Source organism: Rhinopithecus roxellana, chromosome 15 (assembly GCF_007565055.1).
Source record: "Rhinopithecus roxellana isolate Shanxi Qingling chromosome 15, ASM756505v1, whole genome shotgun sequence".
NCBI classification, from domain to species: domain Eukaryota; kingdom Metazoa; phylum Chordata; class Mammalia; order Primates; family Cercopithecidae; genus Rhinopithecus; species Rhinopithecus roxellana.
In genome coordinates, this window is record NC_044563.1 from 33758261 (window position 1) to 33861368 (window position 103108).

Below are 103108 nucleotides of genomic sequence, written 5' to 3' on the forward strand. Positions count from 1 at the left end.
AGTAAAAGCTTTGAGTTTTTTTCCCAATAACAGGTACCCTTGTACTCTGTTGAACACATCCCCCCGCCAATACCATTCTTCAGTCTTAACTGTTTTCCAGGTGTGGAAGCAGGATCTCTTAAGGTGTCGTTCTGGCTCCATAACTTTGTAGTCACTTACAGTTGTTAAAATAGTCACATTTTGGATCTTTAAAACTGAGTGCTGTTCATTTAGCTGCAATCTCAACTTTGATCCAAAGCCTCTTTATTTTCATCCCAGCACATGCTAAACTCATGACTCTCAAAACTTAAGAAGAGAGTGAAGAGAGGAAACAGGGTTGGGTCTTCTCTCCTCTTTACCCCTCTCCATCCTGCTCCCTATCCTCCTCTAAACTTGAGGCAGAAAGGAAGGAAAGGCAAAAGAGCCTACATCTTCTCTCCTGTACCTGCCCATGCTGAGGTTTCCATCTTTTCCTATTGGTGTCCTCTCCTTTCCTGTTTAACATGGGCAGGCCTGCAATCCCTTCAGTGTTGCTAATATCCAAATATCTTTGGAACTCTTCTTGTTTTCTATTTACACTCAATTCCTTGTTGATCTCACCCAATCTGGTGGCCTTTGATAACATCTGTATAATAAAAGCTCCCAATACCCAACTGCCTAATCACCATCTTTACTTGCATGCCCGGTAGGCTTCTCAAACTTACTATGTCCACAAACCTTCTGCACGTGCCATCTTCCCCTCTCAACTAATGGTAATTCCATCTTTCTTGTTGCTCAGACCAAAATTTAAAGTCACTTTTTATTCCTCTCTTACCCCCATGTTCAATCTTTCTACAAATCTCATCAATTCTATTCAGACTTGTATCCTCTTCTTGCCATCTCTACTGCTACCACCCTCATGTCAAACATCACTAGCTCTAGCCCAGATTATTCCAATGGTCTTCCAATGGATCTGCCCACAGTCTTTCTCAATGCAGCAAGTGGAGTTTTCTTATTAAAACACATGTCAGACCAATGTATGCCTTATGATAGCCCACATGCCATACATGAGGTACTTCATCCCCTATTATATCTTTGGCTGCATCATATGCTACATCCCTCCTTGCTCACTCCACACCGAGTACAACCAAGTGCCCTGATTTCCTCAACAAACACTACAGTCACATGTTTGTTTGTTTGTTTTTAATTCAGCTATAATTCACATAAAATGGGCAAATCTTAAGTGCTAAGTTTGTAGTTTTGACAGTTCTATAGGCCTGTGTAACCACCATCCTTATCAAGATAGAGAACAATATTCTGTCACCTCAGGTTCTTTTCCAGTCAATTCCAATTCATCCTTATACACAATTACAATTTTAATTTCTGTTACCACAGATTTTCTCTGCCTGTTTTCAGACTTAATATAAATGAAATCAAATAGTGTATATTATTTTATGTCTAGCTTTTATTTACTTAACATAATCTATTTGAGATTTGTTCATGTCATAGAATGCATTCGTTGTTTTTTTTCTTTCAATTAATGACTAGTATTCCACGGTATGAATATATTACAGTTCATTTATCCATTCTTCTCTTGATGGATATTAGGGATATTTTCCATTTGGGGCTAATATGAACAAAGATGCTATGAACATAGTGTAGAAGTCTTCGTGTAGACATACGTTTTTATTTCTCTTGGATAAATACCAAGGATTGAGATTATTGGGCATGGGCTCAATGCATGTTTAACTTCATAAAGGAACTCTGCCTTCTGCTCTTTGCATTTGCTGTGCCCCTTACTTGGAATGTTCTTCCTCTGGGTGTCTCATGGATAACTCCTTGGCTTCCTTGTCTTTGCCAAAAGTCACCTTCTCAATGAGCTCTACCCTATGCAATCTAACTCCATCCTCCGCCTCAACCCTAGCACTCTCACTATTTCCAGATTTTTCCATAGCACTCTTCACCCTTTAGCATGCCATGTAATAATGAATTACTGGTTATTGATTTTTTTCTCCCACCAAAATGAAGGAAAAAGCTTTTTTTAAAAAAAATCTGTGTTGTTCATTAATGTGTCAACAATGCCTAGAACAGTGCCTGACACTTAAGTAGAAAGTCATAAGTAATTGTTAAATGTAGGGAAACAAGGAAAAAAGGAAGAAGGAAGGAAGGAGGGAGGGGCAAGGAAGCAATGAACATCTGGGGTGTCTCTCAGAATGCCAGGTCATAGCGGCTCTATGGGAATTCTCAGGTCTCTAAAACTCCAGAGTTAGTATCCAATCATTCCTAGTGAATTTTAATGCTCACTCTTGTCCCAAGTGTGCTATCTGTGGCCTTTCCAACCTGTGCCTCTTCAGCACATGCAAGGTGTTCTCTTGTGTAAAAAGCCTCTGGGCCGGGCGCGGTGGCTCACGCCTGTAATCCCAGCACTTTGGGAGGCCGAGACGAGTGGATCACGAGGTCAGGAGATCGAGACCATCCTGGCTAACACGGTGAAACCCCATCTCTACTAAAAAATACAAAAAACTAGCCAGGCGAGATGGCGGGCGCCTGTAGTCCCAGCTACTAGGGAGGCTGAGGCAGGAGAATGGCATGAACCTGGAAGGCGGAGGTTACAGTGAGCTGAGATCCGGCCACTGCACTCCAGCCCGGGCAACAGAGCGAGACTCCACCTCAAAAAAAAAAAAAAAAAAAAAGCCTCTGTATTTTGACATTGAGTTACTAAAATGTCTCATCCCTCAGAAGTTAATCTGCTTGACTTCTGCTTTAGTGTGTCTAGATATGCCTATCTGGTCTCCCTTTTCTCCTTCTCCAAACACACATCACCCAATTGTGAAGGGAGTTTCAAGCTTCTTTCCATGTCCCATAAGCAGCACTCAAACCCAAACCCCACCCCTCCTCCATTTCCTCAGATCTTGAAGGCATTCATATGCTCTATTTCCAGAATTCCTCCAGCTGAATAGATTCATGGCTTGTGGTTTTGTTTTGTTTTTTTTTTCAAAGCATTTACTACATAGAAGTAGCTATTATTTACTACATAATCTGGCAGAAAATTCTAGAAAGCTGCATTTCTTTTGCCATTTAATACAAGCCCTCACTAATAGAATGGTAAAACTAGGATTGCTATTTACTTATTAAGTCTTCTTCCTTTGAGAAAATCAAAAAGAAGTAATGGGTATGTGGGGGGGGCAGGAGCTATTTGAGAACTCACTATTCTTTCCACTCAGTTTTGCTGTGACCTTAAAACTACTCTTAAAAAAAAGATAAATTTATTAATTTTTTTTTAAAAAGGAGTCATGATAGCTCTGCCTTAAAGATAACAGTGAATTCATGTTAAAATCACTGCCCATTCATTTTCCTACTGGTCCACTAAAGTGAATGTGAACTCATTCAGAGTTTAAGCCAATTCTCTCATCAAGTAAGTCAATGCTTATTACAGTTTAACAGTGCTGTTTGTCTCAGCAATCTTAAAGTGATTATATCAGTGCCTGTTTTGGTCAGGGTATAGCCTGGAAAATGCAATTCACTTTAAGTATTTACAACAGAGGATACATAATACAAGAAGTTGGTTCCACAGATGATAAAGGAGCTGAGAAGCCAAATGAAACGGTGAGAGGAAACCCTTAGCAACATCAGGGAACTACTCCTCTCCCTGGGCTAGCTAGATAAAGAGAGATGGCAAAGTCACTAGAGTCCAGGTGTCAGGGTTACTCAGCAGAAGCCAGTTTCCAGGCAGGCCTGTCAGACAGGAGCTAGTGTCATGGAAAATATACAACCTAGCCAGAGATAACCCCAAAAATATATAATTGAAGAGAAATTCCCTGGTACCTTCATTTCTGTCACCGCTCAGTCTGCTGCAGGTCTTCCCATTGGCCACACAGAGTGTGAAACAAACTTGACACATAAGCCTGGAAAACAGCCTACAGGGATCAGCCCTTCAAGCGGGGGGACAGCAAGGTATAGATCTGAGGGCAGCAATCAGCACTGTGGCAAACTAGAATAAACCCACAGAGCAGAATTTGAAAAACATTCAAAAATTTCTATCAGAGTAGATGATTCTCTGTATGGTGCTATTTCAGAACATTTCAAAATACATGTATTAGCATAAGGAAGGGTTAACGGTTTTGCTCTATTAGGTTCACAAAGAGAAGAAAGATAAGGGAGAGATACATAGAAAAAGGAGGAAGGCATGGAAGGAAGGCAGTTAAGGAAGGAAGGAAGGAAGGAAAGGAAGGAAGGAGGAAGGAAGGAAGGAAGGAGGTAGGGAGGAGGGAAAAGGAAGAGAGTAAGAAGGGGAGTGAAGGAATAATTAAGTAATGATTGGTGAAGGAGAGAGCGTAAAAGAACGAAAGAAGAAAAGAAGAAAGAAATCCCCCTCCCCAAACGCCCTCCCTCCCCCTCCCCCAATTCCCTCCCTCCCTCCCTCCCTCCCTCCCCCCCCCCTCCTCTCAGACTCCCCGGGGAGGGAGGGAAGACCCCCCCCTCCATCCCTCTCCCCCCTCCCCTCTCTCCCTCCTCCCTCCCCGCTCCCTGAAAGGGATTAGGGAGGGTCGAGTTGGAGGGAAGCATATTCCCCCAACTCAGAGAAAGAAAGAAAAGGAAAGAAAGAAAGAAAGAGAAAGAAAAGATTAATTTACTTAATGGTAAACATTATTAAAATAGATAAATACTCAAGCAAAGCTTGAAAAAGGGAGTCTTGTTTAATTCCATCCCACCACAATCCTATTTTCTTGGTCTCCTACAGCACAGAGACTAGTGGTAGTGAAGTGGAGAAAGGAGGTTAGAAGTTTCCATGTTATTTCTGGCTATTGCAGTTGCAGCATAGAAAAAAAAAAAACGAAAAACACTAACAGTAATAGTTCAGATCTTATCTTGATACTAATCTTGATGATTTGTGTATTTTTAGAGACATGAAACAAGTAAATATAATTGGGAGGTAAAGTTTCTTTTTCTTCTATTTGACATCATGAAGTTATTTTAACAAAAAGAAAATTTAATCTAAAAAAAGACTGTGCTCCTAAATTCAAATGTTCATATGCTTCTTAAGTCTATAATTTACTAGGCACAATGTTATGACAAGACTAACAATTAGATCATTGTTACGTAAGCTAAGCGCTATGATAACTTAATGCGCAGTAGAGAGTGCCCAGGGTTTTGGTTCTAAGACGTGAGTCTGAGTACCACCTGGAGTACTTTTCTGGCTGTGCATCTTTGGACAAACAACTTGATGACTCTAAGCCTCCAGTCATTTGAAATAAAACAACTACGGGCACGGTACCACTCCACGAAGCCATTGTGATGATTTAATGAAGTAAATTTTGGTGACCACTACAGCACGAATGCTTGGCTTCTGTTGTTTTCCTTTTTATTCTGGGGACCCAAGAATAAGCCTTCCTTTTAGCTGATGAAGAAACACCAAACACAAACATTATGTAGTCAGAAGCAACCCCAAAAATAGCTACTATGTAATTAACCCAGTCTTGAGAAGAGAAAACAATTACAAGATTAGAGAAGGAAAAACACAGACGATTTTCTGTGCCATCTCAAAAGCAGCAGCTGAAAGAAGACCCATCAAACTCACTTATGGCACCCAGCTGCATTACTGCATCTTTACAACCCTAAGGATTCCAGATGTGTGGGGTTCACCTGGGTCTAGGGAGCCCTTCAACAAGCTAACCAATGATTTCCTACAAAACAGCAGACTAATCAGAAGAAGAAATGAAAATCACCTGGACAGTTTTGCCTTAAAATAATTGACACAAGGGGTGGGGAAAGATACGTTTTATAAGTAGTTTCTTGCTGCAGTTTTCTTATTCAAATGCCTTCTGGGAGGCAGTTGTTCCACCCAATTCTGGTTTTAGTTGAGTTGCTATGTTTTCCTCTCTAATTCAGACCCTGAGAATGATCTATTGCAAATCCACCCACTCTTCTTCCCAGAGAATCATTTTATTCATAAAACTACTTTTTTCCCCATGAAACTACCTCCATTTTAGCCCTTTGGAGGAATTTAGTGAAGAATTTATCTTCCAACAAATATTTGTTGAAGGCCAACAGCATGCCACGCAGGCACCCTTCTAAGCACTCTGGGCACACCAAGGAACGGAGGAAGATCTCTGTCCTCATGGAGCTTATATTCTAGTGAGGGAGACAAACAATGAACAAGAGACATAAAAAAGAAGTAGATGGTACAGCGTGCTAGAAAGTGTTAAATATTATGGCTTAAAACAATGAGCCAAGGAGCAATTCCAGGAGTGCTGAGTCAGCGGCATTGGTGAAAGAATTAAAAAGTTCTCGGCGGCATCGGTGAGAGAACTAGGCGGCATCGGTTAGAGAACTAAAAAGTTCTTCGTGTTCTCCCAACTGTCAGCATTCCAAAGAGTTAGATTTCTGTGAAGGCATACAGTCCTTTTCCTCAAACAAGGTTTCATACTGGCAAGTAATGGCTTTGTTTCTTTCCCATTCAAACAAGTAATGAAATTTTACATAGCAATTTTTACCCTTTTAATTTCCAGATCTGATTGTGTGGAATTACATATTAGGATACCCTGGTTTCTATATCCATTATATTTCATTAGGGCTAATTTAGGTTCTCTATCTCCAAGTCCTCAATCTTTCCATCTTCCCTTCACAAATAGAATAATTACCAGCTCATGTCCTTTGACGTCAGAAAAGTGCAACCACTCTCTGTGTTTTAGCAATTCAGTTGTGAGACTTTCATTTGATTCCCTGGACCTCATTTGAACTTCCGTGGGTACAATCCTATCTTAATAAAACACATACTGACTCTGGGAAAAATTGTAAAGCAAGTAAAAATGGGGTGGGAACTGTTCCACAATTCATTTCTGAGCCTGGAGGCTCTTAACTCATTTATTACGGAAATGTCTTTCTCTTTCCTTTTAGTTGATAGTGCTTAAGTAGTCCCCTGACCTGCACTGCATATCCCCCCTACTCAAAGCTTACACTATAGGTGGCGTTACCTTGAGGAATTTCCATATAAGCAAATAACCAGTGTTTCATCATAATTAATTCATACACAGTTAATTAATACAAGATAATTTTTTCAATTTTTATCAGGGAGGGGAGTTTCTGGCTTCATCTTAGCCAGCTTTTTATCTCCAGGGCTTAATACATGTTAGTACACATATGCATTTGATGGATGAATGAATGGAAGAGAAATATTAATATATGAAAATGTATTCCTGACAGAGGGAAGGCAACAATATCTATTTTGTATTTAATTGGTTGAAAATAGTATTGGGACCATATTTTTCCTAGGACCTTCTGCTTCATCCCCTCTTCATGCATCATTTTCTTTCACAGTGCTCTGTTTGTCTTTTTGTCTGTCTGTCTCTGCCACTAGACTCTGAGATTCTTGAGATGTTAGATATGTTTAGCGGTTTTATCTCCTGCCACTAATATTTGAGTGAGGAGAACACTTATTTCCCCACTACTTGTTTCCAGCCAGAGAGGAGCAGGAATTTCTATTCTCCTCCTCAGAAGAGAAAAGAATGGGAGGAGCTTGTGATGTCTCTCTAGGTGCTGCCTCACTCCTCTCCAAGTGGCTTACTTCATTGGAAAATGTGGGAGAAGAAACCATCATCCTCAGCTCATGACATCTGCCTCTCCTTTTGGATCTGGCCTGCCTGTAGAACACCCATATTCTCTGTAACTATCATGGGGTAAATGTATGGAGGGGGCTGGAGAGTGAGTGAAAGGGTTGTACTGCTCTTCTAGGACCTAGAAGAGGTGGGTGGGTAGATGAGTCTGCCTAATCCAGTAGTAAAGTCTTAGGTGGCCCATTGAGGATGCCATTTTTGGAATGTGGCACTCAGGCCTGGAGTGCTTATATAGCTTTGCCGAAATCAGAATGAGCAAGTGACTTTGCTGAGATTTGAACCTAAGCACTTTGGTTATAAAGCCCAAACTCTTGAACACAATGCCCTATTTCTTTTTCTTTTTTTTTTTTTTTTGGTGGGAGAGGGGTGGTGGTTAATTATTTCCACACTATCTAATCAGCCTTACCAAAAAAGCCAGTTTTACATCTCTGTCAGATTCCTGCATCTACTCTTGAATGTAACAGCTAGCACAGGGCCAGCCTGGCTCATAATATGCATTCAAAAATGGGTGACTTTAATGAAGTGATACTATCAGTGTCCTTGTGCTACTTGAATGAAAAAGTGAAGAATGAGCTAGATCATGGCAAGGTCACTCCGATGCTTGAAGAAATATAGACTCAGCTCTCATCCCAAAACTCCCGGAGTCATTAATTTATTTGATACTTTAGAAAATAGAATCAGGCAAGGGTGAGTTGAAAATGTCTAACATTGACTCTCTGTCTCCTGTCTTCACTATACCATTCATGTGTGTAACCTGAGCTGGGGTATATCCCAGCAATACTTGATATCTTTATCCTAGGAATTTCTTCTGAAAGTGTAACCTATGGGTCTCCACTTGAGCAAGAACATCTTATGAAAAAATAAAAATGAAAAGAAGAAATAGGGGATTGTGTTCAAGAGTGTGGGTTCTATAACCAAAGTGCTTAGGTTCAAATCTCAGCAAAGTCACTTGCTCAGTGTGACTTGGCAAAGCTATATAAGCACTCCAGGCCTCAGTGCCATCATTCCAGAAAAGTAAAGACATGTCTTAGAACAGTTATGCAGATTACATAAAGCAATCTATATAAAGTGTTTAATGTAATAAATAATATATAGGTAGCTGTTGAGTTCCCTTATATAAGTTTTATAATTTTATTACCTTCCTCTCTTAGAGAGTACCAACACATGCAAGGCTGCCCAGGACGTTGAAAAATCCTTCACTAAAGAAGTGTATTCAACCTTGTTCAATGCAGCACCTCTCAGATGTATTTCACCAAAAGCTCTTTTGTAAGAGGTTTTAAAATTATTCTTAACATCAAGACAAACACTTTGGGCAACACTGCCACATGTCTGTGAATTTAGCTGAGGGCAACACACCGCCCTAGTGGCCCTCAAGCCCTAAAGGAAGACGCAATTCAGAAATATATCCCCATTTGGCTAATGGGTCACTTCTGAAGTCTGAGTCCAGTTTCCCTTCACCATCTGTCTTTTAATGTCCAGTACTAAGCACAGGCCTTACTTAATTGAACATGCAAAGTGACATCCGCAGGCAATGATCTCAGTATATATTTTGACTCATCATCCAAAGAAATCAGAGATGAAAGCAACATCTAATGGCTGAGAATATATAAATAGCCATTTCCACTCACTTTCAATTACCCTGCAGAGGAATCTGGTCACAGATGAGCTCAGTAAATTCACAATATGTTATCCTCAATAGCTAAGCTGAGCAAAATCACCCAATTTGTTAGAACATTAATCCTCTAAAAGCTTGCCAACCCTAATCATTTTATGGCTTCACATTGCTTAATGGTAAAGATAAGAGGATCCCCAGGGATGCCCAGGTGTGACCTTCAGTGAATAAAGTGCAAACAGTCTCCTGAGAATATAACTGGATGTTGTACAGCCTAAATACCCAGCTTATAACTAGTGTGGTCAGTGTTCTAACTCTCATCTGCACTATGTGCCTTTCACAGTCATCCTGGAGGAATTTCCAGTCCTTTGAAACTGGGGATTACAATGTATTTATTTCTGAATCCCCAATGATCGGCATAATATCAGATACATGGAAGTCACACATTTAACAAATATTTGTTAAATGAAAAATCAAATAAGTGATAGTAGGCAGTTACCTTCAGCAAATACACTCACCATACATATGTACATACATAAAGGATGGGGTTCTTTTTTACTTTTCTCAATCTGAAGTGGGAGGTGAAGGCTCTCTTTGCTTGATTCTACCTGTGAGGGGAGTAGTTCTGAAGTACTGATACCTTCAGAGCACAACTGGCAGATTTGTGGAGAGCACCATACTCTACAGGTTTAAATCTTAGATCTGTCTCTTAGTAGCTGTGTGACTTTGGGCAAGCTAGTTATTCTTTCTGTGTCTCAATGACCAAACTGTCAGATAGGAGTGATAATCAAGGTTGTCATGAGATAGAAATAAATTATATGAAGCTATGCATCACATAACAATGTTTCTGCCAACGCTAGACTGCATATACAATTATGGCCTCATAAGATTATAATGGAGCTGCCTTATACAAGTGTACCATTATTTTATCTCTTGTGCTGTATTTTTACTGTATTTTTTCTATGTTTAGATATGTCTAGATACACAAATACTTATCATTATGTTACAATTGCCTACAGAATTCAGTTTAGCAGCATACTTTACAGGTTTGTAGCCAAGCAGCAGCAATAGGCTGGATCACCATATAGTCTAGATGTGCAGTAGGCTATACTATCTAGTTTTGTGTAAGTACACTCTATGATATTCACACAATGATAAATGTACCTAATAATCCATTTCTCAGAGGGTATTTCCATCCTTAAATGATGCATAACTATATATATATAATATACATCTGTGTGCACACACACAAATATCTGTATGCAGCATGTGTCTATATATATGACACATCATATATATGACACATACATCATATATATATATATATATATATATATATATATATATATATCTGAAAGAAATATGTAGTACACAGTGAACACAATATAAGCCTGGGCTATTACTGTTGAAAGGTTGGAAGTAGAACACTAAGGAGTTTATGCACCCTTGCTCCCATGTAAATTCTTTTTCTTTCTTTCTTTCTTTCTTTCTTTCTTTCTTTCTTTCTTTCTTTCTTTCTTTCTTTCTTTCTTTCTTTCTTTCTTTTTCTTTCTTTCTTTCTCTTTCTTTCTTTCTTTCTCTTTCTTTCTTTCTTTCTCTTTCTTTCTTTCTTTCTGTCAAAAAAAGAGAGAAAGAGTTTTGCTCTTGTTGACAGAGTTTTGCTCTTGTTGCCCACGCTACAGTGCAATGGTGTGATCTCGGCTCACTGCAACCTCCACCTCAAGAGTTCAAGTGATTCTCCTGCCTCAGTCTCCCAAGTAGCTGGGATTACAGGCGCTCGCCATCACACCCAGTTAATTTTTGTGTTTTTAGTAGAGTCGGGGGTTTCACCATGTTGGACAGGCTGGTCTCGAACTCGCGACCTCAGGAGATCTGCCTGCCTTGGCCTCCCAAAGTACTGGGATTACAGGCGTGAGCCACTGTACCCAGCCTAAATTGTTCTTTCTTAATGCTTTGTTCCCTTTTTGTACCTCTTAAAACTCTTTTCTCACAATGTAAATGCAGCATGAGGAGCTAAAATCCTGACAAGGAATAGTACGTATTTGTCTGGTCTTTCCCTCTACTCAGATTTCTCTGGGATCTATAGAAATGTTGTCTGGTCAAGAATATTAGTTACCACATGACAGACTTTTGCCTTCCCTTTTCTTCATCCTGGGGATATCTCATCACATCTCCCACTGCTCAGAGGTCATGATAAATTCTAGTCAGGCAAAGCCCCCATCGCTGTACCAAAGGAGCTATAGTCTCCTCCTAACCTAAATAGTGAATCAGTGTAACATAAACTTATATGCCTAGTAAAATGGTTGCTGCTAGCTGACCAGCGGCCCTGTCTGGGAGTCATGCATTGTCGTGGTCTTTCAAATTAACCTAAGGTATAAATTACACACAATAAAGTGCACCTATTTCTTACATTTATAGGTGAATGAGATTTGACAAATGTATAATCTGTATAACTACCACAGTCATCAATACATTTTCATCATCCCCAAAAGTTCCCTTGTCCCCTTGGTAGCAAATTATCCCCACCCTAGTCCCCAGGCAACCACTCATCTGTCACGGTAGTTGAGTTTTGCCTTTGCTAAAATTTCATACATTTGCTTTTGTGTATTTTCTTTCATTCAGTATATTTTTGAGAGTCATTTATGCTGTTACATGTTTCAGTACTTTGCTCTTTTTATTGCTAAGTAGTAATCCAGTGTGTGAATATACTATAATTTGTTTATTCATCAACCTATTCATAGACATTTGAGTTGTTTGCTGTGGTTTTTTTTTTTTTTTTTTTTTTTTGGCTGTTATGAATAAAGCTGCTATGAATATTCAGGTAAAATTTTTTATGTGGACATATGCTTTCTTTCTCCTGTGTAGATTCCTAAACAGCATTGCTGGTCCTTTGGTAACTGTATTTTAACTTTATAAGAATATGCCAGACTGTTTTCCAAAGTGTTCTATCATTTTATATTCCCAAAACTAATTTATGAGTTACTGTAGCCCCACATTTTGTGAACACCTGGTATTGTCAATCTCTTTAATTTTAGTAATTCTAGTGAATGTGTGATTGTATCTCATTGTGTTTTTTTGTTTTGTTTTGTTTTTGATACGAGTCTCACTCTGTCGCCCAGGCTGGAGTGCAGTGGCGCGATCTCTGCTCACTGCAAGCTCCGCCTCCCAGGTTCACGCCATTCTCCCACCTCAGCCTCCCCAGTAACTGGGACTACAGGTGTCCGCCACCATGCCCGGCTAGTTTTTTTGTATTTTTAGTAGAGATGGGGTTTCGCCGTGTTAGCCAGGATGGTCTCGATCTCCTGCCCTCGTGATCCGCCTGCCTCGGCCTCTCAACGTGCTGGGATTACAGGTGTGAGCCACCGCGCCTGGCCCTCATTGTGTTTTAGTTTGCACTCCCTGATGATTAGTGATGTTGAGTATCTTTTCATGTGCCTATTGGTCATTTGTATATCTTCTTTTATGGCGTATCTGTTGAAAGCTTTTGCCCATTTTCTTTTTTTTTTTTTTTTTTTTTGTTGAGACAGAGTCTCGCTCTGTCGTCCAGGCTGGAGTGCAGTGGCAGGATCTCAGCTCACTGCAAGCTCCGCCTCCCGGGTTTACGTCATTCTCCTGCCTCAGCCTCCCGAGTAGCTGGGACTACAGACGCCCGCCACCTCGCCCGGCTAGTTTTTTGTATTTTTAGTAGAGACGGGGTTTCACCGTGTTAGCCAGGATGGTCTCGATCTCCTGACCTCGTGATCCGGCCGTCTCGGCCTCGGGTTTTTTTTTTTTTTATCTTCGTATTGAATGATAAGAGTTCTTTATGTGTTTATATACAAATCCTTTGTCAGATATACTTTGAAAATATTTTCTCCCAGTTTGTATTTGCCTTTTCATTCTCTTAATGGTCTTATGAGCAGAATATTTTAATTATGGTAAAGTTCTATTTTTCCATTTTTTCTTCATATTCCGTGCTTTCTGTGTGCCTAAGACGTCCATGCCAACACAAAGTCACAAATATTTTCTGATATTTTTCTTCAAAAAATTCCACAGGTTTAGCATTATGTTTAGGCCTATAAGGCATTTCAAATTATTATGTAAAAAGAGTATGAAGTAAGGTGTGTGTGGTGTTCATTTTTTTAATGGATAGCCCAGTTGTACTAGCATTATTTGTGGAAAATACTGCGTGAAAGGCAATTCTACACAAACACACACACACACACACACAATCTTCTGTTCATTGATTTGTATGTCTATCCTTACATGAATGCTACATTGTATTTATTGTTTTAGCTTTTATAAATTTTAAAAGAAAGTAGTATAAATCCTCCAATATTGTTCTTGTTTTTCAAAATTGTTTTGGTCATTCTAGTTTCTTTGCATTTCCATATAAATGTTTGAATTAATTGGAATTGACAATTCTAAAAAAAAAAATCATGCTGCAACTGAGGTAGAACTCTACATCATGTTAGGGGGAATTGACATCTTAAAAATATGGAGTCATCCAATCAGTGAACATATATATCTTACCATTTATTTGGCATTCTTTCATTTCTCTAAGCAAGGTTTTGTAGTTTTAAGGTTTTATAGTGTACATTCTTAATACCTTTTGTTAAATTTATCTCTAATTACTTTATCTTCTATGCTAGGCTAAATGCAATCACTTATTGCATTTTTCAGTGATTCATTGCTAGTACATACAAATACAATTTTTTTTTGTCTACTGCTTTGTATCCTGTGACCTTGATAAATACACTTGTTAATTCTAGTATCTGTCTTTCAGATTCCTTAGAGTTTTGTAGCTACATGATCATGTCATATGTGAATACAGACAGTTTCACTTCTTCCTTTCTAATGTGTATACCTTTTTTTCTTTGCCTTGGTTTTTGCATGAAATAGAACTGTGGTCTAGGACCCTTGCAATGTTAAATAGAAGTGGTAAAAACAGACATACTTGTTATACTCAGTCTTAAAATTGAATCTTTTATCATTAACTAGGATGTTAGCTGTGTTTTGTTTCTATTTTGGAGGACACCCTTTATCAGGTTGAAAAGATTCCTTCTATCTCTAATATGCTGAGATATTTTACCATGAATATGTGTTGTGTTTTGTCCAATGCCTTTTTTGCATCTAATGATGTTCATATCGTTTTTCTTCTTTATTTTATTGATATGGTGAATGGTAATGATATTAATTAGATATTTAAAGTAAATCAACTTTGCATTCCTGGGATAAATCTTCTTCATTCTATATCATTTCTTTAATGTACTGCTGGATTTCATTTGCTTATAATTCATAGAGTAATTTTGTGTCAATGTTCATGAGGGACATGGGTCTATAGTTTTTTTGTAATGTGTGCAAAGTCATTTGTGGAAAAGACTGGGTTCAAAGGAAACTCAACATCACACTCACACACAGAGGTCTGGTTTTGTTATCAGATAAGTCTGATGCTATGGTTTAACTTTTAGTTCCTTTCAAAATTCATGTTGAAATTTAATACCCAGTGCAACATTAATGGAAAGCATGGCCTTTGGGAGGTGATTGATTAGGTGCCCTTATAAAAGAGCTTGACAAACCTAGCCTTGTTCATCAAAAATTCATCCCTTTTTGCCCTTCTACCTTCTGCCATGTGAGAACACAGCATTCTTCCTATTCAGAGGATGAAATGTTCAAGTCATCATCGTTGAAACAGAAACCAGACCCTCACCAGATGATGAACCTTCCAGCACCTTGATCTTGGATTTCCCAGACTCCAGAATTGTAAGAAATAAATCTGTGTTCTTTATAAATTACACACTCAAGTATTCTGTTACATAAAAGAAGCATAAAACAAACTAAGACTGTTGGCCTCATAAAGCAAGTTAAGAAGTGATTCTTCTGCTGCTGTTTTCCAAATAAGTTTGTATAGGACTCATATCATTCACCAAATATTTGATGAAATTCACCAGTGAAGCAACCTAGAAAATTTGTAGTTTTGTGGGAAATCTTTTAACTTTTAATACAATTTTTAAAATAAATATGGGACTATTCAGATATTCTATTTTTACCTGTGTTGATTTTGGTAGTTTGTACTGTTCAAGAAATGTTTATTTCATCTAAATTATATTTTTTGGCATAAAGTGTTTATAGTATTTTGATTTTCCTTTTTATGGTTCAGGGTCTCTAGTGATGAATTCTCTTTTATTCCTGATATTGGTCATTTCATTTGTATCTTTTTTTTTCTAATTACTGTGGCTAAAGGATTATGCATTGTATTAATCTTTTCAAATAATCACCTTGTGGTTTTATTAATTTCCTCTGTTTTCTACTTTCTATTTAATTACTTTCTGTTCTTATCTGTATTATTCTCTTCCATCTGTTTACTTTGAGTTTTACTTGCTCTATAGTGTACAATATGCATTGTCTTAAAACAGAAGCTTAAATCGTAATGTATTTATTCTGATAATATTTTTTGTTCTGAGTCTACTTTAATGTTAATGCCATTGCTCTCTTAATTAGACATTTTCAGGGTTTTTTTTTTTTTCATTCTTTACTTTTAACCTAAGTTTCTTGCAGTATCAGAAAGTTGAGTATTGCTTTTTAAAAAAAATCCAATCTGACAATCTTTGACTTTTATTTAGGGACTTCAGGCCATTTACATTTTATGAATTATTAATACAGTTGGGTTTAAATCTGTGATCATACTATCTGCTGTTTACATTTGTCTAGATAACTATTTTCCCTCTCCATTTTTGAGGAATAATTTTGCTTAATATAAAATTCTGGGTTAACATATCTTTTTTAGTCTTCTTTCAGTACTTTAACTCTGTTGTCTTATTATATATTGGCTTGTCCCATATCTGATAAAAAAGTCTGATATCATTCTTATCTTTGTTCCCTTTTACATAGTATAGAGTTCTCTTTTCCTCTGGTCATTTCTAGGATCTTTATCATTGGTTTTCAGACATTTGATTAATATATGCCTTGGTGGATTTTTTTCTGATGTTTGTATGATTGTATATTAATTTTATGATTTTTATCCAATTTGGAAGTTCTTTTTTCTTTATTTAATCTTAAACTTTTTAAATCCCCCTTTTTTCTTCATGGATTTTAATTAAATAAATGTAGAGCACTTGAAATTGTTCTAAAGATTGCTGAGGTGCTGTTCATTTATTTTGCTACTTCTTTTTTCCTTTCTCTGCTTCCATGTGGATAGTTTCTATTGCTACATTTTCAATTTCACTGACCTTTTATTCTACAGTATTTAATCTGTTATGTCCCTCCTGCAATATTTTCACTTTCTGTATTGATTTTTCATCTCTGGAAGTTCCATGTGCTTCAATTTTTAAATATTTATTTCTTTCCTCACTGACTTCATTTTTAAAAAATTCTTGAGCATATTTGTTACAGCAATTTTAACAAATACTTAAATCCAGTATGTGTTAATTCCACTTCTGTCATTTCTAAATTTGATTATACTGACTTGCCTTTTTCCTGGTTATGGGCCACATGCTTCTTCACGTGTCTAGAAATTTTTATTGGATGCTGGGCATTGTGATTGTTACACTGCTGAGTGTCTAAATTTTGGTGTCTTTCATTAGATTGTGTTTAAGTTTCTTTTGGAAGGCAATTAAATTACTTGTGGATCAACCAGGTCCTTTTGAGGCCTGTTTTTAAACTTTTAAAAATGTCTAGAGTAGCTTTTATCTTAGGGTTAGTCTGGCTTCCTACTAAGGTATAAGTCTTCCAGGGTCTATATTTAATGTTCAATGAGGCCTCATCACTTTGGCCAGTTGGAACTCAAGGAACTTTCAATCAAGTATGTTTTCTGGAAATTGCTTATTTTGCAGCACCCTAGTGGTTCCTTGTTTGCCATAAAGTTTTCATCCTTAGTATGCAAAGCTTAGTTTTCAGCAACAGACTCAAGTGGACCTATATGAAAATTTCTGGTGCCCTTTCTCTGCATGGCTCCCTACTCTCCAGTTTCCTACTCTACAAATTACAGCTACCTCAGCCTTTTCAATCTGTAGTTTCTATGTCTTCAACACAACAAGACCACTGAATTCTGTTTGGGTTCTCCTGCTATGTGCTGTCCATAAAGTACAGAAAGCTGAGATCACTTTAGGGCCCACATTGCTGATTTACCTTCTCTCAGGGATCACAGCCCTGTACTACCTGTTGTCCAAAGTCTGAAGACAGTGGTTTAATACATTTTTGTACAATTTTCTAGTGTTTCTGGTAGGAGGCCAAGTCCAATTTCAGTTACTTTATGGAAGTCAAACACTGGTTTGATTGCTATTATATTCTAGGCAAAATGGTTTTTGATTTAAGTAAAAGTCACATTAATCTACAAAAGACAACCTTCTCCTTCAAATACCATAATAATCCCTTTTTATCATTAAACAGACTTTGAGGGAGAACAAAGAACAAACAGTCAAAGATGGTCGTTTTGGCAAGGTTTTCATAATAAAAGTTTCTCTACCCTTTTCATTTAGTAGCAATCTCCTGCCTAACCACTTTTCCTCACATGCATCCTTGGACTCCCATGTAGCACACTGTACTCCTATTTTTTTTTTCAAAATATCTCTCAGCGGAATTTCTTGCCTAATTATCCATCTGTACAGCCTCCAGCTCCCCATTCAGGCACTAGGTAGATGGGCTCCAGCAGCGGTGGGGAGACTAGCTCAGGGTTTATTGCTTTTTATCAAGGTAACACCTGTTCTTTTCAGCAAATGTCTTCTGGAGACAATAGTTCTGCCTTTCATGTTTAACCCAAAAGAAAACAGCTAATCAATAATCACTCCTCTTAGCCAGTCATTGAGACTAAACATTCTAATCAGATGAGGCTTCAAAATAAGTCTCCAGGAAGATAGTTAGTAGAACTGGAGAAACTTTAATAACATTTAACCAAAATATATCTCTCTTCTTCTAGTATCTGGAAGAGCAGCAGAAGGAAGCATTCAAAACAATTCCTACCTAATTGACCTCTGAGGTTGATGCAGTTGTACGCCACAAGGACGTTTTGTTTTGTTTTACTATTTTAAGTATTTCATTATATGGAATGTTTGGATTCATTTATTTATTAATGCAAGAAATGTTTATTTCACTTTTACTTTGTTTCACATGCCTTGCGCTCGCCATTCCCTAGTGAGGAATTGATATGGTTTCTGTCACCAAGGAGCCCACAACCTCTTGAAGGAGCAAAACATGTAACAGGATCATTATACTATAGTGTGAGCTCATTTGATAGAGACATACTTAGAGAGCTATATGAGCACAGAAGAGAGATTAATTCTCCATGCTTCCCATGACCAAGTACCATTTCAGTAATAGATTATGAACAATATACCTGAGTTTCTCAGTATTAAGAAAGTTTTAAACTAGCATTGTTGTAAGAGGTACGAGGAGCAGTGAATGAAACTTTACAAAATGAAATGGCTATCTGTAGGGCCTGTGAGGAACTGCTGATTTAAGGCTAAGGGAGGATATCTTCATGCTTAATGCTCAGATCATTATCAGAGACAAAGAAAGAAGGCAAGAGAGCAGATTTCATGTAGTTAATTGGATGAGGGAGCAAGCCAGAGCTCTGTTAGAAGGTTGAGTTATGATAGGAGGCTGAGATATGAACAAAGGAGAAATAGAATTGACTAACAAGCATGTTCTTTATACAGCAGTAATGCCTGACCTGCGATCCATGAGTAGGTTTCAGATGTATTTGAAAAAATGAACTTCCCCATCCCTGAAATTGTCTTCACATTTTTGGATGTGTGCATATATGCATTTTTCTGGGAAAATGTTCCATAGCTTTGATCAGGTCATCAAAGTCATCAAAGTGTCACACAGCGCCTATATATTAAGAACTACTGCTGCATAGTAACTTATCATATAATGGCAATGAGTTATGTAACCAAAAGACTCCAATTTGAGATTTGGATCCTCCATGCTCTAGTTGTGTGACCTTGAACATGTCCTTTTACCCCTCTATGCTTACACTTATCATCTGCCTACCTTGTGGAATTATTATTACTATTATTATTTTTTTTTTTGAGATGGAGTCTCACTCTGTCACCCAGGCTGGAATGCAGTGGCACGATCTCAGCTCACTGCAAGCTCTGCCTCCCGGGTTCATGCCATTCTCCTGCCTCAGTCTCCCGAGTAGCTGGGACTACAGGCGCCCACCACCATGCCTGGCTAATTTTTTGTATTTTTAGTAGAGACGGGGTTTCACCGTGGTCTTGATCTCCTGACCTTGTGATCTGCCCACCTCAGCCTTCCAAAGTGTTGGGATTACAGGCGTGAGCCACTGTGCCCGGCCACCTTGTGGAATTATTGTGAAGGTCAAAGGATTTCATGAAATAAAAAGTGCTACACAGTTATTCTCTACAAAGACAACAATTGACTTAAATAAATGCAAATACAATTTATTGGAAGTTCCTTATTTCTCTTTTAAATATGGTAAATCCATTCTAGAGGTTAATACCTATCCGTGTGTGTGTGTGTGTGTGTGTGTGTGTGTAAACTTCCAAAAAATTTTCAGTGTGAAAGTTTTCAAACTTACACAAAAGGAGATAAAATTGTGTAAAGAACTCCCATGTACCTCTCATTGGTTTTCATAATATCAACATGTATACAATCTTGTTCACCTGTAACCCCATCTCCTCTTCTTTCCCTCACTGTGTTATGTTGAAGCAAATCCAAGACATCATATTATTTTATCTACAAATTGTTTAGGATATTCCTTAATAATTCCTTAATAAATAAAAATTCCTTAATAAATACTTTCATTTGTTTCAAAATGAAATTGAGGAAATTATTAAGAAATAGCCTATTTATTATTTATTAAGGAATATTAAGGAATAAATATTAAGAAATATTTTGAAATATTACAGAATATTTCATTTTGAAACAAAATGAAATTAACATTTTTAACATAAGAACAATACCATCATTACACCAAAATATTAAGTAAATCTTCAACATCGTCAGTGTTCAAATTTCCCTGGTTATTTTCTTGAGGCAGGATCCAAACAAGGTTCACACTGAGCTTTTAGTTGCTAGGGCTCCAGAAGTTAACTCAATCCTGACTTTTCCAGATTCTCCCATCTAGGGCCCTAAATACTCTTCCTTTGCAGCTCCTAAGCCAGCATGTAACATGCCAGAGAGGCAGCTGCCTCAGCCATCAGCAGTTGGATTCAGGAATGATTTTTGTTGTCATAACCCTTATCAGCAGAGATCAGCCTGATTTTCCTTCCGGTTTCTACCTTGGTTTCTCTGAAGAGCTACTGACTATTTGACTGTTGTTTTCACGACTATATGTGGTAATTTTAAAACCTTCCTACAAATTATTTGACATTCCTCCTATTAAGAAATGGTAGCTGTACCCTACTTGAATCTAGATTAGTTTTGACTGCTTTACCCAATAAAGTACACTAGAAGTGATACATTGATTTACAAGGCTGGGCCATGAGTGATTAGGGAGCATCTATCTTTTTCGCTGGAACAGTCCAACAGAAGCCCAGATCACATGAAGAGGCCATACACAGGCATTCCAATTGACAGTCCCAACTAAGCTTAGTCTTCATGGCATATCACCAGTCACCATAACCGTGGTTAAAAAAGTTTCCAGATGATTCCAGTCCCTGGCCATATGAGTTATTCCAGATGTTTGAGTCTTCCCAATAAAGACTAGTTGTTATAAAGCAGAGAAAAGTCATCCTTACTTAAGTTTTATTAGAAAGGGCACTGTCTGAAATCCTGATCAATAAAAACCTTCAGCATAATAAAATGATTTATATTTTTATGCCACTAAATTTTGTGGTGGTTTGCTATACAACATTAGTAATGACACTAGGCCAGGCATAGTGGCTCACACCTGTAATCCCAGCACTTTGGGAGGCTGAGAAGGGCAGATTACTTGAGACCAGGAGTTCAAGACCGACCTGGCCAACGTGGCAAAACCCCATCTCCACTAAAAATATGAAAATTAGCCAGGCATGGTGGCACATGCCTGTAATCCAAGCTTCTTGGGAGGCTGAGGCACAAGAACTGCTTGAATCCAGGAGGCAGAGGTTGCAGTGAGCTGAGATCATGCCACTGAACTCCAGCCTGGGTGACACAGCAAGACTCTGTTGAAATAAATAAATACATAAACAAACAAACAAATACCCTAGTTCTTGCCATGCCCATTTCCTTGGAGGGCTAGATCTCCCAAACCCCTGCTTCAGTGCACAGTGCTAAGTGTCCATGATTTCAGCATCCAGCTAAAGAAATGGACTGAATGATCTTACCATTCATTGTGAAGAATTTAAAATAATCCTCATTTCTAACAAAGTAACTCACTCTGGGCCTAGGTTGTGTCTGTCATCACTAAGTCCAGAGCATCTTGATTCCATTTCCTTGGTGAATAAACCTCCAGATGCTTAGCTTTGTGGAGGAAGGCAGAGGAGTTCGAACAGCCTATGTTTCAATCGGTCTTCCTTCACACAGTCCATCCTCACCCCTGCCTCCAGTTCCTGGGCTGGGCAAAGTCAAATGGGGCATCTCATATCTGCTGCAACCTCTTACTCCCTTTTCTCTGTCCTTGTACATTTGTACCTAGTTTTATTTACTCTCAAGGCTTCCGGCATTCTGGAAGCAGAACAGGGCAAGTGACTGGAAACTGGTCCTGTTTTCCGTATGTGAACTTTCACTCAGTCCCTGCTTTCTGGCTTGCCTCTCCTTCTAGCCATACACAATGCCTGCTATTTTTGAGTTCAAGCTTTGTTTTGCTTATTGCCTATGTTCAAACAATCTCCTTGTTTTCAGCCCTATCCCTCATTCCCACCCTGCACAGTACCCGATACCTCCAAGTACCTGAGCTTTGCAAAGTTTCCATGGGGATGGACTATCTTGCTGCTCGTCAGTTTCCTCTTTTGCAGACTCTTCATGTCATGATCTCTTCTACCCTGCTAAGTCATTTATCACTCTCCTGCATCCTCTGGTATTTGCATTTTCTTCCTGGGTCTACATCTTTTAATTTTCTTTAGTTTTAGTGAGGTTTTGAAATGGTTATAAACTTACGTGATCAGTACACCAAGTTTAATAAAAATTGCCAATACGGCCGGGCGCGGTGGCTCAAGCCTGTAATCCCAGCACTTTGGGAGGCCGAGACGGGCGGATCACGAGGTCAGGAGATCGAGACCATCCTGGCTAATACGGTGAAACCCCGTCTCTACTAAAAAATACAAAAAACTAGCCGGGCGACGAGGCGGGCGCCTGTAGTCCCAGCTACTCGGGAGGCTGAGACAGGAGAATGGCGTGAACCCGGGAGGCGGAGCTTGCAGTGAGCTGAGAGCCGGCCACTGCACTCCAGCCTGGGCGGCAGAGCAAGACTCCGTCTCAAAAAAAAAAAAAAAAATTGCCAATATTTATTTATACAGTCACCAATGAGCAATGAAGGTTTTGCTTGGATAAAAATCAGGGTTGACAGAAATCATACATAGCAGTTGCTGTATTATATCACCCTCAGTCTCTAGTTTACTTCTTTATTTTTATAGGGTTGCAGAGTATTAAGAAATTTCTAATTCATAGAGAAAATGTGTTGCAAATGATCATGTTTTTAACAGATTGCCTGGCAGTCTTGTAATATCCTACAATATAATTGATCCCAATCTTGAAGGAAGGATGTAAGAAATACATTTTATTCAAATTTGGCCTACTAACAATTATCTAACAGTGTTCACATTTTGTCACTGGTAAGTATTCAGTGTGGAGTGAGTTGATGGGACAATTTTTTAAGCAGTACATAATTAGAATCTTTATGAAACACCTAACAATGTATTTTTAAATCTCAGAATGACTTCTATTCAAGACAGTAAACGGAGCACACACTCCCTTCCCATCTTTCTGAAGAGCCACTGAAATGATAATCAGCAAAAAATGGGAGAAATTCCTATAGGAGCTGAGAATGGATGGGGGACATCAGCATATGAAAGTCGTTAGTAAATTTCTGTAAGATAGAAACTAGATGATGTGATACTAGTGGATGAGGAAGAATGGAGGCAGTGCCAGCTCTAAGCATGAACTGAAGAGGCTGAGACAGAGGGATGATTAACCTTAATAGTGATGCTCAACAAAGTCATGAGTTGATAATGAATCGTAACTGAGTTTTATTGAGCACTTATTCAATGCTAAACAATGTTCTGAACACCTTACTAGATTTTGTCCCATTTAATGCTCAAAGCAATCTTATAAAACTATCTTGAATTCATAGCTGAACAAACTGAGGCACAGATAAGTTGGGTAGTATGTCTAAGGTTTCACAGCTAGTAAGGCAAGAAGCTACATGTGAAACTCAAGCAATTTAAATCTAGAATCTCGTAATTGCTTTGCCATACTGAGGCTGTTTTCAAATGGTTATATTTACTTTGTTACAAATTCACAAATGCTAAAACTATCTGTAATATAATTGGATCACAACATGTTAGCCATTCACATATTTCTTAACACTGGCTATTTCTCCACAAAAATCCTATGCACCCAGTAGAAGCATCTGAATGTTATCTAACATTTGATTGAACCCAGCATTTGTGAGTTGTTATAATGCACTTGCTAATACAACTTTATGAGAGAACACATGCACCAATCTGAATTCAAAAAAATAAAACACTGGGGTAGACCTACAAACCTCCCTATAACACATTTGCTTTTTTTAAAAGTACAAATACAAAATCTGTAAGAAAAAAATATTCCAAAATTTACTCAAAAGCAAGTTAAACAAGGTATCACAAGTTAGCACATACTTGTGGTCCTTACTGTAGACATCTCAGGGATTCCCCAGTGCTGGCTCCCACACATCTCTTCTCCCATGAACATAGATAGGATCCTGGAAGTCATATTTATACTGTGTTATCAGTGCCCGTGGCCAAGTTAATTGATTGTGCAGGCGATACTCGGCTTGTTAGTCAATTTGATTTCCTCTCTTGAGCATTTGGAATAGGGACTCAAAGTTGAGTCAGTCTCTGCAGATGATATGTGGACTCAAGGTGTGTGATATGGTAATATTTTTGGCCACAAGGCCTGAGGAGCATAGAAAGCAAGTCTTCAGATGAAAGAATGAAGAAATACACAAAGATGAGCAATAGATTCCTATTGTCCTTTGATACTTGGTTTCATTCGCTTCCTGAGATCTGGCTACATTCTAGCCCTTGGTCTATGACAAAGTCCGGAGTCCTTCAGATAAAAATCTCCATTTTTGTTTTAGTTCTTTATGGTTGATTTCTATTACTTGAAACCATAATCCTAATGTATAGAACCTACTATGTATTAATGCTTGTTACATATAACATTCGTTATACTTCTGTTATAAGTTTGTTATATATGTGTGTTGTGAGCCTGTTTCTTACTTCTTTTTAATTTTTTTAAATTTAATTTTTTTTTTTTTTTTTTTTTTTTGAGATGAGTCTTGCTCTTTCACCCAGGCTGGAGTGCAGTGGCATGATCTCAGCTCACTGCAACCCCCGCCTCCCAGGTTCAAGCGATTCTCCTGTCTCAACCTCCTGGGTAGCTGGGACTATAGGTGAGTGCCACCACGCCTGGCTAATTTTTGTGTTTTTAGTAGAGACAAGGTTTTCACCATATTGGCCAGGCTATTCTCAAACTCCTGACCTCGGGTGATTCGTCTGTCTTGGCCTCCTAAAGTGCTGTGATTACAGGTGTGAGTCACAGTGCCCAGCCTGTTTCTTACTTCTCATTCGTTTTTGAAGTAGTCAAAAATGTTTAAATGAATTTTTATTATACTTGCAGACCCTTACAGCTTCTGTGGAGCAGAGTATGAAAACCTCTAGTCTGAAGCTTCTAAAGAATCTACAACAGGTATGAAGAGTTTGACCGGCTTGAATTTCAAACATCTCCCAATTGGCAAGATATGAAAACCAATCTTCCACTTGATCAGATGAGCAAGACATCTAGTCTTTCTGGAGATGTTTTCTTATATCTTGTTGCGTTGGGCTGAGTGGAATACATACAGGAGTCTTGAGACCCAAAGGCTCTCCCTGCTGCTCTGGAGGTTGTAACCTCTGAACTTACTGTTACCACTGCTCAGGCCTGTCCCATGAGAGAGTGATTATTTGTTTTCCTTGGTTTCTCTTTACCCTTGTCCTTGTTACTGGTACAGCTCTACTCCTTGGGCTTCTCCAGGCCTACCCACTCTTCAGAGCCCATGGCTACTTACTCAGAGCTCTAGAGAAGTGACAAAGCCCTTCCCTCTCCTTGACCTTGGTCCACCACATACGTGCAGGTGGTTAACAGTGGGAATCTTCCTTTCCTTCTAGTAAATCCTTTCCCCTCTACTGGGTATCATAGGGGCCCATGGTCTCAACAAAATAATCACAAAATAATTTGAGCATAGTAGATTTCTCCAAATCTGGATTTTTCAATCATATTCATGATCATCTTGTCACCTTTATCAGGTTGGGTCTACTGGCTGGTTGGTTGGGATATTAAAAATACAAAAAATCACTTTCATTGGTCTCTCATGGCCAGGAAATTCAAGCTGCTTATTGGCGTAGCAAAAATTATTTTAAAGCACTTGTAAGGAAGCAAAAATAACAAAACAAAACAAGAAGTACTAGAAAGAAAGAACAAGAAAAGGAAGAAAAATGAAAGAGCAAAAAAGGAACAGCCAGAGAGCAGCAAATGCTGGAGATCCACAAGCAGAGCGGGTGGTAGAGATTCAAAGTGGAGCTGGCTTTGACACGGATTCTGGGGTAGAAGCAGCAGGAGGATAGAAGTGACTGGACTAAGAAGAGAATCTGCTATGTGAAGAGCACCAACAGGATTCTATGACATGAAGGAAGCCCCTTAGATATCTCTGTTCCTTACAGAGTACCTGTGATCTAGAGGGACGGTCACTGAAAGGGCGTGCAACTTGTTAACTTCCGCAGCTCCAAGGAGCATGGCAGAATTCAAACTGGGGCCATGATTAAGGTACCCTAGGAGCTCTGGTCAGTTCAGCTGCCAAGGAAGTATTTGCTACATGGTCTGTAACAATAACAATGTTTGAGGGCAATTTGTCATAATCTTACTGGATCCTCACAGTTCTGGGATGATACTTACAGCAGAATTACTGTGACACATTAAAAGAGGAAACAAAATGAAAAAGAAGGTATTTTCAAGGTCTTCTGACTCCACATCTCTTATTTATTTCTCTCCATCACAACAAACTTTGATTCAGTGATTAATTTAGTGGAAGCTCAGCTCCGAAGTCATGCAACTGCATAGATATTCCATCTCTTTATTTGAAAGAGGCAAATAATTTAAAAGTAAGTGGATATCAAGGAACTTTTGATATCTGGAGCAAGTTCCAGTGTCCTTTCCTATTTAGTCCTACATTTGTTTGTCTTCCCCGCCCCCTCCCCCAGCATTCAGAGCTGTTTATTTACATCTTCAAACTACACCAAAGAAGTTCAAATAGTGTTAGCTAGACTAGCTGGAAGTTGGGGCTTAGAACATCCTACATCCCTGAAAAGTTCAGTGATGCAGTCCCAGGTACACATCTGCCCATCCGCCACCCAAGAATTGTTGTGAAGAAACCAGCATCTCTGCAGATGATGGGACAGAAGTCTGTGGTGCACCAGTGGTCACCTAGCTGGGCCTTGGCTGGGACACCTTTTATTATCAAGTGTATCAGTTTAAACTTGACAGAATGAAACATGCTATATTTTACAAGTAATGAATATAGGCCAGTAGAAAACTCATAGATACAAATACAACTAATTCTACAACTTCCATAATGGCCTGTCCTAATTCTTTAATTTGTCATCTACTATAATTCAAGTGGACTTTGTCGCATAATTTTAGAGTGGGTCTTAAGATAAAATCATGTTTGTTAAATATGTGAGGTTGATGATAAGCTCACCAAGGAGTTCTTTACTCAGTATGGGAATTCAGAGAGCACAAAATTGCAGAGGGAGAAGCAGGATTATGAGGAACAATAGTCACAGGGGTGATTCCCACTTTTATTGACTGACACACATAACTTTAGGAGAAGTTTATGTGTGTCATAAACTTACTTTAGGAGAAACTGCATCTAATTTTAGACTGCAGTTCATGGTAGAGATGCTATGAACCAGGAGCAAGTTCATGCCCAGAATTGTTCACTGTAGAGGATTTTGTCTACTGGCTGGTACCATAATCTCTCTTTCATAGGCTATTCCAGAACTTCTCTGATGCTAGTAGATTTCAGTGAAGTGTCGCCCCTGGCCCACCCACCCCTTGCACTTAGCCAGCAGTGGCACCCACCTTGAGCATGGTGAGGTAGGTTATGCCAGCAGTGTCCACCTTGCTGCTGTTCACCTCCATGTACTAAGCTGCTGTACACCTTGCAGTGGGACTCCACTGCCCAGCACCACTGTCTGATTGGGCAGCAACCAAGTCTGCAGAATCAGTCAGTGAGGAGAGCACTCTGTGGGGGCAGATGGGGACTAGAAGGCTGCCCCTCTGCCTGCCCTCTGTAGCCCTCATCCAGCATGTCCAGAGTGTACATCTGCAGGATGCTGCCAAACTTATTCTCCACTGTACTCTCCATGACCAGGCTCCATTGCCAGTGCTGCAACTGGATACCCTGATATGAGGCTCTCCATGGAACTCTTTGTGGACCCTCAGTCAGGAAATGGAGAGAGTAGAATTGCTGGTGGTCGGACATCAGAAGCAAACAGGTTGGGTGGCCAGCATGGCCAGCAGCTTCTTGTCCATCCACTGAGGCCAAGTCCTATAGAGGGCCCCTGGCACATGAAGGCCATAATAGAGGTGAGGAACAGAAACCCATCTGATCTGACTCTCCTTCCAAGGCTCCCCCTGTCCACATCCCACCTCAGTTTACCCTCCTGTGTAGGGAGAGTGTTGCCTTTCAAGGACATCTGCCTGGGGTGGAAAAGGCTCCTAGGAACCTCAACACCATGTTCCCGATACCCTTGGCATTCTCAAACATGGGCCATGTGTTCCCTTCCCTCTGAGCTTCCGCCAAGTGGCTTCTCCTGCTAGGAGGTCCAGGGTGCTCCACTGTGGCCTGGGGGCCTTCAGGGCATAACAGCATCTCCCAGGGGAGCCCCCATACATTTGCTTTTATTGAAAATAATAATGGCCCATTTACTGAACACTTGCCATGTGCCAAGCCATGAGATCAGCATTTTGCATGCCTTATTTAAACTTGACATCAGTCATGTGATATACCTCCATTTTAGCAATGAGGAAACTGAAGCTCAGAGGGCTTGAGTAACTTACCCAGTGTTATACAGCCAGACAGTGGCCAAGTCTGAGTTTGAACCAGGATCTAACTTGAAGTATCAGTTCTTAGCTATCACACTTTGTGGCCTCTGTATGCAACTCTATCCTAAGTTTCAGGTATTTGTCCTTGAGTTAAGGAAAGGTTAAATTCTTTTCAGCAATCACCACTTAAAAATGCCAGAAAGTGTTTTCAGAGTTTGGTTTTTTATTTGTTTGTTTATTTGTTCTGGCGGTTGTTGGGGGGAGGTTTTTTGTTTTTGTTTTCGTTTTTTTTGTCAAAAACTGGTTTAATTTTTTTTTTGACAGGGTCTTGCTCTGCCACCCAGGTTGGAGTGCAATTGTGCGATCTTGGATCACTGGAGCCTCAACCACTTGGGTTCAAGTGATCCTCCCACGTCAATCTCCCAAGTTGCTGGGACCACAGTGTGCACCACCACACCTGGCTAATTTTTTTTTTTTTTTTTTTTTTTTTTTTTATTTTTTGTAGAGACACGGTTTTACCATGTTGCCCAGGCTGGTCTCAAACTCCTGGGCTCAAGCGATCCTCTTGCCTCAGCCTCCCAAAGTACTGGGATTACAGGCATAAGCCACCACACCCGTCAGGTCTCAATTTTTTTACTTTTAATTAAACTTTAGTAATCAGAAGAAATGATCTTCCTGAAATTACTCTTTTCTCTTCAATTCAGGATGCATGTTATTATTATACTTTTACTTTTTATATCCATGCTAAAGTTTATTATTATTGTATAATTATTTTTATTTACATAAGGTGAAGGTTTTTTTTTAAACTAAAAAGCTCTTGAGCAGTACTTTTGAAAAATGCACACCCAGCTAACTTTTACATATGTATAAATATGATTATATTCTTGCTAAATTCCTTTTTTTTTTTCTTTTTTTGAGAGACAGAGTCTTTTTCTGTTGCCCAGGCTGGAGTGCAGTGGCGCCATCTTTGCTCACTGCAACCTCTGCCTCCCGGGTTCAAGCTATTCTCCTGCCTCAGCTTCCCAAGTAGCTGGGATTACAGGTGCCCGTCACCACGCCCAGCTAATTTTTGCATTTTTGAAGTAGAGACAGGGTTTCACTATATGTTAGCCAGTCTGTCTTGAATGATCTGCCCACCTCGGCCTCCCAAAGTGCTGGGATTACAACTGTGAGTCACCGCACCCGGCCTCTTGCTAGATTCTTACAGCACCATCTTCAGTCTTTGTTTTTGTCTTCCATTTCTCTCCAGACATTCTACATTACTTGCTACTTCTCCCTTCCCATCATTATTTTTTAATCATGTTTCCTCTTTCTGATTTTTGCTGGTTTGATCAAACAATTTCCAGTCCAGTTTTCCACCAATGTTTTCAATGTTCTAGCCCCTTTTCATTTCATTAATGACTGCCTGTCCTTTCCTGCCCTCATGATCACATTCATGTTTTCTTATTTCGTTTGAAGAAATCTTACCATCCCACCCCAGGGGTTCTAGTCTTGTATTTTCTCTTCATCCCAGTCAGTTTAAACCTTTAAAATATGGTTTTGTTGGGGGCTGCTTCCCCGCCGCCACAAAACTTCATGGATGGAATAATCTAGTCCACTCTCTTATCTCTAACAGATTTGGCTGAGATCATTAAAAATTTTTGATATGTCCCTCCTTTTGGAAGACTCCATATTTAACACTTCCTGATCTTAAAAAACCCTAGTCTGATACTCACTATTTAGATTTAAAGATAAATATATCTTACAAGCTTCGTTGTTCACCACTTGTCCTGTCCACTACATCTCTACATAGAAGTTTTCTTTTCTAGTTCGCTTGCTTGGGGTCCTTTCTAGATTACTTTCTTCATATAGACAACTTGGGTGATGTATTCTCTGATTATACCCATATCAAAAATTCAAGTTATCTTGTCAGGAGAATGATACTTGGCTGGTATAGGATTCTGAAGTGGCAGGTCTTTTTCTCTAAGCAGTTTGTGAGGTATTAGTTCACTGTCACTTCTGGTGTTACAGACGAGAAGTCTGATTCCTTTTCTTTTACAGGAAACCGATTTTTTCCTTCTGGAAACTTATCAGATTTTATCATAAGCCTTAGAATACAGGATATATCTTTTTTAAAAAAAATCAATCCTATTAGAAACATTGATTCCATCTAATATGCAGACAAGCCTTTCATCAGCTTTGGGATGTTTTCTACTATAATTAATGACTCCACTCCTTCTACTCCTTTTTAATGTTTTCTTTTAGAATTCCTTTTAAGATTATCATTACTTTGCATGTTTGGACTCCTGGATCTATCTAGCATATATATATACTTCAGCAATGACTATTTTCTCCATTTACTGAAATATTCGGTGGAGAAGTCCTTCTTTTTAGGTATAGAAAGTCCCTTTTCCCCCAAAATGTGTTTAGTTCTTTGAGTAGTTTTTGTTTTTTCCCGTTCAAATGCTCATTTCTCTTCATCAGCATTTTTAGGTGATTGTGCTTGTGTTACTTGTTTGAGGCCAGGAGTTTGAGACCAGTTTGAGCAACAAAGCAAGATTCCATCTCTGCAGATTTTTTTTTTTTTTTTTTTTAATTAGCCAGGTGTGGTGGTGTGCACCTATAGTTCTAGCTACTCAGAAGCTGAGGCAGGAGGATCATTTTAGCCTAGGAGTTTGTGGTTGCAGTGAGCCATGATTACACCACTGCACTCTAGCCTGGGTGACAGACAGGCACCCCTGTCAGAAAAGAAAAAAGGATTCTTATCCCTGAGATGTGGGATGTGGAAGGGGAAATGGAAGGAGAAATTAGAGATGGAAAGATATTTAAACGACATAATAAATGTCTGGTGGATATTACATAGATCTTAATTTAACAAACTAAAACATGGTTTCTCAAGAATGTTTGAACACATAAGTGATAATATTAAGAAATTATATCAGATAATGAATTAAGATTATGTTTTTAGAAAGAATATTTTTGTTTAGAAACATGTATTAAAATACTTATGAATAAAATGATATAATGATTAGGATTTCCTTGGAGATAATTGTGGGAAGTTTGGTGTGGATACAGATGAAATAAAATTGACCTTCAACTTGAGTAGAACAGCTGGTCTTCTTTCCCTCTCCATGTAGCCTCAGACTTTTCCACTCCATGTGGTCTTTACATGTGGTCTTTCCGTGTGGTCTTTTTAGCAGCACAGCTGGGCTTTATATATGAAGGTCTCCCAACAGCACAAAATCGAAAACCACCAGACCCTTTCAAGGCTTAGGCACAGAACTGACACAGTGTCACTTCCTTTGCTTTATACTGGTTAAAGTGAGACACAAGGCCATCCTAGATCAATGCAGCAGGGAACTACACATGGTGTGAATACTGGAAGGCATGATTCATGGGGCTAATTTGGGAGGACTGGTAATTCATACCATATCTGTCTATGAATTAAAGCTTTAAAGTTTTAAAGCTAAGATGTCTTCTCTTCCCTAACTGAGGACTGCTGTATGCCAGCCATTTGCAGTAGGTGGGGAGAGAGACCCTGGTCATTCTGTTCCTCCACTTGGCATTTGTCCTCTTCCTCCAGCTTGTATTTCTGGCCCAGCCAGTGCCAAAGCGGGTGGAAACTGGAGCAGTAAGACAAGTGGGAGTTTTTACTTAAATGGTGTTATAATAATATAGCTTCACTCTCTGAATATGGTAAATGTTTGGAGCTGATTCCTTTTCTTTTGATGGGATGGGTAGCTGGAATGGTGCTTTTATGTGTTCTTTTGAGATCTCCCTCCAAGTCACTGGGAACTTTTTATTGTACTTTCCATAGCATGGACATTTTCCTATGGCTCACTGCTCCCCTAAAAGCTCAGGTTTTATCTCAACTGTTCAATAAAGACTTTCTGCTGGAACTCCCTCACTCTCACCTCCCACCCACCCAAAGCCATCATCTGCAGCAAAATTTAGAATAACTCCAAGCCAGATATATCATATTCCCAACTGGAAACAATAATCATATATTCTTGACTCAATAATCTCTGAGGATGGACGATGATCTCAATGCAGTGGCATTTTCTTTGTTGGTACCATCAGAAAAGCTGGCCAGCTCTGCCACATTTTAGATTTTTCAGGGGCAGTTGGACACCAGACCATATTGTCCCCCATTAGAGGCAGGGAACTAAAGTTCTTCAAGTGAATTCATTGAAAATCTTCACTTCTGATGGGGAAAACACCCCAAACCTACCTCCTTGGATAGACAGGAAGGGTTTACATCTCATCTCTCTCCAAATCTTTTCCTAGGTACCACTCTCAACCTCTTTAACCCCTCAATTCTGGTGAGGAAATAAGAATTGTGTCCTGAGTTTTCAGCCACTGCCGTTTTGCAAGTTCCTGAGGGTGGCCCACCTCACTTTGGTATCTGTTGGTACCTTGGTGTCTCAATCACGAATTTTAATCTCATATCCTATGATAAGTGATCTGTATGCCCAAGATGAATTCACAGCCCTATTTCCAAATAAAATGTTTTTCGCTCCTTTTCAAATGCTCCTAAAGGTTTTCTTACTCTAGTACTTTGAGATAAGTATATGGAGAGCCTAGCTATTAAGGTAACAGAAAACGTGTATTTTGTTTTAAAAATAAGTCATATTACAAAATCCTCCTACTTCTTTACCCAAAGGAAAAATTAAATACTGACAAATGCCTTTTTATCCCTCCACTCTATATAACTACTCACATACTTATAGTCTAGGAAATGAGCCACTTCATTGACATAGATGATCAGAAATTATGGGCCCATCTTAGTAACCATAGGAATAGGCAGCTGATGACATCAGAGGCCTGCATTGCGGCTTCTGTTTGCTCAGAGCTGCTATGCTGAAGGAAATCAGAAGGTGATGTGAGGAAAACACTATAATAAATACATTTCATTCCTTTTGAGAGGCACTTGGAAATGATTTCTAAAAGTCTCTGAATTCCTGCAGCCATTTTTAAACCTTCTGTTTGAATTAATAAAATGTTATTGCAAAAAGAACTTAAGACCATTTGAAAATAAGAATGCAGATTTCATTTTGCATATATATACACACAAACACATATTACATATATATTTACTGGTTATGAGTTTTGACTATTAGTTTGACTATAAAAGCACCTAGCTATAGAATGTTTATGCCATGACCCCAGACTAAGTCACATTTGTATTAAGTCATTTTGATATAAACAAAAGTTGGATGCAGTAATTATGCTGGCTTGGTGTTTTTTTTACTTTTATTTTTATTTTTTTGAGAGGGAGTTTCACTTTTGCTGCCCAGGCTGGAATGCAATGGTGCGTTCTCAGCTCACTGCAACCTCCACCTCCTAGGTTCAAGCGATTCTGCTGCCTCAGCCTCCCGAGTAGCTAGGATTACAGGCATGTGCCACCATGCCCAGCTGATTTTGTATTTTTAGTAGAGATGGAATTTCTCCATGTTGTTCAGGCTGGTCTCAAACTCCTGACCTGAGGTGATCCACCTGCCTCAGCCTCCCAAAGTGCTAGGATTACAGGTGTGAGCCACCACGCCTGGCTGGTGTTTGGTTTTTGTATGAACTCTACTTTTCCCAATGCCCCACGTTACTTTCACCTACTTTCCAGGTTTCTCGGGTTACCTCCCCACTGTTATTCCACCTCATCAGTTTTCAGTTTCACTCATCACTTTTCAGGTATTTTCTAAACTATACAGTTTTTCTAGCTGCATTGATAAAATAAAAAGAGGGGGTCACAACAGAAGGTGAATGGCCCAGCCTTTACGAACCCTTGATGTCCCAGTAGACACTGTTCCATGAATAATAGGGGAGGCCTAATAACCCTCTCGAAGAAAAATTCATGTCATATAGAATGTGCAAAAATGAACAACATCTACAAAGAATGATCATTTAGGAGGTATTTAATACATATGATGGCTTGATTCAAAGAATAACATTTCTAGCCCGGGGGTAATCCAAGCCTCAGGCTTGGATTCACGGCTGCACAGGTTGTGTACTGTACAAGTCCAGGCCTCCCGGGGTGCATTGACAATGAAAAGTTCAATAATGCAGTGCCCATGTCTTGTCTCTCTAGGAGACAATGGCTTATTTGGAGATAGTGGGCTTCTGATTTAGAATTGATGATTTCCTAACCTACTATGTTACACCTGGGTATGCTGGGTGCAGGAACTTCCTCACAGATAGATGAAGGAGGGACCAAATAAATGTTGCACCTAATGCATCAGTAGGACTGGATTTAGAGGGAAAGAAATGTGCACAAAAAATCCAGTATGGAAATCTTTAAAGCAACTCCTTAAAATAGTATTTGCAAATTCAAAAATAATCCATTCAAAGACAAAATTATATTTTAAAACTCACTTTTATCGAATTGAAAAAAATGTACACTGGAATTGTGAAAAATAAATTGCATCTGAAAATGGGTTACCATATATAATAAAACATTCTGTTACAGAGTATGAGAATGCTTGCTCTGATTACAGTGACTCCTATAACGTGGCGAATGAAAATACCGTATTATTTAGTAGTGAAGCCCTCCCCCTAGTGGAAATAGGTAGGAATTTTAAGAAAAAAGGGTAAAAACTTTTAAATACATTTTATTTCCTCTTAATATTTACAGAATTAAAGAAAACAGGTGGAGAATAATTTTAGAGTTTTGAGTAGAGCAGCTGGTATGGTCTGAATGTTTGTGTTCCCTCCAAAATTTATATGTTGTATTTTAATCACCAAGGTGATGGTATTAGAAAGTGAGGCCTTTTGGAGATGATTATGTCATGAGAAATCTGCTCTGATGAATGGGATTAGTGCCCTTAAAAAAGAGGCTCCAGAGAGCTGCCTTGCCCTTTCCAGCATGTAAAGACACAGCAAGAAGATTCTGTTTATGAGCAATGGGCCCTCATCACACACAGAATCTGCCAATTCCTTGATCTTGGACTTCCCAGCCTCTGCAACCGTGAGATATACATTTCTAATGTTCATAAGCTACCCAATCTAAGGTGTTATGTTATACCAGTCCAATGAACTAAGCAGGGCTTCTCAACCCTCGGCTGAGACTACTGACATTTTTGGTTAACCAATTCTTTATTGCACAGGGCTGTTTTGTGCATTGTAGAATATTTAGCAGCACCCCTGGCATCCACTCACTTGATGCTAGTAGCAACCCCTCCCCAACCCCACCAGTGTGATAATCAAAAATGTCTCCAGACATTGTCAAATGTCCCCAGGGGAGCAAAATAACCCTCAGTTGAGAACACTGGAATACAGGGATAACATGATATGACATCTTTTAATAGGATCCACTTCTTTGTTGAGAAACAGACTGCAGACAACAGAGATACCAGTTAGGAATGGAGATGACAAAAAAAAAGGGTCAAATCTTTGTTAGAGCTGGCAGAACTTTTCAAAGAATAGCCATGAAGTGGCAGAAAAAGAGTCAACAATAACATCAAGGATTTTGGCCTGAACAACTAAAATTGAGTTGCCATTATCAGAGATGGGAAGATAGCAGAGTGGCTGGCTTGGTAGTTGTTTGAACTGGGGAGTGCAGATAAGGAGCACATCATTTTGGATGTGTTAAAAAACTTGAGAGCCTTTGTAAGACACCCAGATGGAGATACCAAGTTTCACTGAATAAAAAGTCTGGAAATTAGGGGGAGAGGGCTAGGCTGTTACTGTAAGTTTGGGAGTCATTAGGCTTATAGGTAATATTAATGAGTGTACCTAGAAAGCAAAAAAAGAGCCCTGAGCAACTCCAACCATTCCATAAGAGGGGAAAAAAAAACAAAAAAACAGGCAAATGTGATGTTCTAGAAGTCATGAACCTTTGGACATTTTTTCTCTTTACACAAAATGGTTTCATGTTAGTAAGTCCCTCCCTAGTGTAAACATTTGTAAATATCTGTACTTTATTATACTTTCTGCAATAATTTATTTACCCAGTTGTCTCTTTTAGATTATGAGCTCCTGGGAATAAGATTTATCTTTGCATCTTTGTAGCAATTAGCATAGTGACTAATGCATAGCACATAATACATGTTCAACTGATAATTAAACAGGAAATTCACTCCCTGAAATGAAAATGTCTATACAGTAAGATACCACTCATTGACATTCTCAATTAAAAATTAGCAAAAACTCAGATATAATTCAAATAACTGTGATATTTAAATTATGTAGCATCATCATCAAGGACACAGTACCAGCATCTGCCATGTTTGATCCTAGTATGAAAGGGATACCAATCCCTGCCTCGACTTCAACCAGTATATCAGTTTTTGTTACATTGGGACTCTTGATAAGATTTTATTTAAAAAAAAAAAAGTTTCCATGGCTGAAAACTATGAAGCCATTAATCCTAATAGAATTTTCATCAACTGCATCAAGGGACACGCTCGAAAGTTGAAAAGGCAGTTAGTCTTTATATTACCTTTATGTATTATTTTTAATTAAAATAAATAAAACAATTATATATTATAAATCTATATTATGTAAAGTGCTTTGTGTATTAATACTTTACCTTAATGTTCATTAACAACTCTATAATTACACAGATGAAGAAACTGAAACTCAGAGATATTAAGAAGTACAACTCCAAGACACCTAGCTAGCAAATGGTAAAGTGGGATTTGAAACCAGACATTACACTAAAAAGTCATCTTAAATGCCTTACATGTACAGCTACGAAATGACAACAAATAATTGCTGTTGTTTTAGTGTGGAAATTGCTTTTGTTAAGTAGGGGGAAAAGGAAGGATGGAAACAGGAACCAGAATTACACTGTGGCACGATCATAGCCATTACAATACTGCAAGAAAACAGTATTGTAAAGTTGTAAAGAAAACAGAAAGAAGTATGTCGCCTAGGAGAACTGTGAGTGGTCTTTTTTCTCCTGAGTTTTGTACTGTGCATATTTTTTTTCCAATAAGCATGTGTTGTTTAAATTCAGCATAACTTGGCAGGCAGGGGTGATGGTGGCAGTGTTATTATGAAAAAACATATACAAAAGTTAAATATAGTATAATAAACCACCACATAAATATCACCCAGTTTCAAAAATCAACAACTCACACCCAATCCTATTTCATTTATATTCTCGTATCTCCCTCCCTGTATTATTCTGAAGCAAATACCAATCATCATACCATTTCATTGTAAATATTTTAGTAGGTGTCTCCAGGACTCTAAAACAGCTGCAACACCATCACATCTGAAAAGTTGAGTAGTATTCCTTAAAACCATTACATAACCAGTGTTCAAATTTTCAGTTCTCATACATGTTAAAAATTTTTAATTCCTTGATTCCAGATCCATATCAGGGTCACATGTTGATTGGTTGATACTAAGTACCTCTTATGGTATTGGTTCTCCCTCCACTCATTTCCCCTGCTTGCAACTTACTGAACAATTGTGCCAACTGTATCCTTTCGGTGTCATTCAATATGATCTTCCATCCTTTCTATTTTTGGTTAATTGGTAGATGCTTGGTCAGATTTAGGTTTTATTCTTTTTGGTAAAACTTTATAGGTAGCAGTGTATTCCTCCATCAGAAAGCACTTAAGAATGTTTGTGTATCGTCAGCAGCTGTTGACCAATCCTTGTCTCCGTGAGAGGTTGCAAAATAGTGATGTTGCAATTCCATCCTTCCTTTTTCATTAGAATGTTTTAAAGAGAAACTACCCCCCATCTACTAACCTACCCACCCAATGGTATATAGTTTGTATGGGAAATGCAGAAAATATTAAAATGATAGTTCTCAAAATGTGAGCTCTGGACCAGAAGCAGCATTACCTGAGAACTTAGAAATGAAAATTCTTAGGCTCCATCCCAGACCCACTGAATCAAAAACTGGGTCCAGCAACATGTGTTTATCATGCCCTCCAGGTAACTTTGATGTATACTAACGTTTGAGAAAGAAGTGACTACACCTTTCCCACAAGTCTCGGAATACCCTTGCTAAAAGCTGTTAGCTTTTACTACACTTTATAATACCAAAGTTAGGTTCCAGATTTTTTTCCCCAAGTACTTTATCTGCTCGACTAGTCTATAAATGAAAGAATCACACCTTCGACTTTTAGCGTATCCAACAACCTAGCATGGTACTAGTCATCCAAAGTTTTCAAAAACTTAACTATAGCTTGAAATGCTTGCTCAATTAGATGCAAATTTATTTCTTCCAGGAAAAATAACTATTGCACTGAAGTGGTCTGAATGGACCGACAGGAAAAGTTTCTAATGTTTGGCCTAAACCCCTTCTCTCGCGTATTTGTTGTTTCAGGGTTTCACACTGGAAAAGGGGGCAAAATGTAGATGAAGCTATGTAGGCTCAATAATGGTCCCCCAATATGTCCACGCCCTAACCCATGGAACCAGTGAATACACTACCTTATATGAAAATAGGGACTTTGTAGATGTGATAGGTTAAGGACTTGAGATGGAAAAACTACATTGTTCATGCAGGTGGAGCCAATAATGTTCTCATAAGGTTCTTGTAAGAGGGAACAGAGGGAGACACTCTGAGAGAGAAGGTATGATGACAACAGCAGAGAGAGATTTGAGATGCTACAATTTGGGCTTTGAAGATAAAGGTCAATGAGCTCAAAGAATGCAAAGAATGCAGCTATAGAAGCTGGAAAAGACAAGAAAACAGATTTTCCCCTACAGCCTCCAGAAAGAACCAATCCCGCCAATACCTTGACTTTAGATCTGTACACCTGATTTTGGACTTCTGGCCTCCAGAACCATAAAATAATTAATTTTTGTTGTATTAAGACACTAAGTTTGTGCGAATTTGTTACAGCAGCCATTGAAAACTAATGCAAAGCCTTTGACAAGTTTTTTATTGTGAAATATTGGATCTAGAAAAAAGTACAAAATGTCAACAGTCAGATGTGTACAAGTACAGTATTTCAATAGTCTATACATGTGAACAGCTTAACAGGTTCACTGCAGAATGCATATTTAGACCAATATAATCTAAAAAGGACTGCAATATTCACAGGCTATTAATACATAAATAACTTAAGCCAAAATGACTCTCACTGGTAAATCCTAATTAAGAGTGGAAAACAGGCTAAAAGCACAATACACCACACCATAGTATCTCCTTACAGGTCCACATTTAAAGAATATCAGTTTATTATGTCAAAACACTACAGAGATCCAGGACTGGGACTGAATAACTAGTTTATACAATTGCAAAAAATTTAAGTTATAAAAATAAGGTCATGGAACAAAGAAGGGTATTTAATTAGGACTAAATACTGTGAAGCCCATGAAAGGGTTTTAGCCTTGGAATTTACAAAGCTAAATTATTAGACTGTTAATGTTAGCTAACATTAAACTTCCAAACTTCCATTTTAATGTTGGCTAACATTAATACTATTTTTAATTTTGATGTTAGCTAAGGGGAAGGACGAGGACAGCTTTCTTTTGTAGTCTCTCCAACAAGGTGTAAGAATTATCACAAAGTAAAACCATAATGACCACTGGGGACTGACAAATGCCTATGAAATAAGAATATAAAACATTACAAATTTCAAAGAAGGTAGTAACTATCTTATCAATTTAGCAAATCCTGCAAACGTTAAAATCCATGTTAAGGCATTATCTATCATGGTTGAGAGTACTAAATTTAAGAAAACTGTTACATGAAGATCCCATAAAAATAAACTGGTTTAGTTTCCAAGATTCTAACTGAATCTTTTTCTATCACTTGAAAATTACTCTATATTATGCTTTCAAAATGGACAAAGAATTATTTGGTATCACTTCATAATGAGCAACTATAAGAACAGTCTACTGAAACACGTCATGTAAAAAAAAAATTGTTTCAATCATACGTTCTTAAGAAAGCCAATCTTGATATGACATTCATAATCAATGCTTGTATAAAAACCTTTAAAACTGATAAATTCAGTAACAGTTTTACATGAAGCAAATTTATCTTTGCCCATAAATTATTAAGAGAAGCAACTCACTCTATACAGTGTATCTAACAATACTTTAAAATCAAACTAAAACTCTGAACTGATAATAACTAGGAGATAAATTCCATTTCAGGCTGAAAACCGCTGGATCAAAATATAATTAGTCAATAACTTCACATAACCTATCCCACCCTACCTTAACCTTTTATAGACAATTTTAAAGACTTTGGGACAATTTACTTATAGTGCCTGAATCTTATAGTAGATTCCAATTTATTCAAAGATTATCACAGACTGGATTAAAAAGATTAATTTTCAGATTTGCTTTAAATTCGCAAATTAAGTATGGTGTACATAAATATTAACTTAGATAACCACACATAGGGAAAGCAGATACATGGATCATTGTAGAAACATTAAAACTTTAAAGAAATTTTATAAAAAAGCAAAACACGTAACTCACAAAATATTAATATGAAGCCGTATGACATAAAAAATAAAATTACTCTTTAAGAAGCAACTTAAAATTAACTCTTTGGGGAACTATTTTGACATAATTAAATGAATTCAAAGACCAACAGCTTCCCTTATCACACAGAAACAAATCACAAAATTTTCTAAAATCTATATGCATTATCAGTTAGTTCTTAATGTAATCTCAAACATTTTACTATCAACTTTGACTTCCTTTTGAAATAGGCTTCTGTACATATGCATTTATATACAAACATTTATTAAACATGATTTTAAAACAAACTGTATGTACAAAAGATCAGCATTCCTATAAATAAAAACATTAGGTGGCAAAAGGCACTTGTAAGTAAAAATCTACAGTAGTTTTTACAAAACAGAAACACATTTTACCTTAGATACTGTACAATAAACAGTAATTCCTATTCCAATAATGAAAATGCTAGGTTACTAATGTTAATGATGTAACTTTAAAAAACAAATTTACATATATCTGAAGTTCATTTAATAAAAGCACCATGATTTTCTCCTAAATTCATGTGATGCAAAGTAAAAACACAATTCCCAAAAAACCAGTGTTCGCCATTTTTCGCGTTTAAAAGTTTTGTATTTCTAAATTGAAAACTGTTTGTCTGAAATTAGTATAGTGTAAAACAAAAAACAAAACAAAAAAACCCTGCTGCTCTGACTTCTTAAACCATACCTACTCTATTATTGCATGTTGCGTTTTATAAAGAGCACTACTCATGCACTCCTTTACAACTGTTTAATACTATTGCTGGCAAAAAAGTTCCTGGATATCGAATAATTAAAAAGTTACTTCAAACCAGTTGAAGTTTTATTTCAATGTTTTACAACTTAAAAAATGCTGTATATCAATTACAAAAGTGAATAGGAAACACACCAATTCATTTGGTGTGCAAAAATATTTTTCTACTACACAGAATTTAAGGGCTTCACGGAATTTTTTCCCCCAAATTTACATTGTAAGAAGAAATGCTAAACAAATTACTTTCTCAAGGAGATGTTAGTATGCTTCCACTTTTGTCAAATTTTTTACCCTTTGATAATGCTGCGACCTGTTTGAGTAGTTCTCTGTTTTTGGCCTGTGGGAGACAAAAACATTCAAGATTAAAAATGTCTGAATTATTATTAAGTCATGATGAAGAATACTACTTATTTAATACTGTTTTCATTTATATAAATGTTTCACTAAAGCACTAACATTAAATGAAAGAGTTGATACATTTACATTCATCTCTTTAAGGATGAACATGCAGAAGGAAAATTCTAGATTGGTTCATCCCGCTTTGTAAATGTCATTATTAATATAATTGTTGTCCAAAGATGCACAATTGGTTACAAAAAAGGAAACGAAGTGAATCCACTTAAAAGAAGGTCCAAATTTTAAAAGGGAAAAGGTGTTGGCCCTTCATCTTAAAAACATGAAAACTATGAAAATAAGTTGTAATTTACAATTAATAAAATCAAATAATGAATCAAGATTTGGGAGGAATATTTCCTGGCAAGCTGTATAAGATCTTTCTTCTATGTTTACTCTCTTGTAGAACAAGCATAAGAGGTCATTTTTGCAAAAAATACTCAGAATTTGTTACTTTGCCAAATGCACCCAATGATGAAATTCAATTTTTTTTAAAGCACCCATCAGAACCACTCATTCTTGTTACTTTAATTACCATACAGTCATCTGACACACAGTTCCACATCGTTTCCTATTTCATGAAAGCTTGAATTTTTGCAAAGATTCAAAATTTCATTTCATCATCTGACTTGAATTTCATTACTAAATGTCCATCCATCACTAGTTTAGTGAGGAGGAACGTATAAGTACAGTGAATATTTTCACATTTTGACTGCCTCTGTCACCTTATTCAGTCTCTTAAATGTGGAAACTTAGATAAGTAAGGATCCCTATATATACAAATACATTAATGATCAAGCATTTTTGTAGTTTGAGCCAAAATGGGGAAAGTGATGAAAATAGAGCACTGCCCTAAAATTAACACATTTTAAAAAGATATCCTTTGACTTACGTTTCAACACTATTTTCACAGGATTCAGGAATTTTTATTACCTAGACAAGATTTTTTTAACCTCAGCACTTCATATTTTATTCTAATTTTAGCTTTTTATGGCCAGATAACACTCTGCCTTCTCTGTATGCCATCTTAAAGTGGTTTCACGAAATAATCTTTTTCAAACTTTATTCTTCCATTTCCCCACCCTTCTCCAATCACTCTTGCTAATTAACACCCATGACCTCCAAAATGCAAATATTCTCAGTACTATCTTATGTGTGCAAATCAAATCATTTTTTATGTTCAGATGCATAATTAATAGGACTTTCCTATTCAGTGGTTATTAATAACTAAGGTGGTAATGAAAAACTTCAATTTCAAATTCAGTATCAATTTCAAATTTTGAGTCTGCAAATTGACTCAAAAAGATCTCCATTAGATCTATAAGTTATATTTATGTAAAAATGTTTATACTGATACAAAACAGTTAAAATTGTGAATCTCCAAGTTATCTCACTCAAGAAATAAAGTGTTTATAAATTTCATATTTTAAGTACAAAATACAGTAATTTGAACATTACATCTTCAAAGCAATTTTTCCATTTAATGCTTTAGTAGCTAATTTCCAATTTGCTTTTAATATATTTATATCACTAATAAAGATATTTCTTAATAAATTACATTAAAAAAGTCTTTAAGGTAAATTAACACAATTGTTCAGTACAAGTCCAAATTTATTCTAATTTGAATACCTTAAAAATGAAGTTTACAATGCAGTATTTCAATATATATACACTTAAATTTTTTTATCCTAAAATTACTTCATTTTGCAGTCAGCCAAAAAAAAAAAAAAAAGAAAATCAATGAAATTCTTTACAGACTCTTAAGAAAGCTAAGTTTTAAAGTTCAGACATGTTGGTCTAAAGGAAAGAATATCAGAATTAAGAATTACACAGATCCTGCTTTAAATCCTGGCTTACTAACCAGCTACATAACCTGTTGTAACACAGTAACTCCACCATCCAAACTCAAAATGAGTTAAAGGAACTTATCAAATATATAAAACACTTAGCCTAACACAGTTCCTAGTACACAGAAGGCACTCAAATGTTAGGTCCCTTTTCCTCTTAACGACTTACCTAATTAAGTGAATAAGAGTTTTTACTTGATATTCTTAGTATTTTCAATATTTGGGGTATTTGGGGGTGACATATTGAATAATTTTTTCATGTGATGTTCCGTGTTTTGTCATAGGTTTGGTAGTTAAAAGTATTTTACTAGCTATTAGAGCAAGATCCATCTGTGTCACAGGATTCAATTCCTTATTACATAAAGATTTTTAAAAAATTACCTGTTTCCTCACCTCAGTAAAGAATCCTACTAGTACCATTGGTTGCTAAAGGAAGTGAGGTAAAAAGATGGTACTCAGCTATGACAGACTGTCTCTAGTCATAACACAAAAAAATCACGGGAGTGGCCTGATAGGAAGGATGAAGAGAAAACCTGAGGAACCTGAAGTGGTGGGAAATAGTGTAGAACAGGGAAAAGTAAAGATAAACTGGAGTCAGAAGATGGAGATTTCTATGTCACCGCTTACTATGTGATCACAGTTTCCTCTGTAAAATGGGCGTATCACATAACTCAGTTTTTGTAACAAGACAGCATATGTAAAATCATGTCAAAATGTCCTATTTTAATTTAAATATTAGTTACTTTTACATTATATGAAACTTCAGTTACCAAGAGGAGGTAGGCTTAAGATATCAATCAGGCTAAGTCAAAGAAGACCCTATGTATCTGCAACTATGATTTTAAAAAAGAAAAACCAAAACACAAACTGCTCTTTTGAATAGTGGGGAGCACTAAGTTAAAACATATCTAAGCACCTCTTGCAGTTATTCTGTTATCTCATTCTGGATTTACTTCAGAGCTTTGGTTACATTACATTAAATCAAGGATCATCGGGTGGAAGATTTTGTTCCAGGTAACCATTCAGAATTTATAACTGAATAAGAAAAATAGGAATAACATAAAACTAAAAATAATACTTGCTGGTGGATAAAAACATTAATATATAAAAATCTGATATATGATATGGGCATTTCCATAAATCACCACTTAGTCAACAAATTATCTGAATGTCTACTATGTCCCAGGTTCTACATGAGGTTCCTTTTCAACAATCTTTTAATAGTATGATAGGGATTAAAACCAGACAATGTGTACGAATTTCAGCAAGTTCCTAAGCCCTACTAATTTAAGCTACTTGCAAAGAAGTATGAACAATACAAAACCAAAAGAAAGGAACAGCAAATATCTCTTGGTGTTACAATGTGAAAAAACAAAATGAAACAGGGCAGTATTAACTCCTTCCTTCTGAAGCTGTACTCTCCCAAGTCTGAAATCTGTGTGCTGCCATCTTCTATTCTTTCAACATTTAAAATTTCTTACACCTTAAAAATTTTGTTACTAAAGATTAATTCTACAAATGTGACACTATATAAATCAAAGAGAACATGTAATTAATTTAGTGTGGTCCGATTTCTAAATTTATGAAACCTAGATGAGAACAAGCTAACTATAATATAGTTAGCATTCCGTATCCATGTTGGATGTTCACCATCTCTGCATGCCAGACATCAGATTGTTACTGTGGTGACTCCTGACTTCACCATTGAGTTGTTCTGTACACTTAAAATGCTACTTTGCAGCACTCTGAGGTTCCGGTGGATCACTACCTGTTAGCATTTAGCAGAACCCTATTTGGCACTTTGCAAACCACTGTACACAGGTTAAGTAAACTCTCTTGCTTTGTATACATTTTTGCCACTTGAGGTCCTTAAGAATTGGTTTCATACACCCATCTACCTTCCCATTATCTGGAAGGAAATATTAATACAAAGAATGACTGCTACTGAAGACCCGCTTTTCACCTTAGTTTCATGAATCTGATTTTTAATTTTTTGCTCTAAGCCCAATAATCAATTGAACATATTCCAATGATACCCTCCTCCAAAAACTCCATTTGAAGTTTAGGCAAAAGTTTTCAAGATTAAAGTACTGAATCACCTTTCAAGTAATTTCAAACAACAATTTCTAATGGGATCAAGATTAAAAATGACTATAAAGTCAAAATCAAAACTGAAATGCACCAACTATGCACAAAATAGGGCTACCAATAACAATCTAAGTCAACGAATGCTATTACTCAAGTGTAGCCCTCCTTGCCTAACATTTTACATAAATGATGGTAGTTACCTGAAGTTGTTCCACAGTTTCTTTGTGAGCTTTTTCCATACTGTTCATTTTTGTTCTCAAATTTGACTCTTGGTACTGAAAGTCTGCCTTTAGTTCAGTTAACTGAGAGATTAAAGAAAAAAGACATATATGTATATATTTGGACACATACACACACACAATTTAAATAACTTTCACAATAAACTCACATTTCATTACAAAAGTGGAAGATGTTAACTCCTGTTTCCTGAATTGTACAAGCTATCTAAAATTTGTTTTATGAAATGATGAAGTCTATCTGCTTTACAATAGTATAATTTTAATGTTAATACCTGACCATCAGTAAAACTTCTGAATTTTCTTTTTTTCCTAAACATGGCTTGACTGGAAATAGTTTGGCAACTGGTATGCCAACAAAAAAAGCTTAACGGCTAATAACTGGGAAAATGCCTCATTTAAAAATGTACTTCAATAATAGTAAAAACAAAATAAACATTTAAACTAGCTTAAGGGTAAAATAATCTTTCAATGCTTAAAGAAAGAAATTTCACACTGGGTAATACAAAAAGGAATAGTCTTTTCAGCCAAAAGCTACACTGTTTTTATTTTTTAATTTATGTCCAGGATTATGTACACAGTACCACCTAACACTTGAGGTAAAAATAGAGAACATAGCACAGAAATATAACACAGAATGAGAAAGGAAAGAAGGTTACTATAAAATATGGGCTAAATTAGACAAATACAAGAAAAAAATCAGTGCTTTGAGGAAGAAAGCTACATAATTTTTTCATAAATGACATACATAAAAGTGTAATATGTCACGACTTCCAACTAAATAAGTTATTATGTAATTTCATATTACAACCATGCAGAAGCAACTCCACTTTATTTTTTAAGGTTTTTCTTTATGCCAGCTTTAAAGGTTTACACATTCTCCTTTGTAATTACCCAGTATCTAATAAACTGAAAGATATACAACAGCAAAAATAGAGAAAATCATGGAGTCTTATATTCTTATCTAAAAAAAAAAAAAAAAAAAAAAAACTCTTGCTTTTGTCAAATTCAAAGTATAACTAAGTTCTCTCTCTCTCTCTCAACTTTCTCTAATCACAAAAGATTTTCTGTTCTGAAACGGCAATTTACACCAGATCAGCTAAGACAATTACTCTATTCACCACACTGTGAGTTGCCTCCTGACTATGAACTTCTGGAAAATAAGAATTATGTCTTATTCATCTTTGTATCGTCATGATCTAGTTCAGTGTCTGGCTCTAGAAGTAATTGAATAACTTTGTGAAATCAATTCAGGAAAATAACTTGGTCGTCTTAGATTAATAAGAAAAAGCTGCAAATGTATAGTTATTTTAGGTCTACAATTAGGATTTTCCTTACAACAATGCTAATTTCAATCCCCATTAGTGCTTTGGTTTTTTTTAAAGAGGAACACTAACAAAAGCAGAAAACTTCAATTAACTGCACAATACAAAGATAGTACCTCTTATGCTAGAGAGGAAAGAAAAATCTAACAGTCAATATTCTATAACTGATTACTACTTGGTTTTGAAATCATTGCTATTTTGCAGTAAACTCGGCATTTTATTCAACTTTTCTCAAGGCTAATGCAGATATACCTGGCTTGTCTCTAAAACTTTGTACACAGGACAAATTTCCATAAAGGCTCATTAATTTAAAAAATGCTGTCAATCAAAAAGAACCATAAGACAAAGACACCCATAACTATTCTATTTTTATCTTATATGGCACTCTTAATTTTCATATACTGTATTTGTTTAAGGTACAAATGTATTAAAATAAATTAAGCCCACTAACCATCAAGGTGTGGGAAAATGTATCAAAAATTATTGAATGCCAGAAGTAAAAGCCAACTCAGCACAGACAAACACAGACTCAGAGATGGATATAATTCATGTATGTATTCATAATAAGGCTTATTCTTTTAAAAGAAATGATTTTAGTGTCCTCCTACTGCATAATAAATTTGATACAGGTCAAACTACATTGTCTGGGACCATAAAACAAGTACTAAAGATGATCAAACAGTAATAGCCCCTATGGGCACTTATACATACCAGGAGCTATAATAAATAGTTTGCATTTTCATTAATCATCACAACCATCACTTGAGATAGTATTAATGCTCTCATTTAAATGAGAAAACTGAAGCCCAAAGAATTACACATTCTGCTTTAGGTCACACAGAAAATGTTAGAACTGGGATTTGAATCTAAGTATGGCTAAATTACTTCAAAACTGTTTCCTGTTCCATGCCTGCCCACTATTATGCCAACCTAATTTCACAGCACAAGACCTTAAATCCTTCTATAATTCTGTTAATATCCCTCTTTCCACTAAATGAACAACATATTTTAATATTCTTCTTGATTTAACTGATAAAGTCCCAATAAGTACACTTACTTCCTACACAATGACCTTTTAGATATCTATTGCTGATTACTGATTATTACAGGAAATTCCCATACCATTACTTTTCAGCAGTTATTTGATCTGGATTGATATATATTAATGGAATATCAAAGACTATTCAAACTACATTCTTAAATCAAAAAAGTTTTAAAAATATTCCATTTACATCTCATCTTTAAATTATTAGGTATTAGACCTATTTTTAAATTACATGCTTACTGAAAATTAAAGTTTAGAAATTACTATCCTAATTAAGCTCAGTTAATTCTTAGAACTAAAATTCTGAAAGACCACTTTTACCTATCTTCATTAGACGGCTTCAGCGGGGGGGTTGTAATTTGTCTTATAAAAATCATGCACAACAAACCAACAAACATTACCAAATTATTAAAGACAGTCTAATAAAATTTGTGATTATCAAGCAACAGTCAACACATAATTCTTACCAGGCTTCAATGAACCATGTTCTTACCTTTTTATCTTTTTCTAAAATGGTCTGGTCTCTCTGCTGTAAGAGACGCTTAAGTGACATCACTTCTTCTTTCAGTTGACTTATAAGGACAAAATTGTCTGTTCCCCCACTATCTGCTGACTGATTTATAGAGCTACTAAAAAGAAAAAAGTAAAACACAGTTAAATGAAGTAGAAGGAAAATTAGCAGGTGTTCAAATTGCATAAATTAGACAATTCCACAAACATCCTTAAGGCTAATGCAAAAAAATATGTACCTGACAGAAATGGATGCAACTGGCAAATTACCTTACTAATGGCACACATTACATACACCTGCAGAAATATAATTCAGTATTAGCTTTTAGGGGGTCAATACTTCTAGTGTAAAGCAATAGGCAGCCAATTTGTACAGTAACATCAGAAAACTTTTGGCTAATGAACTAAAACAAAGTAACGCTCATAATATTTTTAATCTAAAAACATTTTCTAGGCAGGTCAATTTAAAATATCACAATTAGATTTGTGTTTCACTGAAGAATAAAGATAAAAATAATGTTCTCCAAATTTGTTTCTTCGAAACCCAAATTTATTTCCCAAATAGAACAACATAGTTCAGTGCCACTTTCTTATTGCCAAAATTAAGCTAAAAATTTTAAACTAATTTATGTTTATTCTTCTAGGTGACTCAAGTCAATGTAGAAAATACATGTTTCTATTTTTTTATCTAGTAATAACTGGCATTCAACCATAACTATTCAACTAAGTTGAATTTTCACAACACTAAAAGAATTCATTTTTACCTATCTCCATTAGATGGCTTAGATTCCAATTTGGGCTTTTTCTTTGGAGTTTCATTCTGAATTGCTGCAGAGGATTTATGGCTGAAACCAAACATTAATAAGAATAGTTAGAGTAAAAAGGACAGAGGAACCAAATGATAAGTTATTCATCTTCCCCTAAAATATTACTGAAAATATTGATTTTGGTAAGTCTTAAGTAACAAAGTTGAAGGGATACATTTCAAAATACTTCAGAAAATACAGCAATGTATTTACCTCTGTTTCCACAGTCCCTGCTCTTGTTCTGGACTTAGATTGCTGATTCTGAAAAATACACAAATGACATCTAATAATGACATTTATTTAATACATCTAAATTTAACATTCTTTCTCGATGGATACACATTTTATGTTTATAATATTTTGTTCAGAGAAAGGTGTATTTAAGTTTTCAGACTAAGCTAATATATATTGAATAAATCACATTCTGATGAGACAAATTTTAATCAAATGACTACTAACCATCTGAAGTTCTTCAAGAATTCTTTTTAATCAGGATCTCCACAGTTCAATTTAATAACATACAAAGGGTGGGTTACACAAGCACGAAAACTACCACAAGATTCTAAGATTATAAAGTTTAGGTATCACTGTACTTTGGCCGTCCTTACTATTTCAGACACAAAATTTGTATCTTTAAAGTTAAGGCTTTCCTAATAATCCAAAGTAGAGATTCTTCTTTTGGAGTAACTCAAGTTGCTCAGAATAGTATATCAATTTAAATGGGGAAATATATTGATTTCTTTGATTCTTTCCCAGTTTTCTTAAGAATCCTCTCCAAAGTACGTAGATCTCTCTTTAGTTAGTAATCTGGAGAAGTTACGCTGAAACTATTGAGAAATTTCATAGTAACAAATGATTTTACTTTTCTATTTTGTCATAATACTCCTTTTCTATTTTGTCATAATACTAATAATCACTTTATAATTCACCATAAATCCTACACTTTTTTCCTCCTAAACTTGCATATCAGTCAATGCTTCACTAACCCCTAGCTTATTCACTCAGCATGTAGAGAGCATCGTCTATGAACCACATGCCGTGTTTTTATACAATGTAGAAGATGTTAGAAGATCTGAACTGTGACCTTATGCAAATTACTTAAAATCCCCAGCCTTGGTTCCCTCATATGTAATAATACATACCTTATACTGATATGAGCATTAAATGAGTTACATACGTAAAAGCACTTAGTACAGTGCTAGCATATACAAAATAGACACTATATATATATACACATGTTCACCTGTGTCTAAAATTTACTATTGGTTCAGCTGTAGAAGTTTTTTAAGCAAAAGAAAAAAACAGACCTAAAGACTCAGCTGTAAACAAGTACCAAGTTGGGAAAAAAATATTAATAGCAATAATTCCATCAACTGAGTTATTCTTACTTGTGAATGAATGGAAATCCTACTGAGGAAGGCAGTTGTCCTTTTTTTTTCCCTCACAAATTTCATTATAAGCATAACAAGCCATACATGAACTAACAGCACTAACTATATCTCAAAGTTAATAATAATCACATTAATATGACTGACAGAAACACCTGGAATTCCCATCTTGGCTTTCTGAAGGTTGTCCATTCCTAGATTCAGATCCACCTTAGTGCCACCTTAGAACCACATCCCCTACCCCTGCCGATCACCATCTATCACAATATGAATGCTCCTTATTTTCATTCTGATCTACTGAACTTAAGAAAGGACCCTACAAACTAACTGTTCATCAAATGGTCAACAGTTATCAAATAGAAAATAGTGTATTTCGTAAGTAACAAAAAGTAAAAAAATTGAAGACTTTCATTTTCAATACCGTTCTCTTTCCCTTTATTTTTGAAATCTGTCATTCTTTCAAAAAATTAAGTTGCTGTCACATACTTCAATCTTCACAAACATAATCTGATTGTGTCCTTTTATATCATGCTAAGACAAATTTATCTGTAAAGAATAGGGAAAGGAGACATTTTGGGAGTCTTAAGAGTAGGTCTGACATATGCGATTATGATATATAGTCATTTTGTCATATTTTTTCTTAAAGAAAGAAGCAAAAACAACATAGACTTATATTCCTTTGCTTCTTGAGATACTCTGATATAAAGATCACAAGATTTCTTCAAAATAGCCAGAAGAGAAGGCATGGCATTTAACTCTACCACTACCACATTTAGAAAGCACTACAACATGGTAGAATTAAACATCACTAACTGCAATGTAACCTCATAATCTAATAGGTGATTGAATACAGTTTAGAACAAATCTTACTAATTAGATAGAACTACATTACATCCCTAAAATACTGCATGTGTTCCAAAATGAGGTGGGCATCAGTTTTTTGTTTTAAGTAACTATCTGAAACTTTAAAGACTCATAGAAAAATTTAGGAACAAACAATAAATTCTTCTGAAAATGGGCATGCCATATGTCCCTGTTTTTTCCATTTTAATTTGTGCTTATCAGTTTAATTTTTATTTTAATGTTCTTGATTTTTCCATGAAAACTAAAACTGCATTTTAAAAAACCTTTATACCACACACATCAAAGGTTAAGGTACGACTACTACATAACTCCCCGCACAGGTCACTTTAAAAATCAAGTACAGTTGTTCCTTGAACATCCCAGGTTTGCACTGTATGGGACCACCTATACGGGATTTTTTTTTTTCCAACCAAATACGGATCAAAAATATAGTATTTGGAGGATGTGAAACCTGCATACATAGAAGACCAACTTTTCCTATAGGCAGATTCCACAGGGCCAACTGCAGAACTGGAGTATATGCAAATTTTGGTCTATGAGGGGGTTCCAGAACCAATCGCTCAAACATATTGAGGGAAAACTACAGTTGTCTGTATTTAAGTAGAGTTCCTAAATATATGTTTGAAAAAACACAAAGTACCACTAGTTAAAAATATTTCTCATATTTTGGGGAACACAAAGATTAGAAATGCTTCTATCATAGTAACAAACTATAGTATTAAAATATGTTCTCCAAACCCAGTCATTGGTTTGTTTTGGTTTGTTTTTACTAAAACAAATTGACAACTAAGATAAATTATAATTTTTCAAACAAAACCTTAATTATTTAAACAAAAAAAGAATACTGAGGCTTTTGATAAGTTATTTAAAACTGATGTACTTGTATTTTGACTTTATATGGTTATAGTTTTATATATTAATTTCCTAAATGTCTTATCTCTATTAAGGTAAACAGATAAACATATTCCATGTAGATAACATTGTACACTGAATAAAATGGAGACACAGCCTTAGACACTCAAGATGCTTACTGTGTAAAATGGAAACTAGACTAGCACATAGTGAATATTTGCAAGAAGTAAACACCAATAAATGGCATTAAAATGCCAGGATGAGTTTTTAAAATACGATTTCGAAGTACTTACTTGTGATGGCTACTGCTGTGACGATGGTGATGGTGATGATGGTGGTGATGATGTTTTGGATGATGCTGGTCTTTCTCAGTTAGAGATGAAGATGATGAATTTGAATGTGAAGATCCCAGGCTCTTCCTCTGTTCTTTCGTCTTCTGTAAAACTCTTTTGTACGATAAAGTACAGAGCCAGCATAATAACTTTCCATCAACCTTTTAAGAAAACACGTGGTAAATTAAATGTACCCATATAAACTGGCTGCAAATGAAACCAGGTAAGATAAACCACCCAACTTCCACCTATATTCCACACGCAACATGCGCAAATGCATATATGCACATATTCACGGACTTTTTGCAAAATAGAAATAAAATTGGACTTTTCTGAAACTTGGGAAAATACTTGTTTAGAGAATTATAAAACTGATGAGGATGACATACAGATTTCCATTAGTTTTGAGGCATTTTTAATTTGAAGAAAAAGAAAAAGTTACATTTTTTCTTATTCCAGGAGAATAAGCATAGACTGATACACTTCTAAGACATATAGGCTAAATTCTTAAAAAACTGTGTAATTACTAATAAAGTATTTTTCACTACAGTAAGTACTGTAAATTTACAGAAAAACAGAAGCACCTAAATGACATACACAGTTGCCTCTCATTATTCTTGCATTTCCTATTCGTGTATTTGCCTACTTAGTAAAATGTATCTGTAACTCCAAAATCAAGACTTGCAGCACTTTTGTGGCCACTGCACACATACACAGAGTGGTCAAAAATCTGTGCCACCCAATAGCACACGTTCATAGCTGAGGTGGAACAAGGTGATGCTCTGCCTTATTTCACCTCTCAGACAAGTATCCTTTTCAGTCTATTTAGTGCTATGTTTTTCGAGTTTTTGTTGTCCCAAAGAGTAATGCCAAAGTGCTGTATAGTGTTCCTAGGCTCAAGAAAGTTGTAATGTGAAATAGCAAAGACATGGAATCAACCTAAACGCCCATCATTAGTAGACTGGATAAAGAAAACGTGGTACGTATACACCATGGAATACTATGCAGCTATGGAAAAGAACAAGATCATGTCCTTTCCAGAAATATGGATGGAGCTGGAGGCCATTAACCTTAGCAAACTGACAAAAGAAGAGAAAACCAAATCTTGCATGTTCTTACTTACAAGTAGGAGGTAAATGATGAATACACGTGGACGCAGAGGGGAACAACACACATTACGGCCTATCAGATGGTGGAGGGTCGAAGAGGGAAAGGATCAGGAAAAATAACTAATGGATATTAGGCTTAATACCTGGGTGATGAAATAATCTGTACAACAAACCTCCATGACACAAGTTTACCTATATAATAAAAGTGCACATGTACCACTGAACTTAAAAATAGAAAAAGAAAGCTACGAAGGCTGTGATGTGTCTTACAGAGAAAATACATGTGTTACATAAGTTATATTCATGCACTCTTAGCGCTGTTGGCAATGAGTGCAAATAATCGACTGTGTGTACATATATATATCACCCCATATACATTATATGATAGATATCATACATATGTGTATTTCATATATTACATAAACATGTATTATATATAATATACATTATAAATATATATAAATTATATATATATCTATTTTTTGAGACAGAGTCTCGCTCTGTCACCCAGACTGGAGTGCAGCGGCATGATCTCGGCTCAATGCAAGCTCTGCCTCCCGGGTTCACGCCATTCTCCTGCCTCAGCCTCCCGAGTAGCTGGGACTATAGGCGCCTGCCACCACACCTGGCTAATTTTTTGTATTTTTAGTAGAAACGGGGTTTCACCGTGTTAGCCAGTATGGTCTCAATCTCCTAACCTCGTGATCCACCCACCTCGTCCTCCCAAAGTGCTGGGATTACAGGCATGAGCCACCATGCCCAGCCAATCAACAGTATATATTAAATGACAAATCTTCAAAACAAGAACACAAACAAAATAAGGTTATGTATTGGATCAACTGACCAACATGTTATTACTGGAGACATGAACTTAATCCTATATTTCTCTTGGGCAATGCTTCAATACAGTACTCCCCCAACCTACAGTTTCAGGTACCCATGGTCAACCTTAGTCTAAAAATATTACATATGATACACTATTCTAAGCCATAAAGACCACATTCATATAACTGTAACTAGAGTATGCTAACACACTTGTTCTATTTTATTATTTTTATTAATCTCGTTATACCTAATTAAAAAACTAGACTTTATTGTAGGCATGTACGTACAGAAGAAAACATAGTAAGGTTCTTTACTATCCCCAGTTTCAGGTATCCGCTGGTCTTAGAAGGTATCTCCTATGGATAAGGTGGGTACTACTGTATTCATTGTTTTGTGGGAAATTTAAAGACCTACCACAAATAATTAGGATCAATTGTACCTGTGTCAAAGAAAAGAGGAGACTTTCTGAAAGTACTGACTAACCCTCTAAAAATAGTATCAAGTTTTTATCTTCTGTTTGTTCATATGTATTCCATCCACAGTATTTCACGATGTACATGTACCAGTCATGCTGGTGGGACATGTCTTACAAAAGGGTACATACATTGCTGTGGGGAGACCTGAGAAAGCCCCTCAAAGAGGTAGTCATTCTCCAAATCAACTAAAATTGATAGGCAACAGGCCTGTGTGAATGCTGATCGGCAAAGGAATTATCACATGAACACATACACTTATTACATTAAGTCACTGCAGGTAGACAAAAACAAACAACAGTTTCAAACATGAGCCTGTATCAAAAAGCACAAGAGTAACTGAATTTCATGTGCCAATGTGCCATCAGGTATTTTTTTCACACCAGCAATGTCAAGTAACCAGCAAAAGGGTAAAGTGAGTTATTTAACAAAAATTAGTTAAATCTCCTGAACCAAATGTGGGATAGCCAACTAGTAAAGAATAGCCACCATAAAATGTTTTTAAAGTGTAGTACATGAATCTATGTATCATGCAAACAAGGAGAAAAGTCACTATTCCTGCACTTTCATCTAACTACTTGCTTTCATGGACCTAAAAAATAAATCCTGTCTCAGCAGTGTATTAATTATAATTTCCAACTTGTTTGGCATTTAATTTCCAGAAGATGTCACAACATAAACAAAGCATACCTTTCTTCTTCCTTCCTCCTTCCGATCAAAAGCACATTGTTGTTTGCACTGTTCACAGGTCTGAGGTGGTCCATACTTTTTTTCTGAATTTGTGCAACGCTGACACTTGGTACCAATAAATGCTGCAATTATGTTACAGTACTGACAAGGCTTGGGCTGAAAAACATACACATTTTGAGACTTTTAAAAACATTAAATATTTGCTGCATAGCACATATCCAGTATTGTAGATATATTTCTGGAATTAAGAAAACTCAGGTAAAAAATTTGTTTTCTGTCAAGTTTGTTACCCTGTCATACGCAATAACTTTTACACTGTTTCTATGCATTCAACTAATATTTATTTCTAGTCATGAAACTATTACTCTAAGATCATGAGAAATAGATTTGTGATTTGCATAGTGTTAGACAATACAAAAACTACACAAAAAAGGTTTCAAAGAATGAAAATAAAGGTACACATGTATAGAAGTCTCATGAATCAAGAATTTGAGGAAATGTCCTTCTACTAATTTAATATCCTAGTTAGCTTAGTGACCATATCATTTATTTAAAAAATGTTAACTTTTCATCACATATACGTACAAATCATATAAGGAATATATACTGTGAGTTTTCAACTTCAAAAAAATAGGGACAAGCATATTCAACATAAACTATAAAAACATACCTTGATTTTCTTTGATATTCAAATGATGATTCAGGACAGTTTAAAGCATTAAAGTTAGCATTTTTAATCAATAATAAATAATATTGGTATAATATACCTATAATGACTGTAGTATACATATAAGACAATTTGTACTAGGATTGGATCATGATTTCTGTGAAAAAATGTATGAATTGTGCTGTTTTATAAAAATAGTTCTGAAGAGGTTGTTCTGAAGTAGGCTCAAGTCTGATCACGCAAACTTCATGGATAAGTTCTCCATAACCAAGAATTTGCTATATTTGAATCTTTAAATAGCTTCACAAATTTCACACTGATATTCAATACATGTAAAACAGGCATATAATTTGACTGTTTTTAATGTTGTCACCTTTGCATCAAAATATCTATGGAAGATTTCTTTCATAAAATATGGTATGTTTAAATACCTAACAGCACAGCAGTACTTTTTTTTTTTTTTGAGATGGAGTCTCGCTCTATTGCCCAGGCTGGAATGCAGTGGCAGGATCTCGGCTCATTGCAAACTCCACCTCCCGAGTTCATGCCACTCTCCTGCCTCAACCTCTGGAGCAGCTGGGACTACAGGCGCCCCCCCACCATGCCCGGCTAATTTTTTTTTTTTGTATTTTTAGTAGAGACGGTGTTTCACTGTGTTAGCCAGGATGGTCTCGATCTCCTGACCTCGTGATCCACCTGCCTTGGCCTCCCAAAGTGCTGGATTACAGGCGTGAGCCACTGCACCCGGCCAGCAGTATGTACTTTTTAAAAGGTCCAGCTTTGTGAAAAGTATTAACTGGTAACAATGACATGAAAACATAAAACATACTTACCGTCCCAAATTGCTTCACATTCTGAGCACACTTCTTACAAATTGTGTTAGTTTTGCTGAAAAAGAAATTGTATATAGATCATGCTTATGTAGCTTTCTAAATGTACACATGTAGCACAATGTCAAAATAAAATGAGTCAAAGATTCGGAGTACTTAAAACTTATTCTAATATGGACCATGGATTTTTTTCAAAAATACAAGGATCTTTTCGGAGTTGTTTTACCCAAATTAACTTAAGACAAATATTTTTATACATTTTTATTGTGTATTTTTTTGTACACAAAACATCTTAATGTTTCCTATATAGCTCCAAAATCTTCACACTTGCCACTATTAATGCACAGCATTACAATACCAGTGCCTACCTAACCTTCCACTTGGCTACTGTCCAACATTATAATGCCCACACCTATTTAAGAAGAAATTATTTGTTCTTTTCTGAGGCTACTTTCTGTATATACTCTCAGAGCGGAAGTAACTGTTAAAAATGTTACCTACTACTCCTCTTCCATGTAACAAATTACTACATTTCACTCTTGGATGGCAGTTGGTAACACTACAGACTTTTCCTCAGGTCCATTAAGACCTTACCATTTTTTTTAGTGTTTAACAGTAACTATTTACATTTGCATTTTCATTAGCAAGGCTATACATTTTCCATGTAGTAATTTATTCTGTCTCTCATATAAAGTGTAACAGTAAATTAACAACCCCTGGTTTTTTTGGCAACATTCTCTCTCCCACCATGTATAAAATGTTTACAACTTAAAATTTCTGGGGCTAAACCATTTTTTAAAAATACTTTCACAAAAATATGGGATTACAACCCCCAAATATTCCATACAGACAACACTTGTCTTTAACAGTCAAAAACTGTTCATTATACAAACCTCTCTTGTTGAAATTCTGATCTGCAGTAAGTACATTTTACAATAGGATGTGCAATCCGACATTCCTGTAATAAGACAATACATTAGTCGGTATCTATCTGAAAGTCCCAAATGTCACTTTTCTGGTAGAAAATTGTTTACTCAACCTAGTGAAATTTGTAAAATATTGATAAAACCTGGCCCCAACGTAAAGAACTGGATGCTTTATCATATAAGTGGCCAATCACAATATAATTCCTTAGGGAAGGCATAGGTGTCTTTGTCTTTAGTAGACGTGAGGTATATTACAGACAAATTAAGAAAGCTGTCAGGGCCGATTTCAAGGATTGGTTAAATGTGAAACTACTTATTATTTTGCACCGTTGCTCACAGACAGCATCCTGGCTTTAATGGGATGGGAGGAGCTCCAAATCAGAGCATTCTGTTCCCAAACCAGTCGCTTCGCTTTCCTGGACAGGGAAGAAGGATGCCATCGGCTTTGCGGCTTCGGGTTCCTAGCAAGAAAGTGCAAAAACCGTCCCCTGCCTCCTGGTGGAAGAAGAGGACAGACCAGGCAGAAAACCGAGATGAAAACATCTCCACCCCTGGGTCTCTGCGGTATAGACAGGTGGCTGCCTCACTCAACCCCACCTCTGAGACCCCTTAGACGCTGACGGGGCTCGGTACCCGCCTGGGCCCCCTGGAAGAGGGCACGATTCTGCCTCCCTCTCAGGGGCCATTCCCAGCTGATGTTCAAGCCCCCAGAAAAAGGGGTCCCCGAGTGGGGAGGCGGGGACACCAGACTCCCAAACCCCCGAGGCGCCGGCAAAGAGAGAGAGGCTGCAGTGCAGCGGCTACCCGGCCCCCTCCGGCTACGGCCGAGGACACCCATCCCGCCCGCCTCCCGGAGCCCACGGACCTTGCAGAGCTGCTGGCCCTGGGAGAGCTCCTCGAAGGGATAGCGTTGGGTACACTTGGTGCAGGCGTACAGGGCCGAGGCCGCCATCCTGCTCCTCAGTCTCCTCCTCCGCCGCCGCCCGCTCCGAGGCGGGGCCCTACGGAGAACTCGAGACCCGCCGCCGCCGCCCGGACCGCGGGCTCCTCCTCCTCCCCCTCCCCCTGCCTCGCGCCCACCAGGGCCTCGCCGCGAGAGCCCAGGGCCCCGCGGACGACGCCACCGTCTCCCTCCGCCTCCACTTCCGCCCCAGCCCACCCAGTGACGCCGTGCCAGCCGCTCCCGCTTAGGCCCCGATAGCGGCGGAGGGAGACGAATCGGGTAGGGGTTGCTGTTTAGCTGCGCGACCGCGGATCCGCTTCCTTCTCCGCCTCCCTTCCCCATCCCTGATTGGCTGCGGAGACCACCGCGTCACTCGGCGGCTCCTCCCAACTTCCAACTTCCGCGACGCCCGGAGCGCCCACAAAGGGAGGATGTCGCCGGCCAATGAGAGCCGGGAGCTCTCAGCGCGCGAAATCCGCTTTGAACCTGCCCCGCCCAAAGGTCTGCGGTCGCGGCTATTTCTAACAGCCAGTCCCAGGTTTGGGTGAGAGCGCCCCAATCCAATTGGGCAAATGTTCGCGAAAGGCTCGTTCTCTGCCGCAACTTTTTTTTCCTTGCTTTCTATTGGACTAAGTCGTTAAGTCCCTCCTAATCCTATTTGTTATTGGCCAAAAAGTAAGTACCTCACCTGGAGAGGCGTCCCCGAGGCAAACTCACGCTTTCTCTTGCGTTTAATCCGAGGGAACTCGTGGAGTGCTTTGACTTCGCCTCCGCTTTTGTTTTATCTCCATTACTCCGTTCGGTTGCCACTGGCGACAACACTACTCGCCCACGCTTCTTACACTACTCGCCCACGCTTCTTACTGGAGGAGGCCCGCCCCTCCGTAGAATCCCCGCAGAGCCGGCCAGTAGCTCGCGGCGTTGTCGGCCCCCAGCGGGCCCAGTTACGCGCCACCTTGTGACGTCACCAGGGAAGAGGCGGATTCTCTCCTGCTACTGAAAGACGTCTGCTGTTTTGATTGGCTAGGGAAGACGTCCGTTAGGACGTGTTGCCCTTTCTGTGTACGCTGTGAGCGTAGGCGGCCCTGAGGGGGTGTGTGGCAGGGGTTTCCAAGCCGAGCACCGGCACCCTTGCCCTTTTCCATCAGGGGTTCAGCCTAGGGTCGCCCCTGGTGGGCGGCTCCCGAGTCTTGGAGAAGAGCACGAGAACCCAGACCGCCCCCAAGGTGCGGAGACCCCCCTGGGCAGGCTGAAAGATGGCGGCGGCGTCTGTCTCTGCGGCTTCTGGTTCCCAGTTGTCGGTAAGAAGCAGTTGGCGCGAGTGGGCCCCACGTCGGTCCCAAGCGCCTCTTTGAGTTTCCTCACATTCAGGGCGCTGTCAGTCCAGCTTCTCACTCAATTCTGGAGGACGGCGGGAGTGCCTAGATTGCCCCGCGCTCCCCAAGCTTCCATTCACTGTTCCTCTGTCGAGACTGCACCCTCTGGCTTCCAGTGAAACTGGAACAGAGACTGGCCGTCTCTGTTCCCCATCCCTCATTCACCTTTCGGCGTAGGAACCCCGGTTGCCTAACATTCCCAAGGCCCAACTGGGATAACTGCCCATTCCCTGGCCTGTGAAAACGTAGCTCTTTTGGTCACGTGAGTTCAGCGGCCCCTCTAGGAAACTCGCCACAGCAGGTAGGCGCGCCAGTGATGTTAAGAGACAGCTGCAGAGTAGTAGTCCGCCGTCTCTCGAGCGCTTACTAGTCGCTGCTTATGCTGTTTCCTATCCCTGCAGTGCCTCCCACTGCCGTCCACATGAACTTCGTTGTGTGATCCTAGTAGCCGGAGCGCGCGCTTCCCGCCACCTAGAATTACTGGAACTTCAATGTGGAAATGTCATTTTGGAGAGGCGACAGGGAGAATTTATTTTAAATATTGTTTTTGCCTCATCAAAGGCCACCAGCCAGTTTATTAACTGATATTCACTGGTGTTTGTCAAATTGGCGTGTCGAATGCTTACGTTGTTGAAAACCGCGGCGTTGGAAAGCTTTGATAGGAAGTAAATGTTGGAACTCTTATTTCTCCACTTAGCAAATGTTCGATGCCTGGCATACTGTTAGGGTTCGAATGAAGAGAATAGAAACCCTGCTTTGAAGGAGCAAAGCACTGAAGAGAAACTACACGTAATTAGTGATTACTACGCAATACAGTTTAGCAAGTGCTACCTTAGTAGAATAATCTAGAGGGGCGTGATTAACGGTGCTTGGGTAGGCCAGAGGTTTCCTAGAAGGGAAGATGGAGCTAGTTGCGTGTCGAAGGAATTGTAGTTGCTTGTGCCAAGAGTAGAGGAAGGAGAAAAAGGCACTGCAGGAATTTTGGAGTATGTGCTAGGACAGCGGTGCTTTCAGGAAACTTGAGATAGTTCGGAATGAGAAGAAGTAATACGGAGGTAGAGTTGGATGAGGTGAATTGGAAACGTAGGTAAAAACGTGGAAAAAGGATGGTGAGGGCAGGAACTAGAAGAGTATCAGGGTAAAGTTATTTTCTAGCATCTAAGCGGGGAAAGAGTGGGGAACGCTAAGAAAGCCTGGTCACCGTGGAGAAGTCAATTACAGCTTTCGCAGACTTGTTAGAATTTGTAATAATGGGACCAAAAGTATTAACAGTGGAGAAATAGGAGCTGGAGAAATGGAAAAATAAGAGCTCCAACATTTACTTCTATCAAAGCTTTCCAACGCCGCGGTTTTCAACAATCGAAGCATTCAGCAGAATGGGAATTAAAAGTTTGCAGAGAGGTTTGGGGAAGTTAAGGAGAAGTAATGAAAGCAGCAATTTAAGGTTATTCAGGATTAGGTCAGTAAAAGAAACTATTAGAAGTGTCAGCAGATGGATGAGATTTTATAGGAGAAGTGATTAAACTTGGGAGAAGAGGGCTTTTCACCGTTCTCAAAAGTTAAGCACTTGAAGACTGAACAAGGAAAAGGAATACTCATACAAATATTGAGTCCGTGCGTGGCTCATGCCTGTAATACCAGCTACTAGGGAGGCTGAGGCAGGAGGATCACTTGAGCCCAACGAGTTCGAGGCTGAAGTGAGCCATGATAGTGCCACTGCTCTCCAACCTGGGCAACAGAGCGACTCATGTTTCTATAAAATAAAATATTAAATAAATGTTTAATTGAGCTGCGTTATGCCAAAGACACCTAGCTGAGCATTGGGACTGGGATATAGTCAGCTCTTAGTACTTAGTATGGTAGCCATGGCAGAAACCCCAAAGACTGTTCATTAGGAAAGCATATACATTTTTTTGTGCTAAGCTCAGCTTTAATTGCATTCTAAATATCAAGGGTACACTAAGAGTGTCTAGGATCCTCCACAAATCAAAGTATAACAAGCATAACGCAATCTGCTACATCAAAATGTCTAATTTGGAAGCTACTCTTTCTCAAAACAAAAATGACTAAATTTAGTTGGTTTCTTGGTGCGTAAGAAAAGGTCCTGCTTAGATGTCCCATCAGAAATAAGGCTGCCATTTCCAAAAGCATTGGAAAAGCACTTAGCTTAACAAACAGCTGATCTTAACAGTAGGCAACATAAAAAAAAAAAAAAAAAAAAAAACAAAGAAAACTTGTTAAAACTGTACAATGAACTGAAAACACAACTTGTATTCAGATTTCCCCATTGTGAAGATTAACAACTGTTATATTCAACTGTTTTCGACATTGATAAACCCATATGGAGCTACTTATAAGTACATTGAGATGCTTTACAGGCCAGGATTTTTAGCAAGTAGATTAATAACCGTTTTTAGGAAGCCTCAACCCTGTAAATCTCAAATGTGAACAACGTGGAAGTAGGGCGATAGGTTTCAGTTAGGTCTAGGTAACATTTATTGAGTGATTGCTCTTGAATTGATAAACTCGACTGATGGAAAAGGCAGGAAAGCAACTATGGGCATAATGAAATTAGTTCCATATAGAAGTATGGTCAGCATTGCGTTGAAACACACAGGAGTGTCTTTCATGTCAGCCTTGTAATGTTTTCACGGTAACCTTGGTGATTAATGAACTAATCTCTTAATTTGTCTCTCTGACATTTTAGATAGTTCCTTCGACTAAGCTGCACAGTAGCTCCATATTAATTTCCTTTAAAAATGTTTTATGGCTATCATACATTTTATAATATTAAATATAAGATTTACTTTTTGAGAATAATAAAATGAATACCTTCATGTGCCTCTTTGTGTCTTCTTTCTCCTTCCCACGCCCACCCAGTACCTCATATTTTAAGATTATAATGTATGGTATTTATATAGGACTATCTGGCAGGCATAGTCCTTAAAGGCACTCTAAGCACTTTTCGTATGTTAACTCATTTAATCCTCACAATAACCTTCTGAGACTGGCATTATTATTTCCTTTTTCAAGTGAGCAAAATGAGTCACAGAGAGGTTGAGTCAAAAATCTAGCTAGTAAATGACAGTATCTTAATGGGGTTTGGATTTAATAAGTTTTGTTGTTCATTTGTTTGCCAGATATTATAAACAATGTTGTATCCATTCTTATATGCTGTACATGGCAAATGTTTCTCTAGAGTGCAGTTCTCGAAGTATGGTCTCACAACCCTTGGAGATCTCCAAGACCCTCTCTGAGTCTACAAGATCCTTCTGTAATGACCACGTTTGTGGTATACTAGATCTTCTTTAATATGTCACACAAAATAACATATCCAACAGAGCGAATGCGGAACTAGATAAGAGAATCCAGCATTCTTTTTTTAAGGCAAACATTAAAGAGATCTGCAGAAATGTAAAATAGTGCTATTCTTTTCACTGAATTTTTTAGAGTGTAAAGGGGTCCTGAGAGAACAAGTTTCCAAGGGGCAACTCTAGAGCAGTGATTGTTTTATTTTTCAGACCTCAGGCTGGGCTCTGGATTACAACTCAGTAGTGGGTCATGGAATATGTACTGTGACTCAACTCATATCATTTTCAAGAAAGAAGAGAGAAAGTCGTTCAGCTAATGTAACTGAATGAATTATCTGGTTCACAGAGCACGTGCGTCTTCAGCTTTACTCGGTCATACTAAATTGTTTTACCAAGTGATTATACCAACAGCCCTCTTTATGTCCTCTTAAATGGATGGTATTGTCCCACTTGTAAATTTTTGCTGTGTGTGTGAAATGATGTCCTATTCTTTTTCTGGTTTGTGCTCCTCTTATCATTGGTGAATATGCACCCTGTTTTTTACATACCTTTACTTTCTTGTGTGTGTGTTTTCTTCTGTGAAATACCTGTTCGTGTCTTTCGCCTGTTTTTCAATTGAGTTGCCTGTTCTTATTGATTTATAGGCATTCTTTCACATATTGTGGATGTTAATTATCAGTTTGTTAAGACTGTTCCAAGGATATGTTGGCTTGTCTTTGATACTTTTTGATTAATAGTTGTTACTTCTAGTGTAAAATTTGTTAGTCTTTTTATAATTAGTGATTTCTGTTTAAGAAATTCTTCCTTTCTCTAAGGCCTTGGCTGTATTCTTCTGTATTTTTTTCTACATATTTTAAAGTTAGAGCCTTTTATGTCCTTAATTTACTTGAAATTAATTTGTATGCTGTGAGATAGGGATCCAATTTAATGGTTTTACTGAAAATACACAACTGTCTGCACACTACTTGTTGAAACTTCATCCTTTCTCCAATGGTTTGCAATATGTTCATTTCCATATGCGTATGGGTGTGTTGCCTGGCTCTTTATCCCTTTGTTGTATTTATCCCTTTGTTAGTATTTGTATTTGTCTCTCCTACCGGCGGGTGGGGGGGGGGGTGGACATTTACCTCCTTGTTACTCAAGAGAAACGTTAGCTGTTGTTGGTCCTTTGCTTTTCTTCAGTAGAAATTCTAGAACCTGCTATTGGAATTTTGATTGAAATTTTATTGAATTTCTAGCTTAATTTGGGTATAACTGATAGGTTTAGGATATTGACCCTTCTGTCTGAATGTTATGTTACTCCATTTATTTAGAACTTTTACATTTTTCAGTACTTGTATAATTTCATGTCTTGTATATTGTTCAATTTATTTCTAGTTTTTAGTTGCGTGATATATATTTTCATAAGTTGCATTTTCTAATATATAAAATTACTGACTCTCGCATATCTATTTTGCCCAGCAACCTTCCAGACTTAATTCTCATAATTGAATATTTTTTGTTTTTTTCTATTTAGATGGTCATAATCCAAAATTGGGATTCTTCCTTTTCAATCTTAATAGCTGTTATTCTTTTTTTTTAATCTTAGTGTGCAGACTAGGAAATGAAATACAGTCTTGACTAGAATTGATGTAGATATCTTTATTACTGATTTTAAAGGGAATATTTCAAGTTTTCCATCATTAAGTATGTTTGCCATGTTTTCTTGTAAAACTTTGTATTATCATAAGGAAATAAGTTTTTTAAAAAACAACAGCTGGATGTTGAATTTTATTGAATGCTTTTTTACATTTGTTGATGTTACATTTGTTGATGATTGTATTGATTTTTACTTTGAAGCTATTGCATTGATTGCGCTGCTCAGAGCACTGCCTCATGTTTCTCCACCATTGGACCTTGACTTCTCCAATTTTATTTCCTCAACATGTGTACACAAACTCTTTTTTCAGCTAAACTAATGTATTCATTAACCTGGAAATAATTGCCTTTCATACCCATTTCTAGCTTGCCTATTAGAATACATGTCAATCTACAAGACCCAGTATCGATTTCAGCACTAATAAAGACTTTCCTTTACCATACTGATCTGAAGCAATGTTCTGTTGAATGCATCTGAATTTAATTTGCATTTAGTCTCTATCACATCCAATTTAGCAGTTCCCACCTACTCTTTTGTATTTGAGTTTTATCTAGCTAATGTCTTGCAGCTGTGTTGCATGTTCCACTTATAAAGAAAGCAAGTAATATACATTTTTAAATTATGCTTCATTCTTCACACAGTGTCATAAAAAGATGTTCAATAAATATTTGTTGAATTGTGTGTTCCTAAATGAGATATTTGCCCTAACAACTAAAGGCTGCAGGAAAAGATAGTGATCACATTAAACATTTTGCCTTTAATCCTGAAAGTTTCTCTTACAATCATGTTTTGTTTGGAATAATTTTTACTGAGTGCTTAGGGTCATGGAAAGATTAGTGGATTGGGAGTTAGACTTGGGCTCCTTTCTACATAGCCTTCCTATGATATTTGTGCTATTTGTTAAATATAAAGAAGCCCAAAAGCTTTTGGTGATCTCTTAAAGGGTTATAGTAACTATGTTGAAAAGGATAATCTTTTATAAGTGATGTGCAGTTTCCTGTTTGCGAAGGAAATGTGTAGTTAATATTCAACAGATTTACTGAACAGAATAAAACTCCTTTATTAGAACTTAATTTCTCCAGCAAAAATGCTACACCAACTGGGTGTCCTAAAATTATTTTAATTCTGTCACTGCCCAGATGTAGCTCAGACTCCCATACATTAAGGGGCCCCATTTCACAAGACTGCCCGCCCCCAAGTCAAGTCAGAGTTCGCAGAGCATCTGCATTTCTGCTCAGCTGACTACAAATTAAGGGATTCCTGCAACTTTCCAAGAACGGCTCACAGTATTCAGGAAAGACGGTACTTAAGCAATTTCAGTTATATAAAGGACACAACTCAGAAACAGCCAAATGGAGGAGACATAGGGCAAGGTGTGAAAGGGCTTCTGTATCCTCTGTGGTACAGCACCTTCCCAGCATATCAGTATGTTCAACAATCTAGAAGCTCCCCAAACCTCATTATTCAAGAGGTTTCACTGAGCTTTCGTTACATAGGTACATAATTGAGTAATTTATCCACTGGTCACTGGGCTCAATCTCAGCCCCTTACCTCCCCTGAGGTCAGGGCCTAGGGCTGAAATTTGTAACTCTTACCCACCGCACCCCCCTCCCCGCAACGCGCGCGCGCACACACACACACACACACACAGAGATGGAGTCTCACTCTGTTGCCCAGGCTGTAGTGCAGCGGCCCAATCTTGGCTCACTGCAACATCCACCTCTTGGGTTCAAGCGATTCTCCTGCCTTGGCTTCCCAAGTAATTGGGATTACAGGGCATGCCACCACACTCAACTAATTTTTTTGTATTTTAGATAGAGACAGAGTTTCACCATGTTGGCCAGGCTAGTCTTGAACTCCTGACCTCAAGTGATCCACCCAGCTCGGCCTCCCAAAGTGCTGGGATTACAGGCATGAGCCACCATGTGCCTGGCTGAAATTTGTAACTCTTTATAATCTAGTGGTTGGTTTTACTGGCAACCAGCTCCCAGAATATACCTTCAAACCTGAAGCTATCTAGGTGCCCTACCTTGAGTCCCCTTGTCAGCCTAACAAGGACACCCTATCACTTAAGAAATTCTAGGAGTTTTTGAATCTGTATCTGAAACCAAGGACAAAAGACTAAATATATTTTTTATTATACCACAGGGCATACAGATAATAAAAATGTATAGGTCATGAGGAGTGATATAAAAAAGTAAAGGGCAAACCCACTAACATATAAAATGTAGAGCAGAGGTAGTTCCATTTTAGGAACTAGTTTATTAATCACATAATTAATGGGATTCTCCTGACTGGGCAGAGGGTGGTCGGTAAGTCACTTAATATTTTTGAATATTAAATGATAGGATTCTGGTGGGATGTAAATAACCAATGAAAACTTGAGGTTCTCTGTGACATTTAAAATTATGCAATAATTCAGGATGCTTTGCAAGACCTTTGACCATATTATAAAGAATTGAAAACTCATCCTGTTTTCCAGTTACCTCTAAAACCAGATGCCAATTTGCCATTAAGTTTGGAACATGACAAATAGTAGTCTTTGTTATATATGAACATACTGTAGTAGACTTAGCACTTATTTGAGTACCAGTTTTAAGACTTGGCCCTACCCTCCTAAGCTCTTTGTCCCCACTTTTGATTTTCATAGCCATAGTGTGTTTTATATTTATATAAATAGAAAATGTTTTATATTTGCTTTCTTAAATCAACTGGAAATTTGCATGATTTTTAACATGGAAGTAAAATCTTTAATTTTAAGTAAGATTTAAATACAGTGCAGATATTTCAATAACCTTTGTTTCAGGAGATTGTTTACTGTTTTAAATGTTCATTGTGCTCTTGTACTTTTATGAACACGGATTATTCTGGTAAATTTAAGTTTTCAAAGGTAAGAATTGAAAAACATAGTTTGCTGTGGTGGTTTGAGGAAGGGAAGTGGATGTCTGAACATTTTGAACAGCTAGCAGTCATATTTTCCACCTTAGCCCTCAGCTTCTTAGTTACTTCCCCCAGTCTAGGACGACCATCCGTCAATAGGAAGTTGCCTACAACAAATAAAACTCCACAGTTAGCATCCCCTGGGTTGAAATTATTATGTGGAATCCTAAATTTAGCAGAATCTCATTCATGACAGAATGGTGTACTGTGGAAATAAAGTTTTATATTTGAGTGTTTGATGGGCCTTAATGTTTTCTAATTATTTTCTTTTTTGTTAATTAAATGTAAATTATTTGAGGCAGGGACAGTGCCTTATTTTCTTTCTGGAGTTTTGAATACTCTAAATATTCAAGTAGTAGTTTGTTGATGGGGAATAGAGTAATTCAGTCATTTGTAGCAATTTCTGGTCCTGTGAAAATAATATATTTATTTTTCTGAATGTATATCTCACAGTGTGTGTGTGTGTGTGTGTGTGTGTGTATATATATATATATATTTTTTTTTTTTTTTTTTGAGACGGAGTCTCGCTCTGTCGCAGAGGCTGGAGTGCAGTGGCGCAATCTCGGCTCACTGCAAGCTCCGCCTCCTGGGTTCACGCCACTCTCCTGCCTCAGCTTCCTGAGTAGCTGGGACTACAGGCACCTGTCGCCACGCCCGGCTAATTTTTTGCATTTTTAGTAGAGACGGAGTTTCACCGTGTTAGCCAGGATGGTCTCAATCTCCTGACCTCGTGATCCGCCCGCCTTGGCCTCCCAAAGTACTGGGATTACAGGTGTGAGCCACCGCGCCTGGCCTCACGGTATATATTTTTAACTACAGTATTTACATTCATTGTGTCATGTAAGTATTTCTGCACAGCATTTGTATTCAAGTTGTATGAACATTATTTTCTTTTGTAGTGTCTGGCCTATGGCTATATTTATACTAATATGAAACACTTTAAAAGTTGTATTTCTTTATTGATTGAATTCTGTTGTTTTTAGTCAGTGGATTTTTTTCTCTTGTCTGTATGGACAGTCTAGTTCTCAGTAATAAATATTTGTGGTTTAAATCAGCTATTTGTGGTTCACATTTTTGAAAGGTAATTTGTGTCTTTATTTTTTAGAACATCTTAGCTGAGCCATCAAGGTCTAATGGAAGCATGGTTCGGCATTCTTCATCTCCATATGTAGTATATCCTTCGGATAAGCCTTTCCTTAATAGTGATCTACGACGCTCCCCAAGTAAGCCTACACTTGCCTATCCAGAAAGCAACAGCAGAGGTAATCGAGCCTAACGAAATAGATGTTATTTATGTTTTCTTGCTGCTTTAAAATTCTTAACTTTGTCTCCATTATTTTGCAATTAGAGGAAAATATATTTCCCCTTTGTTTCCGGTTTTTAGCCCCCACAAAATATTATGCTTTTCTTGTATTCCTTATGTTGATTGTTGAACATCATCATCCACCAAATTACTGATGCTAAAACACTTTGAGTCATCAATGACTGCTCTGTAATCCCCACTATTAGTCCAGAATGAAGACCTTTTTTGCTTCTGAAATATACCAAAAGCATACTGGTTTTTCTGCCTTTTTGTGTTCCCATTCATTGCTTTGGTTCAGGCTTTCATCATCTGTAGCCCAGATGTTCATAATACATTCCTCATTAATCTCCCTGCCTATTTTCTCCTCCTCATCCCCAGTTAACAACATTTCTGTCATTTGTCATTATCCATCATCTCTCCCACAAAATTAAAGTTTTAGCATCTCTTCGTAGCTTACATAATAAAATCTTAATTTTTCATAACCTAGACCCTATCTGCCTCACCAACTTCATCCCTAACTTGTCTTCCGTTTTTTCCTTTCCCATCCTTTGCTCTGGCTACTTTGAAATACATTTGTTCCTGGAACCTGCCATCTGTATTAGCTTTCTTGTTGCCTTAACAAATTGCCATGAACTTAGCTTTAAATATTTGTCATCTCAGTTTTCTGTCAGTTGGAAATCTGTGTAGGCTCATCGGGGTCTTCTGTTTAGAGCTTTACAAGGCTGAAATCAAGGTGTTGCTTGGGGCTCTGTTCTTTACTAGAGGCTCTGGGGAAGATCTGCTTCCAAGCTCGTTTAAGATTCCTAGCTAAATTCAGTTCCTTGTCATTGCAGTACTGAGATTCTGTTGCCTTGCAGACTCTTACTTGGGGACAGTCTTTGCTCCTAGAAACTGTCCTTGTTCCTTTATGTTTTCCTTATGGTCTCCTACCGTAACAGTAGGTAGAGTCTCTTATGTTTCTCTTTTTTTTGTTGTTTGAGACAGAGTCTCGTTCTGTCGCCAGGCTGGAGGGCAGTGGCACAATCTCAGCTCACTACAACCTCCGCCTCCTGGGTTCAATCTATTCTCCTGCCTCAGCCTCCTGAGTAGCTGGGACTACAGGCGCGTGCCACCACGCCCAGCTAGTTTTTGTATTTTTAGTAGGGACGAGGTTTCACCATGTTGGCCAGGATGGTCTCAATCTCTTGACCTCGTGATCCACTTGCCTCGGCCTCCCAAAGTGCTGGGATTGCAGGCGTGAGCCACCGCGCCCAGCCGAGTGTCTTACGTTTCAAATCTCTGAGTTCTGCTGTTACATTTCTCTAACAGCTGGAGAAAATTTTCTGATCATGTTATCAGATTGGACCCACTCAGATAATGAGAAGATGGTTTTGATATTAAATTTGTTAATCGTCGATGTTTCTTCATCTATATCTTTTAAAATACACCCACATTATACTTTGTATATGTGTGAAGTTTAAATGAAATGTCTTTGCTTTATTTGGGATGCTACAGCATTTCCTTTTTTTAAAAGTTGTGTTTAATCACTAATACTGCAACAATTATATGTGTTAATGATTCTCTAGGTAAAAGAAATGTTATATTTTTGGCATCGTAGGCTAAACAGGCATTTGTAAATTAGTTGAGGAACTTTTTTTGTTTCAGTTGGGGTATGTATTGTAAGTATCCTAAAAATCTCAGAATGAACCTCTTTTGTAAACTGGACTGATTGTACAGTAAAATAACAAGTAGGTAATGATATCCAAATACCAGTTTAAATCCTAACCTATAATGGGTGCTGAAAAGTGTTTGCTGAAATAAATGTGACTAAACAGTATAAAGTCTTTTAAGAATTTTAGTACTCTATAATCGCTAACCTAGAAGCCTCTTTGTTGTAAGATACTGTGTCTCGATGATAATGAAAATTTTTAATTAATAGTTAAAGCAATTGATAAAATGCTACACATCAGAGTATAGCAGGTTGGCAATTTAAGAAAATTAAGTTGCATGACATTCAAACATCATAGATTTAAAAAGCAAAAAATTTAACTGAAGCCCACAATAGAGCAAAAATCAGTTTCAGTAAGTTTCTTATTCAAAAATAAGCACAAAAGAAAATACCCGTTTACAGAGTTCTAACAGGAACACAAAATCTAAGAATTTAGATATTAATCCTTCAACTACAATATTGTATCTAGTTCTGATCTTTACACCCATGAAAAGAAACTTAAAAGTTCAAAAAATGACAAATTACTAACAAAGAATAAAAAAACAAAGAAAGCAGATTTATTCACAGAGAATCAGAAAAATTTTAGCGCAGCGTGTTACTAATAGAGCTAAATTCTGCTTGAGTGCAACATCAGTGGTTTTAAGGAATAAAAGAGAAGTGGGAGAAGCAGGGAGGAGATGGAGAGGAGAAATAAACAAGATAAGTAACCTTCAAGACAGTAAATAAGCTTTTATGCCTTTAGAGCATTATGGTGTGAACTGTTTAAACAGTGTCCCAGGATAATCATTAAAATCCATTATCCTTTTGTAATGTGTGTTAATCCAGTGATACTTACTTTCCAAATAGGAAGGAAAGATACAGAAATCACCATCTCCTTCTCACCCAGAAAAAAGTAAAGGCTGTGAGATACGAACAAAGACCAAGAGAGTTCAGAAAAGATATTTGGGGGGAGCAGGGATAAGTGTGTGTTGGGGAAGTTAGAGGAAGACCTCTCAGAGGAAAAATGAAATAGTAGATAATCGGAGCTTTAAATAATGAGTATGGTTCTGTAAGAAGAAAAGTTCAATAAGAGTACAGCATGTAAAAGGTTTGTATACCCGACATGATTTTTTTTTTTTTTTTTTTTGAGACAGTCTCGCTCTGTCGCCCAGGCTGGAATGCAGTGGCGTGATCTTGGCTCACTGCAACCTCCGCCTCCCAGGTTCAAGCGATTCTCCTGCCTCAGCCTCCCGAGTAGCTGGGATTACAGACACATACCATCATGCCTGGCTAATTTTTGTATTTTTAGTGGAGACAGGGTTTCACTATGTTGGCCAGGATGATCTCGATCTCTTGACCTTGTGATCCGCCTGCCTCAGCCTCCCAAAGTGCTGGGATTACAGGTGTGAGCCACTGTGCCTGGCAAACCTGACATGATTTTTATTGCTTCATCAAGGACATTGTGGCTTAGTTTTTTCTTACTGGGAATTTATGACAGTGAAGAATACATGCCTAAAATAATAGTTAAGTGTTACTACCTTGATTTGAACTAAAATTAGGAATTTTACCCAATATTGCTTTTGCATCATCGTTGGGAAACTTCAACACAGTGAAAAAAGCGAAGTCTTACTATTAATAGTATAATGAAAAGAGTATTGACCTCACAGGCCCTGGGAAAGGCCTCAGGAGCCCTGCCCTCAGTGTGCCTAATGCCCCACATTTTGAGAACCACTGTAATCAAGGATATGAGCACATCCAGAGTAGTATTTTGTTCTGTTCATGTAAACACTTTTTTTTATCAGATATGAGAAGAATGTAGATAGCAGCATTTGTTTCACAATCTAGATGATAGCTCCTTGAGGCCAAAGACTGTCTTCATACCTTGCAGAGTTCTTCACACATCATAGTGGTCTATATGCTTGATGGACTCAGGTTTACATCAGAAGTAAGTCTAAACTGAAACGAGACAGGAGACTGATTAAGGAAGGATTTATGCATATTTTGTTGTGGGGAATGAAGAAGATGGAGAAATCTTTGAGTCTAAGATTTCTAGTGTAGATGATTAGTGGTATGATTAGGACAGATCACAGAAAAAAGCATACTTAGAGGAACTGATATCATTTTGGCTGTATCAAATTTGAGTTGCCTGTGAATTAGATGGAGATGAATACTAAGCAAATGAAAATAAAGTCTGAAGTGTAATAGAGAATGCTACACTAGTGAACTCAGACATCATTAAAGATACAGTAGTTGATGAAGCCTATGAGTATAGAGGGGTTTCTCCAGAAAAAGAAAGTGGAGGGAGAAAAGGACTTTGGAAAATACCACCGTGTGTAAACAGTAAACTAAAAAGTAGGAAAAGTTAGAAAGGTGGAGAACTACCAAGACAGCAATATTGGAGAAATCAAAGATGCATATTACAGATCTGGGTCCCCCTCCCTTAATCTACAACAACATAAACCTGTGTTTATGTTAATGACAGAAATGTCCCAAGCAATAAATAGACCCAGCTGGACTTGAAGAACATTAGGGATTCAAACATGGCTAGCATTTTCCATCTTTTTTTTTTTTTTTTTAGCTTGTAACTAGCTTCATTTTTTCTAGCTACAAAGGAGCTTTTTTTTTTTTTTTTTTTTTTTTTTTGCCTAGCAGGAAATATTACTAACAATTACTGAGTTTTAAGTTGAACCAATTCTGGCTTTGACGTTTCAGACAAAAGTCCCAAGAAGATAAGCATTGTCTGGGTTTCAGTGTGTGTCCCTTGTGGATCAGTTAGTCAGATTTGTCAAAGGATAGTAAAGTTGTAGGTATAGCCATGTTGAGGTAAGGGGAAACTCCCAGAAAAAGAGGTATATAAGTCAGGCACACAGTTCCAAAGATGTGTGCTATACTTCATACAGCAAAATATAAGAAAAATTCACAGAAACAGAATTAGGAAATATAAAATATAATGAAAAATTTGAAATTTATTAGGTATGACAAATATGATGTCAACTCAAAAGCCAATATATGCTTTTTAAGTAAAACCTGAAATAAAATGAAACATAAAAAATGAATAGCTGACAAAAGTGTTTACTACCATACAAATAAAAACGATGGATGACAGTACTACTGTCAAACAGAATAGTATAGACAAATAGCAGCTTCATGTAATACTAAATAAAAATAAATAATACCTAATTTAAAATAAGGAGAAATACCCAAGTACAGAAATAAAATGAGTTTCAAGCCAGGACAGTAAGGGTGGAACTAAAGCCAAAACCCGTAGGGACAGTATTAGGAGTCTTGGCATTAGGTATAAACCTTAAGTGTTGGGGTAGAGCAGCAGAGATGATGGAATTTTAAATGTGGGTAGGGACTGGAGAACAAAGCTCTAGGCGCCCATGAGGCAACTTCTGGAATACTTTGAAAAGCTGGGTGTGATGAGAGTTGTCAAAGCAGAACTGGAACACTGCAGCCCGTGGTCTCAGGAAGAGACTGTGGATAAAAAAAGTCACCTCTGATAAGTAAACCCAAGCCAATTTTATGTGCTCACTGAGGTGCATATGTGAAGACTTGAATACATAATGAGAGCTATACAATGTTAATGAAAATACTTAATATTATAAATTGCATTTAAAGTGTGCTCATATATAAATAAATATGACATAGTAAAGGGCAATCTCACATATGAAAGCATTTTTAAAATGTATAGGATTTCAATAAAATGTTTATAATTACTACACCTAGATGGTAAGATTATGGGTGTGGTTTTTTTTCCTTTTCAGTCATGTGTTTTCTAAATTATCCTCTGCATTTATTCAGTAATTTTTTTGAGAAGAAAACAATAAAACATTACACTTTTAAAAAGGGATATAAAGCCATGCAGGAATACATAAAAGGAAAGCGCAGATCGCAGCATAACCCTGTGATATTACAGTTGCTGACATAAAGAACAAAAATGAAATGTTCAGCCAGTTTCAATAATAAATATAAATGCAGAAATAAAATAGTAGCAAAATTGTGTACTGTTGGGTATAATTTAATGAAGGAGTGCAAAAAATGTTTGATATTGCAAAGTCTTTAGTAAATTTGCCTGTGGTTCAGAAGAGGTTAAGAAAACTCAATGGATATTAAAGGACATTTAAAATTTTATTTTTCTATTGTATTTATCTGATTATTGCAGGTATATAAAAGAATTGTTCCCTTTAGTATTAATCTTATACCTAGGCTGCTTCTCTTTTAGTTCTAAGTGTCTTTTCAGTTGCTTTTTCAGGTTTCTACCTGTGTATGTGTCTGTTTCATGTCTGCATTTTTTCCAGTTAGATTGTAGTCTCATTGCATACCAGCAAGAATAAGCTGACTGCAATAAAATGTATTAGTCTCCTGTTTGAGGCCTGTCATATCCTAGGCACTGAAAAATTTGGCAAAGGAATAAATTATGTTAATAAATGGACAAGAGTGCTTTGGGTTGAGTAAGAGGACTCAATGCTTAAAAGATGGCAGCTCTCCCTACCTATTATATAGTTTAGTGTTTGGCAAAATGATTCTGAATAATTACTGGAAACATTTTAAGATTTATATAATATAGGTGACTGGCAGAATCAGTGTTTATGAAATTTTAGTAATTGACATACTGGCACTAATTCCCTAATATTATTAAAGAATCCGGAATAGAAGAAAGATCTGAAACTGTCTTAGGGTGTGTATATAACAGAATATAAAATAGTATCTAATATATATGTGTGTGAATTTAGTGTATGATCAATTAGACATTGCAAGTTTCTCTTTAAATACAAAAATACTTTTTCTGTGACTTAACAAATGTAAACATATGAAACTCTAAATATAATTTTAAAAATACAAAGTTTATTTGATCTGGTGGTTGGGAAGAACTTTCTAAGTATATAAAGAAAGAAAACATGATGGGAGGAAACACCATGCCCAGGACTCTGTTGTTAAAGCACTGATGACTTCTGACCCAATCATAAAGGTGACACCAAAACCAGCTTGCTTTTCAGAGTTCAAAAGAACCATCCTGTAATCTGTAAGATACTTGAGAAAAAGTCCTAGTCTTAAGTTCATTTTCTTCAAGTTCTTTTTGGAAGTAAGCTGCGTATAACTAATAGAGAAATAAAGAACAACTCGGTCTGGTTCCAAGATGGCCGAATAGGAACAGCTCCAGTCTCCAGCTCCCAGGGTGAGCGACACAGAAGACGGGTGATTTCTGCATTTCCAACTGAGGTACTGGGTTCATCTCACTGGGGCTTGTCGGACAGTGGGTGCAGTCCATGGAGTTTGAGGTGAAGCAGGGCGGGGCGTTGTCTCACCCGGGAAGCACAAGGGGTTGGGGAATTCCCTTTCCTAGCCAAGGGAAGCTGTGACAGATGGTACCCAGAAAATTGGGACACTCCCACCCTAATACTGCGCTTTTCCAACGGTCTTAGCAAATGGCACACCAGGAGATTACATCCTGTGCCTGACTTGGGGGGTCCCACGCCCACGAAGCCTCACTCACTGCTAGCACAGCAGTCTGACATGGAACTGCAGGCCACATTGAGGCTGGGGGAGGGGCTCCTGCCATTGCTGAGGCTTGAGTAGGTAAACAAAGCGGCCGGGAGACTTGAACTGAATGGAGCCCAACGCAGCTCAAAGAGGCCTGCTTGCCTCTGTAGACTCCACCTCTGGGAGAAGGCCATAGATGAACAAAAGGCAGCAGAAACTTCTGCAGACTTAAACGTCCCTGACAGCTTTGAAGAGAGTAGTGGTTCTCCCAGCATGGAGTTTGAGATCTGAGAATGGACAGACTGCCGCCTCAAGTGGGTCCCTGATCCCCGAGTAGCCTAACCGGGAGACACCTCCCAGTAGGGGCCAACTGACACCTCATACGGCTGGGTGCCCTTCTGACACGAAGCTTCCAGAGGAAGGATCAGGCAGCAACATCTGCCGTTCTGCAGTATTTGCTATTCTGCAGCCTCCATTGGTGATACCCAGGCAAACGGTCTGGAGTAAACCTCCGGCAAACTCCAACAGACCTGCAGCTGAGGGTCTGACTGTTAGAAGGAAAACTAAAACAGAAAGGACATCCACACCAAAACCCCATCTGCACGTCACCATCATCAAAGACCAAAGGTAGATAGAACCACAAAGATGGGGAGAAACCAAAACAGAAAAGCTGAAAATTCTAAAATCAGAGTTCCTTTTCTCCTCCAAAGGAACGCAGCTCCTCGGCAGCAACGGAAGAAAGCTGGACGGAGAATGACTTTGATGAGTTAAGAGAAGAAGGCTTTGGACGATCGATAATAACAAACCTCTCTAAGCTAAAGGAGGATGTTTGAACCCATCACAAATAAGCTAAAAACCTTGAAAAAAGATTAGATGAATGGCTGACTAGAATAAACAGCATAGAGAAAACCCGTAAATGACCCAATGGAGCTGAAAACCATGGCATGAGAACTATGTGACGCATGCACAAGCTTCAGTAGCTGATTCGATCAAGTGGAAGAAAGAGTATCAGTGATTGAGGATCAGATGAATGAAATGAAGCGAGAAGAGAAGTTTAGAGAAAAAAGAGTAAAAAGAAATGAACAAAACCTCCAAGAAACATGGGACTATGTGAAAAAACCAAATCTACCTCTTGATTGGTGTACCTGAAAGTGATGGGGAGAATGGAACCAAGTTGGAAAACACTCTTCAGGATGTTGTCCAGGAGGACTTCCCTAATCTAGCAAGGCAGGCCAACATTCTAATTCAGGAAATACAGAGAACACCACAAAGATACTTCTCGAGAAGAGCAACTCTAAGGCACATAATTGTCAGATTCACCAAAGTTCAAATGAAGGCAAAAATATTAAGGGCAGCCAGAGAGAAAGGTCAGGATACCCACAAAGGGAAGCCCATCAGACTAACAGCATAACTCTCTGCAGAAATTCTACAAGCCAGAAGAGAGTGGGGACCAATATTCAACATTGTTAAAGAGAAGAATTTTCAACCCAGAATTTCATATCCAGCCAAACTAAGCTTCATAAGTGAAGGAAGGAGAAATAAAATCCTTTATAGACAAGCAAATGCTGAGAGATTTTGTCACCACCAGGCCTACCTTAAAAGAGCTCCTGAAGGAAGCACTAAACATGCAAAGGAACAACCAGTAGCAGCCACTGCAAAAACATGCCAAATTGTAAAGACCATTGATGCTAGGAAGAAACTGCAGCAACTAACAAGCAAAATAACCAGCTAACATCATAATGACAGGATCAGATTTACACATAACAATATTAACCTTAAATGTAAGTGGGCTAAATGCTCCAATTAAAAGACACAGACTGGCAATTTGGATAGAGTCAAGACCCATCAGTGTGCTGTATTCAGGAGACCCATCTCACGTGCAGAGACACACACAGGCTCAAAATAAAGGGATGGAGGAAGATCTACCAAGCAAATGGAAAACAAAAAAAAGTGGGGGGTTGCAATCCTAGTCTCTGATAAAGCAGACTTTAAACCAACAAAGATCAAAAGAGAGAAGACGATTACACAATGGTAAAGGGATCAATTCACCAAGAAGGGTTAACTATCCTAAATATATATGTGCCAAATACAGGAGCACCCAGATTCATAAAGCAAGCCCTTAGAGACCTATAAAGAGACTTAGACTCCCACACAATAGTAATGGGAGTCTTTAACACCCTACTATCAACATTAGACACATTGAGACAAAGTTAACAAGGAGATCCAGGACTTTAAGCTCTGCTCGAAGTGGACCCAATAGACATCTACAGAACTGTCCACCCCAAATCAACATAATACACATTCTCAGCACCACATCACACTTATTCCAAAATTGACCACATAGTTGGAAGTAAAGCACTCCTCAGCAAATGTAAAAGAACAGAAATTAAAACAAACTGTCTCTCAGATCACAGTGCCATCAAACTAGAACTCAGGATTAAGAAACTCACTCAAAACCACTCAACTACATGGAAATTGAAAAACCTGCTCCTGAATGAATACTGGGTACATAACGAAATGAAGGCAGAAATAAAGATGTTCTTTGAAACCAGTGAGAACAAAGACAAAACATACCAGAATCTCTGGGACACATTTAAAGCAGCGTGTAGAGGGAAATTCATAGCACTAAATAAATCTCCAGAAGAGAAAGCAAGAAAGATGTAAAATTGACACCCTAACATCACAATTAAAAGAACTAGAGAAGCAAGAACAAACACATGCAAAAGCTAGCAGAAGGCAAGAAATCACTAAGAGCAGAACTGAAGGAGATTGAGACACAAAAAACCCTTCAAAAAATCAGTGAATCCAGGAGCTGGTTTTTGGAAAAGATCAACAAAATTGATAGACTGCTAGCAAGACTAATAAAGAAGAAAAAAGAATCAAATAGACACAGTAAAAAAATGATAAAGGGGATATCACCACCAATCCCACAGAGATGCAACCTACCATCAGAGAATACTATAAACACCTTTATGCAAATAAACTAGAAAATCTAGAAGAAATGGATAAATTCCTAGACACATGCACCCTTCCAAGACTAAACCAGGAAGAAGTTGAATCCCTGAATAGACGAATAACAGGCTCTGAAATTGAGGCAATGATTAATAATCACCAACCAAAAAAAGTCCAGGGCCAGACAGATTCACAGCTGAATTCTACCAGAGGCACAAAGAGGAGCTGGTACCATTCCTTCTGAAACAATTCCAATGAATAGAAAAAGAGGGTATCCTTCCTAACTCATTTTATGAGACCCGCATCATCCTAATACCAAAGCCTGGCAGAGACACAACAGAAAAAGATAATTTTAGACCAATATCCCTGATGAACGTCAGTGCAAAAATCCTCAGTAAAATACTGGCAAACCAAATCCGGCAGCACATCAAAAAGCTTATCCACCATGATCAAGTTGACTTTATCCATTGGATGCAAGGCTGGTTCAACATAGGTAAATCAATAAACGTAATGCATCATATAAACAGAACCAAAGCCAAAAACCACATGATTATCTCAATAGATGCAGAAAAGGCCTTCGACAAAATTCAACAGCCCTTCATGCTAAAGACTCTCAATAAACTAGGTATTGATGGGATGTATCTCAAAATAATAAGAACTATTTATGACAGACCCACAGCCAATACCATACTGAATGGACAGAAACTGGAAGCATTGCCTTTGAAAACTGGCACAAGGCAGGGTTGCCCTCTCTCACCATTCCTATTCAGCATAGTGTTGGAAGTTCTGGCCAGGGCAGTCAGGCAGGAGAAAGAAATAAAGGGTATTCAGTTAGGAAAAGAGGAAGTCAAATTGTCCCTGTTTGCAGATGAAATAATTGTGTATTTAGAAAACCCCGTCTCAGCCCAAAATTTCCTTAAGCTGATGAGTAACTTCAGCAAAGTCTCAGGATACAAAATCAATGTGCAAACAAAAATCACAAGCATTCCTCTACACCAATAACAGCCAAATCATGAATGAACTCCCATTCACAATTGCTTCAAAGAGAATAAAATACCTAGGAATCCAACTTACAAGGGATGTGAAGGACCCCTTCAAAGAGAACTACAAGCCACTGCTCAACGAAATAAAAGAGGACACAAATGGAAGAACATTCCATGCTCATGGATAGGAAGAATCAGTATTGTGAAAATGGCCACAGTGCCCAAGGTAATTTATAGATTCAGTGCCATCCCTATTAAGCTACCAATGACTTTCTTCATAGAATTGGAAAAAACTACTTTAAAGTTCATACGGAACCAAAAAAGAGCCCACATTGCCAAGACGATTCTAAGCCATTAAAGCGATCATTAAAAAGTCAGGAAACAACAGGTCCTGGAGAGGATGTGGAGAAATAGGAATACTTTTACACTGTTGGTGGGACTGTAAACTAGTTCAACCATTGTGGAAGACAGTGTGGCGATTCCTCAAGGATCTAGAACTAGAAATACCATTTGACCCAGCCATCCCATTACTGGGTATATTCCCAAAGGATTATAAATCATGCTGCTATAAAGACACATGCACATGTATGTTTATTACAGCACTATTCACAATAGCAAAGACTTGGAACCAACCCAAATGTCCATCAATGATAGACTGGATTAAGAAAATGTGGCACATATACACCATGGAATACTATGCAGCCATAAAAAAGGATGAGTTCATGTCCTTTGTTGGGACATGGATGAAGCTGGAAACCATGATTCTGAACAAACTATCACAAGGAGAGAAAACCAGACATTGCATGTTCTCACTTATAGGTGGGAATTGAACAATGAAAATATGTGGACACAGGGTGGGGAACATCACACACCAGGGCCTGTCATGGGGTGGGGGGAGGGGGGAAGGATAGCATTAGGAGATAACACCTAATGTAAATGATGAGTTAATGGATGCAGCACACCAACATGGCACATGTATGCATATGTAACCTGCACGTGGTGCACATGTACCTTAGTACTTAAAGTATTAAAAAAAAAAAAAAGCCATCATGGGAAAGAGTGTTAGGTATACCTCTGTGAAAAATCAAAACATCTGTACATCAGAACTAGAATTAAAGGCAGGTAATAAAATGAAGAAAACTTTTTCCCATACAAAAACGGGCAAAGGAAATTCATGAAAGGGAGAAAATTGGCCAATAACGTATATGAAAAGATTTATATTATAATGGAAATGGAAAATAGCTAGAAGTAGCATATTTTTCTCATTAGAATGGCTATGAATGTTCTTTGAGCCAGTAGTTTTAACTTTTTAGTTTTTAATTATTGATCATTAGAAAATCTTTTAAGACTGATTGCATGAGGAAATTCTCACGATTTAATAATGCTAAAGTGAAAAAACCTACATGCATTTTGTCTCAATTTATTTTACACATACAGAAAAAAAAGAACCAAATGACAGTCATTAACTCTGGGTAATAGGATTATTGGTTATTTTTCAGCGTGTTTTTTCTCAATCTACATTTACTGCAGTCAACATAATTTATAATCAGAAACTTGAAGGGGAGTTTAGAAAGTATTTAAAATGCAGATTTTAAAAATAGTATTTATTTGCACTTGACTAACTCTACAGTTGGATTTTACATGTACTTCTATTAATAAAATGTATTAAGTATTAGTTACTAGTTACTAATATATTTACTAATAATTTTAATTAATAAGTAATATATTAATAAGATAGTAAGGTACTTTAGGACTGTTATGTGAACTTTGTATGATGGCTAAATTTTTTACCACTTTATAAAAGTCTTTGCAATTTTTTTACCATAGTAATGGGGCTTTTACTTGAGCTCATTTCGAGCACTCGTTGTCTTTTTTTTTTTTTTTTTTTTTTTTTTTTGAGGCACAATCTCACGCTGTTGCCCAGCCTGGAGTGCAGTGGTGCAATCTCAGCTCACTGCAACCTCCACCCCTCCCCTGGGTTCAAGCGATTCTCCTGCCTCAGCCTCTCATAGCTGGGATTACAGGCGCCTGCCACTACGCCTGCCTAATCTTTGTATTTTTAGTAGAGACAGGGTTTCACAATGTTAGAGTGGTCTCAAAATCCTGACCTCAGTTGATCCACCCACCTCAGCCTCCCACAGTGCTGGGATTACAGGTGTGAGCCACCGCACCTGGCCCACTCAGTGTCTTTAAATTGATTTCTTAAAAAACAAACATGAGATAATTAACATTTTATTGTTCCCAAAGAATGATCCTCCACTGGACTCACCCATCAATTTTATCTTTTATTTAGATGAGTTTATTCTTTCTTAATATACTTTGTCCACATATGCTGTTACAGCATCCACGTTTGTGTTTGTATTTGGCAGCCATATTTTCTGCTCTTAAGAATCTTCAAGATAAGATTCGACGCTTGGAACTTGAGAGGATTCAGGCAGAAGAAAGTGTGAAAACTTTGTCTAGAGAAACAATTGAATATAAGAAAGTACTGGATGAACAGATACAAGAAAGGGAGAATTCAAAGAACGAGGAATCAAAGCACAATCAAGGTTTGTTTATGAAGAAAATTAAATTATATCAAAATAAGTGTGCAGTATTAAGTATTCTAAAAGAAATACTACATTAGTGTTTTGTAGTGGTATCTTCAAGTACTACAAAACTGCATTGTATTCAGGTGCATTTTGAGGAGCAAATGCTGTTATCATACATGGTATTTATTTACTGAATGCAAGGCCAGTTTGACTAGCATGTAGAAAGAGAATGATTTCGGTAATCTGAAAAGGTTTCTAGGTCTGTGGAAGGTGTTTTTATTGTATACACAGTAGATTCAAGTCCTGTTAACAGCTTAAAACTTTTATGGGTGAGTTGATTTCTGTTTTTCTTACGTATTCTTTTTAGAACTGACATCTCAGTTGTTAGCTGCAGAAAATAAATGCAATCTATTAGAAAAACAATTGGAATACATGCGAAATATGATAAAGCATGCAGAAATGGAGAGGACATCTGTGTTAGAGAAACAAGTAAGTAAAGCACCTCACAGATTGATACTCAGGAACAGTTAGTTACGGGGAAAACTAATTGAATAAAGATTTGTTTTCTTTCGGTGAGGACTAATAGTGCTGTTATAGCCTAGGACTGAAATTTCTTGGCATCAGTTATGAAATCGAAAAATGTGATTGGCTTTTTTTGTTGTTATTATTGTATTTGGTAGAGTTTAACTTAAATAGTAAAAATACAGTTGTGAGATGTTTTAAAGTTATGTTAGCTTCTTTGAGTCTACATTATAAAAAGTGTAAATAACCATATAATGCTATATCTCTGAAATATGTTTAATGACTTAAGTGAGATAGTAGATTACTTTGTAAAACTCTTCAGAATTGTTATTTAGCATAACATTTTTGTGCCTTCTTACACCAGAGGTCTTCATATTTAGGTAACCCGCACATTTGTGAGAAGATATCACAACATCGGTCTCAAATATATTGACTGATCAACTGATCGGAAATAGGGTCTCACTCTATCACCCAGGCTGGAGTGTAGTGGCATGATCTCAGTTCACTGCAACCTCCACCTCCTAGGCTCAGGTGATTCTCATGCCTCATCCTCCCGAGTAGCTGGGATTACCGTCACATGCCATGATGCCCAGCTAACTTTTTGGTGTGTGTATTTTTAGTGTAGATGGGGTTTCGCTATGTTGGCCAGGCTGGTCTCAAACTCCTGGCCTCAAGTGATCAGGCCGCCTCGGCCTCCCATAGTTCTGGGGTTACGGGCATGAGCCACTGTCCCTGGCCTTGTGTATATTTTTTAAAACTTATTCCTTTTTCTGTTATGAATCTGGAGTTTGCATTCATTATCAGTGCTACAGTTTGTGGAGATCTTAACTCTGTTATGCAAAATTTGAATGTTTATATGCTTAACATTATGCTAGATGCTCTGCAGTGTAAAAAAAGAAATACTAGGCAGTTGTCCCTCAGTATCCATGAATGTATTGTTTCTGAGACCCCTGTGGATAGTAAAATCCATGGATGTTCAAGTGTCCTATAAAATGGTGTAGTATTTGCATATAACCTACACCCAATCTCATATACTATAAATTATCTCTAGATTACTTATAATACCTAATACAATGTAAATATTATGTAAATAGTTGCTATACTATATTGTTTGGAGAATAATATCAAGAATAAGAATAAGAATCTGTATATGTTTAGTACAGACTCAACCATCCTTTTTTGTTTTTTCTCGTATATTTTCAATCCACAGTTGATCGAATCCATGGATGCAAAACACACAGATACAGAGGGCTTACCGTATGCTTTCTACCCTCAATCAGCTTTCAGTTCTCGTTGGAGAGAATTAGACTTAAATATTTGAGCAATCATACAACAGTATTTGAGAAAATGTCTCAGTAATTAATTCTTGTGTGTGATAGGTGTCTTCACTATGTTACTGCGTTTATTTCAGTGGTTATATGTTTTCATTTTCATTTGGGTCTTTTTCCATCCACTTAGTTTTGTTCTTTTAATGTACTGTAACTCTGTGATTTTTATACCTTCCTTTTATCTCTTTGAACACTATAAATCTCAATTTTAAAAAATTATTTGATGTTTTCAAAGTGTTAATCTTTATTTGTTTGGTTTTATCTGTTGATTCTCCCTTATGGTATATCATTTTTTTATGGGAACTTAATAAAGAAAAGTTAAATGGTGGTCTCATTTTTTCATTTATTGTGGTAATTCCACAATAAATTCCTCAGTTGTGTGGGCAGCCTTATGGGCCAGTTGTGAATTTGCCTTTGGTTAGGCTTGATGGTTTTCAGTGGTTGTGACTGGGCAGGGTGGCTCACACCTGTAGTCCCAGCACTTAGGAGGCCAAGGCAGACAGATCACATGAGTGCATGAGTTCAAGACCAGCCAGGCCAACAGAGTGAGACCAAGTCTCTACAAACAATAAATAAATAAAATCACTGGTTCTGATCCAGATTTATGTTACTATATTGGCTTGATATTGTTGATCATTGTGGATTATACATTGCCTAAAGTTTTATATTCCTGCACATTCTGTGTACCCCGGCTCTAATATTGCCTTGTGTGATATTGACTTCAGTATCCTTTCATTGCTTTTGAGTTCCTTTCTCTTTTTTTTGTATCTGAAGATTTTCCTTTCTTGCTTTCAAAATTGCTGTGTAATTGTATTAGTCCATTCTCACGCTGCTATAAAGAGCAACCAAGACTGGGTAATTTATAAAAGAAAGAGATTTAATTGACTCACAGTTCTGTATGTCTGGTGGGGGCTTCGGGAAACTTAACAATTATGGTGGAAGGGGAAGCATACATGTCCTCCTTCACATGGTGGCAAGAGAAGGAAGTGCAGAGCAATGCGGGGGAAAGCCCATATAAAACCATCAGATCTCGTGAGAATTCACTATCACTAGAACAACATGGGGAACCACCACGATGATCTAATCACCTCCCATGAGATCTCTCCCCTAAAATGTGGGGATTACAATTTGGATTACAATTCAAGATGAGATTTGGTTGGAGACACAGAGCTAGACCACACCAATAATCATATATTATTATTATGTCTGCTGTGTTTGTCTAACATTTCTGTGGATGGGCTGGAGAAGGGTCAGTTTAATAAGACAACTTTAAGATGTTTTGACTAATATATATCTAAGAGACAACTATTAGGCATATATAATAGATGTCAAGAGCTGTTAATATCCACTAAGATGTGGCTAGAAGGGAATTAGTTCACACAAATTCCTAAATTACTGCTTTATATTAATTTGTCATATTCAAATTTCTATTAATATGGTACCTATTGTTATAGCCCTATTTTGAAGACACAGTTTACAAGTTCAGGCACTTTTCACCAATAATAGACCTTGAGTTAGTATATTTGAAATTATCCCAGTGTAGTGGTGTATGGGTGGATTACTTGAGGTCAGGGGTTTGAGAGCAGCCTGGCCAACATGGTGAAACCCTGTCTCTACTAAAAATACATAAATTAGCCGGGTGTGGTGGCAGGCACCTATAGTCCCAGCTACTCAGGAGGCTGAGGCAGGAGAATTACTTGAAACCCGGAGGCAGAGGTTGCAGTGAGCTGAGATCATGCCACTGCGCTCCAACCTTGGTGACAGAGCAATACCCCATCTCAAAAAAAAAAAAAAAAAAAAAAAGTCTATATAGGAGGCAATCTTATAAATCTTTGACTCTAAACTTCAAAAAAAAAAAGTTTAGGGCTGGGTACGGTGGCTCACACTTATAATTTCAGCACTTTGGGAGGCTGAGGCGAGCTGATCACAAGGTCAGGAGAGCGAGACCATCCTGGCTAACATGGTGAAGCCCCGTCTCTACTAAAAATACAAAAAATTAGCCGGGCATGGTGGCAGGTGCCTGTAGTCCCAGCTACTCGGGAGACTGAGGCAGGAGAATGGCATGAACCCGGGAGGCAGAGCTTGCAGTGAGCCGAGATCATACCACTGCACTCCAGCCTGGGCGGCAGAGCGAGACTCCGTCTCAAAAAAAAAATAAAGTTTAAAAGGATATTATACATAGAATTCAAAGGAAATATAAAAAGATAGATGCCAAAACCATAATTTTTACCCTAATTAAGAGATTAACTACTTAACAGGACCAAACTAAAAGTATTTGTCTGTTATGTGAAGCCTGTATGTCCAATAAATCCCTGCTATCCCAGAGCATAAAGATAATGTCACTGTATAAAACTAAATATTAGATAAATAGCTATAAGCCAAGGCAACTGAGGTAAGAATAGTATCCACTTGTATCAGTCATTTATTGATGCCCCCTGTGGTTCATCTTAATGTTATTTTCCTAGAAGTAGTTATGTGAAGGGCCAAATGACAGCATAGAAAACAGTTAAGTGTTTTTCTCTTTTTTGATTGTCAAATTACCAAGCTGTATTGAATATTGTTTTTCAGGTTTCCCTAGAAAGAGAACGACAACATGATCTAACACATGTTCAGAGTCAACTTGAAAAATTGGATCTTCTTGAACAGGAGTATAACAAACTTACCACAATGCAGGCCCTTGCAGAAGTCAGTGCATGTGTCTTTTTATTGTTAACATATATCAGGGTTTTTTTTTTTTTTTTTTTAAGGTTAATTATTTTGTATCACTGGATATTTATAGCATTTAAAATGATCTTATAATGAAGAAATATATTGGAGTTTTAAAAAGAAAATATAAATTTGGAGAGAGTGTTCACATTTTACAATCTTGGTGGGCATTTTTTTAATGAAAATGTTTGTTAAAAAATTAAATGTTTTTGAGTATCCTTAAGGCTTGCATCACTTGGTTTAAGTTGCTCTCTGAGCTAATTTTAGTTTTAATTATTTCATTTGGGAGATATTTAATACCACTGAGAATAAAGTTCCAGATTTAGCCTCCATATCCCTATTTACATTCATGTAGTGCTGTGTTCTTTGGCCATAGATTTTACCCGTAATTTTGTCCACCTGCCTCACAGATGATAAATAATAGAACACAATAGAAGAGCATCATGGATACCATCCAGCTCACAGCCTCCATTACTACAGTGATCTAACCACCTTATATTGAGTAGGATAAAATTTACATGTTCCAATGCTGCTATATTAAAATTTTACAGACACTTAAGACTTTTCACCCTTATCCCTTTGGATGTTTTTATCACTAGAAAAAAATGCAAGAGTTGGAAGCAAAACTCCATGAAGAAGAACAGGAAAGGAAACGCATGCAAGCTAAGGCAGCTGAGGTAAGTTAAAATGTGAGAAAGTGGGCTCTTCATATTTCTTACCGCTTTTTATGTACAAGTAAACAATTATATTTGGTTATCTTACATTATTTATATTTTAGAATAGTCCAGCATATAAATTTTCAGATACAGGTTAATGTGGAAAATTATGAACAAGTATTTTTATAGACAGCAAAATTTGTACAATTTTTTAGCATGTTTGTAATTGTGGAGTTTCGGTCAGCATTTTAAAAAATGCCACACTAATATCAGAGACTATACACATAAGAAGGTTTGTAACCATGTAAAACTTCTTATATGGCCACTATCAGAAAAATATTTAAAAGCTCTTTCAGTGTCCTACTTATAGGTACTTCTCTTCTTTGGTGACCTCAAGATGTCAGGACAGAAGTTGAGGTAGTGGGCTGCCCCAGTAGCTGATGACCCAGACCAGTTAACAGAAGCCACCACATGAGGAAAATGAGCTCTACTCTCTCCTAGTTTTGGATTTTATCCCATGCAGTGGCCACCAGATAGAATAGGTGAGGTAGTGTGGATTCACAAAAGCATTGAGTTTATATGTACCAACCAGAAATGCGTTTCTAGGAGATACATAGCAAGACTACTGAAGTAAGTCTGACTTATAGACTCAGTAAAATAAAATGTTCATGTTTTCACTGAAGACACTCTCCTTATGAGCTTATTTGCTCAAATTCCTCCCAGATACTCCCCTGCCCCTTCCAGGGTCTTTTATTTTTATGACATATGCATGTATCTTTTTTCAGATACACACAAGAATCAGGTCTTGATTCCAAAGAGTAGAGCCTCTGCAGTTCAATCTGTGACCAAAGGCCTACAATGTCTTGGGCTCACGTCATATATGTGATTACAGGAATATAAAAGTTATCTTTGTTACCTTGTCTATTTGTTCTAGTGCGTCTCTAAATTTGTTGACTTATTTTCTATTAAATCGGATATAGTTCTTTCTCAAACATTTACCTTCTGATCAATTTGTAGATTGTTGTTGTTTTCCCTCAGTGTGCTTTCTGAGTTACATAGCCACATGGCTTAATTTTTGACCAACAAATTTTCTTTGCCCATTTTCTCTTTAGGGTTGGCCACTTCACTGTGTTTCCATTTCCATATTTGTAACAAACAAACTTGTGGGTTGTGCTTTATATGCATTGTGGTGTTGAGTACATTATATATGAAATACAAAATTTAGTAAGTTCCTTAGTTAATGAATTTGTAAAATAATTTATGGTACTTCTGTTTTCTCCTTAATTTAGCAGGCAACACATAGGGACCAAATTAGTTGTTGCTGGTAATATGTTACCAGTAAATATTTTGAGTTGGTGGTGAACATTATTGTACTGAAAGAACAATGAGGGATAGATACGTGGTTCCAAGTCTAGTGTTGGGCAAGTTATGTAACTATTCAGAGCCTGGATTTTTTCCATTGTTAAATAGTGGTCTGCTGAGGTCAAGAGTTTGAGACCAGCCTGACCAACATGGTGAAAACCTGTCTACTAAAAATACAAAATTGGCCGGGCGTGGTGGTGCATGCCTGTAATCCTAGCAACTTGGGAGGCTGAGGCAGGAGAATCGCTTGAACCTGGGAGGTGGAAGTTGCAGTGAGTTGAGATCACACCATTGCACTCCATCCTGGGCAACAAGAGCAAAACTCTGTCTCAAAAAAAACAGGTGTTCTGCATTTTGCATCTTCTTGGTATTGGGGTGATCAAATGAGAATAAAAAATAATGAAAGTGCTTTAAAATGTTTTAAAACTGTAGCACAGAAATAAGATAGCTGCTGGGAAGAATAAATAAATTGGAAGTTAAAATACTCAAAAAAATGTTCTTGTACACTGTTTACACTCATTGGCATCATAAGTCTTCTAGAGTAGTAATTTCCTATTCATTGAATTATATCTAGTCAATGTACTATGTATAAAGCAATGTTAGGTGTATTGGGAATGTATAGATGCTTCCTGTATTCCTTTGTCATGGAATAGATTTTTTTTACCCCAAAGCTGCACTCGTGGAAAGTAATAGTGATAATCTCAGTATCTGTTTTTATGGAATCCGCTGGTTCTGAATATTTGTTCTAGCTGCATTATAATTTCCTGGGGAACTTTTAAAATACTTTAAAATACGAATTTCCCCAATCTGGAAGGGCCAAAATCATGAGGTCTGGACAGCCACCTGGCAATCCAAACTGTCCTCATAAACTGCAGACAGTTTTGGTACATATAGGCAGATTTGAAGCAACCACTATTCTGGACAGGTTTTTTTTTTTTTTTTTTTTTTTTTTTTTTTTTAAGGAAAGTTGAAAGTTGGCTTAGTGAAAAGAGCAGTCCTTTTTTGAAATTCTTAGTAAGTGCTTGTGGAATTTCTACCATGAAGACAGGATATTTTTAAATTACTATACTTACTAAGCTTCTAGAGAAAAGGACTTGGTAACATTTGCCTGATAGCTTCCAGTGTTTTTGTTTTTTGGTATTTTTTTGGACATAAGTTTTCAATTCCTTTTTCTTGTATAGTAAGTGCATGGCTTTTTAGAAGGTGAAGAAATGTATTCTGCTCTTTGGCTGTTTTGTATCTGATAATGTAGTAGATGCCATTTTTGAAAAGAGAATGTATTGAAGCAATGGTTTGGGGTTAGATACATTCATTGCCTTTTAACTCATTAGATAGAATTTATGGAGTAGCTACAAATACTGAAGGTAATGTGTTCCACACTGAAGAAAGGACAGATTATAACAAAGAAGGTCAAGATAAAATGAGAGACTGGTATGTATTTAAAATATTTGACAAACATTGATAGATTGGTTCAAGACATAGTTATACAGCTATAATACGTTTTTCAGTTAGATACTACCATTGGCTTTTACAGGCTTTCATAGGTTTTATTCCTACGGCATTAACTTTAGACTCTCATTTTTCCTAGTTGCAGACTGGTCTAGAAACAAATAGACTTACTTTTGAAGATAAGGCAACTCCACGTGTTCCCAGTGCAAGAAGAATTAAAAAAAAGAAGTCAAAACCACCAGAAAAGGTGTGAAGACAGAACCAAATCAGGCAAAATGCTGATTACTTGGTATAGTTTATGTCAAAACACCCATAAACTGTATGGTGTACTACAACCTTGAGAGAGTAAATCTTTCATTCTCAATTTCTTCATTCAGAAGGTGGAGATAAGTAATACTTCTAAATTTTTATCCTGATAGAAAATATATAAGCATTTTGGAACTGCAGAACACTATACAAAATTAGCATTATTATTAGTACTGCATTATCTCGTGCTCTTACAATGTTTTGTGTATATGTATACTGATTTTCTACTTAGAATGTAACTGTTGTTTTGTCAAGTGCTTTTTTTCCCCCAGCCTTTACTAGGCTAGGATACGTGCTAACAAGTACTATTAGGAGCTGGCTCGTGATCATAATGCCAGCTATAGATAAGGCAAGTAGTAGCCCAGTAGTTAACTGAAGTTTCAAGTTAGTCATGTATAGTCAGTTTTTATTATCATGTGAATAAAATAAAATTGTTTTCCTTTTCTTTTCATTCAGAAAAGTTCTAGGAACTATTTTGGTGCACAACCACATTATAGATTATGCTTGGGTGATATGCCGTTTGTAGCTGGGAAGGTGAGTTGGTCAAACTCTGGATTCTTTTTGTACAGTGTTGATCCTTGAATTAAGTCTCTGCATCTGCAAGTATGTCTATAAATGGAATGAACATTTTTCTGTCCCTGTACCAGTGTGGATCACAGTGATGTGAAAATGATATGGGGGGAGGTTTTTTGGGATTGGGGAAGCAAGGAAGAGATGGGGAGGATACCTTAAAGTAGATAAAGTATATGTGGAAAGGAAGTGATAAAAACCGAGACCCTAAGTTGAAGAAGGTGTCGTTTCAGATAGGGGTCAAGGAAATAAGAAATAGTATGTTTGTAGCATTGGATTTTTAGTATCAATCCTGTTGAGTTATATTTAGATATAGGTAGATATTTGAATAAGCATATAGTATATTCTACTTGTCCTCACATCCAGATCATTTCTAGGACTAATTCTCCAAGAAGCAGTCATACGTACACTTGAATCTTAAGTTTCTTTAGCACTTGAATGTAAAGCTGTATCATCATATATCAACAAGTACTGAGTGAAGTGCCTAAAACTGTGCTAGTTGACACTACTTTATGAGCTGTGTTGCTGGTGGTTTTATGTTTCGATTCCAACTAGATTGTCATTCTAGCATCTTGGGAAGTAAATGTTCTTTTGAATTTTATATTTGTTTATATGTATTTTAAACCCCTAGTAAATTTGGAGTGAAATCATGGGGAATATAATACGTTAGTGGTGACAAGCATTTGAAAAAGGTACAGTTGACCCTTGAACAACATGAGTCTGAACTCTGTGTGGGTCTACTTACAGGCAGATTTTTTTTTTCAATAAGTATCTCAGAAAATTTTTTGGAGATTTCTGGCAATTTGAAAAAACTTGCAAACTGTATCTTAGAAATATCAGAAGCTAAGAAAAAGTTGGTATGTCATGGATGCATAAAATTGACTATGTCAATACGAGTGCATTTTATTATTTACTACCATAAATGTACACAAGTCTTTTTAATTATAATTTATCAAAAACGATTTGCACACAGACTACGTGGCGCCATTCACAGTACAGATAAATGTAAATAGATAAAGATGCAGTATTAAATCATAACTGTATAAAATTAACTGTAGTACATACTGTGCAACTGATAATTTTGTAGCCACCTTCTGTTGCCATTGTGATGAGCTCAAGGGTTGGGAGTATTCACTTAAAATGCCGTGTGATGCTAATCATCTTCAAATGAGCAGTTCATCTCTCCAGCAAATTGTGTGTCACAGTAAAAAGTGTTCTCTAGCAGTTTCATATTTACCATCATGTTTAGCACAATACAGTAAATACTTTGAATAATACCATAGGACCCATGTCAAGTGCTACTAATGATGGTGGAAGTGCTCCCAAGAAGCAGACAAAAGTCATGACATGACAAGAAAAAGCTGCATTGCTTGCTATGAACCATAGATTGAGGTCTGCAGCTGCAGTGGTTCACCATTTCAAAATAAATGAATCCAGCTGAAGGACTATTGTAAAACAACAACAACAACAAAGGAGCCTGGCATGTTGGAGTGCACCTGTAGTTCCAGCTACTCAGGAGGCTGAGGGAGGAGGATCACTTTAGCCCAGGAGTTCAAGACTGTAGTAAGCTATGATGGCACCACTGTACCAGCATAGGCAACAGAGTAAGATCCTGTCTCTTAAAAAAAACATTTAAAAAAAAAAAAAAAGGAAATTTGTGAAACTACCACTGCAGCCACTCTAGCAGGTGCCAAAACATTGTGCTTTTTGCAAAATAGCTTTTTATCTCATTGAAAATGCAGCTTTTATGTGGATGCAGGATTGCTATAAGAAAGCCATATTTAGACTCTTAATAATGATTTGAGAAAAAGGAAAGTCATTATATGACAACTTAAAAGGAAGGTGAGGTATCTAAAGATGGAAAATTTAATTCCAGCAAAGGATAGTTTGATAATTTTAGAGGTTTGGCTTTAAAAATATCAAGATAGGAGAAGCAGCTTCTGCTGACCAAGAGGCAGCAGATGAGTCCTAAGATGCCATTAAGAAAATCATTAAGGAGAAAGGGTGTCTTCCTGAACAGGCTTTTAATGCAGACAAAAGTACCCTATTCTGGAAAAACATGATGCCATGAAGGGTATTTATGAGTAAGGAAGAGAAGTCAGCACCAGGATTTAAGGAAAGAGGAGACAGGCTAAATCTACTATTTTGTGAAAACACAATCAGATTACAATCAGGATTGCCCTTGTCTATAAAGCTGCTAATCCCTGAGCCTTCAAGGGGAAATATACCCAACTGCCAGTCTTTGGGTTTACGACAAGAATGCCCCGGTGAGAACCCTTTTTCTAAACTGGATTTAGAAAAAGCATTGATCCAACAATGCTTTGTCCCTGAAGTCAGGGAGTAATTTGCCAGTAATGCCAGTAAGAGACTGCCTTTTAAAGTCTTTTTAATACTAGGCATTGCCCCTAGCTATCCAGGAGCATGGAAGTTCAACACCAAAGGCATGGAAGTAGTCTACTTGCCCCTAAACACAAGGTGTCTAATTCAGCCTCTAGATCAGGGAGCATAAGGACCTCTAAGGCACATTACATACACTGTAAAAAGGGTTCTTAATGCTGTGGAAGAGAACTTCAGAGAGAACATTATGAAAGTCTGGAAGGATTACACAATTGAAGATGATGCCATCATTTTTATAGAAAAAGTCATGAAAGCCATCAAGCCTGAAATAATAAATTCCTGTTGGAGAAAACTCTCCAGGTGATATGCATGATTTCACAGGATTTATGACAGAGCCAATCATGAAAGAGATTGTAGATATGGCAAAAAAAAAAAAAAAAAAAAGGTTGGAGGTGAAGGATTTCAGGCTACGAATCTTGGAGAAATTCAAGAGTCAGCAGACACCATGACAGAGGAATTAACAGAAGACGACTGGGATGGATACAAGTGCTTTCAAACCATTGCCACAAGATGAGGAAGACAACGTAGAAGTAATGTCAGAAAACACATTGACATTAGACAGTCTGGCAGAAGGGTTCTAATTATTCAAGACTGCTCTTCACTTTTTTATTTTTTTTGAGACAGAGTCTCGCTCTGTCACCCAGGCTGGAGTGCACTGGTTCCATCTCAGCTCACTGCAGCCTCTGCCTCCTGGGTTCAAGCAATTCTCCCACCTCAGCCTCCCAAGTACCTGGGACAACAGGCATGCACCACCATGCCTGGCTAATTTTTGTATTTTTTTAGTAGAGACAGGGTTTCTCCATGTTGGCCAGGCTGGTCTCAAAATCGGACCTCAGGTGATCCACCTGTCTCAGCCTCCCAAGTGCTGGGATTACAGGCATGAGCCACTGTGGCCAGCCTGCTTTTGACTTTTATGACATAGACCCTTCTATGATACATCACTGAAACTAAAGCAAATGGTGGAAGAAGAATTGGTATCATAGAGAAACATTTTTAGAGAAATGAAAAAGAAAAGTCAAGACAAATTATAGTGTATTTCTGTAAAGTTATACAGAATGTACTAGCCTCTCCTGCCTCCCCCTCCACCCTCTCCACCCCTTCTGCCTCTGCCACTGCTGAGACAGCAAGACCAACCCTATTCTGCCACCTACTCAACAGTGAATAATGGGGATGAAGGCCTGTATGGTGATCCAGTTAATGAATAGTAAATATACTTCCTCTTCCTTAGGATTTTCTTAATATTTTCTTCTAACTTTACTTTTAGAATATAGTTTATACATAAAACATAATATAAATGCTTCCAGTCAATAGCAGGCTATTAGTTACATTTTAGGGCAAAGTTTTTTTTATAGTTCTCAGCTGCATAAGTGGAAGCTGAATTATCAGAACACATGGACACATAGTGGGGAGCAACATGCCCTGGAGCCTGTTTGGTGAGGGAGTTGGTCAACGGGGAGGGAGAGCATCAGGAAGAGTACCTAATGGATGCTGGGGTTCATACCTAGGTGATGGGTTGATCTGTGCAACACACCACCATGGCACACATTTGCCTGTGTAACAAACCTGTGCATGTACCCTACAACTTAAAAGTTGAAGGAAAAAAAATAGTTTCATTATGGCAGAGTTTTGACTGCATGGGTGGTCGGAGCCCCTAACCCCTCCATTATTCAAGGGTCAAGTGCATATATTAATATAATCAGAAAAATAACAGGAACAAGATAATTTTTTAAATTATTGCATACTGAAAGTGTACTTATAGGCAACTAGTATAATAAATATATATTACAAGTTATGGGCAAAATAGTGGTTACATCGACTGATTTTTGAATAGTGGACCAGCCTTGCATTGATGTAATAAACTCCCACTTGGATGTGGTATACAATACTGCTGTATTCAATTTGCTAGCTAACAATGGGAACTAAGATTAGAAGGAAAGCATATGTTTACCTTAGCATGGTGGTTCCAAATCTGGCTAATCAAAATCAACTGGAGGACTTGAAAACAAATTTCCAAACTCTAACTCTGCAGTGAGTTTGGTGTGCTGCCTAGGAACCTGCATTTTAAATATGCTGTCTAATGATATTTATGGAGCCAAGTAAGCCTAACCATCTATTTATAAAATGGAATAGTACATTGAGATTGTTGGTTTAGTGTTTAAAACAAAAACAAAATATTTTTGAGAAGTCTTACCAGGTTTTTCTTACACATGTGATAGACATGTATTTAGTGCTTCCTAATTATTCCAGGATAGAGAAATGAACAAGTCTCTACCACCTGGATGTACACTGTTTAGTAGGTGAAATAGATATGTAAAAGCAATTAAAATATATTATGATAAATGATATGAGAGAGATATGTAAAGTGTTATAGGTGATCTGAGATGGACTGATTACCTGGCAGTTTTAAGGAAGCCTTTAAAAATAATATATTTGAACTGGGTTTTAAAGAATGATATAAATATTGCTAACATACCAAAAAATGTCATCTGCAAATATGGTTTGTTCACAAAATGGAGAGAAGTGGAGGATGATAGGACATGAGGCTAGGAAATGTAGGTTGCAGCTCAATGATGTAGGGCCTTATTTTCCATTCCGAAACATAGTTAGTGGATTTATATCAGAGAATTTCAAATAGAAGAACATCATGATCAGAATAATTTTAGGATTTATATACTGTACTTTGAGGGGTGAAGAGTTCTTTTTACCTAGGCTTAGGGAATAGAAAGTGGTGTAGAGAATATAACTTCAGTTACTTCTTTCATCATTTTTCTTCCTTTAGTCCACAAGTCCTAGCCATGCAGTGGTAGCCAATGTTCAGCTTGTCTTGCATCTAATGAAGCAACACAGTAAAGCTTTGTGCAATGATCGAGTCATCAACAGTATTCCTTTGGCAAAGCAAGTATCTTCACGAGGTGGTAAAAGTAAGAAGTTGTCAGTAACATCTCCCTCCAACGGTATTAATGAGGAGCTAGCAGAAGTCTTACAGACTTTACAGGATGAATTTGGGCAAATGAGCTTGTGAGTTGTTTTTTGTTGTTTGTTTTTTAATTCAATTTAGCTCTAAAACCTCAGTTTTTAAAAACTTGTTGACTTTATTATTCTTACTTTACTTTGTTGAGCAAGTATGGCTGAGCACAATCCTTACACTAACCAAGTTACTGGGACTTTAACAAATACAACTAATAAGGGTAAAATCTCTCTCTTACTGTTAAATCTTTTGAAGACCAAGGTTTATGTTTAAGTTGTATTTCTTTGTCTGAGAACTTATGATATACAGTCATGCATCACTGAATGACAGAGATGTGCTCTGAAAAATATATCATTAGGCAATTTTTTTTTCCTTATGCCTGTAGGAGTGTGCTAATCTTATAGTCGATTGCTCCTAGGCTACAAACCTATACAGCATGTTACTCTACTACTAAATACTATAAGCAGTTGTAACACAATGGTATTTGTGTATATAAACATACCTAGATACAGTAAAAATATGATATTAAAGTCTTACGGGATCACTGTTGTATATGTGGTCTGTTGTGTACTACATCATTATCTGGTGCCTGACATTACATTCATTTTAGCTAAACTTAACTGATAAGTTAGGACATGGGTGTCTGAAGAACAAGATTTATCTCTAGACTTTCCTTTATATATACAGTATTCTTTTGGGGAAAATATGAATATAAAGATTTAACCTTGAAATTAAGAACTCTTGTATTTCCCTCCAGTGCCTTTCTTGAACTTTTAAATTCATATTTTCAATTAAAAATGTCTTGATCTAGGCTGGGCACAGTGGCTCACGCCTATAATCCCAGCACTTTGGGAGGCTGAGGCGGGTGATCATGAGGTCAGGAGATTGAGACCATCCTGGCTGACATGGTGAACCCCGTCTGTACTAAAAATACAAAAGAATTGGCCGGGAATGGTGGTGGGCGCCTGTAGTCCCAGCTACTCAGGAGGCTGAGGCAGGAGAATGGCATGAACCTGGGAAGTGGAGCTTGTTGTGAGCTGAGATTGCGCCACTGCACTCCAGCCTGGGCAACAGAGTGAGACTCCATCTCAAAAAAAATTTTCTTGCTCTATTCAAAAAATGGAGTCATTTTTTAAACACATGGGGCAGTAACCCCATAATGAGTAAGGTATAATAGACCTAGCCATGAAACATAGAAAACTTAACCACGTTCTACTTCTGCTTTGTATATAGTGATCACCAGCAACTTGCAAAACTTATCCAGGAGTCACCAACTGTTGAACTGAAAGACAAGTTAGAGTGTGAATTGGAGGCATTAGTGGGAAGGATGGAAGCAAAAGCCAACCAAATAACTAAAGTTCGAAAATACCAAGCCCAGGTAACTCAGTTTTCCTTCACTCAAGTTTCTAATGATTTAAGAAAAAAAATACACTTTAATTCAGATATTAAATTATGACACTAAGTGTATCATAGATAAATATCTACAGGAGATACTTCTTTACTGAAGACATTTGTTCATTAAGAATTGGTAAGTGGATTAGGAAAGAAGACACTTTTAGTCACTTAGCATATTCAATTAAGATACATCTTTCAAATACTGAATGTATTTAATATTCTTTATGAATAAGCTTTAACTTATTTGATGAATTTAAATAGTTCTGAGTTTATCCAAGTAAGTTTTTTTAAAAAGCACCTGGGAAATTCTATTTCCAAAGGAATAAGTCAGACATTAAATATGTGAAATGTATTTGTTACTAATCATTTTATATCAGCCAACAATGTAGTATCTACTAGATGCAGTGGTGACGTCACACTCAAGGGTTTTCATCCAGAGAGAAACATGATTCAGGTATTTAAGAGATTACTGTAGTGACTAGGGGTAGGGTGATGGGATCAAGGCAGAGAGGCTGAGAGATCAGCTATAGACATATCAGAGGTGGTCAGCAAGACAGTAGTTGGGTTTGGGCAGAGGTAAACAGATTTGAGGTATATTTTGGAAGTAAAAAATAATTGGGGTTATTTGCTGCTGGGTATCATGTAGGAGAGGGAGTTAGGCAGGATGGTGATTCCACTGACTGAAATGGAGAAGGCTGAGAAGTTCAGAGAGCAGAACAGGTTTGTTGGCTGTTGATTGGTAGCCATATGATAGACCCAGTGCCAAGTGCTTTGAGTATGTCATCTAATTTTCACAAATGGCTTATGAAATGGGTATATTCTCATAGATGAGGATGCTAGGCCACATTTTCTGGGAAGTATGCATATATCCTCAGCGACATTAAATAACTTGCCCAAGTACCAGCTCACTGGGAAATGGCAGAGCCGGGATGAAACTAGCCTTTTCAACTCTAAAACCTGGGATGTTTTTTCAAAGTTCATGTATGAAAAAGAAATACAAGCAAAGTATTCCTGTAGGAGTAAGGAGTAATGGTCTAATTTGTTATACTAATTAGACTTATTCTAATGGAACACCAACATGCCAGCATCAGTTTGACTAAAGTAAAAATAAAGCTCCCCTATTTTAAATTATTCTAAAATAATGGAAAAAAAATCAAATTCTTTTCATAGTATTAATACATTACCAATTGCATCTGTTCATCCATCTGGAAATTGCTTCTTTGCCTCCTCAGACTAGTTTTTAGAATGTCTTTCTCCTCTTCTCCCATTTGTGAAAATCCTTCCCGTTCTTTCTGTGTGTCTGATTTTTGCCTCTTCCATGAGTTTCCTTCAACTCCCCTTGTTTCTCACTCGCCCTGTTCTGTACTTTGGCAATATTGCCTTAATTTAGGACAACCAGAATTTGTTTACCCAGGTTTACTTGTTTGTATATTGTTATATATATTTAAGCATATATTTATTTACATTGATATTTAAGTGTTAAATGACTAGTGCAGTAGGTTTTGAATTTTTAAAAAAGCCTAGAATGTAATATTTGAGTTTCAGTTAGCATGAGAGTTAACCAGAAAAAGGTACTCTTTTGTACTTTTTGTTGTCAGAAAAAATATTTTCATTAAATTCTCCTTTTCCTTCCTGCCTTGGTTATTTGGTATAGCTGGAGAAACAGAAGTTAGAGAAGCAGAAGAAGGAATTAAAAGCTACCAAAAAGACTCTTGATGAAGAAGGAAACAGCAGCGGCCGTTCTGGAATCACAGGGACCACAAATAAGAAAGATTTTACCAAACTGAGACCTGGAGAAAAAGGCAGAAAAAATCTTCAGTTATTGAAGGACATGCAAACCATACAGAATTCACTACAAAGCAGTAGTTTGTGTTGGGATTACTGACTCATAACCAGGTCAGAAATTTTATTCAGATACTCTGTACCTCATCAATCAGATGACGACAATTTACTTCCCAGGTCTCATACTCACTTATGTTGGAATTAATTAATAGCAGGTGTTAAGGGACCCAGGCTTCAGTACACAGGCTTTTCATGTATGCAGGATGACTCAATGTTAAAGCATTTAAATGGAAACCAGGGGGGGTTTAAAGCCTGAGAAACCACACATAATCTTGTTTTGTTGAGATGAGTTTGCTGTACTGATATACTGCACTTTGTAAACAGATACCAGTTTTTTACTTGTGGGTGTGATTTTTTTAAAAATAGTTCTTTATATTTAAAATTAGGTTTACATTTTCAAAATATGAGACTATGCCATAGGCAGTGCTTGCTTGAAAAGTCTCATTTTTAAATCTCCCTGGCATGAAGTGCCCACTTCCCCTTTCCAAAGCAACCATTAAACATACTTTGTTTCTACTATTGGTGGAGTTTTTCTAGATTTAAATATATATATATATATTTCAGAGGATTTTTATTTTGCTTTTTGGCATTTCAGACTTTGATCAGTATTAAGTGCACTTGTATTGCTTTTTAATCTGTTAATTTTTTTAAAGACCTAAGCAGTCATTTTGAGTTATATCTGTAAAAATTATAAAAGGATTTTTGAAAGTATAAACAAATTGTCAGTGAAATGAGATTCTGGAATAAAGTGAGAATGGGAGAAGGGATATGTTGTGAGCATATACCTTCACAGTTCTTAACACCTGTTTTGTAATCATGATATTCAGTCAAGGCATTATGGTTTTTAATCTTGAAACTTAGAGAACCCTTTGAATATTTGCTTTTACTGGTGTACAGTATGAGTGGAATATGAACTGTACACATAATTGTTATCATGTTGCTATAAATCATAATTTCAACTAGATCAAGACATGTTAACCTTTTATAAATTTAAAGTCAATAAAGCACCTTTTTAAAAGAAACACTGAAACTTTCCTTAACAGCCTGTTAATAAAGGCTTTGTGATAAGCTCTCAAAAAATGCATTTCTAAATAGGACATCAATGTACTGATGAAGAGAAAAAACTAGTACTTAGTTGCTATACTCATGCTTACATAGAAAGAGAGCCCAAGAATATTAGATTTCCTCATGATATAAGATACTACAGTAACAGGCTTTAATTTAGCATCCTTAAGTAGATTTTGGGGTATTTGTGGCTTGTAAACTTGTGCTTGTGTGTCCAGTTTTCTAATGAGTAGGTTTGTAGCTTGATCGAATTAATAACTGAGCCCATAGACACAAGAGAAGTGAGAAACAGTGCACTGGTGACATGATAAATACATGTGTCAACCACCATTTCAACTATTAAAAACTGCTGTTATCTCCTTGTTTGAATTTCAGGTCATTAAATTGTATAACCATCATTTGAATTGTAGTGGCTCTGAGTCCTAATTAGGAGAAGGGTGATTGAATGATGCTAAATCCCACCCCATTTCTCAACTAGGATTCAAACTGATCTACTCCAGCTTTTTGTACTCTCAGGTGAGAAGTGAAAAAATACTGTTTCAGTTTTCTTATCTGCAAGTTTACAGTAGAGGAATGTGTCATCCATCCACTTACGTTGTAACACAGCTTTATTGCAATTCATTTCAAATAAGTTATGTTTACAGACTTG

The 103108-nt window shown here is 37.4% G+C and overlaps 2 protein-coding genes across 3 annotated transcripts; one reads left to right on the plus strand and one right to left on the minus strand.

The window, feature by feature from the left end:
* Positions 1 to 39192: 39192 nt before the first annotated feature.
* Positions 39193 to 60289, minus strand: FAM76B (family with sequence similarity 76 member B). Of its 2 annotated transcripts, none has more exons than XM_030917246.1 (10): positions 59610 to 60289; positions 58712 to 58776; positions 57822 to 57876; positions 56322 to 56477; positions 53186 to 53385; positions 50002 to 50049; positions 49747 to 49827; positions 48966 to 49098; positions 46067 to 46168; positions 39193 to 41875 (listed from the first exon to the last, which is right to left on the minus strand). In XM_030917246.1, the coding sequence occupies exons 1-10, from the start codon at positions 60027 to 60029 to the stop codon at positions 41786 to 41788; spliced, it is 1350 nt and encodes a 449-aa protein (XP_030773106.1). In that variant the 5' UTR covers positions 60030 to 60289; the 3' UTR covers positions 39193 to 41785. The 2 variants fall into 2 exon arrangements, with proteins under 2 accessions (XP_030773106.1, XP_030773105.1); XM_030917245.1 differs by having other exon boundaries at positions 48966 to 49101; positions 59610 to 60284.
* A 420-nt stretch (positions 60290 to 60709) lies between these two features.
* CEP57 (centrosomal protein 57) lies at positions 60710 to 102863 on the plus strand. The gene is made up of 11 exons (XM_010375433.2): positions 60710 to 60988; positions 70059 to 70215; positions 83732 to 83911; positions 84261 to 84382; positions 88312 to 88428; positions 89049 to 89126; positions 92056 to 92163; positions 92679 to 92756; positions 97969 to 98207; positions 99391 to 99535; positions 101207 to 102863. Exons 1-11 carry the CDS (start codon positions 60944 to 60946, stop codon positions 101435 to 101437), a joined length of 1500 nt encoding a protein of 499 aa, XP_010373735.1. The 5' UTR covers positions 60710 to 60943; the 3' UTR covers positions 101438 to 102863.
* Positions 102864 to 103108: the final 245 nt, after the last annotated feature.

What these genes read in the sequence shown, in the direction of transcription:
- FAM76B (XM_030917245.1), bottom strand. Translation starts at nt 60,029, where the DNA reads ATGGGGAAGGGAGGCGGAGAAGGAAGCGGATCCGCGGTCGCGCAGCTA. An exon ending in TTTTAGAAAAAGATAAAAAG is followed by an intron (nt 46,169 to 48,965) that starts GTAAGAACATGG and finishes TTAATCTCTCAG; the next exon opens with TTAACTGAACTAAAGGCAGA. An exon ending in AAACTGTGGAACAACTTCAG is followed by an intron (nt 41,876 to 46,066) that starts GTAACTACCATC and finishes TGTCTCCCACAG; the next exon opens with GCCAAAAACAGAGAACTACT.
- CEP57 (XM_010375433.2), top strand. Translation starts at nt 60,944, where the DNA reads ATGGCGGCGGCGTCTGTCTCTGCGGCTTCTGGTTCCCAGTTGTCG. An exon ending in CAATGCAGGCCCTTGCAGAA is followed by an intron (nt 88,429 to 89,048) that starts GTCAGTGCATGT and finishes TTTTATCACTAG; the next exon opens with AAAAAAATGCAAGAGTTGGA. An exon ending in GAATTTGGGCAAATGAGCTT is followed by an intron (nt 98,208 to 99,390) that starts GTGAGTTGTTTT and finishes CTTTGTATATAG; the next exon opens with TGATCACCAGCAACTTGCAA.